Genomic DNA, 144,179 nt, shown 5'->3' with positions numbered 1-144,179 from the left:
CTAACCTTAGAAGCAGATACATACCCGAGTCCGTTGAAAGGCCCAGTTGTAGGTTTACCTCCTGCAAGTTTGCACTATCTACATCTGACATGTTCACAGGGCTCATAGGGCACTCGTCTCCCGATCTCAAGACCCCAACGCACCAAGAGACGTTGCTTTATTTTAAAGTTAAAGAGCAAAGCTACAAGGAGGCAAGATTTAAAACCTGACGTCACAATAAACAAAACTAAACTACAAGTATTTCAGGATTTGGCACCTTTGACTTTGCTTTGCTAAAGTGTAGCGAAATGAGAGATATTACACAAACCTTGAGGGCCAACAACATAAAATATAGATGGGGATTTCCCTTTTTCCTAAAAGTTAAAGTGAAAGGGACGGTTCAGGTGGCTAGGATACGATCAGGGGCGCACGCAGGATTACCCCCCACCCCCCCACCCCCCCCCCAAAAAAAAAGCAAGGGAGCTGCAGCTCCGTTTCGGCAGCACTGTACTATATAGCAGCCGCGGCGCTGTCAAAGAAGCGGCGGTGCTGTATGCAATACTGCACCGCCGCGGACGCTTCTTTGACAGCGCCGCGGCTGCTATATAGTACAGTGCCGCTATGTGGGGCACTTCATGGGGGGAAGGGTTTCCGGAGACCCAGAAACCCCCCTTGCGTGCACCCCTGACGATGAAGCCCTGCTCATGCTTCAAAAGCTAAATCTGTTGCAAACAACTGCTTCACCTATAGCACCATCAGATGAGTGGAGAAAAGACCTCCTACCACAAAATACCCCAAGACAAAGTTAGTGCTCAAGATCCAGTCTCTCCTCAGAGACTTGAACTCCTGTTTTGAAATATTGAACTTTCATTGTTAATTGTAATCCTGTCTCTAGTTGTCTTCGAGACAGGTGGGTTTGTTGTACTGCACATTTTGCCTTTCTTTATATAGGTGCAAGAACTATACTACTTGTGTCCTCTACCTGCTACTGTGGATCTTAACTGAACTGGGTACCATCAGGACATCATCCTAATAATCATATAGGGACCCCCAGCAATTGTGAAGTTGTCTATTTTGTATCATGTGCACCCTCTCGTTTGTTTAGCCACCAACTTGAAGAGTAGATTGACATATTTAGAGTTCTGTAGAAAGTTTATATAGTCTTGGCAACCACATGGTCCTTGCTCCCGTCTTCGTATTTGCATTCTCCCTGCACCCCCCCCCCAACAGTAGTTGCACATGGAGGTGCTTGCTTATTTCCTCTTGATATGTGGGGAATAGCGATAGATGGATATATATATATATTTGTGCCCTATTGGAGATACCGCAACAAAGGTTTGAGCTTTGGATGGCGATACCCTTTCAATATGACTTTACACCTCTCCTCTTCCCAAAAACACACATTGCTAGACCCCTTACGCAACTTGAGTCTGGCTTCCACAGACCCCTCTCCAAAGTCATGATATCCTCCTTATGCAACTTATTGGTAAACTCAAAACCGATATTTACCCCTAAATATGAAACCAATTGGGGAAAAGACTTTGGCAGACATCCACATGAGGATACATGGTCAACGGTTAGGGAAAGGTTGTCAGTCTCCCATGTTGATTTATATTATAGAAACTGTTGTATAAAATTTACTGTAAGTGGTATCTGGTACCAACTAGACTCCAGAAGATTTTTGTCACGTCGTCCTCTCCGTTTTGGATAGAGTAAATTATCTGTCAAACTGTCTGTTTAGATTCTTAATGAGGTTAGATGTCTAATAGTTAGCCATTGGGAGAAATTGGACTCCCAAAAACTTTTCTCATCGATCAATACACATTAGTTTTTTTTTCTTTGTAATTGCACAAGTCAGATATATTAGGAGTTGAACTTAATCATCTCGAAGACATTAAACCCATTTTCTACACATAAAATAATATATTAAGCATAATCTATTATTTAGCTACATAATTTCTTACAGAAACCAGTAATGATGTAATTACACTTACAGAAATCCCTTTAACTCATTAGGTTCTGGCAGTTAATGTATTCCACAGTTGACATCACGTGAGACTTTTTCCAGCTCAACTGCATCAATAATAATACTCGTGAGGCCATCTACAAATGTATCGTTTTCTTTCTCTTTTTCCCCCCCTATTCTTTATCTACTTTTATTTAGTTTGTTGCTTTATTTGCATAAAATTAAATGGTACAGAATCTTTAGTCAGTTTACTACAATTATTAGTAAGACGGGATTTGATAAACATGACAAGCAAATACAAGATCAGGCAAATGTCAAAATACCATAATATTTGGTTAGTTAGAATCTCTAAGACACAAACAAAAAGCTGATTTTTCATTTTGAGGCGATATTTCTACTTCTGTTGAAATGTATTCAGCATTATCAAATATCTCTGTGAGTAATCGTTAATGTAGACCCAGCATTCCTTTACATTTAGGGCACACAATACCCTTTACTGGACTGCATACATGTCATTCAGATTTGCAGGATCGCATTTCAAATGGCAGTCTTTCCACGGTGATCTTCTGTCATGTGCTTGCAGCTTCCATTTTCTAGCACTCTGGATAATCTAACGTTCTTGATCGTCCTACCGACTCCGTCCATGGAGAATCAGATTGCTACAGAGACTTTACATTAATTTTCCCACAGTGGGTGGGTTATATTGTATGAAGCAAATTAAGCCAGCACCAGAAGTGATTAACTGTAAATAGTGTCATGGAAAAGAGCCATTTGCACCGTGATCATATATTTTATATTGTTTCAACACATGAATGAATTATGGCGTTTCTATACAGTTTGGATAGCTTCATTGTCAGGCGCCGTCCCTGTTTTTCCCTGCACTCGCAGTTAAGGATGGCTTCCTATCCCAGCCGACATTCGGTAGCCTGGCAATAGGACGCACCTTCCAGCCCCAATATCAGTGTGTCCCGTTGCAGGCCAACTGGGTGCATCTTCCTGTCCCATCTCGGCATGCCCAATTGCTAGGCAACGGGATGCAACTTTGCAAACGGAAGCTGACCCTGCAGACCGCCTAATCTCATTAGGAGCACTTAAACCTCATTCTGGTACTTCTCCAGTACCAGAGCATCAATTGTCCTTAACTCCGTTCTCTGTGACTTATCCTCCCAGTATTTATAATTACTCTTGGATTGACATTTGGTTTGACTATAACTTCTGCCCTGACTACATTTTCTCTTTACGATTTTGGATATTATCAACAACTGGTTTGACCTTGGCTATTCCAGACTACTCCTTCCTAAATCCTTTGGCATCTGCTCTGCCCACTCTGGTTTTGACACAGCTTGTCCATTTTCCTCATCTCTAATCCTGATGATTAATGTGACAGAATAATCTGCTATGGATGGAACTTGTTACCCTTCAGACACATTAGATACTACATGTCACAAAAAGGGGGTGCTACTGGACTGAGAACTTTTTATTCATCACCAGCCTTCTCAGTTTAATGCACTTTTTAGTCCCTCGGCCAGTCTTAAGTATATAAACCAGAGCATTGCTGTATTATTTCTTGTTATTGGGTACATTTTGCACTTACTATTACCTGCAATATTGTATGTATTAGAAATAGAAAGAATATTGCCATATTGTCTGAAAATAACAGAACAGGAGAAGTAATTTTGCTTGTGTTCACTAAGGTTAATACCATTTGTCTCAAATGCCCATTGTTATGAGGTGTGGCGTAGACCTGGTTTGTAATCCAAACAATGTCTGAGTAACTTGACATAGCTAGCTGGCAGCCCTTATTAATTAGCTAGGTCAACAGGTAATCTAAGAGGTAATTAGGTTAGAACTTCTAGATGATATGCAATTTGCCTCCACAGTAATATACTGGCTGAAACAGCATTGGGAAATTTATTAATATGTATCAATATAAATGTTATTGTTTCAAAATGTATCAATATAAATGTTATTGTATCAAAATGTATCACAGACTCAGCCTGTGTAATTTTGCATATACAATGTTTCAAATATCTTCCTTGATGTTATAATGTAACCCTTTGCTTAGTGTATCCAGCCAAATAGCTATTTAAGTCAAGCCATTCCATTGTATAATCAAGGTAACCGAGACTGTATGTCTATCAGTTAAAGTGTCCACTGATAGACCCCTACTGTAAGGGGGAGGATTGAGACATTTGACCCTACTCCCTGTGTATATAGCCAAGAATATAGGGAAAGCAGAATACCAAGAGAGTTATTCTAGCTTGGAGGATCCTTGTGTACAAGACATCAGCGAAAAGGACTCTGGGCCAGGCATTGTGGTGCCGCAGGAGGAAACCCTACCAGGACAGGGTCTGTGTGAGTCAGTTTCCCAAGCTGGGCGACATAGTAACTGTCTAGCTAAAGCTAGTGGTATATTACCACTAGCTTTAGCTAGAGGGAGGCTTTAAGACTGTGAAAGAGACTGATGCTTTAAAGTGCTGACTGCAAGAGGCTGATGGAGGATACATGCTACCATTAAACTGTATCTTGTAAACGTCTTGTGGTGTTTTGCTGTCGTAATAAAGCCGCCTTTTGGATATACTCTGGTCTACTGAAAGAGTTGAATCTCACAGAGGGTAACTGCGATTCCAGCTAAGTGTGGTATCCTCACACTACAGCATCTTGCTCACAGTGTGGATCAACAGGAATCCAACCAAACTCAGCTACTATTCCTTCAAGGGTTAACAGCCCAGCTAGATACCTTCTAAGCTTCCTTGGCACCACAGGCCTAGATCTCACCACCACCAGCAGAGGGATCCTCTTCACCCAATCTGCGCATTCCCTCTCCTAAAAAGTTTTACAGAGACCCCAAGAAGTGTTGTGGGTTCCTCAACTGCTATCCAGTTTCAGCTCTCCACAGGGAATTTCTCTTCCAAGAGAGCTAAATTGGCATATATCATATAGCCCCTCTCCAATCAGGCTCTCTCCTGGGCTTCACCATTATGGGAGCGGAATGACACAAACTTTGTCTTCATTAATCTTCACGGAAACATTCAAGAAGGTGTTCAATGAACTGTGCCATGTGTTACGGCTGTGTCAAAGCACCTTCATGGTGGGACCAGGCCTAGCGCTTCCATTAGGCAACCTTAGGCAGTTGCCTAGGGCTCCAGGACCTGCAGGGCGCCGCTGACTAGATTTTCTAATCTAGTCAGTGGTGTTTGGGACAGAGTACAGCGGCGGAATGGCGCCTGGCATTTACCGATTTTTTTTTTTTGATTTTTTTTTTAATGGATGCCCCTGTTCCGCACCGCCCTCACACATGATCACTGATGGCAGTCGGTGATCATGTGATATTAGCCCTCTTTGGCAGCGCCTCCAGTCCTTGGAAGCGCCTGGAGATGACAGAAGAAGTGTGAAGAGCCCCCTGCATCTGCTGACGAGAAGAAAAAGTAAATAGAATGTTTTTATTTTTTTATTATTATTGTTTTTAGATTTGTAAAAAAAACATGCACAAAGCACCATAAGGAAGTGGTGAGTTAAAAAAAAAAAACTAAAAATGGGGGGGACGGGGACGGTTGGATTATTATTTGATTGTGAAACTATGGTGGAGTGGCACCCCATGCTCTATATTTGACAATTCCAAGTCAAATATAGAGCATGAGGTGCCAAATAGTCATTTTATAGCATAGAAAAATGACTATTTGTAATTGTTACGCTTTCTCCACTAGATTCAAGTAGCGTGGACAGATTGTTGCTGAAGAAGGGGTGTGACTGGCAGTTGATCTGAACGAAACCAGGTAAGACCGTTACACTAATACTAAATGTAGGCTTCTGATTCATTAATTTTCACAAAAAAAAATTGTGTTTGAGAACCTCGTAGGGATGGGGGGGGGGCGGGGGAGTAGATGGGGGAGTGGTAGGCTGAAACTTTGCCTAGGCTGCCTACTGTCCTTGCACCGGCCCTGGGTGGGTCATTATGATGTTCCAATTCTGCTCCCTTGCCTCTGAGGTACATAGATGAAATGGCGACCAGAGAATTACCCTCCAATCTGCACGATCTGATCTCTCTGTGTTCACATAGATATATGCTTCAGGGAACGTACTTAGGAGAGGGAGTCTTCCCGTCTCCTCTGGGCTAATACTCCTAATGTCATGTGACTGCAGCAACAGAAGTGTTTTTTTCAACTCAGGAACACTATTTAAACCTGCTTTGAACACTGTGTCAGTGTTAGAGCAACAGGTTCCCTACCACAGCGTCTGAGTCCCTAGTTCCTGCGTTTTCTCACTTCCTGTATTTTGATTGGAATTCCTGGTTTCAATATCAACTTGTTCTTGGACCACTGTCTTGGATTCTGAATTGGCACCTCATTGTCCGCTTGTGTACCAGATTGTTGACTCTTCTACTGTTCTATTATCTTCCGCACATCGCGCCAGAAGGCAGCTCAGTGGGCCACGACCTGCGAGCTTCCGGCACCGAAGACCATACCACCTTGGGACAGTTCCTGGTGAAAACCAGGGGGGCTTGATAGACACCACACCTCTGTTCTGTTGGTGCTAATTATGGCTAATAAATTGGAAATAACATTAATTAGTAAATATTTGTAACACTGGCAAACTGTCATAACAGGCCAGGAAATGCCAGTTCCTAACCGATGACAGGGTGGATTTTTCTCTTCATACTACCTCAAGCCATTAATCCAATTATCCTTGGTTTACATTGGTTAAAGAAACATTCAACACAACTTGATTGGAACTCTATCCAGGTTCTAACTTGGGGCCCTCATTGTTCTGAAGACTGCCTGAGTCACTGAGTTCTTCACAGGTCTCCTACCTCTCTTTGCAGCACTTTGTATTCCGAGTCATTTTTGCCACCTCCATACGCGATAACTTCCATCTCATCTTCCATGCCATTATGTCATTGACTTAAACCTGGGGAGGACACTACCACATGGATGGGAAATAATATCAGATCAGTTTATTTCATGTATTTTGAAAGCTTTCTGTAAAGAGTTAAGTGTTAACTTAAAATTCTCCTCTGATTGCCACCTTCATATGAGTAGTCAGACTGAGAGTGTGAACCAGTACTTAGAGCTTTTTTCAAGAATGCACATTTTTTAAAGGTCAAGAGAGTAGGAGCAATTTAATTACTTGGGCTGAATTCACCCAGAACAACCACCTACACAAGTCCACTGGTGCGACTCCGTTCTACTTGGTTTAAAGCTTCAATCCTTTACTTGAAGGTTCTCCGCTCCTAGATACTCCGAAGTTGTAGATTCCTTGGTTTGTAATGTTATCCAGCCATTAGAATCTTCCCTTCATGTGCTATCACTTCCCAATAGTGTGTGTGTCCATCATAAGCACATCTGATCTGTGCAATCCATGCGTGTAAGGTGGGGGGAAAGAAATTGGGTGCTTCTTGTATAATATAGGCACGAACTATAAAAATAGATTATGCAAAGTTGTAAATAAAACTAAAGTGTATAAAGAATTATCATGAACTGTGATTGAAAATATTCCCACGATGTGTAATAACACATCTGCATGGGGTTGGGTACAAATTTTCCGACAGTAGAAATACAGGCGGAAATATGATCGACACGAAAATACAGGCTATAAACGTCGGTATGAAACTGTTCCTGACACGGATAAAATTCCGACATTGTGATTGCCAACGGTCACAATGCCGGCATTGAAACGGCAATGCCAGTGGGTTCAGCTGCAGTAAACAGTGAAAACATAAATGTTAAAAAGCATTATTTTGTGTCTTGCTATGTTGTCTGTTTTCAGCACAAAGTAGGTTAGTGTGGTTATTTACCCTTCTACAATTTAGAGCAAATGGCAGGGCATCTATCCTGACATGTGCTTGGGACCTTACAAACTCAGTGAATATTTTTATTTAATGATTGTAGTGATGGGCAACAGACTGTTCTATAGCCGCATGTATCTCTCCGAGCCTTTACCTGCGCCCCCCAGCTCCTTACTGCTTTGTCAGATTTCTTTGTTATAGCTGGTGGCACTTGCATAAAATGCCCATTAATCTGTTTTTACAGGTAGGCGTCTCTATCTTTGATTAAATGTATTGTTTTAACTTATTACTGAGATTGAGGGTAATGTGAGGCCCTAATGAAGGTTAGAGGGCTGCACCATGCAGCCGTGGAAGTGGGCCTAATTCATTAAGGAAAGGAAAGCAAAAAAAAAAAAGAGGACATTTTCTCAAGGACGAACCATGTTACAATGCAAGGGGTGCAAATTACGTTATTATTTTGCACATAACTTAAATACTGGCTGCTTTTTCCTGTAGCTCTACCCCAACTATAAATCTGTCCCCACATTTTCAATTTACCTCTCCCTCCAATGCAAAATGGTTTTGCCAAGGTACAAATTTACTCCTTTTGTATACTTTGCTCTCCTTAATGACTCAGGCCCAGTATGTCTATGCTGTTGTTCATGACTATGGACAACTCTGGAAGCAACAGGAATACCTTATATCTGGAGGGCTGCAAATCAAAATGGTCAGTAATATTCCCTTTAAACTTTCATAAGGTAGTTCCCCTCTCCATTCAAGGCAGTATTTCATAATAATCTGTTACAACACAGTCTGGACACATCTTCCTCTGTGGTCTTCCAGTGGAATCATGTGTAATACAGCAGCACAGAACATGTGATAATAAACTGGAAAGTCTTTATTCTAGTATTTCCCTTTTTATTAATGTGTTAATTTCTCTTTGTCTCAATGTTGAAAAGAAGAATAACAGCAATAGAGTAATATGCTTATTTGCATTTAAGTGAGTGACAAGGAACAGTAGCAGGTAATATCAGCAGTTACATATATGTCCTGATCCATCTTTGTATTAAACATGGGTACATGCTACCTGTCATGATTCTTTATTAAAGATTTGATTTTTCAGATTATTATCGCACTGCAGAACATTGCCTTGTTCTAAATACAACTTGCACTGATACATGTTCAAGAGCTTCACATCTTATCACAGAAATAGCTCATACTTGCCTACTATCCCGGAATTTTCGGGAGGCCGCCTGAACTCCCGGAAGAGTAAGCAACTTCCTGTATCATATTGGGGGCGGGGCTTACTTGCAAGATCGGCCCAGTAAGCCCTGCCCCCTGCTATGTATGCCATGAATCTCGGAATTTCATAGCCCGGGGGTGAGGCCAAAATTATGTGATTTTTCAAGTCCCACCCCCACCTCTCCCCCCCTGCTCCCAGATGCCAGGTTCAGAAGGTTGGCATGTATGAAATAGCTACAAAACTGGATTTATTTAATGCCTTAAGGGGTACTCTTTCGGGCACACTACAGGCACTCCCTATTTAGGGGTCTATTTATCAAAGGGAGATTTTCCATAAATCATGTGTTTTGCCAGATTTTGTGTTTCTTCCTATCTATCAAAGGCCCCGGCGCTGTAGGCCTATTGCCGACTATCGGTAGCCTTTGCCAGGGGTCTCCAGCGAACCTCCTCCATACAAATCATAGAAGCCTGTTTAACAAGGTACATGGCTGTTCTCCGATTGCTACCACTCCAAATGATGGTGATAGAAAGGAGTGCCCACATGAAAAGTGATTTATTATTTAAATATAACAATAATTATTCTGGGTTTTTGTTTGTCAAACATTTTTTTTCTTTTTTTTTTTTTTTAACTGTAAAAAAAATAACTTTATTTAATTTTATTTTATGAATCTGGAACTGGAAGTCCAAGTCTTGGCTTGCAATTCCAGTGTGCATGCACAAGCCAGCGTATTCATGCCCTGGTGACATTGTAAGGATAAATTATGCGGACGATGACTTCCTATTGATGCCTAGAAAATCACCAATTTAGCAGGGTCTTTGTGCAGGGGCGGATTGGGAACTTAAAGTGGCCCTGGAAAAAGTTCTTGAAGTGGCCTCATGTGGGTGGGTCCAAATCAACGGTGGGTGGGGCCAACGGAAAAGAAGGGGGGATTTAGAAGTACTGGAGTTCGGTTGTAGTGACATTTAGGAAAACCTGGATGTGATGACTTAAGACACAGTGATTCATTTCTAAAGCAAAGCAGGGAAAAAGCTGCCAGTCCTATGTTATAAAAATACATGAATCCCTTTACATTATCTGTGACTGGTTTATGTCTCTGGGCTCAAACTTGATTAGTTGCCTACTAACACATCCTTCCAAAATTCCCTTCATAGAAACATATCTGACTTTGTTTAATAAGTTTAACTATTACAAAACATGTTGGCAGAATCCTATTTGATCAGTCTGCCAGAGCAGCATATAAGCACCTCACCGCACTGTTGTATCTTTCCCTGACATCATGAGCTGTAACTACCAGTCACATCTCTCTTTTTAATATGTAAAAATGTGTACTGTGTGTTTCAAAAAAATGCATTAAAAATAATCCTTATAATAAATGGCTATCCAGTGCGATCACAACAAAGGTGAAATGCTTCAAGCATCTGCAAGAAAACACTTCTTTTGTAACAATTGTGTATGAGCCCTAAATGTGCCCAGTGATTGGTGGTGGTTTGATTTAATAACAGTGCATGGAGGGTTGGCAGACAATTGCATAAGTGAAGGACAGAGCTATTCCAAGGGTTTGCTGGTGATATAGTAAGTTTAAAGGAAGCAGGATTAATTATATTGTCAGTACAATGGGAGCTGGCCATATGTTCAGAGTGAAATGATAATGGGACCAGTACAAGGTAGAAGTCAGACAATGGATTCAAAGCAAGAACCACTAAAGTATCGCTAGAGCTGGAATAAGCTCCGGGGGACCCGGGGCACTTAAGACAGGGGGTTATCATATATGACAAATAAACAGGCAAAACTGTGTGCACTACTGTTAGGTACACACAGCTCTGCCTTCACAAGTAGTACAGTGTGAAGTGGGATACCTCCCAACTGTCTTTTCAGTTGGACCAAATCCTAAGCGAAAAAGTCACAAAAATTCTGGACTGTCCCACCAGATTCCAGACTGCCCTGCTCTCTCCTACATGTTCTTGGCACTTTCACCACCTGTGGCTGCTGGATCAGTTGCTGCTTGTCTGGTTCCTGGAATGTTGGAGGCCCTATTTGGAAAAAAATAAATGGGTACATGAAATTTAGACTCATGGACTCCAGTTCTACACCATAGCCCCCATTGGTTTATTTATACAATCCAATCGAGAAGTGTTTGGATATCAATATATTAACATTTATTGTGTTTCTGTTTGCATTCTGTATTTATTTTGCCTGTTTTGATGTCCTAATACAGATTATAAATCCTACTTACTTTGTATCTCTCAGTTATACATCACTTTTACTCTGTATTGCGCTGGGGAATTACGTATAAATATACATGAAATTTAGAAAACTCAAACCATCCCTGGCATTTAATCAATAGCACCCACATTTAATAATTATGCCTATTTATTTACCTCCAAACAGCCCCAGCAATAAATTAATAGCATTTACATTTAATATAACCATTTTCCACAAACATCACGGCATTAAATAATTAATATTCACATTCAATAAATAGCTCTCCTCCCCAAACTCAGCCCCACATTCAATTAATAGCCCCAAACCATCACAGCATTAAATTAAAGGTCCCTTCACTCCATATTATGTAATAGGCCCCAGTATTAAATGAAATTGTCCCACCAATAAATTAAATTGTCCCACCATCACCCCACAAATAATAGCACCCATTAAATAATTAGCCCCAACCTAAACTCCAGCATTAAATTATTACCCTACCTCACACCAATGAACTATTAAGACAGCCCCCCTCCCTTCCCTCATATCACACAATATATTAAGACCCTCCCATTCCACCCTTTAGCAGCCCCCACTCCTATCCTACACACCATATAGTAGCCCCCACTCCTATCCTACAGACCCTATAGTAGCCCCCCTCCTATCCTACACACCCTATAGTAGCCCCCACTCCTATCCTACAGACCCTTTAGTAGCCCCCCCTCCCATCCTACACTCCCTTTAGTAGCCCCCCTCACACACACACTTTAGCAACCACACACACTTTAGCAGAGTGACACACACACACACTTTAGCAGAGAGCGAGACACATACACACACTTTAGCAGAGACACACACACACACACTTTAGCAGAGACACACACACACTTTAGCAGAGTGACACACACACTTTAGCAGACACACACACACCTTAGCAAAGAGACAAACACACACACACACTTTAGCAGAGAGAGAGACACACACACACACACACACACTTTAGCAGAGAGACACACACACTTTAGCAGAGAGACACACACACACACACACACACACACACACACACTTTAGCAGAGTGACACACACACTTTAGCAAAGAGACAAACACACACACACACACACACACACACACTTTAGTACACATACACTTACCTTCTTGCTTCTGCAGACTTCTGTCACTGCACACATGGAACGGCAGCTGTCATGTGACATGTCCCATGTGACCTGTGTAGTAGACTGCTGTAGCCACAGAGGAGGGACAGAACGATTGCAAGATGGATCCGCGGGGGACGGTACACATACACATACATTTTTTTTATTTTATTTTTTTAAACCTCTAAAAAGACTCACGGTAGGTTACATGGCCAATCCGCCCCTGTGCGCATAATACAAGTTCAATAAATAACAATACCTTTTATTTGCTCTACAGTTAAAATGACTGTGATTGTTAAAATTGTTGTTAATAATAGATGCATCTATAAAACTGTGGTGAAACGAGGTATTAATATCACCTCAACCAGTCTGCACCTCATTTCTCACAAGTGGACTATAAAAACATATTCTTTTTCTAGCCCTCTGGATCCCCATATTTGTCAGTCATATTTAAACTTGTATAAATTCTATTTGTAAGTGGTTGAAATGTCTGCCAGCATGGTTTTCTTATCTTGCACACTAGTCCATTGTTTCAGCCTAGGCAAAAGGATTATTGTCCACCAGTCCTGTATGAATGTACGTCACACCAGGAGGTCTCATGTATTAAGGTAGGGAAATGGTTCACAGATAGAGCTCTATATTTAATTACAGAGGACTGCATTGTGTATTTAAATGTAATGTATCTGGATTGTGATCTCTCCTGTTTAAACAAAGTGTGTAGTATGGTCACAGAACAATACCTATCCTTAATTATATCAAGAGTGGCTCATCTGCTATCCCTATGTCTGTATGTTTACCTGTGAAAAGAAAAACACAAAAAAAGGACCAATCAGGCAGGTCCTGAAATGGCTGAGAGGGTCATGTATGGCTTCAGAAAGAAGCTCCAGAGAACAGTAAAATGGCATTCATTACCCAGTGATAGCTGAAGTCAGGTTGGCGTTGAGGTCCCGATCTCTGCCCTTACAGGAAAGGGACAATCTGCCCCTGGAGTACTGCCTTTGCCCTCATCTACCTCTCCAGGTTGTGGGGAGTTGTATGTCTGCCAAAAGCGGAGTGACAGTGACTCAGGACCACTATCAGGCACCGAGCGATCGGGCCATATACCCGATCCCCAACTTACTTACCTGCTCCTGTTGACCACTCAGTCCGGGCTGGGCGCCGCCATCTTTCTGTTACGATTTTGATGCCTTAGTCAGTATTTGCACAGGCTTACCTAGGGCGCGGAGTCTAACGGCCTTCCGGTCTTCACCAAGAACCACCGCAAGGTAGTGTGGACTTTGCTGCAGAAGAACCGCAGGTCGCGGCCCCCAGATTAGCCTACTGACGTAAGGGAGAAAGTTCTAAGTGATGGCAGGTAGACAGGCAATTCGACAAAGCGGTGCAAGTACAGGCACTAACCATTAATTCCAGGTGTTGTAGGTCTGGAGCAGTAACCGGTAGATGCACGGAGTCAATGGGTGCGTAGCAGGATATGGGTCCAGAGATACGGCCGGGTCGGTACACAGGTGATATCGGGTATATACGGTGCCAGAGGGAGATCCAGAGAATAGTTGGTAACACAGCCGGGTCGGTACACAGGAGGTATCGGGTATACGGTGCCAGAGGGAGATCCAGAGAATAGTTGGTAACACAGCCGGGTCGGTACACATGAGGTATCAGGTATACGGTGCCAGAGGGAGATCCAGAGAATAGTTGGTAACACAGCCGGGTCGGTACACAGGAGGTATCAGGTAGTACACAGGGAGCAGGTTCACAGGGGTCAAGAACACAGGATCTGTAGCCAGGAACAGGAAACACATTGCTCTGACACAAGCAGCGTGTCAGAGTAGAGTAGATATAGAGATTTGAATTCCCCGCCCAGGAGTCACATGACACGATGCAGGGAGAAACCGGAAGTGCGGGAGCGCCATCGGGAGAAGCGCCGAACAGCAGAGACACAGCTGCCAGACAACGCTGACAGCGCTGCGGAGCAGGGACAAGGTAAGTTCATAACACTTTCCGTGTCTGCGCATGCGCAGACCCGACCTGTCAATTCCTCTGTCCCTCTCTCTATTGGTTGGAGTTTTGGCTCCAAAGTTTAAAAGGCACCTACCTCCTCCCTGTCCTCAGTGCCTGATCTTCATGTTACCTTTCATGGGTTTCTGGCTCCTGTATTATTCCTCGTCCACAGAGCGAACAATCTACTCACTGTATTGCTTCTCCTCAACTCCAGTGAACCTGCTGACTACTGAACTGTATTCCTGCCGCCATTCTAGTGGTAATCAGTCGCCACAGAGCTGACACTCTACAGCGCTTCTTCTTCTCTGTTTCTGCATAAACCTGCTTGCTACACTCTGCAACATATCATCGCTATTAGTGAGTAACCTGCTGACTACTAAGCTGTATTCCTGCTGCCATCCTAGTGGTAATCAGTCGCCACAGAGCTGACACTCTACAGCGCTTTTTCTCTGTTTCTGCATAAACCTGCTTGCTACACCCTGCAACATATCATCGCTATTAGTGAGTAACCTGCTGACTACTGAGCTGTATTCCTGCTGCCATCCTAGTGGTAATCAGTCGTCCGCAGAGCTGACACTCTACAGCACATCTTCTTTGTTCCTGCATAACCTGCTGGCTACACCTAGCAACACATCACCGCTATTTGTGAGTAACCTGCTTACTCTTGTGGCTTGTCTCCCTATTATCTCGGCTGGTCGCTTTCAGTAAGGGCCGCGACCTGCAAGGAGGTGCAGCTAAGTCCAAACCGCCTTGCGGCTGGTCCCTGGTGAATACCTCCTCCTTGTTAGACTCCGCGCATTACTGGGAGTTGTACTAGTTTCCTGCTGGTTCCCGTTCCTTGCCATTTCTGCTGTAGAATTGTGACGCAGACCCGTGACAACCACTACCTTGCTGGTAGCCTTAAAGGAGAGGGGGAGAAGCTTGAATGGATAGACAGCAGTCTATGAGAGTGACTAGGATACTGGTGAGGTGTTGTCATTATACCCTGTATGTTGTCTGAAGTGTTATTTGTTGCAGGTTATTGTTTAAAGATGTTTATTGCTGTTTGGTGCTACCATTTTGTTAAATAAACTTATTTATTTAATTTCGGATATCTTCCTGGGTGATTTTGAACCTTGGATAGGTACGGGGTAGGCCAGCTGTGCGCCGCAGAGAGTTACATTAAACCCGGTGTCATCACAAAAACATATTCCCATTGATGTGTACTTGCGGCGAGGTCCATTATGTATTTCTAGGACAAATACATAATGGACCTCTCTAATGTACTGTAGAAATTTTCTACAATATGGTACAACAGTTTACAAACAAAATGCAGAATACAGCAACATAAAAATAGTAACAACTTATTATTATTATTATTAAATGCAAACGTAGAAGTAGTCAACTTGTGGCAAAAGCTGGATTCAACATTTAATTGTAGATGTTCATTTTTCCCAACGTGGAGTATTTTTAATTAAGATTTAATTCGGGAATGTTACCCCTACCAGCATGGAAAAGAGAAGCATAATTCAGTTTACCATTATTATTCGGTATGTGCTTAAAAGTGTTATAGGTGAGCGACTACTTTCAGTTGTGCCAAGCAATGATGGTACGGGGCAGGGACTTTTGATCTTTTGACTGAAACATTACAGCATCTTAAATTGATCCCAAAAAATGTTTATCTGATTGTTAGGCTGCTGGCCCTGATCACCAAACCACAGAACTAGATGACGGAGGTCTTCACCTTTAGCAGCCGCCTTTCCCTTAGAGCTAGATGCGCTCACCGGTACTCAGATGCCCCCAGGACTTAACTTCAGATGTACTGTGGGTTGGTAATGCAGGACTACAGCGGCAGGCCAGGAGACTGGTAGAAAGCAGCGGGTAGTCAAACGATAGCCAAGGTCACAGGCAAGCAGGATAGTCCGATAACACGCCAGAGGTCGGGGTCACGGGCAAAGTAGCAGGGTCCAAAGTACAAGCCAGAAGGGTCAGGGTCACAAGAAAACAGGCAGAGTCAAGATCCAAGCAGTGGGTCAAACACGGGAGATCCAAACAGAGTAACCACAGGACAGCAATATGGAACCAGGAGCAAGTCAGCAAACTGGAACAGCAAGCTATAACCGGCAGTGAGGCTCAGTCCTCACTGCCTTAAATACTACTGCCAGCCAATCAGAGCCTAGCTCTGAAATTACTCACAGCCTGCCTAATACACAAATAGATTAATTAGCCTACAGGCTGAACATATCAAGAGGCTACTTAATCAGCCCACAGGCTGTGATACCAGTCCGCGCATGCGCCCAGGGACTGGCAACGGTTGTTCGAATTTCTGGAAGTGACGTCCCGGTTGTCATAGCGACGGCCAGGACGTCGGGAGGAGACACAACGAGCCGCGACTGCCTAACACTGATAGTACAGGTGGAGCTGCAAGCTGCCATGGCCAGTATAATGGTTTACAAAGTAAAATTACTGATGTGGCTGATCAGCATGTTCATATATGGTCCATGTTTGGAATTTGGTAATAACAGAAACGCCAAAATGTTTCGTGCCTGCAGATTATTTTTTCAAGTTGCTCCAGAATTTAGCAACATTTGTGAAAACATCATACAAGAGACTGGCTGCATGGATAGAAGTTGTTGGAAGACATCTAGGACAAGAAAAATAAAACAATTAAAGCTAATTGGTGAGACAAGATAGTCAGGAAAATCCAATGCAGCAATAACTATATTTGGACGTTTGGTTGATGCAGCTATCAGTACTTTAGTAAATCTATTGACATACTTATCAATGATACAAGATTCAGAAAAGTTTGATGCAAAAACAAAACAACAAATGTTTTACTTCAAAGTCTTAAGTTTGAAACAATATTGACAGCATTTAGTTACTTATATATATTTGAAACTACAGCCCTGTTATCAAGTTATTTACAGACAAGTGGTTTAGATGTGTTAACTGCATGGAGTTTAGTAGATTCAGTTACTATGATGTTGAAAGAATAGACAAGAACATTTGATTACGTTCACAATAAGGCATTGGAAATTGGAAATTCAGATTCTCTGTCTGATTTTCAAGTAAATGTGTGTAACCTAATAATGGACCTCATTGTGTAGACACTAGATTAACACTTTGTACAACACAAAAAGTTGTATAAAGATATATCCTGCTTGGTCCTAGAAATGTTTAAAACTTTTGCAGAGAAGGGCTTTGAAGATGAAGCATTGGAAGGTATTATTAAGCTGTCTCAACAAATCAGCAAAGATCAAGTAATATTATAAAAACAATTTGTTTTGTAAAAATTTGATGTATTAAAGCTATTGCTTAGTGATGGTGATGTTACAAAGTACAACCGATACATACTCAGCGTACCATGGATCCAGGAACAGTCAACAAAGCTGAAGTCTGTTGGCAAAGAGACTGTTCCTGTGCCAGAGGCCAGTTTATATACAGTTTGGTTTAGAAAAAACAATGATGAAATCACAAGTATACACAGATAACACTAAGAAAGTTCTTCATTGGTACAGGGTTTATGATGTTCCAGTAGACTGCTGGTCATTTGATCCTCTTTCCAAATGTGGGGGCAACTCACTCCAACTGTTGCATACGTCTCTTCACGCCAAAAAAAACAGTTTAAACTGACCCATAAACTGTGTGCTTTTGAGCATTAATCTCATACTATTCATAACTAGTGATCGCTATGTGCGATCGCTCCTCTGTTGATACCGGATTCCTGCTGGTAAAATATGGATTAATATGAGACCAAACTCCATACATTTCGGGGGACTTTAACCATAAATAACTTTACTGCATTTTTAACTATGTATAAATAATCTCTAATTAATTTATTAATAAATGAATGTGGGTTGGAACTTTAATAAATGTATCCTATTTACAAATGTAGGTGTGAATGTAAGTGTATGTGCTGTTTACCTGTTCAATTGTGTTATTAATCCCAGTATAATGTAGCGTACTAATCACAATTGCACAGTAAACTAATATTTATCAATTTAGCCGACTTCATCCAATTATTCTAATTCGACAGTGAGAAAATGGATTACAGTTGTAGTAAGTGTAACATTTGTAGCACTTTCCATTGTGTGTACTAAAAATTCTGGAATCCAAAAGACTTCATGACAAGGCATATGATAACTTTTATGAACATTATAAAGTCATCTGCACACTAACAGTTACTGAAGTCAAATGTGAGAAGACATTTTCAAACCTAAAAATCATAAAGACAAGACTAAGAATTTCAATGTCTGAGGAGAACTTGCAATCATACATGTTACTATCCATCGAAAAGGAATTGTTAGATGAATTGAATGCAGAAGCAATTATTGACGGATTTGCACAATCATCTATTGAATTCAAACGATTGCTCTTAATATAGTGGATTGCATGAAATATGCTTTTGAACTACCTGTTAATGTGTAAAATGTTTAGTACAAGCAAATTGTTTTAAAATATCCACCATTTATTTAAAATTAAAAAATAAAATAAAAATATAACAATCTGTATTTACATTTAGCATCTATCGTATTCTGCCAGTAATAAGTACAATATATGTTCACCGTAAATGCTAAAAAATATACATTTACCTCTTTTCCACTTATGTATTTTTTCAAAATTATATTTATTTCATATAAAAAAATGAAATGATAGTCTTATAGTTGTGGGTGGGGCCCCTTTGTCTCCTGGCAACCAATATTCTTAGACCCAGTCCGCCACTGACTAGGATCATATGGTCGGTACTATAGCTTAATGGTTTTAATGTTGGATTGTGTTCCCGATCATGTGACCACTGCTTTATCCATTGAATTTCACAATTAAGTATTTCTCTTACAGGTAAGCAGCCATGTCCATGTGACTATTATGAGACATCATTATTATATTAGGTCAAAGTATTTCCAATCACATGACATCTGTTCCACCTTCTCCGTTTTACAATTAGGTATGATCGTCATGGGTTTAATATCTTAATGAGTTCATATTACATTTATAGTTGGGGCGGAACATGTTTTAATGCTGTTTAAACAGACAAATTCCCACAGCACACTGCTATAGCGAGCAACATATCTGCTATTTCTACTTTAGATAAAAATGCAAAAGTCTCAGTTGCACACATTTGCAAATGTATGTTGAAGCCACCCACCACGCCAAGGTGCTTTTGCTAATAGGGTGGTCCTACTCTAAACAATGCTGTTTAATACATGTTTATTATATCTAGGACCCCATGGGGTCTTAATCAGTCGCTACCTGGAGTCAGAACCATATTCAACTGAAAAGAATGAAAAGGCATTTTGCTGTGGTTTCTTATCATTGTGGAACATGGAAACCTTTTATTGTGCTCACCTCTTTATTGTGCAGTAAGAAAAGAGTTTTTATAAGATTGTTATCGTTCATTTATAAAATGCCAACATATCACCGTGTAATAATTTGAATAGATCATAATACAAATAAAGTACAATGACATGACACAGAAGGTACAGATGGCCCTACTGACATGAGCTTTTAATGTAATAGGTGTGGGAAGAAATTATATATAATTTAGTGACATAAGAATAGCTGCTGGTAGAGAATGTGTCTGACTGCTTCAAGACAGCCGCCAATATTACAGCAGCCATTGGCGACTGACAGTTCTGTGCAGCTACTGGCGGTGTGGTACGGGTGGGATGAGAAGAGACAGTGCAAGGTGGAGACATGAAAGATGACAGTCACTAGTAATATTAATACAGTCAGTTACTGACATCCATGACCGTCCAACACAATCTATCATAATCAAACCCTTCATCCTAGTCTGGTTCTGTGCTGCTAACTGAACTTGTTTGATCATTTTTGTTAAAGGTATTTTACACTTTATTTACGTTTCCCACATCCAGTCCCTTCCCAAATAATGGTACTTTTATTGGTCACCCATCATTTACTCAATGTAGCGGGGTCCCGGTGCTCACATATAGCTGGGACCTTTACTGATCACCTCTGACTCCTTGTCTCCCCACAACAGCAGATGTCTAACCAAATTTCATTCATTAAAAGCCTTGGACCCTCAGCCTGATTCATTAAGGAGCATAATTGGCGGGGTTTTTTTTGCGTAAAATGCGCATAATTAATCTGCGCATGCCCAGAACTGGACCATACGCCACAGAACTCAACAACTTCCAATTCATCTTCGACCGCTAAGGACCCTTACTACAGCCTACGATTTCAGGGACGGAACAGGGCATGGAAGGGGTGTTTGCCCGTAGTTAATGTGCAATAATGGAGTGCCAAGCTCGAACGCACCAAGCTACGTCTGATTCAAGCTTTGGGCATCTCTAAGCTACTTGTTTTCAGGTACTTGTATCTCTTGCTCCAGCTACAGGTCTAGTCTAAGTGCCAATTACTAGTGATGATGGCTGAGAATGTATGCTACAACATGTGTTTGCAATCAGTAGTAAGTGGAAGAAAATATTTTATGTAGAATAGACATTAATTACATCCTAAGAAATGCTTTTCATGAGGGGGAAAAAACAACTTTTTTTTTTTTTAATGTTTTGTCATTAATGACTATGGGCCTGATTCATTAAGGAAAGTTAAGCAAAAAAATTAGTGAGCATTCTTACTTAAGTTTTCTGGAAAAAATATATTCTGCAATGCAAGGGGAACAAATATATCTGCCTGTAAGTAACTGAGCTGAAACTTCTGTTTGCTATGTCTTCGTTTGTTAGTCAGGAGATAGTACCCCAGACTCCCCTATGCGGTCACCATATATATATATATAGATATATATATATATATATATATATATATATATATATATATTATAGTTGCAAAGAGGGGGGTAGGGTGCCATATTTCAAGAGGAATTGTAAGAGTTTGACTGACAATCTGCAGCATAAGGTGGCAGATAGGGTTAAATTCTTGCAGAGTGATAATAGTTTTTTATTTTTCACATAAGGAAAATACTGTCTGTTTTTTCATGTAGCACACAAATACTTGATAGCTTATTTGTACACTGAAATTTAAGGTTGATCTAGGAAAAAAAAGCCAGTATTTTCCTTATGTGCAAAATAATAAACTAATATGCACCCCTGGCATTGTAACATGGTTTTATCCAGGAGAAAACTTAAGTAAAAAGATGAGTATTCTCCTTAATGAATCAGGCCCTATATTATTAACAGGTGACATTAATTGAATAGGTTTTTTTTCTGTGCGTTCTTTTGTCAATTTATATTCCATATATGTATGTATGTATGTAAGTACAATTATTAGGAAGAGGGGACTTTCATTAAACTTCTTAGATAAAATGTATATATTTTTAATGCCAATAAATGTGTTTAGTGGGATGAGGGGCAGTGTTTTATTGGGAAATATTTATGTGTTCTTAATGTGTTGTAGGGATAAATGCCTAATTATATAGACCTGGTTATTGTGTTTTTTGTAAGGTAGAAAACCATGAAATGATTTCTTATTTTTGCCTTTTAATAACTGCAATCATCTGCCAGATATGGACCTAATGAACATAAGGTCTAGAAATAAATTAAAAAGAGTGTCAGATAAATTATATATATTAAATTACAGTATGTGATAGGAGTTAAAGTAGATTGGCAGAAAAAATCTTGGATACAGAGGACAATATGGACAGATGTGTGATAAACAGCCTGTGGTCTTTGCCTCTTTATGGAGTGTTGAGCTGAGTGAGGTCATGATGTGACATCATAATGGTAACTGCTGATATCACTGCTTCAAGACTCCACCCTCTGTCACACACAGCAGCGACACTGACCCAGCACCAGCAGACATCACCAGCTCTCCAGCACAGACTACATCCTCTGCACCTCGCCATCCTCCGACATTTACTACAGAAACTTGCAGCCATCTCGACAAAAGAAGCCAGCATTAGATAAGTGTGTTGTCATAAACCTGTGGACGTGCCTGCAGACTCGTCGCTTGATTACACTAAAATTTCACCTTCACATGATCATGTGAAGCAAAATGTGTGTTGATCACGTGAAGGTGAAATGTGTGTTGATCGTGTGAAGGTGAAATGTGTGTTGATCATGTGAAGGGGAAATGTGTGTTGATCATGTGACAGTGAAATGTGTGTTGATCATGTGAAGGTGAAATGTGTGTTGATCGTGTGAAGGTGAAATGTGTGTTGATCGTGTGAAGGTGAAATGTGTGTTGATCGTGTGAAGGTGAAATGTGTGTTGATCATGTGAAGGTGAAATGTGTGTTGATCATGTAAAGGTGAAATGTGTGTTGATCATGTGAAGGTGAAATGTGTTGCTCATTCACCTTCACTTGATTAACACACATTTCACATGGTCAACACACATTTCTGTTTCACACGAACAACACACATTTCACATTCACACGATCAACACACATTTCACATTCACACGATCAACACACATTTCACCTTCACACGAACAACAAGTATTTCACCTTCACACGATCAACACGCATTTCACCTTCACACAATCAACACGCATTTCACCTTCACACGATCAACACGCATTTCACCTTCAGACGAACAACACGCATTACACTTTCACAGGAGCAACAAGTATTTTACCTTCACAGGAGCAACAAGCATTTTACCTTCACAGGAGCAACAAGCATTTTACCTTCACAGGAGCAACAAGCATTTTACCTTCACAGGAGCAACACGCATTTCACCTTCACAGGAGCAACAAGCATTTTAACTTCACAGGAGCAACACGCATTTCACCTTCACAGGAGCAACAAGCATTTTAACTTCACAGGAGCAACAAGCATTTCACCTTCACAGGAGCAACAGACATTTCACCTTAATATGTCAATATTTTATTAAGGCTCAGTAATGTAATTCTGCATAGCCCCTTAATGCCCAGAGGGAAGGGCAGTCCTTGCAGCCATGGTTCCCCAGAGGTTTCCTCCACAGGGGGTTTTTCCTCTCCTGAGCGCTGAAGGATGACTCCTCGTGAGTCCAGGGGTATCTTGATTCTCTTATAGAACAAGTTTGTAAGAGCCATAGGCCAATGTTCCTTTTTTATTATGCAGAATAAAAAATGTATGCTTTAATTTTAAAGACAACTTTAATAAATATTTTTTAAAATACTGAATATTTGCATGATTTTCCTTTTGTTTTCTTAATAAATGCTCCTGAAATATGAAGAGAAGTGGTGTATGAGATAATGACCGGGGCAGAGATGGTAATGGAGGGAAGTACAGGGATAGCTGAATGAATGAAAACTCAGCTTATTAAACATAAACCACAGGTATAGAGAAGATAAAGCTTAGAACAGGCAAATCTGATGGTTAAGGAGGAATAGACTAAGGCTAAGTGCACACAAGTGATTTTAATGCATCCTTGTTATTTCCAGTTTTCTGTCTTCTGTAGATAGACAAGATAAGACATGTCCTTTACATCCACAGTAGTCTTGGTCTTTGTGAACAAACCCCCATTGTGCACAGGCATTGTCTCTTCTCATGTATCAATGACCCCTAGTGCCCCAGTCTCACCCTGGTGTGTCTCCTCCATCTACTGGTGGAAACATGGGGAGCACCAGGGGCACTAGATCTAAGGAGGGAAGATGATCACCTGAAAGAGGCAGCTGGTGTTTATAAGACGTCCTAAGAACTAATGAGACATCTAAGAGACGTGGTCAAAGAGAGGTAACAAAAAAATCTGTGTGTAAATGAAAAATATATAAATGTCATATACAGCGGTTGCTTTTATCCACCTGTTTCCTGTCTGCTTGGAGTGACTTCACCTGAAGAGGGAGGAGGGTACAGCCCCCCACCTCCAAAACGTGTGTCATGACACCCACCTGTATCACAATAATCCAGCTCTGATCAGCGTTTGAAACATATGCCATATATGAGGTGTGTTGTCTGATATAACTAATATTATTGGATATATGATTGGGAAGTGGAGGAGCCCAGAGAGCGTATTTAGGCACCACCACGTCACATTTGTACCTGGAAGAAGGAGACAGACCCGACTGTGAGTGAGTGGAAAGCTGCACAGAGGATCCTGACACATGTTGCAGCCTTTACACAGAAATATAATATCTGACAATAAAAGTAAAGACAACAACCGTCTGTTTAGGGATCAAATATTTTATATATATATATATATATATATCTCTATCTTGCTTTTTGCTTTTTTAAATCTGTGTTTTACATTTTTAAAATTAATTTTAGTTTGTGTCAGTGATCATTGACACGTAACATATAAAACACATAAGCATCAAAAAAGTAAGATATATTTATACCCATCTGCTGGGTCAGATACATCAGCAGATACATCCAGCTCTGCACCAGTCCCATATGCACCAGGATTTGTTTTCACAGTGAACAATGCATGCACTATTAGGTTTGAATTGCATGAAAGAGAGACACCGGGGTAATCTCCCTTCTTGTGTAGGTAAGAAAGTAGCAAAAACTTAAATCAAAATAGGCCCAGAAAATCATGTCAATCAAGAAAGCTGCAGAGGTGAATCGCAATCAGCCAATCAGAAGCCGCTAGCACTGGCGACTGTCATCACCATCATCAGTGTGTATTTTCACCAGCCCTTCTCAGATGAGAGCGGTAGCCAGGAGGAGGGGGGTGATGTGGGGGCCAATCACTGACCGAGAACTTCTATCAACTCTGGATATTAAAGTAGGACAATCAGGGGACAATCTTGTCCGGTATTAGTCCAGAATGTTAATACCAATATGCATCTGGAAGGTGCTGTAAACGATAACGAAACCAAATTTAGATCAAGTGGTTTATTATAAATTGAATTAAGAAATAAAATTGACCTTATATACAGGCGGTGATAAAAGAACAGTGGGACATTTGCAGACTGTTTTCCACCAGAATATGTTGCAGGTAAGCTGGATATTTATCCTTTTTCCATAGGCTCTGGAACGTATGTTAAAATGTTGCACTAAAAATGAACAAGTAAACTCAAGTTAAATGGTTACAAACATCTCCTAGGGCTGGAGTAACAGGCTTGTTGATATCACTATTAAAGTTAAACAAGGCCAAATAATTTAAAACCAGATAAGTACAGAGATTATTGTAACATGCAGATGCTTTATATAATAGCAGAACAAGGTGGTGCCCTGAAATCCTCAGGCTGTAACTGAGCAGCTATCAGGGAGTCTAGCAGTCATTAATGGGTGTATGCTCCATACAGCTATTATGGGCCTAATTTAGAGACGCACCTAAGTGCTTTTGTGTGACACGAATATGTGTCTTGGTACACAATCGTCACAAGCAGTGTGGAGTGGTAAGTCCTTATACCATGCAGGAAGTAACATTTCTGAGAGTTCAGAAAGTTCAAGAAAAGTCCATCCAGGTTTCTCAGGTATGGGTACGTCCATGGGGACTAAATTTACTCCTAGCTATATGAACCTTTACGTGAATCTTACTACATTTTTGGAGGTGAATTTGGGATGGACCTGGTCCTCTATGGTCGTTATATTGACAATTTGTTTATTATTATGGGAAGTGGTGAACACGAAGTGCTGGAATTTGTTAATTTTCTTAATACCAATGATTAAATTTGTGCACAAGTATTACAGGACCTCTACTAGCTTCCTGGACCTGTTCCTTTTGGTCAGCGGTGATACCATAATCATGTCCACATATAAAAAAAACAAGATAGAAAATGTCAGAATACAACGTCACAACATTTTTCTAATGTGGCTTTTATCTCCAAATTCAAGTAGGCTATCATATGAAATGAAGCTGATTAACAAAAACAATTATCCAATTTTAAAACTAGATGCAACACTAAGACCTCTATTATCTCTATTCCAGTTGTTATATTTCAAAGAGGAACCAACCTAACAAATTTACAAGCTCCTAGTTTTTTAAGGTTAGGTTTACACAAGGCTTTAGCTCAAAAACAAGATGTATCAATTGCAGTTTTATTACTAATACAATTACTGTAATATCAGACAAAGGAAATGCCAAACTGTTTCAGATCTGAGGTTTTACTTCTTGAAAAACTCACTTTGCAATACATTTCTTACACTGCAGTTGTGACTTATTACATCGGTAGAACCACAAGGTCTCTCAAATACAGATTTGATGAATGCAGAAGTAACATTAAAAACAGATCAATAACACACACTGTGTCCAAACATTTTGCTTTATAGGACACAATCTGCATTAATATTACAGGGGGGGAACATATTAGGTCCACCAAACGAGGAGGGGATAGATATATAAAAAAACTATGTAGACAAGAGGTGTTCTGGATTCACTAATTTAATTCCCTTCACACTTGAATATAATATATTTCTTTCAACCATATAATTAGATCTTTATGATATTTATGTTGGATCATATTACAAATCCTAGGTTTTTGTTTATGTGGTTTCGATATTTTAGCGAAGACTAGATACAGAGGTTTATTTCTGCATGTATTTACAACTATTTATTTACATAGTCAGACATATTGACCATTACAAGTCTGACAAGTCGGACTCTTATCTTAAGACTGCTTTAGAACCACTAGGATCACTGGCGGACTGGCCAGGGTGTTAGCTTGCCCGATGGCAAGTAGGCCCTGTGTAGTGCGCCCCCTTAAACATTAGACAATATATTAAAAATGTTAAAGACCTTTTAGTAGCTTGAAAATATAATAGAAGATTTACATTGTATTACTATTTTAATAAAATAAATTTTTGAGGATACTTTTTATTTAGGAATATAATAAATAACTCTGATTCGGGTTATGTGAGGCCGATGCATACGTTATATATGTCGGATCTCTACCAGGGCCGGACTGGCCATCTGGCCCTTCTGGCATTTGCCGATGGCCAGATGGGCCGGTCCGCATGCCCGCCGAGCAGCAGCACTCTGCGCGCTGCTCGGCGGACGGAGAATCAGTGACAGCCGCTTATGCGAGCAATCACATGGGACGGCACCTGTCACGTGGTGCCGCCCCATGTGATTGCTCGCATAGGCGGCTGTCACTTATTCTCCGTCTGCCGGACAGCGCGCACAGTGTTGCTGCTGGATGTAAAAGGTAAGTGTCTGTGTAGCTGTGTGTGTGCGCGTGTAATAGTGTGTCTGTGTGTGTAATAGTGTGTCTGTGTGTGTGTAAGTAATAGTGGGGCTAACAGTGTGTCTGTGGGGCTTACAGTGTGTCTGTGGGGCTAACAGTGTGTCTAATAGTGTGGCTGTGGGGCTAATAGTGTGGCTGTGGGGCTAATAGTGTGTGTGGCTAATTGTGTGGCTAATTTTGTGCATGTGTGGCCCCATGTTGCTATAGTGTGTGTTTGTGTTTGGCCATGTTCATATAGTGTGTGCACGCAGTATTTTAAATATAGCGTGTGTGTGTGTGCGCGCGCAGTATTTTAATATAATATGTGAGGGAAGGGAGGATCTTAATATATTGTGGGGGGTAGGCTATTTAATGGTGGAGTGTAGGTGGGGGCTAATTATTTAAGGTGAGGTGAAGAAACCTTTAATTTAATGCTGGGGTGGTTTAGGGCTATCAATTGAATATGGGGCTGATTTTGGGGAGGAGGGCTATTTATTAAATGTGAAAATGAATTATTTGTTGTCGGGATGGTTGTGGAAAATGGCTATATTTAAACTTTAATGCTATTTAATTTATTTCTGTTTGGAGGGAGGTAAATATGTTTTGAGTAAATGGGTATACTGTTAATTTAATGTTGGGGCTGGTTGGAGGGAAATAGGTCTACTTATTAAATGTGAATATTATTATTATTGTGGGGACTGGAGGGAGGCCTAATTATAAAACATGAGTGCTATTGTTTTAACACCGGGGCTGGTTGGAGTTTTCTAAATGTACCCATTTATTTTTTTTCAAAATAGGGCATCCAATATTCCAGGATCAAGACAAGAATGAACTGAGCTAAAGAAACCAGCTGCTACAAGTGGTGAAAGTGACCAAGACAGGTAGGAGAGAGCAGGACAGCCTTCTGTCCTGAATCTAGTGGGGCAGTCCTGAATTTGGGTGACTGTCTCCCTTAGTCAGGATTTGGTCCGACTACAAGGACAGTTGGGAGGTATGTCCCGCTTCATAACATACTGCTTGTGAAGGCAGAGCTGTGTGCTTCTAACAGTAGAGCCTGTATATTTGTCTAAAATGATAACCATGTTAGGGGCCCTGCTGTCTTAAATACCTTGGGCCTTAATCCACCTCTGGTTAGGGGAAGGAAACTGATAGCTGCTCCCAGTTCCCGAACTAAGTATCACAAGATTTGGTAATCTCGTGAGACTAAGAGCTTCCCTGCTCACTCTACAGGAAGTTCCCACCCTTATGGATGTCAGCAGCACCAGAAACATAAATAAGTACAGTGGGCTGGGGGTGTCATAATGTGTCTGGGGGGGATGGCGTGATGTGGCTGGGAGGGCATGATAAATGTAATGTATTATTATAATGTATGTATCAATGCCCCATGTTGGCCACACCCACAACACAATGAGGTCACACCCTGTTCTATTTTCTTCCCTGCTGGAACTGAGGTGGGCTTGTACTTTAAATGCCAATGCTGATTTTTAGTCCCAGTCCGGCCCTGATCTCTACTATTGTGACCGATATGCAATGAAGCATATCTGGGAATCCCAACTTGAGATCATAACGTGCAGCCGGAGTCAACTTTGTATCGAGCTATTGCATACTTTGCAAAGACAGCAAATATTTTTCATTGCGTCGGCCTCACTTTGAGTGTGCTCCGTCAGCTCATCTCGTGCTTGTTGTATTTTATGTGGTTTATAAAAGGTATGTATTTCATTAAAAAAAAATTATACTGTGGCCCTATGCCCTTTAAGATACATATAGTGTATTTTCTTTCATTGTTTAAAACTAGTACAAAAATATATTTAAACTGCAGTCTCAAATAATAATATCTATGCATACATGGGCGTAGTGGCGGATCCAGGGGGGTACGATCGGGGCGATCGCCCCCCCTAGCAGGGGCTAGCTGCCGACAGCTGCACACTGTGCAGGTCCGTTCAGCAGTGACAGTATGCTGCCCGGCTGCTCTGATTGTGTTTTAAACACAATCAGAGCAGCGGGACAGCACACTGTCACTGCTGAACGGACCTGCTCATACTGTGCAGCCGCCGGCAGCCTTAGAAGTCTGAAAGGGGGCGGGGCATAAATCATGGTTGCCAACTCTCCCGGAACGTCCGGGAGACTCCCGGAATACTGGGAAATCTCCCGGACTCCCGAGAGAGTACTCTAAAATCCCGAATTTCTATGCCGAGCGCCGCGGAGTCCTGAATCCAAACTGCGCATGCGCATACGACGGTAACGGCGTGATGACGTCATCGGCGTGATGACGTCATCGGCGTGATGACGCGCGCGCGTGCCCTCTTCCCCATAACACCATCGCGGAGCACGGAGCTCCCACGCCCATGCCCTCTGGAGACAATATATGCTGGAGTGGAGAGTGGAGACCGGAAACCAAGTGAGGACTCTAAGGCATACAAACAGGCAATTAGAGAAATATTTATTAAAGTTTTATAGTGCTTCAAACTGAGTTACCTGCCACCATATACTTTATTTCAGTGAGGGGAGAGAGAGGGGGGACCTTTATTACAGAGAGGGGGGGAGAGAGAGGGGCCTTTATTATAGATAGAGGAGAGTGAGGGCCCTTTATTAAAGAGATTGGGGCCTGTCTTGCAGAGAGGGAGGGTTTTTATTACAGAGGGGAGAAAAAGGGGGGCTTTTATTACAGAAAGTGGAGAGAGGGGCCTTTATTATAGATAGAGAAGAGAGGAGGGGGCCTTTATTATACAGAGGAGAGAGAGAGAGGAGCCTTTATTACAGAGGGGTGGGGAGAGAGGCGGGCATTTATTGCAAAAATCAGAGAGAGAAATAGAGATTGGCCTTTATTACAGAGTGGTGGTAGAGAATAATACAGTAGGGCAATGTATCCATGATTGTGATAGACATTAAACTATCCTATATATGGAGAAAAACTAAAGGATCAGATAGGGTCTGAGGTTGTTGAGACTAAAACTGTGCAGAGTAGATGGGCCGTGTGGTTATTATCTGCCATCATATTATATTTGCGTCTGTCTATAGAACGATATTTCAGTGTAATAAATAAACACCTTTTTCAGTCTCATAAATATTGCTGTAATTTTAAGTCTGCCAATTGCAATATAATTTTGTTCTGTTTGCCAAATCTTATAAAGGACTTTTCTCAATTTACTTCAATGTAGTTATAATTTTTACTATTTACATTATATAAATTGCAACAGAAAGACCATAGGAATGCATCGCCAATTGAAATTAATTGAAAAATGCCCCATTGAATAAATGAAATCATTTAAAACAAATTAAAGGGGAGAGTGTCACTATGTTGGTTACTCACAGGAGAGAACAACTTGGCTGGGGTAGCTACAAAAGCACACCATGGGGTATATTTACTAAATGGCTGGTTTGGAAAATTGGAGTTGTTGCCTATAGCAACCAATCATATTCTAGTTATCATTTATTTAGTACACTTTGAAAAATGACAGCTAGAATCTAAATGGTTGCTATAGGCAACATCTCCACTTTTTCAAACCCGCAGCTTAGTAAATCTAGCCTCATGTCTGGCTAATCTACTTTACTCCAGGGGGCACAGCTGAAGTTGATGAGCTGAAGAAGGTAAAATTCTGAGTGACTGAGCCGAAAGCCTAAATGTCACAAAGTATAAAGCATGAGACTGCAAATGCTTCAGGAAATGCAATTTTATAAATTTCAGAGCAGTGGAGAGTTAACCGAGGAGACTGCAAAGATAATCGTCCTGAGTCATACGGAAATTAGTTTACTATTTTGCACATATGTTAAATACTGGCTGTTTTTTCATGTAGCACACAAATACTTGATTGCTCTCTTTATACACTGAAATTTAAATTTGATCTAGAACATGCCCTACCGCAACTATAAATCTGTCCCCATATTTTCAATTTACCTCCTCCTCCAATGCAACATGGTTTTGCCCAGGTGAAAAGTTACTCCTTTTAATGCTTTACTCTCCTTAATGACTCAGCCGGACATTGCTGTGATGACCGGTGGCACATGACAGTCAATTGAATCTCACCCTGAGACTATGATTAAGAAAACCTGCAGAGAAAGTCAATACTCATTCAGTAATTCAGTATTACAATAGTTTGTGTATGTTGCATACTTGCCCTCTATATATTTCTATTATGGCCCCCGTTGTGAAATAACGCAGTTGCCTCATTTCGTTTTGGGTTAGTGGGCACAATATGACGCGATTCTGTGGGCAGGATGCAGTAGAACAGGCTGCAGATCTTTTTTTCATTTAAGCAAACCTCACTAGGGATAATTAAATTAATATATATATGTAGAGCCGTAGGTGATATGGAGACACAGGTTTTTTGGACTTATAACCCCCTTCTCCAGTCATATCTATTTTTTCAAAACATCCCTAAGCCTAAATAATTACTAAGTAGTCCCCCGCCTTGCTTACCACTGACCCTGGCTGTGGCACCCCTGTGAGATTGCTGATGCACCCCATGTCAGTGTGTAACCGGTGAGTGATGTATAATTTTTTGCTCTGTTCTGAAATATAATATTTGTCCCACTCCTTTATAGATTCTGCATTTGCACTTGGACAGCATTCAGCGTCAGATATCAGTACATCTGGGCCTTACCTGCCAACCAGGAGAAGGTAAGAGTTACATTTTTATTTTGCACATACACAATTTGCTTTAAGTGATGTATAATTTTTTGCTCTGTTCTGAAATATAATATTTGTCCCACTCCTTTATAGATTCTGCATTTGCACTTGGACAGCATTCTGCGTCAGATATCAGTACATCTGGGCCTTGCCTCCCAACCAGGAGAAGGTAAGAGTTACATTTTTATTTTGCACATACACAATTTGCTTTGTAAGCTGTTCCAATGGTGGAAGACACTTTAGTCTAGGGGTCGGCAACCCTTGGCGTTCAGCGCCCTGCATTGTAGCACATTGAGCGGCTATCAATGCAGCACATCTCCAAAACACTGAACTGTTGCACATTTTCTGTGTTATATGACCTGGGGGCATTACTGTGGAATAATATGAACATGATGTACAACTATATGGTATGTTATGAATTGTGGCAACAACTATTTGCCATAATAATAACTTGGATTCTACTATGAGGCATGATTTGTGGGCACAACTGAGGCATAATATGATTTGTGAACACAACTGTGAGGCATATACCCTGAATTGGGGGCACTGCTCTGTGGCATAACTGGTGGCACTACTGTGTGGCATAATATGAATTTAATTAAAATATTATGTGTTCTTGATTGTAGTAGATACTTTATAAAGTACAGGCAATAAGCTTATTCTCAAAGTTTTTCCATATCCATATGAAGCTTAACCTCCACATTTCCCCGAATACCAAAACACTAATTTATCTACTTTTACGTATTTTGCAGAAGACTAACTGTAAATAAATTAAAAATCAAAGGGACGGATCTGTTCCCTAAGAATATATAGCAAATTGGATATTTGAAAAAAACTTCAGAATGGATATTCGGAATTACTTTGGCAAACCAGGTGTAAAGCAATCACAACCCCTTGTACCCCAACCAAGTGCGGAAAGTGAAACTATGGTCGTAGCACTTGATTCACCTGAATGTGTACTAGACAGCCATGATGACAGCAATTATCCCAGCACAAGTTCCTATAGGTGTGAGGAGGATGACCAGGCAGAGCCTTGCTCTGGTAACCAAGAGGAACAAGATGAAACACAAAGTGTGCCTGCCAAAAAAAAAAAATACTATTGTGAATTTACACCGCGAGTAACAAAAACATATCCAGTGTTAAAGAAATCCACACGTGGAAAGAATTTTGCTTACTGCACTGTCTGTAAAAGTGATTTTGATATAAAGCACGGTGGTGTGAATGACTGTAAACGCCATATTGAAGGTTCAAAACACCAAAAAATATCAGAAGCTTTGGAAACAAGCAAAAAAATGGATACCTACTTCCATACTTCACATGATGAAAATGCAGTAATTCGTGCGGAAATGCTTTTTACTGGATTTCTTATCGAGCACAATATCCCTATTTCAGCATCTGATCATGTAGGAAAATTGATGAGAGCTATGATGCCAAATTCAAGTGAGGCTGCTGTGCAAAAATATGGTTGCGGTCGAACCAAATCTTCTGCAATTATTAATCATGCTCTCGCTCCACACTGTACCCAACCGGTCATAGAAGCATTAAAGCATTTAAAATTTAAATTGGCACTAGATGGTGGAAATGATTCAGAGGAGAAATTATTTCCTATATTGGTCTCCTATATGGACATTGATGGAAAGATAAAGCCGAAGCTTTTAGATCTTATTGTCTGTAACAACGCCACGAGCATTAATATTTTTAACGCAGTTGATGAGGTGTTTCAAAGTCATCTTATTCCATGGACAAACTGCATTGGTGTGTGTTTGGATAATGCCTCTGTTAACATGGGAAGACTCAGGTCTGTAAAGACTTTAATTCAAGGGAAGAATCCTTCAGTCTTTACAGAAGGTTGCCCGTGTCATCTGGTGCACCTAGCTGCAAGGAAAGGAAACAATGCCCTTTCATTTGATGCTGATGCTTTCCTCTACAAACTAACCAGTTACTTCAGGTTCAGTGCAAAAAGAGTTCAAGCTCTAAAAGATATGAGTGAGTTTGTGGAAGTCCAGTATTCGAAAATACTGAAACATGGGGTAACCAGGTGGCTCAGTATGCATCCCTGCATTGAGAGAGTGCTTAAAATGTTTCCTGCTCTGAAATCATTTTTCCAATCTGAAGACTGTGAGAAGAATGCAAGAAGCAGAGCTCTCTGTGAAACGTTTGAGGATGCAACAACAGAGTTGTACATTTTGTTCCTTCACTCAGTGCTTGGTTCATTTAATGAAACCAATATTGTTCTTCAGTATCGTGCTCCTTTTATCCACAAATTGCACGAGTGCTTACTGGATTTATACAGATTATTGTTGCTGAAGTTGGTCAAACCAAACATAATTAAAGGCGCTGACACTTTTGAAAGACTTCTGGCCATAGATTTTGGGGACCCAGACATGCAAATGGGGGACAGAGAATTATTTATTGGCTTTACCACTAGAAACTACATAAGGACCTGTGCTTCTCTAGAGCCAACAGCAGTGAGAAGGTTTTTTCAGGAAGTTAAAGAATTTTATTGTTCTGCTCTAGCATATATGAAAAATAAGTTTCCCTTTAGTGACGATGTAGTAAAGGCAATGAAAGTTTTTAACTACAGAAAACGCATGGAAGCCGACTTTGAAGATATTGAATTACTGGCACAACGTTTCCCACAAGTGATAGATATTTCAATGATCCCAAAGTTGCATGAAGAATTTTCAGAATTCCGTGTTTTTGACTTGCCTGAGTCCTCTTTAAACAAATGCACAGATGATGGTGTGGAAAGAGTGGACTGTATTTGGCATGAACTAAGTATGGTCACTCATCCAGCAACAGGGAACCCAAAGTTTCCTTTATTATCAAATATGGCAAAATCACTTCTAGTCCTCCCTCACAGCAATGCCGAAATTGAACGCGTGTTCAGCATGGTCCGCAAAGTGAAGACTGAGCTCAGGGGACAATTGTCTACAGAGGGAACTTTAAAAAGTCTCCTACAATGCAAAATTAATTTGTTTACAGACATTAACTGTCACCAGTTTAAACCCTCCCCAGAGCTTTTGTGTAAAGCAAAGTCTGCTGCTTATCAATTGAGGAAATCAAGTGAACTGAGAAAATCTGTGGTTTTGTGTGTTTTTGCTTGAGTTTCATGTTCATTATTGTGATGTTTTATGAGCTGGCACTTTATACAACATTGTTTACTTGGATATAGTTTACATAGTGAAGCTTGGTTATATTTTTGTATTGTGTAATTTTTGGATATATCATAGATATAAATCTGTTGAACAGCGCTATGTTAGCGTTTTGTTAACTTTAGTAATTGTAATGTTCTATTGTTGAAGCCATAATTTAATTTATTTATTATAAAGTTAATAACTTATTGTTGATTATTTATATATAATTCTGTTGATAAAGTTTGCGTTACTTATTATAATGTTTATTTAATGCTTAAAACATGTTTGTTTTCATATTAAAAATCTTTCTCTTTGGAAATGAGCAAGTCATTACTTTGTCACCTATACATAAACACATTATGATTACATGCTGATCAAACTACTACAGGTTGAGCTGGTTTCGCCCAGTGGGCGGAGCTGGTCGCGCCCAGTGGGCGGAGCTGGTCGCGCCCAGTGGGCGGAGCTGGTCACGCCCAGTGGGCGGAGCTGGTCACGCCCACAATGGTTTTTACAATCTCCCTGAAATGAATTTTCAAAAGTTGGCAAGTATGGCCTAAATTGCCCCCCTACATCGCCCGGGGTTTAGTAATTTCCTAGATCTGCCCCTGCATGGGCGGATTGGGAACTTAAAGTGGCCCTGGAAAAAATTCTTGAAGTGGCCTCATGTGGGTGGGTCCAAATCAACTGTGGGTGGGGTTAACACAAAAGTAGAAGGGATTTAGAACTACTGGAATTTTGATATATTTTGATTTATTTTGATATTTATTTATATTTATTTTGATTTATTTATTTTGATCTACTTTTGCAGAATGGGAAACATAGTTTCAGACTGCATTGTATATCTGCCTTCCTTTGTGTGGGTTTGAAATACTCTGCTGTAAACATCCAGGTAAACACTATTTTTTTTTTTTAATTTTACCATATTTTGTACAATACAAAAAAGGGACTTATTTACTCCAAAAAGTGTATTAGGTCCACAGACTGTTCTCCTGTTAGTAGCAACGATGTTTGCTGCGGTGCAGTTCTACCCTTTACTTTATCACTGTTTGCCTGAAAAAACTACATCTCCCATCATGCTCTTGTCATCGGAGCATGCCCAGTACGTTTCCTCTTTCTACACAGGTCAGCTGATGGAAACGTGATTGTATCTGTGCTGATACAATAGTTTAGTATATGTTATAGTTACAGGCAAAGCACCATGGCTTCTGGTGGACCAGAGACAAGCCTGCGGTATCACAACAGGGTGGTTATTGTCACTGGAGGTACAAAGGGCATTGGAGAAGCAATTGTCAAGGTATTTGGTAAGAACTTGTAGCGAAGTTTTTCTTAATTATATGATTGAAGAAGCCTATTAAAAACAAATTATCTTTACTAGTGCAAATAAAACTGTGCATAATATATCATATACATAAAGTTATATATTTATATGTGTTTAGAATGTGACTAAGTGATGCTTATTTTTTTTATCACTTTTTTATGAATTAGATGCTGTTATCTAGACTTACAATATGTCCTGCAAAAGATTAAACACAGGAACATGTATTAATAATAACCAGTGAACTCAGTTACCTGTTTATTTGTTGCCTTTGTGAGCGGTTTTACAAGTGATAACCTGAGTGCACCTTTTCCCATCAATGCAAATGTACATAAATGAGATAGAAAATAAAGTGAATACGTAGTACAGAAGTGCACTCTAATTTTTATTAGGCGGTAATAAAACATAAAAGAATCTCTGTATAGGGTATTAATTAGAATTATTCCTCCTTCCATTGGTCCTGGATATAAAGATGTCTCAGCATCTCATTGGTAATCACAATATGGACAAATTAACTGTTACAGAAGAAAAGTATTTACCTAGAGATTATTATTAAAACATAGTGATATACATTTTTAATAATATAAAAATGGTGGCTGCAGCATATTCAGGCTTTTGCTGGAAAATGTACTCTTATTCCCATGCAACATTTCTGCCTATGCCTGTAGTATTTTCTGAACACTTGTCTGGTCCCAAATGGAAGATGATGTGAGGATGAGGTCTGTCACGCGTTTCGGAATGCTTTTCACTTAGGAAAACACAGCATTTTATAGTCCATGTATTATGCAGACTTGGGAAAGTGGGTCTCCTGTTGCTCAATTTCACTTGTATTATATTGTTATTTTTATATATACCAATTTACCAGAGGTAAGTACATTTTTTAAATGACCATGTGATGGTTTGTACCACTTGAGAGCTGCAGTAGTTGAAATGTGAGCCAATTTTGACCACCTGTTCATAGACAGCACTGTCCAGGTCTGGTGTTGGGGTACTAGGCAAGGCTTCAGCCTTCTGCTCCCTTGTCCCAAGCTTGCGTATAATACCCCAAGTCCATGTACATAATTGAATTGCTTAGGACTAACATGTCTATGTATCTATGAATACTGACAGGTATCAACCAACCTGTAATTCCTTCTCCCCCTCTCTCCTTTGGATCCCACCCTGTAATTTTCCCCACCTCATCTTCCACGTTGAAATTCATCCTTATCTTGTAATTTATTCCTCCAACCTCACCCCCTTCCCTGTAATTCATTATCTCTCCTCCCTCCACCATGAACATTAATCCTCTTCCCTGATCCCCATCCCTGTAATTCATTCCCTGCTACCCTGTAATTCATGCCCCATTACACGGCACCCCTGTGATCCCCATAGAAGGGGAGGGCCTAGTAGTTTGTGCCCAAATAAATAAAAATAATTACACACACGTCCCTCAGCCAGTGACCAATTGTGAGTGTTTAATTTAAATCCCTGGGGTGGCTGGTGCTCAGTGTGGGGATACTGCAAGGAAAATAAAAACACAATATGGGTGACAATATGCCACTCATTCACTGTTTTAGGCTCCCCCCAAAATGTTTGTGCTCTAGGCAACCGCTTACTTTGCATAAAGGTAGCGCCAGCTCTGGTTCTATCAACAGCTACACCCCTATGTGGAGGAAGTGAGAAGTGAAAGAATGTTTTAATACAAAGTGACAAGGACAGTGTCGTGATGTGAGGATATAAATGGAGGCCACAGACTGAAAGTTAGATAGTAGAAAGAGCAGGATGCTCCAACAGCACAGAGTAGTGACGTGAGGCTCCTGTCACACTATGCAGAGATCAAATACACCTCTATATGAAACTAGGTGCACCTAGTATATCTCTAAAGTTGCCTCATCATCATTTTTGTTGATTTATCAGCACAGAATCCAAAGTGCACATCTTCCCTTTTTGTTAATGTTTGACAGTTCATATTTGTTACCTTTGCAAATCTAAATTCTGTGTATTTCTAAAGCCCTAGACAGCATGTGGGTATCTCTTATAGTCTCTTAGTATTACATAGAAATACATGATCTATACGATTGCCGGAGCAAAGTTTTTCAGCTAAGTATGGGCATGTAATTGAAACTCCTCAGATTAAGGTGTATTTAATGCAGGACCTGGAAGGGTAGGGCCTCTTCTAACCTTGGGTTGCTAAATTTGTAAACTTTTTTTCAGCATTAACCCAAATATAGTTATTTTTGGGGAGTGCAAACACATGGATACTCCAGTGTCTTGTATGCTGTTTAATACGACTAACCAAAATGTCTTAATCACGGTTCAAACCCATAACAGAAGCCAAAAACCACATGCCCTATCCTCCGCATTTCAAACAGTTTGCTTCCTAATGTGTACTAAATTTTATTAATCCGACTGGCGAGAGGTACGCTCTATGCAATATATAAAGCTGAAACCTAGCAAAAAGTGTTAGTTTTCATTTCTATCTATTGTATCATATGCCATTATATTGACTTTATACTAACATTTAGAGTCAGCTAAAACACTGAATGATGACATCATGACACTACTATAGTATTTTTATTTTCCCTACAGTGCTGCTACACTGAGTGCCGACTGCCTGGGAATTTAAATTAAACACCTCCTGTCATGTAATCATTTTAATTTATTTGAACGTGCACAGTGTACGACCTGGCCTTCCCCTTCCATCTCCTTCCCTGACGCCTCCTACCTTGCTCAGAGCGGATAGATGTCGGTCTCAGTACTGTGATGCTGCTGATTGCAGCTTCTCTGTGTCATTGGTTGGCTGGGAGCGTGACGCAGCCAGCAGCAGCATCCCAGGTTGGGGGATGAGGTTGAGTAGAATGAATTACAGATTGATAGAGAAGGGAGGCAGGAATTAAATTGAAGGGTGTGGGAAATGAATTACAAGACCTTGTATGTTGTCCAGCAGTAGCTGTTCTCCTCAGATACTTTACTGTATCACTACATGGTTACGCTCTCTCCTAGTTAAGATTTATTTACTTGGATTCCCTTTTTCTTAGCACTGTCGCTCAGTTAACATTAAGAACCCACTTTGTGTTTTCAGATTCACTTCCAGCATTAAAAATGCACTTTTTTTGCATTGTTAATGCACACAAAATTGCACCCAATTTAGAGTTACAAGTAAAATGCACTTGTGGGGCATGGAGAGGCAGATTGGGGCTGCCAACATAAACGTTCAGTACAGTAAGGGTGAGCACACCCCTTGGAGATGGAATACAGCACCAGTGCTGTAGTTCCACAAGTGCCTTAAAAGAGAAATTGTCCAACAGTGTCCTTCATTAAACTTCATTAGCCTGTTTTTTTCAAAGCAAGAATTAACTATGTTTACTAAAAGCGAATAATCTGTATTTGCTAACAAAATATTTTTCTTCTTTATTCTATATGGACCTATAACCATAGTGAAGAATGGGGCCACAGTGGTGTTCTGTTCAAAAGGTATGACCAATGTTGATCTATTGCCAAAATCACACATCAGTCACATGAGACTCAAAAACAGGAAGTAGGATTCCTTACCACTGGTCTGCTTAGATTGCAGATAATTGAGACACGAACATTTAAATTCAATAGTTATATATGTGGTTTTTTTTTCAGTTAAGCAATTTGATATTTTCAGTCCATTGTGCTTTGGGCTTGGGATTTCTGTTCTTTCTGTGAAAATGCCAGATCAATCAATCATCTTTCTTTTTTTGGGGGGCATGGAGAAAACTAACGTCAGACTTATCAGTTTGTGGCCAGGGGCATAACTAAAAACTACTTGGGCCCCTAAAGCTGGGTACACACTGATGCAATTATCATGCAGATCACACAAGATATTACAAGAGTGTGTACGCTCCCATGATCGTGTTTTATCGCACCAAAACACGTTGCATTTGTTGATTTGGTTTTATAAACTTCCTAATAATCACAATCAATGATGGAACAATGTCGGATGTGGAAGTGTCTATATACTCATGACCAGCAGTGTAGGCAGATCTCTATGGAGTTTACAGAGTCACGTTCTTTTCAGCAGACGGTAATGACAGATGAAGATCACAGATCTGATGGTAAATTGTGTAGCTGTGTACACATATATCTGAATATCAGGACTTTCAGTCATTGGTAAAATGGCTGCAGAAATCGCATCTGAAGTAAAATGCAATAGTGTGTACCCAGCTTAACAAGAGATGGAAGTGTCCCAAATATTCAAATACACTCCATTGCTAAGGTCATACCCCTCCAAATCCTCTCTGAAACAATTTAATTCTACCATTTGTGCCATTCCAGCCTCTCTGTCTTGGTTCTCAACACGGTTCTCCTCAGCTGCCCACGTAGACTTTGGTTCTGCATCCTTGGTTCACCATTGGGCAATCCCCATCTCTCCGATCACTGTTCCGGTCTCCATTTCAGCTATTAACGGGACTCTGATCTCGAGCATCCAGCACCAAACTGCTCCTATTAACCTGCAAATAGGAGCACTTCACTCCAAACTAATTTCTTTTTTGGTTCTTCCACAAGCTACTAGTCCTATTATCCTGGGTCTTCACCGGCTCCGTCTACATTTTCCTCAGATTGCTCGCTTTCTCAAGTTCTAGCCTGAGGCCCTGCTTGTAAATTCCACTGTCTCGCTGAAGTGAAACCATTATGCTCCATGTCTCCCACTCATTCAGTTTCGGTTCCCTCTCAATATGCTTCCTTTTGCAGATGTCTTTGATAAGAAAGCATTCTGAAGTTCTTACACCTTACCGTCCATGGGACTGTCCTATAGATCTTCTACCAGGCAAGACTCCCACCAAAGGGCAGGTATATCCTTTTTCCGTACCTGAGACTCAGGTAATGTCGGAATATGTCAAAGAAAATCTTCTCCAAGGTTTTATCAGGCCTTCCTCTTCTCCCGCCAGGGCGGGTTTTTTCTTTGTTAAGAAGAAGGATGGGACTTTTTCGCCTCTCTATTGATTACCGTGGACTGAATGCCATTACCATTGAGAACAAGCATCCAATCCCTCTGGTAACCAAACTATTTGATTAAGGGAGCCTGTATTTTTTCTAAACTTGATCTATGTGGTGCCTACAACCTCATCCGTATACGCAGTGGAGACGAGTGGAAGACAGCCTTCAACACCAGGGATGGCCATTATGAATATCTAGTTATGTCCTTTGGACTCTGTAATGCCCCAGCTGTCTTTCAGAGTTGTGTAAATGCAATATTCCGAGACCTACTCTGTTTCTGCGTAGTAGTTCATAATTTTTCCACAACAATCTCTACCATGAGTCTACTAGGGCATTTCTCTTCTCTGTGGTATATGGCCTCTATCCAGCTCTTCCCAAATTTTCTTCCCATCCACCCTCCAAAGTTCTTGCTGTTGACTCCATATGGCAAGATTTCTCGTCCATCTGGTCTCGGACTTTGAAGTTCCCTCTCTGGAGGTAGGAGATAGAGTCTGTCTTTCTACCAAGAATATTCGGCTGAAGATACCCTGTATGAAGTTTGCCCCTCACTTCATCGGTTCTTTTAAAATTCTCCAGGTCATCAGTCCGGTTACCTTCAGGTTGAAGCTTTCTACTTCCTTTCGGATTTCCAACTGATTCCATGTTTCCCTCCTCAAACCTCTGGTTATTAATTGTTTTTCCTCTTCCACTGCTGTTTCTCCCAATGCTATTTCTGAAGAGGAATTCGAGATCAATTAAATTCTGGACTCCCAAGATTGCACAAGGCAGACTTAAGTATCTTGTTGATTGGAAAGAATTTGGTCGGAAGAACGCTCTTGGGTCAAAGTCCATGATGTTATTGCTCCTTATCTGGTGAAACGATTTCATGCCAAGTTCCCAAATAAACCCAGTCCTGGGTGTTCTGTGCCCACCTTTAAAAGGGGGGGGGGGTACTGTCACAACCTGGGCATGCCGGTTGTTCGCCCTTAGGGGTCCCACGCTGGTGGTCTCCGCTGCGTAGACACCGCTGCTCTGTCTGTCTTGCGCCATCTTGAGGTCGGGCTGCGCATGCACAGTTCGTCCTTTTCTCTGGTCAACATTCTTTCTAATAGGCTGGAGCCCTCCATTGGCTGGATTATTTAAGACACCTCTTTTCTTCAATCAGGTGTCAGTTCTTGAAGTCTCTCCTTGTGTGTGAATGTGTTCTGGCTTCCCTGTTCTATTGAACTCTATATAAGTTATACTGTTCTGAACATTATTGGACCTTCGCTGCATACCGTGGTACTCCACCTAATCCAGCTCCAGTGCTTCCCAGCATATCTGGAACTAAGTATACACCTGGTCGCAGATCCGAATATTCTGCATAACCTGTTAACTGTTCTGAACATTCTCTGGACTTCTGTTGCTATCTGTGGTGATCCTACTAAATCACCCCCTGGTCGTGAGACACTCCCCTTAGTATTTCCTCTTCTACCTTGTACCTACCTCTGCAGCTCCCCTCTCTCCTACAGACCTCACCTAATCCCGACTGGAAGGGCCGCGACCTGCGGCACGGGAGTAGCAAAGCCCATATCCGTTTGCGGGGGCACTGGTGAAAACCTCCTGTGTCGTTAGTCTCCGTGCCTCCCAGGAGGTAGTGCCAAACTAGGCAGGTCTAAGGGTCCTATCAGCCCCTTTGGACCGTGACAAATGTAAATATAACGACAAATATTTTTGTTTCTAATGAAATAAAAATGTAATTGGAAATTCAACTAAAAAGATAAAACTATAATACAGTATAGGCCTATCGATTGATTCTCTTTTCAGGACGGAGTTTACTTTCCCTGGAGTTTCTTATCCAACTTTTTTTTTTCCTCCTGATAATCTCAAAAAAAGAAATATTTGGAATTGGGCTGTAAATACCTTTGTGAATGTACAGTGACCGCAATTTCACATCATTCCTGGTTGGCGCCTCTTGATAACCTACACAGTATCTGATGTAAAAAATACATCTGCTCAGCATTTCTTCAGAAGTCGCTGTCTGCCACATTATAACTTTGGTAGAAATCAGAATATCTACAGTAAACTTCCATACACAAATGTATTAATTTCTCAATCACCCTTTATTGTATTTTGCAGAAGAAGAAGCCAGTGACCTTGAGGCTGAGCTAAGAGAATCCAGGCAAGGAGCTGCCATCTATGTCTCTTGTGATGTCACAAAAGAGGAGGACATTCAGGTATCAATCTATTAAATTTTCGGTGCAGTTTGTAAATGCTGTTATTCCTTAATCTGGTCACACCTGAGGGTTCACGGGACAGTCTAAACATTCAGTTTGACAGCTCACACACACACACACACACACACACACACACGTATGGTCATCCAGGTCACTATTGATTCCATTATGTCCTATTAGCGTAGTCTGAAGATGACCACACACACAGGCTGACAGCGGTCATTTTCTGATCACATGTATGCTTGCTAAGAATCCTCTCGATTTCGAAAGGATCAGTATTGGGATCAATGGTCCATTTCAGCCCACACATGCTGCAGTATTGGGACAGTTACATGATATCAAATGCAATATTGCAGCTTGTGTACATACCTTTAGAGTTTCTTCTAATGAGATAATATACTTTATTTTTATATATGCTTTTTTATTATTATTATTATTATTATTATTATTATTATTATTATTATTATTATTATTATATCCATGTCCAGTGTATCATGCCATCACAGCCAGCTTTATATATACATATTTGCAAAGGTAATGTAAATAGGAGGTATCTTATTTCTTATTCTATTGATGTAAAATGTTTTAAAACTATGATCTCTGCACTCAAACCTAACTGTATAATGAAGAGAGAATTTCCAGGGAACACATCACGAAATATCAGCTTCTTATAGTTATATAGTACGAAATGACCGCAAATTAGAAGTGCACCTCTGTAAAATAGCTGCATGCCCTATTAAAGGCTGGAAATGCTTGTACTCTAATGTCTCACCAGAAGTAATAGTGTTCATAGATATCAATTATAAGTATTTCCAAGCTGTAGGCACAATGTACTTGTCTATGAACTCTGTATGTCCAGTGCAATCACAGACCTGAATATCATATAATAGAGAGCTCTTGCCTAGTAGTTGATATTATGCTTTCTGTTGCTCAGCTTTATCCAGAGAAAATCTTAATAGCTGTTTTGTTGGCTGTAGCACAGTGCTATTTAACACCATAAGTGTCTTCACTATGGGATCTGAATGGACCGTATAGACTCATACGAAAACTTTACATTTAAATAGTACAAGACTTGTGACTCTTCATTCTGATACACCCTCTTTAAAGAATTAGCTGCAAATGGCAGCCAAGTATTAAAGCGTTATACACCTTTGTACACCCCCTGCTACCTAGTTATAACTCTGTAATAGGAAAATATTCTTCATCAGCCTCCCCCAAGTTACACTGGTTGATCTCACAACCAGGCATTACTGCAATGCAGCTCTGGTTCTTCAGCCCTGACAACTGAGAGAAGTGAAAGCGGTCAGTGCTGGTAGATTTTACCTGTTCCTGCTGTTATCAGCAGCTTGGAAGGCTTGTGTGTCACGAACACAGCTCCTGAAGTGGCTGTCTACACCTCCTGTCCATTTAGAAGTTGTGTCCACTATTTAAATACTAAAGTGCTGCACAGTGGTTAGTGTTGCTGCCTCATAGCGCTGGGGTCATGAGTTTGATTCCGGCCAGTACCTTTTATATGTGTGGATTTTGTATCATTTCCCGTGGGCCAAAGTACATCATTACTGAGAGACTATGAGTGAAGGGGGACAGATTTGAGGGGAAAATTACCTCAGTGTGTCTGCATATAAAGAGGGCAGGAGTCCTAAAGTTCAGAGAGCCACAAGAAGGGGACGGAGTCCACATAATTATAAAGAAGAGCCCCTGAGAGCAGAAAAAAGGGGGACCCCAATAAATAAGGAGCGTGGGATCAATTAATAGTGAAAAGGATATAATATCAACGCACCAGAGAATCAAATATCCAGTCTTATTTCACTTGGGTAATATAATTATCGAATAACTGGAATGGTGCACCCCACACATGTACAATATTGGTACAAAACACAGAAGAGGTATAGAGAAAACACATGTATAGTAGGGGCACTCACTGATTATAAAAGGTATAAAACTTACATTTTATTAATTCGTTTAAAATATTCTGATTAATCCCTAGAGAATACCTGAATTACGCTAGTAGCGAAATAAAAACAAAAATAATAACAATGTGTAGAATGTGAAAAAATGAAACAAAATTATTAAAATGGCAGAAAAGACTGCCAGTCCTCGCTGAGCTAATGAAAAATATCTTCCTAATTATCTTATTATAAATGTAATAGAGGAATATAATCCTCACGCTGCTAGAATACCTGTTATTATATACAGGTTATCAAGGATCATATAAATAGATTAAATTATTACTGGGAGGAAAAAGATTTATGCTTTGGGGGAAACAACTGTTTTTATAACCAGATTGATTAAGGTCTTGAATGAGTACAGATGATTTGATATCCTGCCTCCCTTATGTATGACCCATTTTGTTTGGTATCATATGATATAAATCCTCCTATTATATTCAATTATTGTTGACTGCTTAGATGTTCAAGCAAGATATACACCAAACTCACTATTATCCTCAACAGTATTGATAGGTGAACTTTAGTAACCTTATTGTAGCTGAAGGATATGAGATAGCGACATATCCCATTACTGTTGCTACAAGGATAGTAACTCCTTTATTTCATGGAATCATTGGACAAGGTAAACATGAGAGTGCTATAAGATATTAATAATTACTCAGCCACCCATCCTAAATAATGTCTAATGTTGTCCTCCCTGATCTTATTCCTATATTTAAAGGCAGCGTTTGCCTCGCTGAGTATAATGTATAATTCTTAATCACGCTGCCTTTAAATATAGGAATAAGATCAGGGAGGACAACATTAGACAGTTAGTTTTGGACATGAAAAGCTGGTCCTAAATCTCGCAGCGCTAGCCCAAATAGCCTTAGAGTGATCATGATAATAAATATAAATTAGGATATACGTAAGGCTGGGCTATATTTAGGATGGGTGGCTGAGTAATTATTAATATCTTACAGCACTCTCATGTTTACCTTGTCCAATGATTCCATGAAATAAAGGAGTTACTATCCTTGTAGCAACAGTAATGGGATATGTCGCTATCTCATATCCTTCAGCTACAATAAGGTTACTAAAGTTCACCTATCAATACTGTTGAGGATAATAGTGAGTTTGGTGTATATCTTGCTTGAACATCTAAGCAGTCAACAATAATTGAATATAATAGGAGGATTTATATCATATGATACCAAACAAAATGGGTCATACATAAGGGAGGCAGGATATCAAATCATCTGTACTCATTCAAGACCTTAATCAATCTGGTTATAAAAACAGTTGTTTCCCCCAAAGAATAAATCTTTTTCCTCCCAGTAATAATTTAATCTATTTATATGATCCTTGATAACCTGTATATAATAACAGGTATTCTAGCAGCGTGAGGATTATATTCCTCTATTACATTTATAATAAGATAATTAGGAAGATATTTTTCATTAACTCAGCGAGGACTGGCAGTCTTTTCTGCCATTTTAATAATTTTGTTTCATTTTTTCACATTCTACACATTGTTATTATTTTTGTTTTTTTTTCCCTACTAGCGTAATTCAGGTATTCTCTAGGGATTAATCAGAATATTTTAAAACAAATTAATAAAATGTAAGTTTTATACCTTTTATAATCAGTGAGTGCCCCTACTATACATGTGTTTTCTCTATACCTTTTCTGTGTTTTGTATCAATTAATAGTGTCAGCATTAGGCATCATCCATATAGACTCCCCATGTCTAGAGAGGGGAGAGCATTTAAAGAGACCCTATGGAGAGTGTTGCTGCAGTATTTAATGTGATCCAGATGAGCAGATAGGACACCAGAGAGGGCGTTCTAGCCCAAGGAGCGAGTAAAGAGGCTGCAAGAGGACACTACTGAGAGTGTCAGATCTACAAAGTAAGGCTGAGAGCGCTTCGAACAGAGAGGATGTCCGAGCCTGCGCAAATTCAAGTGAGCGTGTGAATCCCAGGAAGAGAGCATAGCGAACATGTGTTATAGCCCAAGGCATAAGGCCCCCGCAGAGGAATAAATATTGTCCGTGCTGGAGTGAGAAAAACAGATATTAATTTTAGTGTTATTTGCAACTCAAGTATCATGCTGGAGTGAAGAGCAGTGTAAATAAAGATGTTCTGTTTCTGATAAAGATGATCTGGTGCCCAACTTATTTTATTTATTACATATTACTTTTATTGCACTGCTCCACCAAGTTACATCACCTGCGTCCTTACACATTTAAAGAACCTAGATGTGCGGGGACCCTCTGCTCGTTTATACCCAGGCCAGAGAGCTAGCCAGGGCACTGGAAAGTGCAAGTGAGGATGTGTATTACACACCTATGCGCCCTAGGAGCACACACTCAGTGACAGGGGGTTACATGTTAATAAATAAATATTAAGCTGCAGTTGGAATCTCTTGCCCAGTTCTCCCCGACAGACCACTGCTCCACTGGCCAACAGTGAGCGGCTGAAACTTTGTAACAATGTGCATTCATAATACCTGGTAAAGGCAGAAATACAGCATAATCTAAAAATAGAACTAACAAATACAAAGTGAATTTAAAGATTGTTAGAATAAATCTCTACTCAATGTTGTCATTATTGTTTATAATGACGTTCGAGTACAGATAGGGAATAAATGTAGATATTCAAAGTCCATTTTTGTGGGCATACAAAATGTATAAATGTATATATATTGATGAAATCATGTCATGGGAAGCTATAAGAAGACTGCAGGTCAGTATAGGGGTGAGGAAACTTCCTGACTTAATAAGGTAATTTAAAAATCTAATATTTGCCCTCCTCCAGCTCCTGAACACATACAGGATGATTCCAGGGGGGGGGGGGAGCCAGGTTATTCTAGAGTGGCATTAATGGAGAATGAGCCTGAGCTAGACAGTGTTACTTATTGCAGCAAGCCCAAATAGTAAGGGACATGTTAATTACAGGATGAGAATGGGCCATGACAGTGCTTTGCCATAGTAATGCAGAGAGGGAAGTTGTGGAGACATTACCTTCCTCTATGTACATAACAAATCTAGACTCAGGGGAACAATGCCACTGAATACACTACATTAGCTGAGCAGCAAAATAATATTTCATAGAATTCCAGTCTCCTGCAGTTCATTGGAAGATGTGTGACTGTGCTGAAAGCGTTTTCTTAGACAATATGAAATTGGAGGGAATTCTTTGTAGGAAGGAGAATGTCTTGAGGGGCATTTTGAATAGTAAGGTTTGAAAGAGGTATAGTAGACCTTGCAAAATATTCAGTTTCACTGATGTAATGGACTAATCCAATTCAGAGAATTCAGATTCTAGCTGTCATTTTGTAGAATGTACTAAATAAATGATAACTAGAATCTGATTGGTTGCTATAGGCAACATCTCCACTTTTTCAAACCCGCAGTTTAGTAAATATACCCCTAAGTCTACTTTGATGCTAATAGGGGTGAGAAAGTATGTGATCTCTGGAATTTTCATGTTCAGATGCACTAGTATTATATAGGGATTCTACGCTCTTCCAAATGTAAATCTACAGATACTTGATTTTACAAGAGTTTCACTTTAATATGAAAATTAAGCTCCATGAGTTGTTTTTTTAATTGAAGTTGGAATAATGAAGTCTAACATTTCCATTACATTTGTTTTTTTAAAATTTGAAAGAAAGACGAATTGATGAACCTCTTTAAACACATTAGGGAGGGTTACCAGCATCTTGGAAATCGAGAGTGGGGTGTCATCTTGGCAGCCTGGTACACAATCTAATTAATCTGGTTGCAGTAGGATGGGTGAGAATTTATGGAGCCTATTACCAAAGATTTTGGCAAAGATCTTTAAATCAACATTTAGCAGAAAGTAGCCGATGCAGGAATTAGGTCTTTGCCACCCTTATGTATTGTTGTTATTTTGGCTCATGTGGTGGCTGCTTCAAGAGATCATATTGAAAATATTTTTTGTAGTAATGAGTCATAAACCACTCTGAGCTGGGGCAGATTTTAATGAGCAAATAGTGTGCAAAGGTTCATCCAATGTGATTGGAGCGTTCAATGTGATAATAGCATCTGGATACAACATAGGGTGGTTACAGGAGGACAAATACATTTTTAAAGCTCTATTACATTGAGAAGGTCCCCAGACCGGTCTTTGAGGCTATAAAACTTTGTGTAAAAATTACAGAATTCCTCTGTGATTTGTTTGGATCATAATCTATGTATTTCTGTCGCTAGTGGAAGATATTGCATTACGTGTGCATATTTGTTTGAGCTCATTTGCCAGAAATGTATCCAATTGGTCACTCATGTCATAGAATTTGTCTTGTAGCGATTGGAGGGACTTAGCTGCCTAATTAGATAGAATGACATTGAGTTGGCCTCTCAGACAAGAGAGGTTTGATAAACTCTAGGACACAGGGAAGTCTAATGTTGGGATTGAAGACATTGGATTTAGGGTTCTAGCCTAGATATGGTTTTTCTTTTTTTTTGCTGATGGAGGCAATACTAAGAAATTCCCTCTAATGGTAGGTTTGTGGACTTTTCATACTGACTAGATTGAAATCCCACGAATTGAGAGACATATTCAGTTAGGTCTTTTGATATAGTAGTAGATATGTTAAGTAGCAAAGAGTCATCTAGCAGCCAGAAGGATTGCTTCCTAGGCAAGTTTAAGGTGTGGTGTTTCCAATCACCCAGTGCTGTGCAAAAAGCAATTTCTGGGGGGCTTGGGACTTTGGAACCTTCCCTAAACTGAAAGGACCCTGTTCCATCCCATGAATCTGAGCCATAAGGACCTTCGGGGGTAGGGGGACCTCTTAATATCCCTGACCTCGGAGCCATAAGGCTCTTAGGGGGCGAAGTTCTTCGGATCTACCTCCTTCTCAAGGCTTGGGTGGGCCCCTTTCTCCCCCAGGTAGGCCAAAGCTTCCCTATGGGAACTGGTTCTTTAGCTCCCTCCAGAAGAAGGGAGCTTCCATTAACTTGGGGAGAGGGTCACCCATAAGGGTCTGAACCCAAACCCCTCGAGACATGCAGACAAAACAAACTAAAAATGAGAATTAAGTGCTAGTGTAAATAAATGGTAAAATAAGTGGCCATAGCCCAATGGCCAGTGGGGTAAAAAAAAAATCTGGCCAAGCCAAAAGGTCAGAGCTAAGACATAAAAGTGATGCAGGATGGGAGAATAGTGCATAGTTAAATAGATCCTCCAAATAGTCTGTCAACCCGATCCAAAATATGCTAAACCTTGGAGCCTGCAAACTGTTTTTTTGGCATACATTTACCACTTTTGCAACCAGCGGTATGTAGCTGTGATAATCCATGAACCTGTATGTTAAAACTACACAAAAATATGCCACAAAGCAGCAAGAGCGATGCTTTTGTGCACCACCTCCTGTATATTTTTCTAGTTTGTAATCCCTAGTGATTTATGAAAAACGTGATTGCAGTCTCTGGCTGTTATGAAATGGTGAGAGGAGGCAGACAGTATTTACATAGTATATTCAGACCAGTCAATTAAAAACAACAAGATTTAAAATTAGGTCTTGCTTGGTTTAGCAGACAGTTTCAGCTTTGCTGTATGTACTTAACTGACAGCAACTAACAGTGAAACAATTTGATGTCACAAAAAGAGGTAGAAAGAGGAGTGAGAAACTCTGCTTCTTTTTAACTGTTTTCCCTTTTTTAAAATGTTAGCATTTACTATTCTCCATGGGCCAGAGTCATTAAGGAGAGCAAAGTATAAAAAAGGAGTAATTTTGCATCTGGGCACAACCATTGTAGAACATACTTGCCAACTCTCCCGGAATGTCCGGGGACTCCCGCATTCTGGGTGAGTCTCCTGGACTCCCAGGGGAGTATGGCAAAATCCCGCATCTGCAGAATTAGGGCCAAAATACCACGATTCTCCGGGAATCGCGGCATTTGACCCCGCCAAATTTTGGGTACAAAATGACGCTATTTTGGAGCCCCGCCTCCGCATGCCCACCTCCCCCACGGCAGCTCCCGGAAGACTATGCAAGAAAGTTGGTAAGTATGTTGTAGAACTGTCTTGAGTTCAAATCAAAAGCAGAGTCTGGAGAGCTATGAGAACATTTCTTTACTGTGTGGTATATACTGAGAACTGAAGATGGCTGCCAGGTACTTCCTGAATGGCCAGTGGATGGCAGTGATGTCACTTCCATCTAACACGTATAGCATACATCTGCATCCTCTATTTTTTAGAATAAAGTAACAATCAACAGGTGTGTGGGTGCAAGACACTGTGACAGGTGTTGGATGTGAGAGCAGTGTGCAAGTGAAAATACACATGAACTGGTAATACTGAAAGTTACATAACAAAGTCCTGGAATTTAGTATTAGGCCTGGAGATTCTACCAGACCTCGTGATGAAGAAAGGGGGTAGTAATGTGTCCTGTGTTGAACAGGGCTCACTGTTGGTCAGTGGTATAGGGCTGTCCTGCATTGCAATAGATGGTTCTTCTGAGGACCCATTGTCCACATTGATAGGTGTTCTGACACCCTCGGGCGGTATTCTGTGGGGTGGGGGTGCTGACTCACACACCCCTAAGAGGTGAAGCCTGTTGCGCTCATACAAAGCACCGTCGGATTGCACCACGTATGGATTCGGACGGTCTGCCCCGGGGACAATGTTCTCAGTTGATGAGAGGTTTTGTCGTTATTGGCTTTGAGCCGTAACCTGGACTTCTCCATAGCACTCTGCACATTGATCACAATGGTTGGTGTAAGCTTGGCTTTGGTGGTATGAATTATAGTGTGAGTGCGTCTGGACAGAAGACGTTGAGAACAAGACAAGTTAAATGTGATGAAAGCAAAGGGAATTTATTGTAAGGTATGGTGGTGGAGAAAGAGAGCAGTCAGAGTAAACTTCCACCATGGAAAGGCAGCCTTTCCATGGGACATCCGCAAACGGGGGACAACCACACACCCCAAGGTGCACATGTCTACCTCAATGGGGCCACCGCCCCGGGCACTACAGAACCCTCCCCTTTTCTAGGCTAACAGAAGCAACGACAAGTCAACCTGATCGTGAAGTACTTGGACGGAGACTAATAGCCCATTCCATTTGAAAAAAGGTGGGTTAAGTGTGCCCGATACCATCATGTGCTCTTATCACTGGCCGTCGACTGTACTGCGATTTCCGGCACTGCTACTCCAAGACAACCACCACCACCAAAATGACCATCAAACCATTCAACAGGGAGGGAGGGTGGGCAACGTCCAGCTGCACAAGGGACTGATTCTTCTCCGCCCATTCCCGATATAACCTCCATAACCGCTCCCCATGACTCATATGGGCATCCTTCCAAAGACAAAACATATTAACCCTAAGAGTACCAATACAGTCCAATACTACAGCCTCATCTTTTAATATCCCTCGAGCTTAAATACAGCCCTCAGTTCCTATTGTGTGATACATGAAAAAACAGCCAGTATTTTCTGTATGTGCAAAATATTAAACTTATTTGCACCCCTTGCATTGTATAATGTTTTGTCCCGGAGAACATTTGCTCCTTTTTATTTTGCCTTCCTTTCCTTAATGACTCAGGCCCTATAACTTATAATAGACGAACCCTACCTCGTTTATTTACCAAGTTACAGGCAGGGTCTGCATTAACGTCTGACAAGGAGGGGCAGCAGATCCTTATCTGTGAAGATGTAGAGGTGCCTTGGGGGCTTGTGCCAGCCCTTGTTACAGGTACCTGTATAGAAAACATGTAACAACCCTATAGAACACAGTTCAACCCACCTTCTCCCCACTGCTACATCCTCCCTGACATCCAGTGATTGCTACTTACAGACGTAGTTTGAGCTGACCCTCAAATTCGGGAGCCTCCCGGGAATTCCAGGAGAGTAGGCAAGCATGTTGTTAAGGCAGAGGTGGACAGCACACCCATATATTTCTGGTATAATGATATTGCTAGTTTTTTAATGGCTAGCAAAAACTGTCATAGGTTCTTATCCGTACCTGTAACTTTCAAAATAAAGCCCTGTATTATAAACATTGCTAGTTAAGTTATGAGACAACTATAGTTAATATCACAATAAATGTGAAAGAGAATGATTTTATATATTGCAAAGGTTTAATTTTTTTACTACTCTGCTTCTGTAACAAGATGTTGTTCTAACAGTACTGAAACAAGTGTATGTCATATGTAGGACATTATACAACATTAACCACCAGATTTCATTTACAACAGAGGCTGATCGAAGTAGCTGTGAAAACATATGGACAGATAGACTGTCTGATCAACAACGCTGGGTGGCGTAAGTACTACATATGTTGTAATATATAGGAATCAACAGCCAGAGGTTTTTACAGTATTATTATTATATTATTATCATTGATTTGTAAGTTTACACAGCACCAGACTGTGGATGATACAGGACAGACATAAAACAGGAACATACAAAGTAGGCAAAATAAATGCAGACAAAGGGAAGGGCGGGCCTGCTCATGAGAGAGCTTACATTCTAAGCGGAAGAGGGCACTGCTGAAATAAGAGGAATGAGTGGAGATTGGGACAGTTGTGAGGGTGTCTTACCCTCTAAACCTCTTTAGAGGTTTGGTTAGTAGCCGTAAGATGGTATATCTGATGCAGGGGGGTGAGGAAAGAGTCTTACTCCGTAGTAAGTATCAGGTGATGGACATAGAAGGGGTTGCACTTGCATCATAGTAGTTTGTCCAGGGAGTTTATACTGTACGGAAATTTGATGGGGTGTCATGCAGTGTGGCCATAATACTTACTTGCAATAAATGACCCATTTATTCTGGATCGTCTCTCACAGGAAGGGTGCAACTGGCTGCTTCCAGCAGGCTGCAGTGAGGCAGTTTGCAGCATTGAGGATATGGTTAATCAGTTTTTGTGTAGGGTTGGAGATATTAGGTAGGTCCAGGTAGCAACGTATACAACGCAATATCAGGGATGCTAACGTCCGTTATGGATGTTATAAGCGAGTGGATAGCTCGCCAGTAAGGACGTATCCTTGGGCAGGACCACCATATATGCGTTTTTGCTACTTTCATGCATATGCCAGAAGGAAGATTATATATGTTGCATGATATGAAATCTAACATCATCTACATGTTTCTCTATGAAAACAAATATGTGTTGTTGTATAAGTACACCTACCATAAACCTGGTGCATATGCTACAGATGCGGAGCTGGGAGCATCTTTAGATGCACTCTACTCAGTGTATATATATATATATATATATATATATATATATATATATATATATATATATATATATATATATATATATATATATATATAGCTACGGAATATGTTGGCGCTATATAAATTGATGATGATGAAATATCCATTTTTTTTTTGCGTGTATATTTTTGGGCTGTAAACTATGCCCAGATTGCGCTCAGTTCTGCATAAGCCCCAAACTGTGTAAAAGGCTGACGTCACACACGTGGACACACTGTTCGTGGCGTAGGTGTGATAACGTCATCACACCTAGCAGACACATGTGCATTACAACCGACAAACTGGGGAATCCCAGAGGGATTCCCATATTAGCAGCTTTATTTTTATAGTGCGATTCAGGGACTTGACCTCGTCCTAAACCCAATCTAGAGATCATATTAGACCAATAAAGAATTATTCAGATTCCTGAACAAACAAACATTGGCTCCACTGCACTCACCAAAGGCAATATTAATGCTTTTCAAGTTTTACTCTGTATTAAAGCTATACTTTGTATTAAAAACAGGTAATGCTAGTTCTACACATTGCAATACATGTTATGCTGACCAGCTAACGCCAAAGTATTTGTGAATAAACAATAATTATGCTTATTTTTCTATTATTGTGTACCCATCGCTTACTGACAGTGTAAGAAGGTATTGTGCAGGTATGAGAATACAGCATTCCAATTCATTAGCATCCAGTGACATCCCTGAGGCATAGGTTATCTTAGTGCTTAGTGAATTTCTAGGCTGTGTATTGGTCCAGGACACAGAACCGCTGTCTGAAACATGTGTAGGCAAGATTCACAATTTTAGCAGTCAATACATGATTGTTATTGTTCTACGCTACACCTGACACAGCTGTAATTTACATCTTGTTCTACACTAGATCCTCCAGAGCAGATCATAGACAACACAAGTTCACAGGAGTTTCGTGATCTTTTAAACTTGAATTTGATTGGCTACTTCTTGACTGCAAAGGTAAAGATCAATGGACAAGGGATAATTCTGTAACTTCTATGGGGCCTCAACAGTTTAGCCAATTTTCTCTTTCATGCATTGAGTACACTGGAACACTGGGTAAAAACAAAAGCTCCTCCCCCTCTATTCCCATTGGCTGCCTGTGGGACCTCAGTATTTTCAAGTGCCAGTCTGAGCTGGTGCTCGTTTCTTATGGTTGTCTATGGCGGGCTCCGCATTTGGGGTATAATTTATGTTTTATTTTAATTAATTTTCTTGTAGCTGGCATCCCTCAGCTGCAGCCTCTATTGGGGGACGTGGTCTCTGTCGTATGTTAATCCCCATGCCTCCAACGCCATCGAGCTGGTACCAGCACTGGACCGACATAAAGGGATTTAGTTTCCTTCTTCTCCTGAAGCAGAGAGACGGGTCTCAAATCCTGGTTTTCCCTTGCATCCGAGACTTGCATAGAAGGAGTGGCTGCAGGATGCTTTGGGTGGCAGCTATCTCTAGGTGCTGGGCCCTGGGGGGAGGTGATATCCATTGGTACCTGCTCCCTAGTATGACTTACTGTTTAGGCAAACCCGCCATAAGGCACACACCGGCCATCATGTAGTAGCAGCTCCTTCAACTCCCCCTGTATGGAAGTAGTGGTGAGGTTATTGAGTGCTGGTTTTCTGTGGGTTTTTCCTTTATCCTCTGACCAATGTCTTTTGCAGCTCAAGATCATCCTGGATTGTGCAACTGCATCTGTACTTTCTTTTTTTCTTTCCTCATTTTTTTCTATGTCTGGGAAGGTGAGTATGTCCAGGGCTAAGCCTGGAGGGGGGACAAAGATTTTTATCTTGCTCCAGATGTCACTCAAAATTGCCTTGCGCCCAGTCAAGGTTGGATCCCCTGTGTGCAGCATGTGAGGCAGAGGACCAGCAGATGTGATCGCCATGGAGTGCAATCTACTCCACGGAGCCTTTCTCCCAGGATTCTTTGCGTTCTGCCCTTACAGCACCTGACAAATCAGCTTGGGCTCAAGGCCTAGCAAGGTCATATTTCCCAACTCTGGTGGAGCATATCCGTAACCATTGATATGGGGCCATCTGGCTTCGGCATTGAGGAATTGGGATTTGCACAGGACAGATGACTGTTTGGACCTTTATGATGTCCACACAAGAGGTTGGCCACTGTCTAAACAGACCATTGCCAGGTGGATTACTTTGGTAAATCACCAGGCTTGTATTGGGGCAGCAAAGCATATCCCTGAGAATGTGAGGACACCTCCCTTTAGAACGGTAGGCGCCTCTTGGGAAGCATGGCAAAAGGCCTCTACTGAGCAGTTGTGCCTGGTGGCCACCTGGTCTTCTGTGAACACCTTGACAATGTTCTACCAGAGATGGTAGTAAGTGCTATGCACTTTGACTTCTGACTGTACTCTCCCTTAGGGACAGCTTTGGGATGTCTCCAGTGTTCCTGTGTCATGGATGAATGAGAAAATGATAGTTACATTTTTTTGTTTAAATAAACATTGTTATCCTTTTTATTAGGGAAAATGGCAGCATAAAGATTAAAAATTATCTCACTACTGTTGCACTTTCTGCCAGGCCTCTTTATAATAATAATATAAACTTATATTTTTATATTCTTATACAGTAGAGCCAAGTTGCATGTTTTGAGAGCTAGCATGCTACTATGCATTTGTATAATTTAAAACCTCATTGTTTGACACTTTTGGTTTCTCCATTTTAATTGTTTTTTTTTATACATTCCAGTATGCTTTACCCTATCTAAGAAAAACACAAGGCAATATCATCAACATTTCAAGCCTTGTTGGAATCATCGGTCAAAAACATGCAATACCTTACGTTGCCACAAAGGTATGATGACTTCTGTACAATGCCTTGACATGGGGGGGATATACATATATATATATTATATATTTGCAAATGTTATCTTTTCATTTTATAAAAAGTATTTGACTTTGTGTGGTCCTTTTTAATGATTTCATTCCAGAAAGATATTTAGCAATAATTTATGAAAAGCAGATGTGATTATTTTGCACAAGATGATCACAGAATCTTACGATAACTCCACCCAAAGCTAAAGATGTAGCTGTAGATAGAGTTTGACAACAAACTTAACACACCCATTCGTCCGGATCTGCCAGGGTCCACCCTTACTCTAAGGGTTCCAGACCACATTCCAAGCTCCTACTGCTCAACCCGTTCTAAACAAGTGGAGTAGATATCATTTCCCCTCCCCTGTTAACTGCTTTTGGGAAGGACATTATGAGACTGTTACAGTGAATGGGAATTAACATACAAGTATATTTTTGGACTGTGGGAGGAAACAAATATTAACCCACTTAGTCCGGAAGAACATGCAGTCTCCACACAGATAGTTCCCTGAGTGGGATGTAACTTATGGCTCCAGAGTGAAGCAACAATGGTAACAATAGTGCCACCGGGCTGCCCAAATACAATCTTTTGTTGTCTATGTTTATTTATCCTCATATTCAGATGCATTAAAAAAAAAAAAAAAAAAACCGCTCTGTGGTTGATTCGTTAAGTAACGTCAATGTTGATATGTGCTGTATTTTGCGTTAAATTGTACTGTTCATGGCCAGAAACTGTGCCAGCGAATGCAAGTGTATACGATTCATCTTCCAGCGCAAGGGACATTTCAGACATCCTACCATTTCATGGGCAGAACGGGGGAGGAAAGGGGCGTATGTACTTAGTCAATATACAATAAGGTCGTGCCAAGCTCGAGCGCTCGCAGCAGCAGTGTGCGATACAAGCTTTGGCATCTCTAAGGCACGTGTTTTTCAGCCGTATCACTTGCACCAGCTACAGGCCAGGTATAAGTGCCAAATGATAGTGATGACAGTCTTGTATGCATGTATGCTAGAACATGTGTTTGCAATCAAGAGCAACTGTAAAAATCTATTTTATGTACAGTCGGCATTAATAACATCCTGATAAGTATATTTCATGGGGGGGGCAAATGAAAAAAAAAAAATACATTATTCATTGTTTCATTAATAACTTTGTGATTAAAAGGTGACAATAATTGAATTTTTTTTTGTGTCTTCTGCTGGGACTTTATATTCCACATATGTATTGTACATATCCAGCAGTGTGTTGTCTGTCTCAATACGGCACGTGCTGTATAAGCAGAGCATACCTAGGGCTAGATTTACTAAGCTGCGGGTTTGAAAAAGTGGGGATGTTGCCTATAGCAACCAATCAGATTCCAGCTTTCATTTATTTAGTACCTTCTTCAAAATGAAAGCTAGAATCTGATTGGTTGCTATAGGCAACATCCCCACTTTTTCAAACCTGCAGCTTAGTAAATCTAGCCCCTAGACTCTTATTCAACAAGAGAGGTTTCTTCAGATCCGCTTTTAGTTGAATGTGGACGTGTGTATGCCCAAATTATGTGCGTTTTTAAGTAATGCGTACAATACGTTCGCTTTGCGTTCCTTAATGAATCAGGCCCTCCGTGTCCTTATATGACTCTATAACTATCTTCCTGTACTTTCTATACTCACCGGTACATTGTTTAGTGCATCTGTCGGGAACTGAATTAAATGGACTTTGTGCAGTGATCTGAGATTTATCAATATCAGACTGGTTCTAGTACCATTAAGTGTGGTAGAAGACAGGGTGAAGGAGTTTGTTAGTGAGTAGAGGTCATGGCGGCTTCAAGCACATACTAGCTCATGTTTGTAAAAGCTTTACTATGCCTTTAATTGTGTGTAAATAGGAGATAGTATGTGCTTCTAGTCTGAGTCTCCTTGTATGTAATGCACTGTATTGGGGCAGCACGGTGGCTTAGTGGTTAGCACTTCTGCCTCACAGCATTGGGGTCCCAAGTTCGATTCCCGACCATGGCCTTATCTGTGCCGAGTTTGTATGTTCTCCCCATGTTTCCGTGGGTTACTCCGGGTGCTCCGGTTTCCTCCCACACTCCAAAAATATACTAGTAGGGAATTTAGACTTTAAGCTCCAATGGGGCAGCGACTGATGTGAGTGAGTTCTCTGTACAGCGCTGTGGAATTAGTGGCGCTATATAAATGAATGATGTTGATCGGGGGCCTTGCCAAACTTAGGGCCTAAAGCTGGGTACACACTGCCTAATTTTTCACCAACTTTTTATGCCGATCGATTTAACATCCGCTCAATGATCCGATCGCTCAGTCTATAGACTGCACACACACTAGCCTCGTTTTAGACGATAAATGGTACTGAGTTTTACAGCCATGTTGTCTGGAACAATGATTTAAATTTTGTACACACTGAAGCGACATTTGTGGGTAATGTAACGATATACCAAAGACATTAGCATAAAGGGGCAGAGCTTTCACTATAGTTAACACCCAAAAACGCATTAAAAACAGAAGACAACACTGTCTCTTCATTCATACTTTCGTCCCTACAATGGATACAGTAGAAGAACAAGCAGCAACGGCACTTTTCCTGCTTGCTGTGGCAAGCAATCATCTAATTAACAAGTCAGTGATGTGCGGACACCGCACCACGTGGGACAGGTACAGGCCACACGCCCAACGGAGCCTCAGCTCAAGGAAGTATCGGAGAATTATCGTTGATTGATCGTAAATTTATACACACTACACCATGGAAACGAGATTGGAACAAAATTATTGAACGGTACGACCCACTAAGTGAGGCAACAATCGACCATTTGGGAAGTCTTTTGACCATAATGTCACTTCACACACTGATCCGACTTTGGAACGAGCGGTCGTATGTCGGCTGGTTAAGGCGATTATTGGACGAAAATCCTGTAGTGTGTACCCAGCGTAAGGCATTTCTTCAGCCGCATTCGCCTTAAGCCAGCTCTGTCCAATAGGTTCACACAAAAAAAAGCAGACAGATATTTTTTAATGTGGCCCTCAGTCCACAGAGAGATTGGATAGTACCTGTGTGCTGGTGCTGTGTAATCTGATTCGTGACATCAGAATCGCTAGTAAGATGACCCAGGAGAGAAAATGACTCTGACCACAGAGGACTCCTTCTAAGCTTGCAGACATTTTCTTGGTCACTTGTTGTCCATCACTATTATATTTAATGTGCATCTGACAAGGATCAGAGCATCTTTTTGTTAACATTCTTTATTTTCTGCTCGTTCTTGTGGTGCCAGTTCTTAATGTAGGTAAGTTTATGAAAGTGTTCTTAGGTGAAATAATTATAATGGAATTTAAGACATATGAGCAGAAAATCACAAGACAAGCTTTAAATAAGGTGCGGGCACACAAATATGTTGCAAGTGTATAAATGTACAACAGAGTATATTAGGGGACAGCGTGCTGATCTTGTGTGTGCAGTGACCTGTGAACTCATGATTATATTCGTGGGGGCACGGCGGCTTGTGTCAAGTACATTGTAATGATATGGGAAGAGGGAGAAACACGTGGGAAGCCACAGACACCCACTTGTGGTAGATATATTATTATATGTGTGTATATGTACATGTACTTTGTTGCTGCAACCTTCATTGAGTTTCTTTGGGTCTTTTAGCTATAAACAAGTTACTTTTTTTGTTATTTTGGATACTATATTGATCCCTTACGACTCTTAATCTGCAGTCAATGTATATAGTCTGCATTGATTCATGTAGAGTGAACATATTTGGGTTCACACACACATATATATATATATATATATATATATATATATATATATATATATATATATATATATATATATATATATATATGATATATAGTAGAGACAGATATCAATAAGTGGCGCTTAACCCAGTGTATAGATACTGATACAATTGACTAGTATGTATATAAACAATGCACGTGTATGTACAATATATAATGAAAATAGAAATGAAAATAAATTAAGAGTAACACCTCCACAGATATACGTGTGGCAGCCAACCTTCAAGATCGGATGGTTAATCCGGACAATTAAATAGTTATACAGATCTAGAAGGGCGGCGCCTTCAGGTGTATACAGTGTATATTCAATAATCACAGAATAGTCAAGAGGGTCTGTAGTTACACAATGTCTATGTGGATACACCGTAGATAGTTTATAAGACTGATATGTATATTTTGTATAAGCTTATCTGTAAATAACTGGTCTGCAGTTTATTCCCTTGTTATGATAGAGGTCCCTCAGCCGGCTCCATACAAAAGCTAGGTGCAGGACAATCTATGAATGTTCATCTCAGGGTACAGGAGTAGTTAACCAGAGTTCTCCAGGATTACAGTGCAGGGGCTCAACGCGTTTCATTCATAAAATGAACTTCCTCAGGAGCAGTGAAATTCCATTGCTCCTGAGGAAGTTCATTTTATGAACGAAACGCGTTGAGCCCCTGCACTATACCCCTGGAGAACACTGGTTAACTACTATTGTGAGTTTGTATTCTTATGTTTAACTCAATTAAAATGTCTATTTGAAAATACTACACCATATGGCCTTTCTCATATATTTCCTCCCTATGATGAGCGGCTGAGGTTGGCCTTTGCGGTTGAGATACTACTTAGAACATACTGTATTTCCATCACCAAGGAGATTTGGTACAGACCTAATTGTTTGGGATGCCTGAGGAGCCACTATATAGATAAGCAGTTTATTTATATATATATATATATATATATCTGGTACGCACGCTATTATTTATATACTGCACGACCATATTATATGCCTATACATAAACCATCACCATGTGCATCAGTCTTATGAACTATCTACGGTGTATACACATAGACATTGTGTAACTACAGACCCTCTGGACTATTCTGTGATTATTGAATATACACTGTATACACCTGAAGGCGCCGCCCTTCTAGATCTGTATTACTAATATATATATATATATATATATATATATATATATATATATATATATATATATATATATATATATATATATATATATATAATGTGTATAATGTGTATATGTATATATGTTGAGCTATAATAGTCGAAGGGAAACACCACATTCTTGCTTTGTTTTTTATGGGTTTAATTTCCAAAATGCACCCGAAATCTATTTAGCAAATATAATAACACTTATCCTGTCAGTATGCACTCTCTAGACATTTACCTGCTCTGAAGCTCTTGCCATCTTTTGGGGCTGGCCAAAGTGAGCCCCCTTGCTAAGTCCTCCCCACACACACATTGCAAACCTGATGGTTTTGCGTTTTACGTAAGTAGTGCAAATGAAATATTTACTCTCCTCAGTTCATATCCGATGACGTCAGCAGGAGCATGCGGCGGTGGGGCCAGCCAAAGGTCTTTTTACAGCCTTAATGGATTTGCCAAAGATGCTTCAGTGTACAGTGAAAACTATTCTGCTCAGAGGTTATTGTTTGGTCTCCTTTAGGCCTTGTTTTATCATGTTCATTATTTAGCCACTAGGTGACACTGCTCTTTTGCTGACTCCACTGACTATGCTGTATGTGATATTGCATTGTACTTAGAATAAACAATATGGCAGCTTTTCTCATTTATAACTACAAATATGTATAGAAACAAGGTTTGATTCATCAGGACTTTTACCAGAGTTTGGCTTACAATAAATTGGAATTCCTTGTATTTGTTTTTGGACACTGTGTACCTGGAGTGTGTCCAACATTTTATTTGTTCATGCACTAGGGGGCAGTTACTGCAATGACCAAGGCGATGGCTGTGGATGAGAGTCGATACAATGTGAGAGTGAACAGGTAAGACGATAACATGTTTAAAATTTACAGGTGTAAAAATTCTATAAAGAATGAAAATACCTTCATAACATTCCTAATAGAACACTTAGTGATCGTTAAGCCTCTAGAGCAGGGGTAGGCAACCTGCAGCTCTCCAGGTGTTGTGAAACTACAAGTCCCAGCATGCTTTGCCAGTAGATAAGCAACAGATAGGTGGCAAGGCATGCTGGGATTTGTAGCTTCACAACACCTGGAGAGCCGCAAGTTGCCTACCCCTGCTCTAGAGGGATTACTGTGACACAGGATCTTTTTAATCACAGCATGTTAGTGGGTGCTCTGTTTGCACTTTGTAGGCAAAATCCTTTTCGTTCGCTCCCCCAGGGTGAATCTCACATACTTGTGGAGTGCTACATTTGTGAGTCAGGTGTGTGGGCAGCAAACTGCGGGTGTGGCTATCCAAACAGTAACACCTACAGGATGACAGTACATACTGGCCTCAGGCATATCTGCTGTGCTAATAGTTAATTCTGTGTTTGTGTCCTTCTCCTCCACAGAGCCACATTACAACTAATGACCAACACATACAAGTAAAATAAGTGTGCAGAATATAGTGCAGCCACATTAAATAGCATAGGATACCGTTCCCCCCAAAAATATAATAGAGCTCAACTGTTCTACATGTTATAAATCTCCCAGCTTTCCAGCATATAATGCTACACAATTCGATGACAGTAAAAACATTTGGGGCTTGAATCATCTTCAGATGTAAATCCGTTTGCTTGTCGTATCTTGCATGAAATAGCTCTGCACATGCTTAGAAATAGACCTTATGCCAGTAAGTGCAAGTGCCTGCAATTCATGTCTGAGCGCAGATTACACTTATGACAACTTACGATGTGAGAGGTGGGCTGGGAGAGGGAAGGGGTGGATTAATTTAGGCCAGTAAGCGTGTGCCAACGTAGATGGAGCAGATTCCAGGTCTGTGTTTCTCAAAAGTGTGGGTTTTATTTAGCCGTATCATTATCACCAGCTACAGGGCAGGTGTAAGGACCGAATGATACGGCATAGTCTTTGATTTAAAACCTACACGAATGCGTGCCACTAGATAGCAAAGAAAATGTGTATGCAATGAACATTGATTATATAAACGCATTGTATGTACAGTACGCATAAAGAACATCGATGTATTTAATGTAAAAAAAACTTTTTTGTTTAAACCACCTATATTTTATTTTTGAGTTGATAATACCTGTTTTATTTATATATATATATATATATATTTTTTTTTTTGCATGCATCCTGATGTGACTTGATCCTGCACATATCCTGCAGTCTGTTAACATACAAAGTACTGTTTAAGCAGAGTGTACTTCTACCCAGATTCAAATAGAAATGTATCTTGAGATGCACTTGGACTTGAATACGGGTGCACGTACGCGCAAGTTCCGTTATGTTAAGAACTCAACTTGTGTGCAGGTTCGACTCTAAGATGAATCAGGCCTACAATGTACTGCACCTCCATCTGGAAGTAGAAGACCACAGTTGCGCACATTAAATATGACCCCCCTTCATCACATAATCCCTACAAAAGTAGTACACTCAATAATATTTTTAGTATACAAAATGTTCTAGTTATTGTGACACTACAACTCCCAGCATTCCCTGTTCATAGCAAAGCATGCTGACCCTAGTGGTTCCACAGTGCTGTAGTCACATTGTGCCGACCTTTACAGTACAGAGTTGATTCTTTATTTGCTTCCACTGACTGTAATCATAGAAACACCTCCCGTACAGGGGTGATAAGCCCATTGGTAGTCTATCACATTCCTGCCAGTGAGTCTATTAGAGCAGCCGCATGTAGCATACAAAGCAACACTTTGATGGGTGGCCAGACAGAAGTTGGTAGACTCGCACTAGTTAATGAGATCAGGTCCGCAATCACAATGACCTTTGTACTTCTGCAAGCTCCAATTGGCTCTATATGCTCCCTAGTGCCGCGGTTCCCAGTGGTGCCGCGGCCAGGTAGAGAAAAACAAAAAAATTGCCAATCCGCGCGGCGCCCGGGACATAGCATCCTCCCTCCTCGCTTCTCACTGAATGTCGGGCGTGAGGTCATCGCGCCCGACATTCAGTGACAAGCGGCAGGAGAGAGGAGGATGCTGGGTTTTCCACTTCCTGGTCCCCTGGGATGCAGAGGGGGCAGAGTGAGAGGAGGATGCAGAGGGCACAGTGTGACTTAGCTGTAAATTATTCTTTGACAGAAATATAATTGAAAAAAATATATAAAAATATTATTTTCCCTTGGATTTATGCGTATTCTTTTTGCATACAACTAAATAAGTATTTCTGTCCTGACCTAAATACTTATTACGTTTTTTTGACCCAACTATTTATAAAACTGGACTGCTCAGTAATTATTTTGGAGGGGTGCCTTGAAAAAATTATGGAGACTCTAAGGGTGCCGCGAACTGCAGAAGTTTGGGAACCACTGCCCTAGTGTAATTTACTCTAGGGTGTCCCCTTGATTCCACCAAGCACAGTTTAACCTGAGTGCTTGGGGTATAGTAGCACCTGTGTTCTTTATGTATAATAATCACATTATGGCTCCTTCTATTTACCAAAGCTTAGTGAAAGGGAAATAGCTATTGAATCAATAACATAGGTTGGACCACATTTTCATTGTAACAAAGTACAGCCAGCATTGCCCGTGGCGGAGAGGAACATGCTCTTCATGTTTGGACTTAGGCCACTTGATATTGTGAGTACACTTCAGCTACACCAACCTCCTCAATAGGGTCTATAAAGCAGACTCAATAGTGCACCACACTATACCTTGGCATGTATTGTGTCCAGCACAGTATACTGTAGTCTTAATAGTGTCCAGTACGGTATACAGTAGACTAATAGTGCCAAACGCAGTATAATGTTCTCACAATATGATATAATAAGGTACTGGGTATGACAGTACTATAACAGTTGCAGCATTGTCATGTTGAAATGTCCAACAGTAATACTGGCAGTAATGTTCATTGGTAGTATATTACAGCATTAATAATTTTGTGAAGTACTAATTCTTCTTATGTCGTCTACTATCCAAAAACACCTAAACCTGCCATGTTCCTGGCTGCAGGTTCAGGAGCACTTCCTATATTGAACACAAAGGTCTTCTACATTCGGTTGCCTACTGTGAGCTCTGTGTTGTTGTGATGTCAAAGTTCTAAAGTGTACTATTACTTACACAGTGTGTCCATGATAACAGTGGTTCCTAGTGAAAGTCCTCCGAAATATTAATTCAGATAACAGAATGATTCCTCCATGAACTGCCTCCCTGATGTCACTGGCTCCAAGCATAAGGATAGGCTGCTACACTTGCTGACTTAACCAATATTATCACCAGAAAAATATAAAAGCATATATTTTCTTTTGTTTTATCCTGATTAGGAGTGTCCATACTGCTGGTTCAGACCAGGGAAATATATTAATAGCCAACGTCGGAGTACGGTTATGTCCAGCAGGCAGACATGTGCAATGAATATATTTATTGTGTATCATTGTGTGAAACGGCTTTTGTCTGGTATACTGAAACCAAGATCTGTCACTGAGGCACAGCTAGAACAGACTATGAGCTAGATTTACTAAGCTGCGGGTTTGAAAAAATTGGGAATGTTGCCTATAGCAACCAATCAGATTCTAGCTTTCATTTATTTAGTACCTTCTACAAAATGACAGCTAGAATCTGATTGGTTGCTATAGGCAACATCTCCACTTTTTCAAACCCGCAGCTTAGTAAATAAAGCCCCATATATCGATAGATGAAGTTTGTGAAGCTGACAGATATATTTGCTGCATGGATCAAACTTATACCATTGCAATAATGCCAGCAAAAGATCTGCTATTGTGATCTGGGGATCACAGTAAAGAATAAAGATCCCACTCTAATTTGGTATTAGATTGTTTTGTGTAAATTAATATTAATTGTCCCTATCTGCTAAAAATAACAGAATATCACTATTAATTCACAGTGCCCAATAGTTATCAGTTTGTTTGGTTTGGTCACATAAATCATGGTGCTTTATTAGTATTTTCCGTTGAGTGCACATAAGTGGATTATTTCTTAACATGAAACCATTAAGGCTAATTGGGGTCCTGTAAAACCTAATTTAGCTACGTTCTTCCTGGAATCTACAAACTAATTCAACAGTTTCCCTAATAACACAATATCTTCCTGCTAACTGAGCAGAACAATATTGTGATTAGCCTCTGTAATGGAGCAAGTTGCTGTACAGATAGCATATTAACACCATTAAATGGAAATTGACTTTATCTAAGTATTGATTAGATAAGGCATTGTTATGAACATTAACGTACATTAGATAAAAAACACTGTTTTATATGTTTAGTATTTCTCCTGGAAACATATGGACACCACTGTGGGAGGAACTCTCCAGTCATTCTACGGATCCTGACGCCATGATCCTTGGAGGTAAAGACGCACAGGTAACAGTACATTGATGACAGATGAAAACGTTGGTAGGTCCCAGGTCACCATAGCTGTTTTAGTCTCTACATTGCTTATTGGCCTTTTGGATAAGATCAAGTGTAATTCGGTCCTAGGCGGGTATGGCAAGGCCCTCCAAATTTGGAGAGACTACCTTGGTCCTCTGGTCTAAAGGCCAACAAGAAAGCCCCAGACGTATGTGGCCCCTGGAATAGTGATCTGGGGGTGCCAGAAATCACATGGTGACCCTATGTGGAAAGAGCATGGGTCTCACTTTTTTTTCTTGCACACACTTCTTTTGGCTGTGCAGGAAAACCTTAACAAAAACAGATGAAGGCTGGGACCTTGTCATGGCCTCTGATTTATTTATTTAATTTTCTCGCTATTTGTCAACTATTTCTATGTACTTTTTCACTTGGATTGGAGGGCTGCGGTAGTCGCTTATTGGTTCCATTTCCGAAGATCTAGTGGAGATGATTTGGTTCCACTGGCTCCCACCTCCTTCAGTCCTCTGAGCATGAAGGAGGGGTCTGAAGAGCCTTGCCCCCAGAGAGTCCTTCTGGTTCCAGGGGGTCAAGGATAAGGAGGGTCAGAAGACCCACACCTTAAGGCACCTTTTTAAGCACTGTTTTATGCACTCTTGGTATTTGAGAGCACAGTACCAGGTTTCAATAAAAGAAAATCAGAGACTTTTAGTAAGTAATGCGTCAGCACCACGCTACATGATAGAAGTTAGAACATGAAATGCACGCTACATGATAGAAGTTAGAACATGAAATGCACCTGGGGGGTAAGGACAAAAACTTAAGGTTCATCGTCACCCAGTTAGGTATATTAATTACTAATTAAAAATGAGTATTGGTATAGCTATAATTCCATACCAGCACTATTTGCCTTTTATTCGTTTCCCACTTGCAAATGCTCTCAATTATGTTTTTGTGGCAGCAAGAATTTTATCATATTCATTTATATCAAGAAGAAAATGGAAAAATTGGAAATGGTTAGTTTAGCTGCTCTGAAGATTTAAATCTTATACTATACAGTTAACGTACAGTAGTCTCTATATTTAACTTTTAATTAGTTTTTTCCACTCATATTTCTTACATGTTTATTTTGATTTCTTAGCTTCTGGGTCGAATGGGCACAGCTGAGGAGTGTGCCAAAGCCGCGTTGTACCTGGCAGCAGACGGTACATTCTGCACTGGTATCGATCTTCTCCTTACAGGCGGTGCTGAACTTAATTATGCCAGTAAGAACCAGCAGAAGACACACGGCAGCATTTATCACTGACTGTTCATGGACTGTGATGTCATCTCTGTACCTTGTAACTAGAAAGATGGTCTATGCTGCAAGAATTTCCTCCTTATAAAATATATTAAAAAAACACATTTAAAAGGGGTTTAAACCATTCAGGGTTTATCCAAAGTTAGAAGTTGCAGATGTGCTCAAGGAATTGATTGTCAGTTGACCCTTATTTACAGGCTCAGGTAAAGCCTTGTCCCTACAAATGTGCCTGTTTTATAGTATCGCTCAACTGCACATTCAATTTACTATTTTTCTGCATGGTTGATGCAGTTCTTGTCATATGTTCTTATCCTCTAGGCATTAATTAAGATTTATAATGGAGTACTTACAATTCAAACACCATTAACTTCTGTAAACATGGTATGATTGGAGTGATGGTGTCCCATGGCCTGCGAGACAGTATTCTGTGTGCTGTGATTAGATTCATAGCCTTAGCAGCATTTTCACAGGAAAATTAAGCTTCTTAAAAATGATCTGCAATGCAATAATGTGAACTGTGACCTGTTCACTGTTTATTGTGTGAAAGGAAAGCAAAAACTATAGAATAACACTTAAATTAATATATACTCTCAAAAGGACAATATGAATATAAATTTAAATCAAACTTGTCCATTTTTAAACTCCCGAATTTCAGCTACCTGACTAGAGAGCAGACTGTCCTTCTGCACTCTGCCAACTTTCTAGCAAATTGGATGGGACGGGGACCTGACATCACCAAGTTATGAAAATATCAGGGATCTTAATTCATTTGCAGCGTTTTTCTTTTTAAAAAAAATATATGCTGCTCTGATTAACAGCAAGTTAATGTTTTATTAACTTTTCTGAATGTCCACCAATGGATCTAACCATCTAACCTTGCTTTATAGCGCTTGAAATGTTCTCATGTAGGCCTGAATAGGACAGCAGCCTGTAGCTATGTTCTAATGATAGAATCTTGTCTGTCCTACCACCATACAACCCTTGTTGTTTTCGTCTTTGTGTATTCATACAGATGACAATCTCCACTACACTGGAAATGTTGCATAAGTTTAGTTTTAAGTATAATAATGCTTTCTCTCTCTTAACAGTCAAATCAGATTAACTTTCCTACATTGTGCATTATCTTACAAACTGGCTCAATGCTTCTCTTCATGTTTAAAGACATTGCAATGTGCACTAACTAAACAAATAGACGGGAATCACTGTACGTCATGTGCTGGTATGGGCAGGACCACCCATAGGAATTATGTGCCACCTGACAATTGTTTTCTCCTAAGAGATGAGTTTGAAAGATTTTATATCTTAACGTTTACTAAAATTAATTTAGAACAGTGGTATTATGTTTTGGAATGTTAAATTATACAACCTGTGGGCTAGAACATAGTTCCCCCCATTTATCAAAAGTTTCTTAATAATGTAAATTCTTGCAATGATAGTCATGCCCCCCTGAGAACATGGGTCATGTGACATGTGTACCCCCTGTGGGTGATCCTGGGTGGGAGAGCTCTGTAAGCCATTCTTATAGAATTTTATATTTTGCACTTAAGTCTACCAGCTTGTACAATTCCTAAAATATAATTGTCATTTTATATACATTCTATTATGTGATGTAAAGAAAAATGCATTAAACTACATACGAAATAAACATTGTATTGTTTTTATTCTTGTTTGCATATCTGAATTGTAAAACTTAACAAGAAATGTTAACGAGGAATGTCTATTTCAATTATACAAAGGACATGAGCTGTATAAGCAAGATTCTAATAAAACTTGTTGTTTGATTTCAAAACATGGCCATCAGTTGTAGAAGATATTGCACTCTCCATGTAATGACTAGCAGTACTCACAAGTTACAATTTGAACATCTGAGTGCATACCATTCTGTTGTGATCAAAATCTGACAAGATTAGATGGAATTTTGATTGGACGAGGCAGTCTGTCTGACGCGTTGACCTTTGTGTGAAACAACCAAAAATGAAATGCAAATTGTGATCCATTTGTTTGGTTTGAACTTCAAATTTATTTTGTCTATTGAACTTGGTCATCCATGTGTCTCCAAAATGATCACAGATCTCCTTAATCATTTCATTAATTTATTAACTAAGATCTCTCCAATTCAATGCAACAATATTTATATTTTGAATTTGCAGTTACTGGTTACAAGTATACGTTGTGTCCATACAACTCATAGAAAGAAACATTTCAGTTGCTACAGATAAACTAATGGTTCAGCTTATTTGCTTGGTATTTGTGTGAACAATCCAATTCACTGCGAATGTAGATTTGATTTTAGTTGTTTCTGTTCATCGCCACCAGTAATACATGTAAATAGCCAATGCTACACCTGTCTAACTCAGTGATGGGCAACCTGATACACTTCAGGGGCCCTTCATGGTATGGCCATCTAACCTGCAAAAGGCTGCACATTACATTTAATCTCAGCAATAAGTTAAAACATTAAAACAACAGATTTAATCAAAGAAAGACACCTATCTATAATAACATATCAGCGGGCATTTTAAACAAGTCTTACAAGCTATAATAAACAAATCTGACAAAGTAGGAAAGAGCTGGGGGCCGAAGATGAAGGCTTGGGGGGGGGGGGGGGGGGGGGGAGCTGTTGCCCATCACTGGTCTAACTAATGGGCAACCAGTGGCCCTTAAATAGTTACAGTACCCAGTACAATTCCCAGCAAGACATAGCCTCGCCTAGGTAGCTAAGGTCTCCCAGCATTTTCTGGTGGCAGAAGTGTAAAAGTTAAACAAGTGTACAAGTTATATGCATTAGAATTCCACTTATAAATTCATTAAACTGCATAATGTTGCATCTTCCCAAAGCATAATAAACCTCTGAACACGTTAAACGTATTACTGTAATAAAGACACAGACACAGTTATAGATTTGGCAAATGTCACACTTTTAATTAAAATTGAAATGGTGACGGAGAAAGCAAAATGCGGGTTCCGCTAAACAAACAAATACTAAACCAAACTATTGGATGTCCAACTGGAAGACCCTTCTAACGCTGCGGCGGTAGCCGCCCCAAGCCTAGTGGAATGCGTGCCTTAGTTCTCCAGATCCAAGCCTCTAAACTCAATGAACAGCTTAATAATTGCTCCAAATTGAACTTTAGTCAGAGAGAAAACTCAATGTGTATCAAAACATGCAACACCTCCTTGCGATCTAACAGCGACGCAGTTCTAACCTAAGACGACTAGACATATGGTCTGGTCCACATGTAAAGCGATGGAGACCCAATGGCCTTCACCTAACTGATCCTTCAAGGACCTCTGAATTGTTAGGACTCTGTCCTTCTTTTGAATTAGGGCTGCAGTACCTCTATGCTACCAGAAGTGCTGCTGTTATACCTGGACAATTTCTCTTTGCCTGCAATGGGTTAAGTCCTCATCATCTGATCAGGATTGTGATCAATTGTGGCTGGCTTTTTTAAGACTGCCTTTTCCAACAGGCAGTGCCAGTTCGTTTGCTTTGCTACTGCAGGTTTCTGTGATACTCCTTTTTGGATCCTGACTTTCTCCATGGCATTTGACTCCTGCTTTGTTCCTACGTTTTTCACCTCCTCTTATGACCCAGACCCTGGCTTTGTTTTGCTTACTCCCAGGTATATTGTGGATTTTCCAGCTTCTGACCCCTGGCTTGTCTGACCCGCCTTTTGCCTGATTCTCCCATGGATCATCCAGGGCTTGTGCCTCCTGGCTACCCTGGTAATCCAGTATCTTGGTGCTTGCACTTCACCTATTGTGCCTGGTCTCTAGCTAATTTCCTTATCCTGGTAACCAGCATTATCAAGTACTTTTGTTCCTGTCTGCAAACACATCTTACAAGGATTAATAAGTGCTTTGTTGCCAGCATTGCCTGTTGTACCTAAGGACTTGAAATGCTTGTATTAGCATTGACTACATTTGGTTATAACCTGTGTGACCATTGTTCTAAATAAAGATACTGTTTATATTTACAACTATTATCTGTGGTTTTCACACTGAGAAGGGGAGACAAAGAGGGCTAACAGGCCCCTTCACATCTTTACCACTTATCCTCAACACCTGCCCAGGGATAACTCATTGTCTTCAGCCTTTACCATGGGAATATCTCAAGATTAAAATGTTACTACATTTTTCTTTCATGTTTTCTTTTTATTTTGGAGAACAACTATTTTTTTTATATTTTAAAATTAATTTCAATTTATACTTCTCCTTGCCACAATTTTGAAGTCCCAAAAATTTTAAATATGACCATCATGGCTGCTTTGCTCCTGAAATGTTGTATCCGTTTCTGGTGTGACAACCAGGGCCGTCATCAGGGGGGCAATAAAAGTAAGAGGCCTAGACTCACCAGAGGGCCTGTCAATGAACCTGGCAGCAGAAAGCCATCTAAGGAATCAACACGTGCTGGAAACACTATATCTCAAATTGGGAGGAGCAGCTGAAAAAAAGTTTGCCGTTTCCCTGCACCCTTAAGCATTGTGGATGTGACCTAATGATGCTGCAACGTTGTCAGTGCAGAGGAGCCAAGAAGAGCTGAAGAGGAAACTGAAAAGAAGTGTTGCTGTCAGTAGGCCTACGGTAACTAAACTAAGTAAACTACTGGAAGAGAGTTGGATAAAACCCAGAGAGTTTGGTTACTGCATTTTTTGTACATTAGCCTTACTCTCGATTATACCGGCTAAAATAAATCTCACTATAATGTAATGAACAAGGCACCTATGTAAGCATGAAAACACTTAACCATAGCGTGACTAATTGGAGCAGATTCAATTGTCCGCGATGCTCATGCTTTTTTTTTTACCGACATTACAGTACAAAAAAACGCAGATTTTTGCTCGCACCTCAAAGATCAGTTACTTATGTAAAAAAAAAAAAAAAAAAAAAAAAAAAAAATCAGTGTGAGGTGTGTTTAATTCATTTTCAGAATAAATCAATATTGTCCAGTCCAATTGTAGATTTTGCAATAAAAAGAGATTTACTTAATTTTAGATCTTAAGTTACATATCTACCAAAGAGAGAGTTCAGTTCCCATACAGCCTGCAGACCCATGATTTCGTGGCAGAGAGAGCGTGAGCTCTGACTTGGCTGCAGGCCAACTTAAAACTTTTACAATGGTGGGTGTGTTAACAAAATGATGTTATCACAGAGGTCACATGGATGGTTCACAATGAATCAACATTCACTTTACGGATCTACTTTCTTAGAAGAGATATTTGCACAAGATATAGTTCCTAGCCTTTTCACAGTATTTTACCAGCAATTCCTCAACATAATAATATTGCAAATCAGGTTGCTGACAATAAATGTTATTATTATATATACAACTTTAACCATACTTGCTAACTCCCGGAAACTTGGGCGTGTCTGGAGGGTGGGAAGGGGCGAGGCCAATTGCATCATTTTGTCCCCGCCCCCCGCGAAAATGTAATTTACATCACAGAGGCGGGGCCAAAATTACACGATTGGCCTCGCCCCGCCCCCTCCCGCCCTCCAAAATAGCGTAATTCACAAAGAGTCGCTCGGTGATATCCAGGATCCGGGAGAAATGCCAGCTCGCCCGACCTGAATTTCGGGAGTCTCCCGGACTTTCCGGGAGAGTAGGCAAGTATGACTTTAACAGGTGTCTAGCAGCAGTCCCAGAGGCACCCCGTGAGGCTTTTTTTACTTAATTGAATCTGCCCCATTGAGTCAACCAGCATAGTGTTACTGCTTTTTATCATTGGTCTACCTGCAGTGAGCCAGGTTTCAGCATTATCTGCAACAAAATTTAGAGATTGCTTGTTTAGGAAACTTTTTTTTTTATACATATAACTTGCAGTGTTGGACTTGAAGGGCCCACCGGGGGACTGCAACGCTAGGGGCCCACCAAAGGGGGTGTGGCCAGCCATCAGAGGCGAGACCAGACACTAAAGGGGAGTAGTATATAAAGAATGCAGTGTGTACATTAAGAGTACACAGTCTTGACCTGCCCCTTAGATTGGGCAGAACAGTCACCAAAAATCGGGATTGTCCCACTAGTATCAGAACATTTGACTGTCCTACCTGTTTTTGTCACTTTCACCACCTGTGGCTGCTGTTTTTTTTATTTGCGGCTTGTCTGGATCCTGAAATGTTGGAGGCCCTATTTGGAAAACAAATGGGTACATTTAGAAAATTCCAACCAGCCATGGCGTTAAATCAATAGGACCCACGATTAATACTTAGTCCTTCCTCCAGCCCCAACATTAAAGTAATAATATTCCCATTTAATAAATAAACCTATTTCCCTCCCTCCAAACAGCTCCAGCAATAAATTAATAGCATTTACGTATAATAAATAAACCTATTTCCCGCAACCGTCACTGCCATTAAATAATTCATATTCACATTTAATAAATAGACCTCATGCTCCTCAAACTCAGCCCCAAATTAAATAGCCCCCAAACCACCCCATCTTAAATTAATAGTCCCCACTATAAAATTAAATTGCCCCATCACCCCACAAACAAAATGGCACCCATTAGCCACCACCTACCACACACACATTACCGTGCCACAAGCTCGCTGTGCAATCACACACATTACTGTGCCCCGTCATCACCATGCTGTGCCCCCTTATGATCACATTGCGCCCTCCGTGCCGCTTTTGCTCCCCCCTTCATCACCTTGAGCCATGCTGCTTTGGCCTCCTTCACCCTGTGCCATGCTGCTTTGGCCTCCCCCATTCACCCTCTGCAATGCTGCTTCGGCCGCCCCTTTACTCTCTGCCATGCTGCTTTGGCCCCCCTTCACCCGCTGCCATGCTGCTTTGGCCCCTCTTCACACTCTGCCATGTTGCTTTGGCCCCCCTTCACACTCTGCCATGTTGCCTTTGCTCCCCTTCACACTGTACCATGGGACCTTTGCCCCCTCTTCACACTGTGCCATGGTGCCTTTGCCCTTCTTCACACTGTGCCATGGTGCCTTTGCCCTTCTTCACACTGTGCCATGATGCCTTTGCCCCTCTTCACACTGTGCCATGGTGCCTTTGCCCTTCTTCACACTGTGCCATGATGCCTTTGCCCCTCTTCACACTGTGCCATGCTATCTCTGCCCTTCTTCACACTGTGCCATGGTGCCTTTGCTCCCCTTCACACTGTACCATGGGACCTTTGCCCTTCTTCACACTGTGCCATGGTGCCTTTGCCCTTCTTCACACTATGCCATGATGCCTTTGCCCCTCTTCACACTGTGCCATGCTGTCTTTGTCCTTCTTCACACTGTGCCATGGTGCCTTTGCTTCTCTTCACACTGTGCCATGGTGCCTTTGCTCCCTCTTGATTCCGTTCCTTCACTTACCTTTTCTATTGGCTTCTATTGGCTTCTTTCCTTTCCTCTGTCTTCTTGCCGACTCCTCTCAGCGCCGCTCCTCACTGAACACCGGGTGTGATGATATCACGCCCAACATTCAGTGCAAACGGAGCAGAAAGGAGGGGCGCCGGCATCATGTATTTTTTTTTTTCTTCAAAGTACCCGCTCCCCCCACCAATGAAGAGGGGAACGATAAGGGTCGGGGATACCCTGGCTCTCTAGCAGGCCATTCCGACTCTGATTACCTGTAACCTTGTTTTATCCACACTGACTTTTTAAAAAGGCTTTCCAGTGTTGGGTGGTACTAAGCTATGTTAATGACTTCACACTTTTGTCTGTGGGGGTGGGGGTGAAGGTCAAGGAAGGGTTTCAATGTTTCAATGGCACTGGGCACTGCAATTTCTGAGGGCAGCCCTGGACTGAACAGTGCTGAACACTGTTAGATGCAGGATGTAAATATATACAGACGTCTGTACTGTGCAGTCTCCTTGCAGTGTCATTGCCTGTAGATTTACCCTACAGTAACCGCAATTATAATTGTATGTGTTCATAGTCAGCTGATCGCCTGCACGGAGGCGTGGATGAGAGGCGGCCTGTGATTGGTCACATCGCAAGCCCTTGTGTGTGTACGTATATGCCCTCAGTGAGGAGGTGGGGACGTAGCGGCTCTCTGATTGGACGACAGTTACAGCGGTGATTGGAGCGTGCTCCATGTGCCTGCATCAATGTTTCTATTGTGTGTTTTGGTGTTACTGGAAATACCGGCCCCTTGGAAACACACTGTGACGTCACCGCGGCTTCCAGTGCAGCCAGGCGCTGCTGTGTATTGATACGGCGCATGCGCAGTCACTGCCCCGCTAAATACAGGACCCACAGCGCAGCTTGTTCATCTGAGCAATCACTGTAATAACTCACTTCCCTGTAGATAATAAACACTTATGTACGTGGACACAGGATACACACATGTAGGTTGGAGATATCGGCAGCGTGTTGCTAACCACATGTTAGATAGATGTGTATACAGATTATTGTGAGAGCTCTGTGCTGAGTTGCCTACGTTGTGCTAAGCAGCTGGCAGATGCCTGGAGCATCACTGACTCTTACCCGTAGTTCCAGTGTGTAGCTAAGAGGGGTGAAGCTGTGATGTCTCCATGTAGTTCGTACACTCAGGAGATTACAATAGGGTGTCAAAGATGCCTACATGTACTTAGACGCATGCAGACACGTGATGTAACTGGTGTGTACATGTAGTAAGTATGTAAAAGAACATTATGTAACTGGTGTGTACCTGTAGTTAAGCGCATGCAGATAATTGGGGTGTATCTGATATGCACATGTAATTAGCAGCATGCAGACACATGGGATATAACTGGTGTGTGCATGTAGTAGTATGTCGAAGAATGGTATGTAACTGGTGTGTGCATGTAGTTAGTAGTATATATAAGAATGGGATGTAACTGGTGTGTGCATGTAGTTAGAATATAGAATGGTATGTAACTGGTGTGTGCATGTAGAAGAATGGTATGTAACTGGTGTGTGCATGTAGCTAGCAGCATGCAGATCATTGGGGTGTATTATCTGATATGCACATGTAATTAGCAGCACACAGACACATGGTATGTTACTGATGTGTGCATGTAGCTAGTAGCATGCAGATCATTGGGGTGTATTATCTGATATGCACATGTAATTAGCAGCACACAGACACATGGGATGTAACTGGTGTGTGCATGTAGCTAGCAGCATGCAGATCATTGGGGTGTATTATCAGATATGCACATGTAATTAGCAGCACACAGACACATAACTAATGTGTGCATGTAGCTAGCAGCATGCAGATCATTGGGGTGTATTATCTGATATGCACATGTAATTAGCAGCACACAGAGACATAACTGATGTGTGCATGTAGCTAGCAGCATGCAGATCATTGGGGTGTATTATCTGATATGCACATGGTATGTTACTGATGTGTGCATGTAGCTAGCAGCATGCAGATCATTGGGGTGTATTATCTGATATGCACATGTAATTAGCAGCACACAGAGACATTACTGATGTGTGCATGTAGCTGGCAGCATGCAGGGAAGCGGGGTGTGGAGATCTCCACGTTACAGACCTGTTTGGTTAGCAGCTGCTTGGCCCCGCCCGCAGTATATTTCTGCTCTCTCTGTCTCAGGCGGGTAGGAACCATCAGAGCGGCGGAAGGAGCGGAGAAGCAGCTGGTACACGGCAGACATGGCAGCCTTATCCTGGGTGAAGGTGAGTCCTGTGTAATCACACAGATCCCTGCTGGTGTGGCTGGGTCAGAGCATACCATGGGGGTGACATGTCCTTATTTACTCGCTATTTAACCGTATATGGTCAGTGTTCAATCAGTGAGGGACATCTTCACTTTAGATAGGAAAACTAATTGTAGATAATCTGATATGTGTTATTGTTAATAGCACAACAAAATTACATAAACATAACTCAGATAACCTTACATTATATTAGTTTAAACTGCAAATTATATATATCACATTTTTTAGTTTTTTAAAGATGTAAAATATTTTTTAGAAACATCATTTACATTGGCCTAAATCTGCCATGTTTTAATAGCCTTGTTATTATGGAAATCTCTTACAACACATTTGACAATTGATTTTTATGTGTGGAGCATATGTGGTTTGTATAATCCATGTTATGTGTTTATGCATTTAGCATTAGATATTTTTAAAACATTTCTTGAAGCAGAAACACAATGTGCTGATCACAATACTGTTATGTCATGCATATGTGGATTACAGTGAAATATATATATTTATAAACAAAAGTTATTGGAAGCATAAGCTCTTCACACATCCCAAGTACTTTCATTCTTCCACTCTAGTTGTCATTTCTTGTCTATACTACCTGAGTGCCTTCTATACCTATGTAAATCTCCTGACAATGCTACCTGCACTATAGATTGTTAGTTGTCTAAACTAAATACCACTTCCTAACGCTGACTTCCTCAAGGTGACCTTATTGACAACCTTAACTGTGGAATTCAAAAGCGTTGACATATTTTCTGTGTTTAGTAATTGCATAGGAGACAACTTTCACTGTGGTGCGGTATATTGATTTGAAGTGCATAGTGAGAAAATAAAATATATATAAAATATTATCACTACTACCCCCCCTTGATACTATGACATTTTCAGGAAACACACTGGCAGTTGTAATACACAAATATTGCTAAAATATAAACTCCTGTGCAAAAGTGTATAAGCCGTGAGCTGTGGTGTCATATCTTCTAATCAGTGAGTTTTAATGTCATCACTTCAGCATTCATTAGGAAAATGTGTATTATAAGAATAACAAACCCACTATTGTAAATTGTTACAGATCTTAGAAGCGACCTGAAAAAAAACCACTGCCCCTGCGGCCACACGCTTTATATGGTCACAGAACTCCTCAGTGACTTCTAATATCCTTATCTTATACTAAGATGTAAATTCCCCTACAAATCATGCTCAAACAAGTACTTGATAACTAAACATAATAAGTCTTGTAGTTGTCTTTGGCCGGAGGACCAATCAGAAGCCGCGGTGTGTGGATTGTAGCTTCTCTTTGGTCCTCCTGCTCACACCCCTGGTTTGCAGGCAGGGCTGTGAAAATAACCACTGGGAACCTGTCAGTACCAGCAGTTTCCTGGCAGGGGTAGAGCTATAATGCTTAAGGTGCTAGTGGCTGCTTATGACTTTTTTTTTTTTTTTTTTCGTGTCCGTACTTGCACATAATTATACTGAGATTGGAGGATTTTTTAATAGGCTGGAATAATATACTTACAGCATATTGATGTATATTAAAACGTTGTTTACAGGCCTCTTGTGTGCAAACTAATAGATTTATAACAGTACAAAAATCATTTTTTAATTTTACTTGCTGCTGAAAAATGTTACAATATCTTTTTCACATTATACGTTCATGGATTATGTATACCGGTTACATATATTATATATACACATTATACACCCTTGGATTGGATCTACACATTATACTCTTTTTACATTTCTGGCCTGTCTGCATTTTTAGACTTTAGTATTTATGTTCTCCTTATGGTATACTTACTAAGCATATATATATATATATATATATATATATATATATATATATATATATATATATATATATATGGAAACAATATTAGAATAATTTTATAGCCAGCGCTGTCCATTTTGTTAATGTTGCAGGTCTCTCCTACATAAAATAATGTTGTGTTTAGGAGAATCCTACTTGGGGCAGGGGACAAATCAAAATATCATCGAATCAGTAAGTACAGAGGACATACACTAAGTGTCACCTGCAGACAATGAATGGCTTCAGCCATCTATTAAGCCCCTTTATTGACGACTGGGGGTTATTTACAAAGTACAAAGGTGCAGTAATTCATTGCAAATAATCAGAAATTAGCTTTGATCGATCTAGTGCAAGCTTGAACAATGTGTGCAATAAAAAATAAATCTGAATTCTCTGCACCCTCCTGATAGAGAGCATAGAGAAACAGTGCCTGACATCATACTGGTATATGCTGAATCCCGAATGATTTCCATCATTAAGTTCCACTTCCTTGCGAGTGATCGTGAGTCAGGGGATAGCTGTGACACAGGAGGGTAACTGCACAGGACTGAGGACCACAGTATGTGGCTCAACTCTGAAGACAAGTCCGGTCATTTGCTTGTACAGTGTGCTGCCTTTCTATGCTACCTCCCACTCGGCTATTTGCACCATTTAACTAAATTTTATTGAGACTGTAGTATGCAAATTAAAGAGAGAAGACAGATTCATCAGCATTTTATTTTTAATAAAAAATCTATCCCTGGTTTATCATTTTGGTAAACAACATACATATGTAGTGTACAGTATTGCCTAGCTACATTGCTTGTTGAGATATAACTTTCTAGTGTGTCTGGCAGCAAGACTGTAATCTATACATGAACTGTTTCATTCTTAACCCAGCATTGCTATTCCACATTCTCCACATGCACAGTATTTTATTGAAAGGTTTTTCCACTTTAGTATTTCATCCTATGCGGGTAGAAGCTTTTAGCATTTTAGGTGTGAGCCCTCCCAGTGTTGAGTCACCTCTTGTGTCTACTGTAGAGAACTGTGCAGGGCATTGCAGGGATCATATCAAGTGTAGCAAACGCATGATACCTTCCTTTATGCAGATTTTTCAGGAGGTGTAGAACACACCTTCCCTGATACATTCATCCCTGCACTAGAGTCCTACAGCAAAGCTATATGATCATCATCATCATCATCACCATTAGTCTAAATTCCCTAACATACATATGTATGTTAGGGAATTTAGACTGTAAGCCCCATTGGGGCAGGGACTGATGTGAATGAGTTGTCTGTACAGCGCTGCAGAATCAGTGGCGCTATATAAATAAATGGTGATGATGATGATCATATTGCTTTGCTGTAGGATTCTAGTGCAGGGATGAATGTATCAGGGAAGGTGTGTTCTACACCTGCTGAAAAATCTGCATAAAGGAAGGTATCATGCGTTTGCTACACTTGACTGAAAGGGGCAGCAGCGTTCAATTTGTTTCTAGAGTTATGCTGGATACACACACAGGTTTTTCATCCAGTACCAAAGCACATCGTATTGTTTTGATTTTACAAACTTACAAAAAAATCATGATCAACGAATGAATGATTTCGGTGACGTGTATACACTCACGACCAGCAGTGTAGGAATATCTCTATAGAGTGCGGGATCACGGTCTTATCAGCTGATGGTTATGGGGCCTAATACCCCAAAAAGTGCTGTTTTCGGGGCACCACCACAAATTATCCCCTCTATTTATAAGTAGGGGATTGCAGCAGATATATCTGCTGTGTTGTAAGCAATAGCAGTCCCCATAAGTTTCTATGGAGCCTGCTATTTTTCGTGATTTAACAAGCTCTGAAAATCACAGGTTTTCAGAACTGCTGCCCGATGGTTAACGCCATCTGAAGCCTATGGGGGGAGCATTGTGGTAGAAGGATCTTCGGATCCATCACCGCATTTTACCTGATTACCCCTCTGGTGACTATTGCAAAGGTGGCCACTTTGTGATGGTTACCATAGAAGAGATAGGTTTTCGCCTGGACAGCCGTTTATAGTGACTGCTGTTCCGGCAAAACACTTTTAATAAACGGTCATGATCTTTCATTGCTTATCATTGCGATAAGGGATGAAAATGTTTGTGCAAAAAAAATGGTTATTCACTATGCCCCTATGAGAGATGACCAGCCCAGATAAATCAGAAGATAGATCGTATAGGTGTGTACATAAATCTGCATTCTCAGCGGGACTTTTAGTTGTGGTAAAATTGTTGCAGAAATCGCATCTGTAGTAATTTTCTGTAGTGTGTACCCAGCTTTACAAGGTGTCTAGCTCTGCTATGAGTTTCTCCTTCAGCAGGAACATTTTAAGCATTCTGTACAGTTGATTCTATGATTTGGGTTACAGGGAATGAGGGCATTAACCTATATAAGTGAGATTATCCTAAAGTGGAAAGCCCCTCTAAAATCTACAGGATATACATGAATCAACCTCAGTCATGTGTATTAATTAGCTATATAATAAAACATTTAATATTTCCTACGTTAATTCTGTATTAATCAGATAGTTTGTTACAAAAATCTCCTGTATTTGCCCATTGGCCAAGTAACTTCGAAGGTAAAAATTTGGTTTCCCATACTTACTTGTATCAATATTCCCACTACAAGCCCTGTAATCAGTACATTCTAGATAGCCTTGGTAGAGGGATATTTATCTTGTGTCCAATTTATGTGAAAACTGCATTTTTGCATTTCATCTGTATGTAACCTTCACCTTCAGAAATATCTTCTAAATTATATCTCCACAGTCTGCAAAGGACAAAAGAATAATCTGTGAAGTAAATATAAACATGCATTAAGCAGAGAGTTCAACGGAGTCATGGTTACAATAAAATATTTTAAACATAGTGAAGTGAAAAGAACATAACACAGTACCTATTGTAATAGTACTAACAGGCGCTTTAAGGTTATATTCCTTGTTCAGCCGATACACTGAATGTTTTGGGTTATGCAAGATCTAGTTTACCACTTTCTCTGTGTGTTAATCTAGGTGCCACTGACCAAACCGCTATGCATTATTTAAGGAGACTGGATACATCTGAATCCTTATTTCTGTGTGATTTAGGCAAGTTACCCACTGGAATCGCAAACTGCATGTGAAAATGCATTTACATGCTATGCGTTTCAGTTTTCACATGTGTTCTATTTGCAGTTGATATGTAATCATCACCATTTATTTATATAGCGCCACTAGTTCCGCAGTGCTGTACAGAGAACTCGCTCACATCAGTCCCTGCCCCATTGGGGCTTACAGTCTAAATTCCCTAACACACACACACACACACACACACACACACACACACACACACACACACACACACTTGTTAGCAGCCAATTAACCAACCAGTATGTTTTTGGAGTGTGGGAGGAAACCCACGCAAACACGGGGAGAACATACAAACTCCTAACAGATACGGCCATGGTCGGGAATTGATATGTCCTGGATGCGTTTGCATGCATTTTAGAATTTGTGGAATGGAGCTTTCTCCATTCATTACAACTGGATGTCCGTTGTGAGTGCTACGTGCAGAAAACCCAATGAAATTAATGGGAGACACTCCCTAAATTAAAAATTAGTTAAATTGCAGCATGGCCTCTCTACAAATTCCTTTACTGGCCCCAAGCTAGACTGCCTGGGATAGTTCCCACTATCAACATGAGGAGCGCAAATAAACCTGTGAGGGCATCCAAGCCAAAGAATACCAGCTCTAAAGTACTGGGCTCTTAGTGGCACCCCAGGGCTGTGAGTAATGAGGAATATTGGTACAGCTGGAGTAGACAACTTTGTCACCAGAAGCATCTATAAGACCCCATTCTATTGTAGTATAAATGTATTGAAATGTAAATAAAACACAGACATGATTGTTAAATATTTTTATGGTAATAAAAACTCCTCAAACCCTTTCACTAATTTATTAATTAAACAATATATGCTTGTATTCCAACCAAGGTGATCTCATTCCTGTAATCCAGTTGAAAATGTTCCATATTTATTATACAAAGGGAGAATTTTGTTCTTGTAATCCAATGGAAAAAAACATTTTTGTAATCCACTAGAAAATATTCTTCTAAAGCACTGTAAATAAAAAATCAAAACAAAAAAACACTCAACAAAAACCCATCATAACTGACATGAACTTTTCCGCACGAAGTCCTGCTGCTAAATGAGAGAAGAATCAATTGACAAGGAGTGTCAGTAGAAAATAAACCAATCACAAACAGTTTCCCACGCTAGCCGCAATGGGATTAGTTGGCGGTGAGGGGTAGTTCTGCTTTAACCGCATCTCCATACAAATTAATTGAATATCTATTGATTTGCAGGGGAAACAATTGCAGCTACTCATGTCAGTGGCTTATTCATTTCTATGGCTCATTTATTTCGATATGGTTTCTAATACCGCTTTCATACTGCCGCCCCGGCAATATCCCAGGTTTTTCAAGCCGGGTTTTTGCCGGGGCTCGGAGCGTCCCAGCTCAGAAACACCATTCATACTGCACCTCAGACCCAGGAATTTTCCGGGTTGACCCCATTCATACTGCACAAGTCTGTGCCCTGGCAATTTGTGGGAGTCATCACCAGAGCAGTTTTCATTGGCTGAAAAATGGTGATGTCATTGAAAGGTGACTGTTTTTTTTTTCTTCCACGGGCTCCCACCGATGACATCATCCTCCAGAGACAGGCAGACAGCCAATCAGCTTGTTTTCTGTGCAACCCGGGTTGAAAAACCCGGGTTGCACCATTCATAGTGCAGGCAACCCGGGTCCGACCCGGGAATTACCCCTCGATAAATCCCGGGTTGAAGACCCGGGTTTTTAGACTTGTACCATTCATACTGCACTGGGTCGTTTGAGCTCGCCCCGGCAAAAACCCGGGATGTTGGTGCAGTATGAATGGGGTATAAATGTAGCACACATCCCCATTGAAATAAGTGAGCCATAGCAATTAATGTGCTATTGAGGTGACTGGGGAAAAAAAATACAACACAAAGCTGGTGAAACAGCTTGTGTTAACTGCTAGTGGGTATGAACATACAGCACTTCCATAGAGAGCAATGGCCATTTTCAAGTGTGGTGACATGCTTTGAACACACTGAAATGGAACAAGCGGCATCTAAAAAAAACTGCACCACAGTGCAAACTCGCGTAGAGTTTGCACATCTACTCTACATGCAAACTCGCTTAGAGTAGGAACACAAATGGGTCTTTATAGTACAATCCTGTATGATTATTTTTTTTAATATGTAATTTAGGGTTCGTATTCAGATTAATTAGATGGATAAAAGATTTCCTTTTAATGTATTTTAGTGACTTGTAAACTACAAATTGTATATTACTGTTAAAGTATAATGAATATGATGCTTTGTACATGCATGCTTACAGAGAGAGGATCATGTTAACCACCACTCCCTGCATCTCTGCTATTAGAATTTTTTTACCCCTTGATACCTCACATGTATATCTTTTTGCAGGGTATCTGTAATCCTGACAGTTCATCATCATCATTTATTTATATAGCGCCACTTATTCTGCAGCGCTGTACAGAGAACTCACATCAGTCCCTGCCCCATTGGAGCTTACAGTCTAAATTCCCTAATGTAGACACACACTCACAGACAGACATTAGGGTCAATTTTGATAGCAGCCAATTAACCTACCAGTATGTTTTTGGAGTGTGGGAGGAAACCGGAGCACCCGGAGGAAACCCATGCAAACACAGGGAGAACATACAAACTCCACACAGATAAGGCCATGGTTGGGAATCAAACTCATGACCCCAGTGCTGTGAGGCGGAAGTGCTAACCACAAGGCCACCGTGCTACCCAATTGATGCACATATGGAGGCTTATTTAATGGTACAGTGTGCACAAATGTGCTGTAAACCATAGCAACCACTGAAAACATCCGCAAAGTGAAGGCACCAACTGGATCCAGCTGTGACCCTGTATACTACATGTGCTCAGGAAGTTTTTCTTTACCCACCTTTGGGAACAACTACATCTCCCTGTCATTAGCTGCACATGTAGTTGCACATTAGAACAGTAGGGGGAAGTGTTGTGCTTTCTGTTCCTATACACAGACTTCCTTATGGCAAACCTACTAGGTAGGGGAATAGACCTTTATGAGAAGAGACTGTGTGACCTGTTTACTAAAATTGTAATTATCACAGCGATGAAAAGTTTTAAATCGCTTAAAACAAACAAAAAAAAAAAAATCTCCAATCCTGGCTCGGTGCAATAATAGTAACTAACTTAACAGGACCTGTCTTTTTCATTGTACCCTTGCTTTTCAGTTTAAAAATGCACGCACACTGGTGTTAGACGTACTGGAGCAATACTTGATAATAAGGCTACTCCTTTTGCTGGGGCGATGCGATAACGAGCTGCACATCGATGATAAGTAGACCCCAGCATTCAGTGAGGGAACTGCAGCTATGAGCCCTGGTGGTTTGGATCAATTTGGCTTTGTGCAGCCTTTAACGTTCCTTTTTAAAACCTACTATGGCATAGAGATATAGATTTGGGTATCGGCAACGTAGAGGTGGTACTGGAGGCCGAATGAGCGAATTAGTGCCCCAAGAGAAGAGGTGTACAATCGGAAAAAGTAAAGGGCCAAGAACAGAGCCTTGTGGGACCCCAACAGATAGTGGGAGTGGAGGGGATGATGTGCCAGAGGTAGAAACACTAAAGGAACAGCTCGATAGGTAGAAAGTGAACCAGGAAAGAACTGTTTTTGATTGGGCCTAATTGTGAGGACTGGGTGTACACTAAATATTTGAGCTGCAAACCTCCTCTTACTTTTGCAATTTGAGCTGCATATATGTTAAGATAAATATGGTTTAGAGTACTGTGCAAGAATGCTGCCACATCAGAAATGCTTTGTGTGCACGTTGATGTGGTCTTTAAAATTAATTAAAAAACAAACAAAAAAACCCTAAATAAATAGCTCCTTAGGATGATGTGAGCTCCAGTCCTATCAGCACAGGGCTCTAAATTTTCACTGTGATCCAATCATATTATTCATAAACACAATAGGCACACAACACAATCTGAGTACTATTCCCCCTTAGGAAGCATACAGCTCTTCTCAGCGTTCATGATGGGCTAAATTTGAGCTCCATTAAACCACTTACTCAACACGTCTCAGTTGAATATCACTATTTTTATCTCTGGGTGATGAAATACCCACAGAATCCTGTAAAACACAATGCACAAAAGAGCATTTTCTTGTGGTCCTTATTAAAGTACTTTGTGTTTTACTTTCCATAGTGGAATCTAACTTTTTTTCTATATGTTTTCCAGTTTTAGGAGCTTTCAGCAAGTTTCCGGCTTAGCCTAATTTGGTTAGAAAACTACAGTCTTGCAGCAGCACAATAGTTAACAATGAGACCAATCCACATATCAATGTTGATAGTGCAAAGTAGATAACTGTGTGAATAAGCCAATGTGTGCACACACCTGTTCATACACACGGCTATCAATAGAACAGGGGTCACATGCTCTAAATGGGGGGGGGGGGGGGTTCTGTATATGTGATCAATTGTCTATAGCTTATTACGACTGTGAGGAATTTTCTGCTGCACTCTATTTTACGGAGGGATTTGCACACTCTGTTGAAAGAAATGCCAGGGTTACCAAATTTCTTTTTACTCATCATTGCATTGGTCATTTAGATAATTACAATTTTCTACTTTTCAACCCCAACTGTAAAAAGTCACCACAAAACATTATCATACCTACCAGCACAACTTAATAATGTAAAGATCACAGAACACTGCAAATGATCTAAATATTAAACAGATTTCCAATGTATTGAAAATGAATTACTCTGAGCTGGAAAGTTTGATTACTTCATGCTGACCATCTCTCTTATGGTAAGAACAGAGTAAATACATGTATTTTCAATAAAGGTTGTCCTATTGTATGGAATATTCCCACACCCGTCTCCAGTAAATAAGATCTGGTGTTTTTTTTGTGTGAAATGTTCCCAGAGTTACCAGCTGACCTTTTTTGTAGTTTTGTCCAGAGACAATTAATATTATGTATTAGAACTTCCTGACATCATAGTTATACATCACGAGCTGACTTGTATTAGTAATACTGCTTTTGGCAGTACTAGGGAAGTGTGCATTTGACATATACTATAATGGCAAAGTGGGTCTATGTGCTGCAGGGAAGTCAGGTACTTTTTAAAATGTGATGCAGAAAATCAGCCCATTGCGTAATTCTTTCTGAGAAAATGCTATGGATCATATTTTCCTACATAGGAGAGAACAGACATGGACAACTCCATATCTCATATGTGTATATGTATATACGTATAGAATATTTGGATATGTTATCAGGAGTTGATAGGGCATGTCATAATAGTAGTACAGAATACATAATTTGGTATGTATTGCTGTTACATTTTTGCAGCTTGATCTGATGTTCATACTGCTTTACAGGAATATATATAAGTAACTGTTATGGATGCATCGTACCTTATGGAACACATGAACTGTCTCAACTTCCAAGTCATTTCCAATGTTATGTAATGAAGTACTCACCCCTTTATGTCTGACATCCTCCTATAGCATGCAAGATGTACATTAAACATGGGCTGATCAGTAGATCCGGCCTTTTCATGTTTCTCCTCTTCATCATTTCGGTTCAGAATGCCCAAGTGTCTCCGGTCTGTTTGGTGGATAATTCTGTAGTTCAGTGTTTATCTGTCCAACTCTTAAGGTCCAGAGTTCAGTATCCTGAGTTAACTATCAAGGTAGCCTGCTGTCTGATTGGCCAGGATGGGGGATCGTCCCATTACAGCCCACCTTGGAGGAGGGGCCTGAATGACAGAGGTTGCTTCTCACGCCACTAATCTTGCTGAGCTGTGCAAAATGTAAATCAGCCATTTGCCTTTTGTACCCTGCCTGCCAGTGGGACATTACCTCAGTGTGCTGCCAGTATGATAATTAATGCAGTCTTGTTAATCCTTTTGTGGAAAATCAGGCCAAATCCTTGCAGTAGTGGTTAAATGAACAGCAAAAGTGAGCGTTTGTTATTAGACTCACATTCACTAAGCTGTGCGACACTATTAAAAACATTTAAAGAGCTAGGGGATAAAATAACAGTAATTGTAATAAAATTAGGTAAATTTTGATTTTTAATATCTATTATTTTTTTTTTCCTCCTTTAATGTATAAAAAATTCGGAGGCCCTGCTACCAGTAACCCCATGTAGGGCAGCGCTGCCAAAGAATGAGCACCCCTTAAGCCTGTATTTCTGCACCTAAAAAGACTGCTCCGTTTTCTGTAGAATTCCAACACAGAAATTGCTGTCGCTGTTCTCTAGAGTTTAAAGAAAATAACAAATAAAAAATTCTTCCAATCCTTTCTGGGGGTTCTCACCCTATACCACAGTTTCTGTGTATTAGGAGCTGTCACATTGAATAATTAATTTAAGTAAATGTGTAGCAGATGGGGGTGGAACATACTGGTAATGGAAGTTGAACAGGTGTGGGATGAGATAAATTCAGGAAATTGGGTGTAATAGATTAGCGTTTTAACATACTGGGCCTAATATGCAAAATGGCTGAGCTGCAACGCAAAATCCTTTTTGGTGATGTCACACACCTTGATTTGCACGAGTGTGCCTAGATTTCCACCAGCAATTGAGTTGTGGAGATGTTGGGCCGGATTCAGTAAGGATCTTAACTTAAGAAACTTCTTATTTTAGTCTCCTGGACAAAACCATGTTACAATGCAAGGAGTGCAAATTAGTATTCTGTTTTGCACAGAAGTTAAATACTGCCTGTTTTTTCATGTAGCACACAAATACTTGATAGCTTATTTGTACACTGAAATTTAAAGTTATTTGTGTGCTACATGAAAAAACAGTCAGTATTTAACTTCTGTGCAAAACAGAATACTAATTTGCACTCCTTGCATTGTAACATGGTTTTGTCCAGGAGACTGAATTAAGAAGTTTCTCAAGTTAAGATTCTTAATGAATCAGGCCCGTTGTGTTCAGATTTTCAGATTTTGCATTGGTCGATAGGAGGCAATGGGTGGCTTAACGGCATTCCTTAAGTTCGAGTTTCTCTGTGGAGTGCACTTTCCTTTCTTCTGATTGTTTCACTTTTCTGTAAACTGAGGTGGGCTTCTAGTTTGCGGAGGTGTCTCCAAAGACCAGAAAGCAGTTGTACATCTTGAAGTGTACTGGGCTGACGATCTAGGTCACCTGATACACTTCAAGGACCGCAGGTGCACCCTCTAGCCTTCAAACGGGCCACACATTACCCTTTATCTCCATAGTAAATGAAAACCATACATTCAACCAAAGAAAGAGACGCCACTCTGTAATATTTCAGCAGCATTTTAATGTAAGGCAAACTATACAATGCACTGTTACGGAGCATAAAGGAAAAGACAGACTGAGGTATAAAGATTGAAAGAATTAGGGGCTTGGAGGGCCGCATGTGAATCTAGGTCTACCTGTTGCTCATCACTGATCTAGGTGCATCAGTGTAAAAGAATAGTGATTTGCAGTGTGCTTTGTAAATCAGGGTCTCTAGGTTTCTATATGCAGGACTGAAATATCTGTCTTATTTTAAATATCAAAGTTTAAAAGGTCTTATTAATGTTATGTTAGAGAGCTGACCCGTGTCGGGCATTATTATAAGAGTGACAATGTGTTAAGCTGTAAGTGGTTGTGTATAATATAAGTAAGGTAAAATTGTGTTGCATGCGCATTCCTCCAGGCCACAGTAAGTGAATCTGCCACTGGTACTGTCACAGATGTGAGAACCTTCATATGTATAGACTGTTGGGTATTTTGGGACAGTAGAAGCCTTGGGGAGATATAGAGTTGATGGTGACATACGCAGCCCTTCTATCTTACACTTCCACACTCATTCCTTGCGCACAATGTTCAATACGTAGCTAAAGATTCATCTACACCAGTATCGATAAATTGCCTCTATCCAGCTCCGTACACAAACTATGCCCTTCATGATAAAACTATGAAATTGGAGAACATATGAAATCAAAGTAATACTTTAATTAGGAAAGAACACATTGCAGTCATGTTAGATTTACACCCAGTCAGGAGGTATTGCCCCAGTCTTTTATACCTGAAATGGATGGACACTAAGATGTAAATTTATATAATCTTTCTTCCTTGATCTTTAATTTCCTAGGTTTTGAGTAGACAGCTGGTATCGGCTCAGCGCAGTTTGCCCGTTGTCACATGGAGAGCTGCGAGCACTACATTTAAGGTGAGGAATGCTTTGGTTGTCAAGTACGACCGTATTACTTGTATCAGACATATGCACTATTGTACGTCTGTTGTTATATGCACTAACTGGTATAGTTAAAGTTTATATTTTAATAATAAAAAGTAATACCGGTCATGCTTTGATCTGACTGTACTAGATCCTCTTTTATTCACCCAGTATGTGATCTAAACCTTCCCCGGTGTGAATGTCACTCAGATTTCGATTCCATGGAGCTCTTTCTCCTAAGCAGCTTTCCCATATAGCAGTGACTACACCATACACATTCAAAGTAAATTTGTTAACAATGTAGGTACACAGCATAACCTATAGCCGTCTCGTGAGTGAACCTAAGCCACAGAATAGCACTAGTTTTAATACCGTTCTGTCTGCTCCTTGTTACTTATTTTATCTTTTATCTCAGGCCTCAGACCTGCAAATAGAATTGAACAAGCAACCCAAGGAGAAGCCTGATGTGGGACAATTAGTATTTGGAAAAACGTTTACAGACCACATGCTGACAATAGAATGGACGAGTGAGAAAGGCTGGGCTAAACCCCACATTAAGCCCTTCCAGAACCTTTCCCTTCACCCTGCCACCTCTGCATTACACTACTCAGTTGAGGTAAGTAACTCTAATGCTAATTTCTACAGACTGATAACTTTCACTGAGAAGCACATGGGTGCTTCCCATCCACTCTGGGGCTTTTACCTGGATAATGTAAAAAAGACCTTGTATGTTCCATAAGGACCCCAGTGGTGGCAAACATTGCCAACCGTAAAACCCCTTTTCATCGTAAATGTAAAGTACATTTCTATGAGAGTAAACCAGGAGAGAAATGAACTATGAGGTCTATATCTAACTTTTAAAATGTTCTGGTCTTGTTCTCGTAGCTCTTTGAGGGTATGAAAGCCTACAGAGGGGAAGATAATCAAGTTCGCCTTTTCCGACCTACATTGAACATGGAGAGAATGCACCGGACAGCCCTGAGAGCTTGTCTACCTGTAAGTCTAAACAAAATGATATCTTTAATGGATAAGCAGAGTAAAAAAAAATAAAAAATAAAGAATATTCTGAGTGTCGAATTGGGATGCAGATGATCCCAAGTTGTGCAATTTATGTGGCATAAGTGTTGGGAACTCAATGCGTTATATTTAAGGAGAGGCCTAATACTTAAAGGACATGGACAACTTGTAGATATGAAATTGTTGTTGTAAGGTTTCGTTTGTTTATGTTGTTGTTGTATTTTTAGGTAAGCTTAACTGTAAGCTCCAGATATGATTTGTACCTTGCATGCATTTTCACCTGATATGTTCTCTTGGACAGCTGGACTGAATGGTGAGGAATCTGTCTTAAATCCTTTCCAAATCTTTCTTTTTGATGTGCTTAGGAATGTCAGCCATAATCCTTCCAGTACCGAAAATATGTTTTGGTTTTACCTTATGAGTACCAACACTAAAAGAGACACTGACAATTCAAACCTCTTTTCTAACCCCCTCCTTACCATTCTTCCTTGGTACCTTGCTTCACTATTTCTCTGTCGCACAGATCAGCAAGTCACTTATTCTTGTACAGTTCACAATTATGATTTTCACCATCCTCAAAACACTGCAGTGGCTGCTGTCTGTACTTTTAAAATAAATCTATCATGTGACACATTTTCCCAGTCATATGAGCTGCTCCGCACCCATTGTAATGCAGACGCTGCATTCGTAGCCCTGTTGATTTTACTGCTCCATTGAATTGAGGTGGGAGAGTGGTGCAGCAAAATATGAAGCTAGGGACCCAGAGGAAAACAGTGGTCTGTAAAGACCTACTCTGTCTGGCTGCTTGTTACATTATTTAGGCAGCAATTGGATTCCACTGTTGAATGTATAAATAAATATAAAAATGGAACTACAAATATGCAACTGTGCCTGGTTGGTTAAGATGTTGTTAGTGTGGTAGATGTAGTATGAACATGTAAAGGTAAGTTTTTAAAAATCCAAGCTAAAAAAGTATTTTGTATGAGAATGTTGGAGGGCCCCAGCGTTGTCCTCAGTCCCCCCCTCCCTTCTCTCTCCTCACTCTTCTTACCCTGTCCTCCAATCTACCAACAATATAACAATTCCATATTCTGCCACATTCAGATTTCTGTCTTCCTCCTTTATTATTATTATTTATTTTTGCTAATCAAATGCACAATCTCTGTCTCCCTCTCCCTTGTTTGTTTTGTGATTTGCTAAATTGTTTACACAATTGATGCCACCTTGTACACTGGCAACTTATTTCATTTCAAATGAAAGCCTAAATAAAAAAAAAAAAAAAAAAAGAAATTTGTACAAAACAATTACCTGTCTGTTAAACTAAAGAGAAGTGTTTTTTGTTTTTTTTTCATTCCTCTACTCCACCTGTATTGCTTCTGTAACAGCCTTTTTCTGATAATTGTGTATTTTCAGTCCTTTGACAAGGCAGAGCTTCTGGAGTGTCTAAGGAGACTAATTGACATTGACCGAGATTGGGTACCAAAATCTACTTCCGCCAGTCTCTATATCCGGCCAACCTTTATCGGCACAGAGGTGTGTTTGGGGCTTACTGTACATTTATATGTATATTGTTTAGCCGAGCAGGCCCATGTTAAGCTTACGTCATACGTGGATTTCTAGCCTTTCCCCTGTTCAATGCCTGGAGTTACTAGTTTAGTAGTGAAGATATTTAAATTAAAAGAAATCTCCACTTAAAATGTGTTGAAGCCATTCATATTCCTAGCTGATAAGTTAATTTGGAAATGGTTATTCATTTTTCTACTACATAGACATAAAATTGTTTTAAGTCTATTTTTGTGTTGAAGCTTTTGGCAAATATGATTCAAGTAAATATGAAACCCTAAGGGGGGAATTCAATTGACCATGTTACTCTCCCGAGTAATGCACGTCGAGCACTATTACCGTTGGTACGGTAATTTTAATGCTTTTTTCTGCTTGCGGTTCTCAGACCTGCGAGCAAAAATCTGCGTTAAAATTACCATAATGTGCACTATTGCCGTAGTAATGGTAATAGTACACGGACAGCATTACTTGAATTTTCCCCATATAATCTGAGTTTGCATTCCTCTCCCTTTAAATTTACTAGAGGACAAATGGGTGAATAGCCAGCTGGGGCTACTGTATGTGTTTTTACTCTTGTTGCTGCAACAATAAATCAATATTGCTGCAGAGAAGCTGATGGTTTTCAAATAAGACATCATAAAATAAATAACAATGTTTAGAGATAATGTTATTTTCAAAGGACAGAGGTGCTTATTAAAAAAAAAAAAAAAAAGAGTAGTCATATTCTGTAACTTATCTGCCCACAGCCGTCTCTTGGAGTCACAAAGTCCAACCATGCCTTATTGTTCATCATCGTTGGTCCGGTGGGACCATACTTTGCAGTAGGAGGATTTAGTCCAGTTTCACTTTTGGCTGATCCAAAATACGTGCGTGCCTGGACAGGGGGTGTAGGGAACTACAAGCTGGGTGGGTGAGTAATCCTAAATTATACAACTGTTTCCTGCATAAGTGGTTGGTTTCTTCATATGTGATGCTTGTGAGTACAAAGCGCATAACTAAAAACCTGCGAATAAGTAAAATAAAAAACGTTATGTAATAGACAGTGTCTCCCAATCTTCTTGGGCTTTTTTGTAGTTCCCATTTTTGCCTGTTTGTTACTTATCCTCCCTTAAGTCTATTTGGCTATTAATGTTTATCAGGTGTCCCTAATAGCCATTAATGTTTATCAAGTAACCCTCTATGGCTTTTTTTAAAGTATTTCCTAATACAGTAAACTAGTATGTTCAGCTGATTTAAGCATTGAATGTGTCTTTAGTACCCCTAGTAACATTTACCACATATTGAGAAATTGCAATACATCGCTATGTTTTCTCATCCAACCTTGGTTGTTCTCACCATAGACGGCAATCTGTAGTATCTGTATTTTTCATTCCGCATCTAACTTCATACACCTGAATATTTCCACACAGAAACTATGGTCCCACTATATTTGTGCAGCATGAAGCAACACAGGTAGGATGTCAGCAGGTACTGTGGCTGTATGGAGATGACCATCAAGTGACTGAAGCTGGTACCATGAACTTCTTCATGTACTGGATCAATGAGCAAGGAGGTAAGTCACGTTTTCACTTGTCATCCAATCATCTCATGTGTATTGAACTTTAAACGTTTGTTTATTTGATGGATAAAAACACTTTGCTTGCATGTTGTACTGCATATTGGGTTATTTTAGAATTGGTGGCTATATCATTATATTTGTATATGCAGAGAAAGAGCTTCTCACCCCTCCATTAAGTGGTTTAATCCTCCCTGGAGTGACGAGACAAAGCTTGCTGGACCTGGCACGACAGTGGGTGAGTTTAAAGTCTTTCAGGTCAAAGTTGTTGTTTTTGTTTTCATTAGTTTGTGATTTTAATTGGATACAGTTAAGCTGTCTAGGAGAAGTCTTCAAAGTATTGTGTAAGGTTAGGATACCAGAGGATTAGAGCTGGAGTTCACTAGGTGACCCTGGCACCTTATGGTTCTTGGGATCAAACAGGCAAAGAGAGGTTGAGCGTACAACTGTATCTTAGGCTGCTGTAAACAATAGTTTAATATAGAGGAGAACCATTAAATCAATACCCAAGTGTTAACAAACCTTCAAACCTCACCCAACAGCATCCCGATGTTCAATAACCCTTAAACAGTATACAAAGAATAGCAAAGCCATTAAGTGTGCCAGGCAGCAGTTTCGTTAGAGTTCCTGATGTAGCAATGGAGCCTTCAGACTTTTCCTGATCTTTTCGATCAGTAAACTCCTGGCCAAGCTGTTTCTCATGGTGTTCTGTAGCAATATCCCAGTGAAGCTGTTGGCTCCGTAGACACTATTGTTGACCCCTGGCCAAGTAGCTGCTGTTCTCCTTGATGCCTTGCGGGTCTCGGGCATTTGGCCAATGCTCTCTATCGATGTGGTAGGGACATATATCCCAGTCACCCTACTCCAGTAGACACACCAGGAGTAACAGATCCACTAGCAGCTCCCAGTGGTGCAGAGTTTCCCTGTAGGCAGATGTTCTGTTGTGGTTGCAATGAATATACCGGATTCAGCACAGGAAGCACAGTTGAATTGGTAAGAGACAACACTGTAACACCAGACTTAGTAGAAATACAAGAACCCCTAACCTCTCACTGCAAGCCTTCCTAAACTGTACAAAATTCCCACGATGAAGGTCCCAACCTGCAGGGTTGTTCCCAGCTCATTTATGTTGGGATTGGCCAGGAGTTACCTGTGTGATGGATAAGGACAGGGGCCAAGAGTATACCCTTGTGATTATTCCCTGCTGATGTGGTGTTCAGAAGTCTGTCACAGTTCCAGGGAAAACAGTGGTGACTCAAACTAGCCTTTGGTGTTAATCCTTGTTGAAGAAGAGAGCCTTCCTGTTTTAATCCTATCATTGATTTTATGACCTAGAAAGATTTGTAAACAGCCCAGGTTTCCTGTTTTCCCTGGAAGGTGGTGCCTGGCCTTGTAATTCCTGGGGATATGTGTTACCCACCTGGCTATAGTTAAGAACCGGGAGGGCTAGTGTCAGTTTAGTATCTCCAGATTGAGGAACAATTAGCTGGGTTTCCACAGTCCACACTAATGAGTCAACACAAGCATGTTGATGTCTGTTTGACAGCTGGGTGAAGTTGCTGGTCCTGCCCTTGCTGTCGCATCTATCAATTGTTTTTATGGCATCGAACATATGAACTACACTGTAGAAGCACCATTTCGGAAACGGAGGATATGTAGTGCATTCTTTGGGGGGGGGGGGGGGGGGTGGGGTTTGGCATGCTAAATAGTTTATTCCGCGGTCTTTGTAAGAGGTTCTGCAGCCACACACTAAAGTGGGAACACAATCTCCATCCCTTGAATCATTAAATATCTTGGGTAGCAACACCAAATTATCATTTTTGCATGTTTGCGTAGGGAAAAAGATTTCATTTGATCAGCCCACATTCAGCAAGGAACTGTTAGTGGTCGCGGCGGCCGCCGACGACTCTCCTGGGTCCTCTGGTGATGTCCCGGCCGTTCTGTGTCCTGGTTGCCTGGGCAACAACCGGGACGCTTTGGTCTTACTGACGCCGCGCCCGGCCAGCTGTCAAACAGCCGGGCGCGCAGGAGTAGGTAGGGCCAGCCCTGCAGGTTGATTAGAGATTAGTTTACCGCTGGCACTTTGCCTTTTCCATTGGCTGCAGGCTCTGCACATTTATCATACTGCAGCTGAGGACACATCCTGGACTGTGTCCTGATTGGACATCTGTACTATTTAAGGCAGTGAGGACTGAGCCTCACTGCCGGTTATAGAGTCCTGTTTCAGTACTGCTGCCTGCTACTTTGTCCCTGTGTTTGCTGTTTAACCTAAGATTGATTTCCCGTGTATGACCCTTGCCTGTTCCTGGATTCTGAATCTGTGCTTCTGACCCTGATCTATTGCCTGAACCCAGATTCTGATTCTCTGCTAGTGACCCTGATCTTTCGAGTGTCCCTGGATTCTGAACCTGTGCCTGTGACCCCTGACCTTGGTTGGTTCTCTGGATAAGTTGTCTGCTGCCGGCACCGATTCTGGCCCGGACCCCACGCTGCTGTCCATCATAACACTCTATTCCTGGGTTCACCTTAGCCGCTACACATCTCTCGACCCTCTGTTTGTCTGCAGCCAAGTCTGTCCCCACCACTAGGGGCAACAGTGAACACCAGACTTCAGAGCAGACTCCGGGTTTTGCTGTACCGGCTGAAGGAGTTCCTAACAGGAACGATGATCTTCTCATCTCAAATTTTGCAACCATTGTCGCTAAGCAATGTGCAGTCCTCTAAAATGAGACGCAATTGTGCATAATCGGGTGCATCATATCCCTGTACAAAATTTGTGCTGCAAAATGACGTTTTTGCAGCTTCGTAATTGACCTTTTTTGCATTACCTTTGCTTGGAAATCTATTATTATAATGTAGTTGGATCATTTCTCAAATTGTCATTTTCTTTTCATTCCCCCCCCCCCCCCCCCCCTAATATTACAGCATTCTTGTCACCATACAAGCTCATGTTCAGAAAATAGTTCCAAAATCAACAGAATAAATACATGCGGTTTTATAATAAGTGATTTTGTTTTTGTGATAAATGCTCCAGAAAATTTGCCACTTATTATAAGACTACACACAAGAGGCAACATGGTGCATTTGACATTGAATTACGGCACTTCTATAGTCGCATAAATAAATACATCAACACAATTTAAGCCTTTCCGGACAGATTTTATACAAGAAGAATTAAAAACTTTTTATCATAAAATCAGATAACGACATAGTTATAAATCATACTTGCCTACTCTCCCGGAATTCCCGGGTGGCTCCCGAATTTCGGGGAGTCCTCCCGGAAGAGGAGGCAAACCTCCCGTATTTTGCCGAAATTTACGGCATTTAATGGCGAGGGCGGGGTTTGATCATGTCAAAGCCCCGCCCCCACTATTCAATTTCAGAATTCTATGGTAGGGCTGGGATCTCCTGGGGGAGAAGTTTTGAAAGTTGGCATGCATGTTATAAATGCATCTAAAATATCTGTTCAATGGGTGTCTGCATGTTTACTTCACATTTGGACACAACATCCATATGTATTATATATATATATATGTATTATATATATATATATGTATTATATATATATATATATATATATATATATATATATATATATATATATATATATATATATATATATATATATATATATATATATATATATATATATATGTAATATATATATATATATATATATATATATATATATATATATATATATATATATATATATATATATGTAATATATATATATATATATATATATATATATATATATATATATATATATATATGTGTATGTATATATATGTATGTATTTTATGCTGTTGGCAGTCATCAAGAATGATGAGACGATTGGCTTTAATGTAATACTGCTAAGAGTCATCCATGCAAGTCTTCAGCACTGGAGTGCCTGTGTTGTGCTTCTCCTTCTTGCAGATATAACCAGTATAGAAGTCCAGCTTATGTGTTTTCCACAGCTGGGCTGGTTTTCAAATGCTGGGTCTACAATAAATTTTATCTGTATGATTTTTCTTGGACAACCTTGGATTTTGTCCCTTAAAATTTAAAAGTGGACCTTTTCCCGGTCCTAAATTTGTTTTATTGAATTTGGTACCTACAGTGGATTTCTGATTTGCTGTCTTTCAAAGTCCAAATAAAAGATAAAGAATTAACCACACATTGAACAGAAATGCACTGTCTTTGTTGGAAAAAGTATATAAACTGCTAGAAAAAGCAGCTCTACTGAAGGGACCGACTCATTTTGGACATTGTCACCATCAGTGTCTGTTCTTCATTAAACAGGTCCGTCTATTGAGCAAGGTTACTGAAGACCTCATAAACCTATCACAATGAACTGTTGTTTATTGTCCACTATAAGGAAAATATTGAATAAGAGTTGTGTGTCTGGGAGGGTACCAAGAAAAACTGCTCTCCAGAAAGAACAGTGGTACCCATCACCCGTTTGCTAATAACCACCTTAATAATCCAGAAAAGCTGTTGGAAGAATGCTCAATATACAGATCAGAAGAAAGTGGAACTTGTTTGCATGAATGAGAGATTCTATGTTAGGCGAAACAACATTGCATTCGAACAAAAGATCATCATTCCATGTGTAGCATGGTAGTGGGAGCCTCAGAAGATATGTAGTGTTTATTGAAGGAACATTTCGTGCTGGATCATACCATTATGGTCTATCAGAGAACGCTGAAGCTTAAATGTGTTGTCCATAGAGCTGCACTTTTCTGATTCCAATTGTCTCAACTGAGCCAGCCAAATGCAGTCATGTATGGAAAGCGAAGGATCTTACAACTGCACCATAGAGATTGTAGTTAGAGGAGGTGGATGAGTCAATGCCTTCATCTTGTAACATGTCTAATGTTGCTGTTTTTGATGTTTTTTTCCCCATTACTACATAGTGCTAAATAGTTGCCAATAAAGCATGGTGGCTTGGGAGAGCGGTTTAATCATGCTTGCTGTTTGCTACTGTTGTGCCATCTGGAGGAGGTGCATAAACGGCATGGTCCATGATGACCTCTCTTCTGGGCCAACAGGATCGTAGATTACGTAGTGCACATGGCACTTTATAGTAAAGCAAAAATAGAATGTAAGAGCTGTATGACCTGAATCAAGAAGTTAATGTGACACAGCCCCAATATATTTTATAAATGTAGTAAAAATAAGTAAAGCAGAATACATCAAAGATGTGCAGGATTGAGCTACAAGCACAGATACCTGTGTTTTCAGTCATTGCTCTAAAAGAGATACCTCTAATAGTTAGACCTGAAGGTCTACATGCAGGCAGTGTATGCTGAATACATTTCTTTAATAACTTTACATTTAAAAATACACGTATTGTATTTTATTTGTTTAATCAGATTCACTTTATTAGGAAATTAGATATTTTGTGATTGGCTCTGCTAGTGTAGGTGCTCACTATGGGCCATGGGAGCTGTTAGAATAAGGAGTTAACCAGACTCCGTAGTTACAATTCAAAATATGGGGTTTAATCTGCGCTTAGATATCCACGGAAGATCTATAATGTGCAGGTCATAAAACTGGTAAACGTGAAAGTGGAGAATTTTATATAATAAAATTCACTACCCAATCAGCCCATCTAACAGATTGCCTCTACATGGTTTAAGAGACAATAGATCATATTGATTTAACAATCATTCGCTGTTTATTCCTATATTCAACTAAGAGACTGTCATATTGTGTCAATTCATTGCTCACCTATTGCGTTCTCATGATCTATAACCAACTCTGTCAAATGAATCATTTGCAACAAAGTAATACTGATTGGGTAGCAAATTTTATTACTTAATACTCCACTTTCACATTTATAGTTTTTTTTTGACCTGCACATTATAGATCTACTGTGGACATCTGAGCGCAGAATAAACCCCCATATTTATTATTAGGACTCTGATGAGGATTAGGTAACTTGTACCTCAAAGTAATGCAGGAAAACCGATAATGACATACAGTATTTACTATTTATAGAGTCATTGTATTTATTACCAGCCATGTCAGTGTACACTGAGTGTGATGACTTTTGTCCCCTCGTGGTGCTATAAATACAATAAAATGCATTCTGTTTTTGTGCAGGGGGAATTCAAGGTCTCGGAGCGCTCGGTTACCATGGCAGATGTGATTAAAGGGCTGCAAGAAAACCGTGTGAAAGAGATATTTGGAGCAGGAACAGCCTGTGTGGTTTCTCCAGTAAACCGGATATTTTATAATGGAGAAGTGAGTACTGTATGTTTATTGCACTATAGAACATATGAGTGTATCTTTACACCCTATTTTTAGTAACACAAGTACAGTAAGTTGCTTAGCTATATGGAGCTCTATAGCATAGGACTGTCTATGGCTGGCCGGCTGTTGGCAGAACATAGTCATAGTTATTAGTGCCCATCATTTGGTTCTTGGTGTACTGGATTTCCCAGTACAGTTTTGTCCATTGAGGGCTTATATTGTCAGATGTCCAACCCCCCACCCCCCCCCCCCCCCCTCACCCTTCTACCTACAGGATTATTAGAAATAGATTGGAATAATTGTTTTACTTTCTTTAGCAATCAAGGGAATTACTATCCTTACTCAGGAGGCTGAATATAGGGGGCAGGGGCTGGCTGGCTTGAGGGGTAGGGGGGGGATATCTGCACCCGGGCCAGTCTCCTATTGGGGGGCTACTTTGGCCTGGGTCACTGGACCACCTGCAATTTTTTTTCCTTTAAAATAGGCTGCTGATTGGAGTCTTGCCCCCAGGCTAAAGTTTGCCAGATTGGGGGAACGGGGGGGATTTTTTACCTCGTCTCCAGGGAATCAACCTGCTACATTTCAGTGACTATGGGTGGAGAAGTATCTCTGTGTATAGTGAGTGGACTATGTGTCATTCTGGGCTTCCATCTGTAGTGCTGGTCTGAGGAGTACTGGCTAGGAATATGAAGTAAAGTCTTGTAGACCAGGAATAGAAGCGAACACTCTATACCATACTTTAATCATCTGTGAAAAAGACAGCACCTTTGTGACCCTTTATCTCAGGGGTGGGCAAACCAGTCCTCAAGGGCCAACAACAGTTCATGTTTTTAGGATTTCTGTCTGTAGAAACAGCTGGGATAATTACTGACCCAGCCAAATAGATTAACTCAGCTGTGCATGATTAAAGAAATCCTAAAAACATGAACTGTTGATGGCCCTTGAGGACTGGTTTGCCCACCCCTGCTTTATCTGCATGTCCAGATCCATAATGAATCAACCATAGATTCCAGAGAAAGTTTGTCTTTCAGATGACTTGAGATATTCCTTGCGTACAAGGCTTTATTCGTCTGTTTGGTTGCTAATTTGTACAACTGCATATCTGCATTCATATATTTTTTTTTTTTTTTTAGAATTACCACATACCTACCATGGAAAATGGCCCTGATATGTCAAAACGGTTTTTGAAAGAGCTTACAGACATTCAGGTATGTGCACAATACCTCCACAGCTTTATTCCGAAAATAAATAAAGAACAGGGACACTAGTCGTATGTATGAACGTTGTTTCATATAGAGGTTCATTTGACACAACCATGTCCCTACATGAGTTTAACAGGGGACTGACATCACATTAGAGGACCCCGCTCCTCAATCTGTGACTGAATCCATTTGCTTCAAGTCCCGATCTGACGTCATTACACCTATCGCAGACAGTCCTGTCCTTGCCAATAAAATAGTGGCTTGGACATGAGAAGCGCACTCATCTGAAACCGTCCTTTCCAATGGTCTAATTACAGGTTGTTCTTTCCTTGCTCACCTCAAATCTTGGTACACACGGACAAACAGGTGACCGGTAATGAGGAATGAGCACAAACGGGTGTATATGAAAAATAAATACTTCCAGTGGTGTTCAAGAACTAGGATGAGGAATTTTGTTTGAGTTGTTTAATTATTTTTGGAAATTCTACAAATAGTTTTGATCAATGCTTTCTTTCGAGTGCAAGCACTGTACACTAGAGGGCGACATTTAACCAATGAACAGCAATGATCTTACTAATGAACAATGAACTACTTCCCCTTCTGTCCATCCAATGAATCAACACTATCTATTTACTATTACAGATGTGTATGGAAGGCATTTAATAAGGTCTTGTTTTCTTATAAATTAATAAAAAAAAATAAAATAAAAAAAAAATCCTGCAGTGCTGTAAAATAAAGCACTGGAAAAACACCCATATGAAGTCTTTTCACTATTCCTTTTAAACTTCAAACTTCTTAAATACAAAGTTCTGATGTAACAGAAGTGACACTGGTCACATGTGCTGATGCTGCCACTCTACCCAAGTGCTGGGCCACCGGATCCGCTTCCTATTTCACCACCCCTCTGTGGCTGGATCATACGCGGACCTCTCTCGTGCGGTCAGCAGATAACTGCACAGAGAAGGCGGTAGCGGTCATGTGGCAATCAGATTTTCAGGCATACTTGAAAATAATATACACTGCTAACACCACTAAAAACCCATTTTGGAAATCCCTTTATTTTAGGTAAAGGTTTACTTTACTTTTCATCAGGATTTACTTTAACATTCTATGTCTAAAGCATTGAGGATCAAAATATTTTTATCACATCACCACATGGCTATTTAAAAGGTAGCCCTCTGATTAAATATTTATTATTTTCATTTTTTAGAATGTTTTTTTTTTTTCTTTTCTATTCACACTCTCATTTTCACAGTCACCCCTCTCCCCCCACCAGAAAAAAAACCAGAAGCAAATTGAAATATGATTATGTAATAAACACGCAGTACTCTCCTATCCATTGGTACTCTCCTCCAATCCTCCTTGCATAATTGTTTAACTTTGGTCACATCATTTGGGCGCTGCGAGGGAGAGCAAGATTGAGGTCTTATGACAGATTTTCAACTGGATAATAGTCACCAAAAGACATCCATTTTCTGTTTAATTCATTGCAGTTTGCTCTTGCACTGTCCTTTGGATCACTGTTCTATTGGAAGATGCACTTCCTCCCTAGTTTGATCCTATTGTCAGAGGTCAGCAGTTTTTTTTTTTTTTGTGTGTGCAGGATTTGTCTGTAATATAAATAATTAATCTTAATGTTGACCCCTCCTCCCCCCTCCAAAAAAGCCAGTTTTTGTGGAATGTACCTGGCTCAACAGTTACCATCACAGCCGTTGACTCATTCAATGTGCGCAGCTTCTCTAATAAGTGCCCGTCTTGCTCTGCAACAAAAATGTTGTTTTTATTTTAAATCAAATATTTTTATTAAGATTTTAATAATAACAGTACAAGAAAAAGAAATACATGACATAGTTCCAAAGAAAGTTGCATTCCACATTATTATAGTAAACATATTAGCAACTCCAAATATCACCTTTGACAATAGCATACAGACGTGGCACATGAGTGATTGTAGAAAGTGACAGGTTATTAGATTGTATCGAGGTGCCCAAACTCCTTCCATATAGGGTAGATGGCAATATTATTACAGCCAGCAGGATAATTATGTGAGGGGAATCGGCCAGTGATGTCTGAAGTGCTTATAGAGATTCAGAAGGAGCAATCCCCAGAACCGACCAAGGATTAAGTAATATTATACAGATAGGGTTGAAGTCTGCAGCCAGAGAACGAACCGCATACCTTGACTTTGCCCATCTCCACCATACTTTGTAATATTTTGAGATGGTGCCTCGGGACTGAAAAGCGAAGCGCTCATCACCCACAGCTACATTAACCATGGCTATTCCTAAACCAAATATGTAGGTCTTTGGGTACTGCAGTGGGATATTCATACCTGTGTCTTGAATAAACTCCACCACCTGCGACCAAAAGTCTTCTACCACACGACAGCCCCAGAGTCGGTGCCAGAAAGTGGCGGAGGTACATCCACGTTTTGGACAGTTAGTCGGATCGGGCACCCATCTGGAGCAACCTGTGGGGAGAGTAATACTTTTATGTAAAAGGTCAGAGAAGCCACCAGGTGCAACAGTAGTGTGGCTATGGATGCCTTCGAGTCTTGCAAAAAAAGAAGCATATCATCGGCATAAAGCGCTACCTTGTCTACCCCGTCTCCAGCCCTGAGTCTGTGTATTAAACATGCCAGGGCTCTATGGCGATGGCAAACAGGGCTTGAGAGAGGGGGCACTCGTGCCCCTGCCCAGTGTGAATGTGGAAGAGGTGTGGCCATTTACACAAACTGGCCACTGGGGCCGAATATAATAACCTCATCCAGGACAAGAACTTAGGACCAATACCGAACTTATACATGACTGCCCAAAAGTACTCCCATTCTACAGAGTCAAGTGCTTTAGCTGTGTCTAGGGATATAATCATCCCCCCCATTCTTATGACCGCCAGGTATCTGCAGAGTATAGAGGCGGCGATGGTTGATGGCCGTAGACTTCCCCCGGCATAAAACCCGTCTGGTTTGCGTGGATCAGCTGAGCAATAACTGTGTTTAGTCTTATAGCAAGTATTATGGCTAAAATTTTTACGTCGCTGTCAGAAGTGAAATGGGCCTATAAGATTCGGGCAGCAGCAGGTCCTTGCCTGGCTTGGGGATGACCACTATTACTGCCTCAGACATGGATGGTGGCAGAGCGGCTGCCACACAGAATTTGTTATAATGTTCTAATAATGTAGGGATAGTGAAGGTGCCAAATTTTTTAGTATAGCTCCATGGGCAGTCCATCCACTTTCGGGGCCTTGTTACATGGAGAAGACGCCATGGCTGACTAAATTTCCTCTACAGTAACTGCAACTAAGTTTAAAGGGACAATCTGGCCTTGCAGGTGGGGACATAGTTCCATGCTACCACTTATGTACAATGGACTGTGTCCTGGAGTTCAGTGCCTTTCCAATGGTACGTTTCTCCAGATTTGTGTCTCTACAACAACATCTGTGACTTGTTTGAAATGCTCCTTGTCTCTATCAAAAAAGTCTTTTATCATGTAGGACTTCACTGAGAGAGGTATTTACAGTGTGTAATATATATATTGTATATTTGTGATACATTACAATACTTAAATGTAGTAATTCCTGTTTTGAATTTTTAGTCCTATATGGACAGCTTTTGGGACATTTATTTTGTTTCAATATGACCCACAATACCTTTGTGGATCAATGCCAAACATTTTTCTTCAAATTCACACTCTGGCTCATTCTAAAAATGGAGCAAAAGGTATTTAAGATAAGACTGCACTTCCACCTGGTAAACAATTTGTGGACCCCCCCCCATCCCCATGCCTCCGCTCAAACAGCAAATTACATTTGTTAATCAACTTAAAATAGCGTTGGAGGGCAGGTGTGACCTGGGGAACCAATCGTAAGCTTTAATTGTTGCTTGTGATTAGTCCTCCCGCTTACCCAATCCCTTTGCTGGGGGGTGGAAGGCCTGCACTACTAGTGTAGCTAAAACTAAGGCATTCATAACCATACTGGTCAATGAACTTTGTGGCGGCGTCTAATAATCTCATTGTCTTACTGTGTGGAGTACATTATTCTTTACAATGGCAAGTTACAGTTTGAAGCAAAACCGGTAGCCTGTGTTGTGAGGTGTGACATTCATGTTTCTTTATTGGCTATATTGTTTTTATGAATGATTTTGTACCGTGTTGAACTGTGTTTTTGTTGTTTTTTTCTAAACCTCAAAATTTTTCATCAGTATGAGAATTTCCCCTGCTGTTGTTAAACTACAATTCCCAGCATGCTGTTACAGTATACTTGATACTTATCTATCTTTCTCTCCAGTACGGTCGAACTCCCAGCGACTGGATGCACCTGGTGTGAAACGGATCCAACATCGGTAAAACTTTCCATTCCAAAGCATTGCAATCCATGGATTTTATTTATAAGCGTTTTTACACTTCTTGGGGCTCTTCATGAAAAACTAAAACAAGAGTGTCTACCTCCAACATTGCAGCCTTTTCACCTTTCAATCACTTTTTATACTCTGAACATGACAGACAAGCAGCCTCTTGTATTTTAATGTATTCATTGGAATTATAAGATTAGGGTTTTAGATGAACTAGAAATGCTGTGCAACTCGTAGGTTAGGGGACACAATGATTGTGGTGCCGTTTTTGTGTTTTTTCTTTTGAGTACTATACTTTCTGTAGTTTACATGCATGAATGGTGCTACAGAAATACAATCCAGAACAGGTCTTCCTCATTGCTGCTTTGCACAAGGCTCCATATTCTCACAGCAATATGATAGCAAAACTGTGATTTTCCTCAATCCTCTGTACACTCCATACCCAAGTCACTTTCAATTGTGTCCTGTGGGGCTGAGTTCTCTATCAGCTGCTTTTGCCTGCACAACTGAATGCATAACTGCAAAATCTCAAACCAACACTAGAGGGGGCACTTGGCAAGCAATTATCCTTTTATGTAGGGTCCTGCAGTATTGTTCCACATAAAACAATGTTCATGTATTACTGTGAAAATGATAGTTTTTTGGTTAAAATTATAGTTTTGGTTATTAATTTCAATGGCATTTTAGCACCAGTGTTTTTATGAAATAAAGCCAACTTAATTTCTAAAACTTCCATCCAAAAAATTGTAAAACGTTTTGCAGAATGGAGATATTCAGAAATCTTCTGCAGTGTGAATTCAAACTGCTACTAATGCTTTTAGAAGAAAGAACACACTTTTTTTTGACATCCAGGAACTATTACATTGTGGTGATTCAAAGTGCTAGTGGGACAACTATAGATCATATAAGTGCAAAGTCCTGTGCTGAATACTGTTACAATATATATGTGCGTTAACAATGTACATTGGATAGACTTTGGTTATAATGCTCTAGCTGAAGACCGAAGACTCTAGGGGGCATATTCAATTAGCTTCCAGGATGGCGGCTATGCGCGGCCGCCTCCTTCCCGATACCGCTACACAACAGTGCGAAGGGAAATCTGCGATGTGGTGGTGCCGTATGTGCGCAGCCGCGTGTAGCCGCGATCCTGGAAATTAATTGAATATTCCCCAAGGTTTTTATTCAGATTGAATATAAAAGGTTTAAAGCTCTTTCTGGTATTTATTGCGGTGTCCTACATACAAAGGAAACCATTATATTGTGAGTGGATCCAATTTTGCATTCACAAATTGTCACTACTGTGACCTTGATATCAAGTCTTATTTACCAGTTTCCAGTCCTGTGTGCTGTTCCCAGTTTGTGTGTTAGGGCCATGTTGCAAATAAAATGCCTAGAAAACATGATCAGAGTTAGAGCTGGAGTACATGGTGGTGTTTATGTTGAATATGTTTTTTCAAATTGTCATACTTGATTATAATGTTGTTATTTAAAAAAAAAAAAAAATGTTGTCCCTGTGTTGGAGCCCTGTTTTTAGGATCGGATAGAAAAATTTAATTTTTGAAGATATCTTCTTCCTCTAGAACAGGTTTAGTACATTTACAACTACGGTGTGATGTTCGAAAGTTTCACTATAGTCGTAGTTTTCAACCCACGAAGGCAAAATATTCTAGAAGTATACAAAATTCTATAACATTATATATAAAATTGCCCTGTGCAGGTGCAAATATTGTATCAGGCTGGAGGTTGTTATTAAAGCTGTATACACAACTTGATGTTTTGATTGGTCAGTTTACTTCATTTTATCGGATGCTTATTGGATCAAATTTCAATGGGTTTGGTGGAAGACCATGACAGATGATGACCGCACAGTGTGTTTGTGTTTGTGTCCGTCCATCCTTGTCTGTGTGGCAAGATCTGGTCAATTGACCATGTGTGTGGGCATCTTCAGTCTGTATGTTATAAGGATTTCTTGGTATAGATGCTGTCGAATCTAAATCAGATTGTTCACCTGTGTCAGTTTATCAGTTATGAGCTTATCAGCTGGAGAGAATTAAATACACTGCATGGTTTGCGTGTACAATTAGCTCTGCTTTATTAGTTACAAGTACATATCTATAAAGCACAAAATCAAGTATTACAGAAAACTACGCCCCAAAAGGTTTTAACCACTCATGCTTCCTTTAAACAGATCTTGCTACATTCTCTCATTTTCACACAGGAATACTCCCCAGGGGGGAGTTGGTTTATCTCCTGTGCTGGCATATTCAAGGTCATGAGCACAGTCTCCTGCAAACAATGAATAACTCCTACAAACTAGCTGTATCTAATCTGTCTTTAACCCATAAGAGAACAAAATGGCTATAAGGCAACAAGATGCCATCGGCTTAGCAAAATCACATTTCTCAGTATAATGTACACGCTTCATGCAGTGCCACTTACTCTGGTCTTTAAATCGCTGGAAATGGGTGCAAACCCATAAACATAATACAAATTATATGATGTCAATGGAAATAAATCAATCATGTATTTAAGGCATTGTGTTTTTATTGAACCAGTTTAAAAAACAAATTCATAATTAACCTTTTTATTATTGATCATAATAGTTTGGTAAATTTAGGTTAGCTGGGCCCTCTTGGATAATGTTAACTTTTCATTTCAATTATAGAACCCACCTGTATAAAATGCAGCAATACCCTTCTTTAATAAAGTAACTATTCAAACGGATCTGTAAACTACACAACAAAATACAGGAAATGTCTTGAATTGTGATTAGGAACGAGCAGTAACCCTGTCCCGAAAATTTGAGGGCAATTTCCGGACAATTCTGCCTCTGGAGATTGCCCGCTTGGGGGGTACAGTGGTTTGAGCTGTGGAATAGGTGCTTCCAGAGTAATATGTTGTATGTATAATAGTAATGTACATAGCAGAAATATAGTAATTGCAAATAGGCACAGAATAAATACAGATATGTACAACTCTGCCCTATATATCAATAACAAAGTTGAGCATACTTTGGCCTGCAATGCATATTTTGATAAAGTAGTGTGACAGGTCATATGAAATGAGTCTGGCTATGCTAAATACTGGTGCTGGTTTAAAACGAAGTGAACTCTAGAAAATATTCAATAAAATTAACTTAGAAGCAGAAATTGTTAATAAAGTGTTGTCACATATCCTAGTGTACAGAATAAGAGAAGATGATTCATCAATAAGCAAAGGATAAGCACTAAATCAAAAGAGGTTTTTTTTGTGGTCCAGTTATATCTCTAACATAGCCTAAAGTAAAGAGTGACATTGACTAAAGATCAGGATGTAAGCATCTTATAAAATGGGACTTCCATGGGAAGACTAGCGAGGGGATGGGTCCTAGGCATTCATATTGCTTCTTTAGGTATTGTATTTATATTAGAAATAGGAACACATTGGCCTATAACAATGAAATACAACTGGCTGTACATACTGCAGACAGAGACAACAGTGACTGGCTGAGGAGGGAAGCCCAGCTATACAAGAACTTGTGTATTGGTGTCTGTAGCCACTAAAGAAAAGTGGTTAGTGGCCTAGGTGTCCACTGATTAGAGAATGGCCAACAAATGACGTAGTGCCCTGAATCCCGGATAGGAGTTTGATATTTACTGATGCTGACAAAGCACTTTTATGTTCAACCTCAGAGTTCCCTGGGTGGAGATCATCATTGTCCACATTAACACTAGGCATTGACCTTTTGAGCCAAGTCTGACACAATAGTCAAAACATGAAATAAAGTGTTACATAAATTGAATTACAATAACCTATAATAAGAAGAACACTTCTCAAACAAAACAAACTGCATCCATGTTCTAAGGACTACGTTGGGGAAAAATAAAATAATTTCAAATGGGATCTATAGGACACTGACAGCTAAAATGATGATACCCATGACCCATGACTGGATGCACCATAGTGGCTGAAATATTTGTTTATTTTTTGTACTGCATTTCCTTTGCTGGGAATAGCTTTTTTTTTTTTTTTTTTTTTTACCTAATTAAGTCTAAGCACATTTGAAATCCTTTTTTTTAAAGTAGTGTTTTTTGTCTGTATATGGCATTATTTTTTTTTAATCCCATGGGTATTGGGGATAAAGCACAAACTTTTTTTTTTTTTTTTTTTTATAATAAAGAACATTGTTTTCAGAAGAGGAAATGACGCAACACATTTCAGTAATTAAGATTATAATAAGTGCATAAGCAGTTAAACAGGTTACACAGCCAGAGTGTAGAAACCAGATTTTGGGAGTGGTAATTCAAGATGGAGTGGTGTCACAAGGGTGACTGTTTGTGACCAGCCTTAATAAGAAAGGAAGTTGGGAAGCACACAGGGAGAGAAGGAGGTGAGGCCCACAATTCTAAGATGTATGTAGGCTAAGAATTGCCTATTTTGTTTTAGCTACAAGAGTAGATCTGAAAAGTCCAATGAGGGATCTCTTTTGGTGAGTGAGTAGTTACAAATAAACCAATCACACCAAATTTGCATATATTTGTGAAATTTATTATGTAAATATGCAGAGATCTTCATAGTTGGCAAGTGCAAAATTTTATGAAGGAGCTGCTGCCATGACGGTAACTGGCCGTTTCCAATGCGCTGCAACCAGACACTTGGCAGCACTGAGAGTTTGCACGGAAAGCTTATGAGTTCTTATCCAACACCTCCAGAGAGAGGCCAAATAGAAAATACCAGGGTCATTTAGAGATTGGAACTTTGGTAATGTTGCTGATTAGCCTGGTGACATTATGCCAGAACTGGGCAATCTTGAGGCAGGACCACCAGATGTGGATAAAAGTATTTTTTGGGCATTTTACTTAATCAGAGAGGGGATTGACGATTTGGATACTCTTTTCCTCACGGTGGACCAGGTGGTCGTCCCAAGTCTGCTTGTCAATGATAATAGTAATTGACTCAGTCAAGATGCCGTTTAGCCAAACCCTTGCCGATGGAGATGACTATAGGACCAGAATTCCCTGAACATTGTCACCCCACACCAAAACTGCTTAAGGGTTTGTACCATAAACGGCCAACTCATTTGGTTGAATGCTTTCTCCGCGTCTAAAGAAAGCTCTAGAGCCGGGCGGACGTTTAGAGTTAACTGAGTGGAGGAGACTGATGACCTGTCTGGTGTTAACACGGGCCTGCCTCTCAGAAATAAAGCCCACTTGGTCTTTGTGAATCATTTGCGACAAGACTGTATTCAAATGATTTCTTAGAACTTTCAATTAGGTCTTAGGGGTATATTTACTAAACTGCGGGTTTGAAAAAGTGGAGATATTGCCTATAGCAGCCAGTCAGATTCTAGCTTTAACACAAACTTCTCCAGAATTAGAACCTTTCTCACCCTGGAGGCAACGAAGACCCTAATCCCCCTCGATTGTCATCTCTCATCTGGACAATTGCAACCTCCTTCACACTGGTCTCCCACCTCTCCCCACTCCAATCCACCCTCAACGCTGCTGCCCATCTAGTTCAAACGTCTTGCCGTTATCTATAAAGCGCTAACCCAAACCACTCCTTCTGCATCTCCCTCAACACTTCCTCTCGTCCTTTTCGCTTTACCAATGACTGTTTCCTATCCTCACTCATTACCATCTCACACTCTTGCCTCCAAGACTTGCTGCTCCCCTCCTCTGGAACTCACTCTTCCTCTCTACCTCCAAATCTTCAAGCAGGCTCTTAAAACCCACTTTTCCATCAAAGCCTATCAGCTCTCCTCCTAACTCCCCCCATTCTCCATGTCTCACCCTCTGTCTCCCCCTATCTATCTGCCCTTCCCGTTAGACTCTATGCTCTAACAAGTAGGGCCCTCTTCCCTCATGTCCTCCTTTCTCCAATATCGTTACCACCAGCATGCTACTGCCTTCCCTTCTTTTCTCAATCAAGGATTCTGATCCTGTTTGTCGCACACACACTACTGGATACAGTCTCAGCTAGTGCTGTTTTATTCCCTCTCATTTCCCCCTCTTCCCATGCCTCATATATTGTAGTGATTTGCCTATATTGTCATTGTACTGTTTTTGCGTGTATGGTTTGCCCTATTTTTTTTCCATGTTATGTCGTACTGTATTCTCTCTGCATGGCGCTTTAAAAATAAAGAATAATAATAAATATTTGAATCCACCAAACCAGCAACCACTATACAAATACCACATACCCTGACAACTACAACTGTTTACTGTGAAATTCTGTAGGTGGCATTTGAAGGAACAATAGACTGTTTTATGCTTTCTCCATATGCAGGTTAACCTAAGGAGTTGAGTCTCCCACCTATTTTCCAAGTCTATGCCATATTTTGAAGTGTTTCCATACAACACCACAAATGACACCATACCGCACTTCAATGATGTCGTATAAACCCCTTGCCTTTAAGTCACTCCAGCGATCTATTGTGTTGTAGGGCGATTATCACACCATAATTAGATTGACATAAGGCTCTGGGAGGAGATTAAAGGATTCTAGTAAAATAGAGGCAAACAACAGAAGTGTACTAAATAGTGAACCCTGCAATAACACTCTATAGAGTGTTATTACACTATTATAAAAACAAGGTAACGACCTATAACAAAATATTGTTATACAGTTATCCCTTAATGTTTTCCTTAGACCAACACCAAGGGGGAAAAAAAAGTAGGCTTAGAGTCCACTTACGTGTACAGTCACTTTAAGGACTTAGAAGTACAGAAAATTAAACTTCCACCCTATGCTTTGACACATTTTAGATACTTTCCAGATCACCAACGTCATTGCATTTATTAATATCTGTTGGATTTTATTGCGTATGAAGCAAGTTCTCATTAATATGAAAATACTGTACGTGCAGACTGTGTCTTGTGAACAATGTCATCTGCACAACCACGTCACACTTATACTATTGCCAAAATGGCACAGAATCAAAGTTTAGATAAGTACTTAGAATATATGTAAATGAAGATGAATGACCTACTGTATGTTTGTTAGCCATTTAAGCTATATGATGGAGATCACTAGACATGTTTGCTGTATTAAAGAAGAGAGAGTGATGCTGTGGTTTTTTGCTGCTTCTTTTTTTTTTGCAAATGCTTTAGTGTACAAGCTAGGAAAATGTTTCAGCTAAATACACAAGATTCAATGGTGGTCAGATAGCTACTCATAAGAATGCTTGCTCGCTGCTGGTATAATGTGGGGTCTCTGTTGTTGATATGAAGTATGTTGTTACTGCTTCTGGTATAATGTTTGGGGTCAACATTCCTGGTATAAAGTGCGGTCGCTGCTGTTGGTATAATGTCCGATGTCACTGCTGGGCATATGACTAATAAAAGCAAACCACAACAAATAAAACCTCCAGCACATGGTATTCGGACAATAAATTAATAGGTTGTCTTAATACATATGCATATCAGTGAACAGCAAAGGTAGAGCTTGCTAGGGGTATCAGTGGGATTGCCCCCATAATTTTGCCCAATTGGCTGCATGCTGCCTATTCCCGGATAGAAGCATAGAGAACAAGTGAATAATCAGTTCTTGAAGTTGATGTGTTGGATGTAGGAAAAATGGGTCAAGCGTAAGGATCTGAGTGACTTTGACAAGGGCCAAGTTATGATGGTGAGACGACTGGGTCAGAGCATCTCCAAGTCAGCAGGTTAGTGGGGTGTTTCCAGTATACAGTGGTTAGCACCTTCCAAATATGGTCCAAGGAAAGACAACCAGTGAATCGGTTACAGGGTCATGGGCATCCAATATAACAAGGGCTAGGGGAGACAAGGTCACACAACACAAAATCCCCTTCCAGCCACCCCAAGTACTCATCCGATCCTGAGGAATGACTACGAGACACACCGTACCTTTCTTCTCCACGATCCAGAAGCCACACCTCACATCTGCTCACCCCAGCACATCTGCCTCTACTGGACTTAGCCATTGCTTACTACAGGGAAAGATACTAACAAGAAAGGCAGGTCACATACAAAAACGAACCTGCCTGTGACCACCTCACCAATGAATGTTTTGAATGTGGAAAAGGCAAGATTGGGGAGGGATTAAATGTGGGGAGTGAAAGGGAAGGGTCAAGGATAACTCCCAGGCAGTGAACTTGGGTTCAGAGGATATGGTACTATTCTCAACAGATAGAGAGATGAGGTGAGTGGACTTGGGGGGTTGGGAATATCGTCACTTAAATTTTAGATATGTTTAATTTAAGGGAGCAGTGGGACATCCAAGAAGAGATAGCAGAAAGACAACTGGAGGCATGGGAGAGAAGAGAGAGGGAGCAATATGAAGAGATGTAGATGATAATGGAAACCGTAAGACTTGATTAGATTATCAAGAAAGAATGTGTAAAGGGAGAAAAAGACCCCAGGGGAGATGCTTACAGTTAACAGAAGTTTGGGGGGCGCAGAGGAAGAGACGGAGAATAAGCAGTCAGAAAGCTATAAGGTCAGCCAGGATTTGCAGGAGAAGAGGGTGGCCCACTGTCAATAGCAGCTGAGAGATCAATGAGGATGAGTAAAGAATAATAACCATTGGAACTGGCAGCAAGAAGGTCATTAGTAAACTAGGTGAAGGCAGTTTCAGTGGAATTGAAGGGATGAAAACCTGATTGAAGAGTGTCAAGGAGGGAATGGGAAGAACGGAAAGTGACAAGGCGTTTGTAAACAATCCACTCAGGTAGCTTTGAAGTAAACGGGAAGAGAGAGTTGGGGCGGTGCTTGGATAGAAATTACAGTTAAAGGGATGTTTTTTGAGGATGGGAGAGACTAGGACATGCTTAGCAAGAGCACCCTTAGAAAAAAAGGTGTACAGTACCTTTAAGGACAGAGGTTGAGTCTGGGGACTCAAGTATAGCAAAATCCAGGAACAGCCAGGGGTGCAGATCCAAAGAAGGCGATCGTCAAAGAGACAGTGGTCAGGAGCCAGAGAAAGTAGTCATCCGAGAGCCAGGGGTCAGGAGCAGATAAAGTATTCATCTGAGAGCTATGGGTCAGAAGCCAGAGAATTCCGAAAAGCCAGGGGTCAAATTAGGCGACAGCAGCCAGGAAGGCTCAGGGTTCAGAATTTTAGTTCATAAAGGCAATCTTAATAAACTGGTAGTGAGTCAATTGCAGGAAGCCATTTATCCTGGAGATTAATGAATGAGCAGCCGGTGTTCGTTGCTTATTAACAGTCATTCTATTTTGGTTCAGTATTACTATAATCCTGCTGAAAGTTGTTGAGTTAGCCTGAAGCCGCGTTGCTGAAACCCAGTGTTCACAGTTTCAATCCAGCAGCACCAGAATCCTCGTGGGCATTGGTGGTGTTAGCAGGGCCGCCGAGGAGGTGGGGGGTACTAATTACCCAGGCCCGGGCCCTCACTGCTGACTTTTTTAATTAGTTTTGCTTTTTTAACCTAATTTGTTTGTTTGTTTTTATTTTGCGCGGTGGGTGGGGTGGAGTATGGTGGGGGCGCCGGCACCGCGATCCCTCTTCCCTCCTCCCTGCTCCGTTTGCACTGAATGTCGGGCGTGACGTCATCACGTCACATCCGACATTCAGTGAGGAGCTACGCAGAGAGGACTCAGCAAAAAGACAGAAGAGAAGAAAAGTAATTAGATGAAAGAAGCCAATACAAAGTTAAGTAAAGGAACGGAGGCAAGGGGAGGAAAGCAGCATGGCACAGTGTGATGAAGAAAGGGGGGAGAAACATGGCACAGTGTGATGAAGAAGGGGGGGTCGCATGGCACAGAGTGATGAATGGGGGGACAGCATGGGACAGTGTGATGAATGGAGCCAGGTGAAGGGGGGAAAAACAGCATGGAGGGCATGTGATGGCACAGGGGGCTTGTGGCAATGAGGTCTCTTTATTAAATGTGACAATGAATTATTTAATGGCAGTTATGGTTCAGGGAAATAGGTATATATTTATGAAATGTAAATACTATTAATTTATTGCTGGGGTTGTTTTAAGGGAGGGAACTAGGTTAATTTATTAAATGAAAATACTATTATTTTAATATTGGGGCTGGAGGAAGGCCTAATTATTAATCGTGGGCACTATTGATTTAACGCCGGGGCTGGTTGGAATTTTCTAAATGTACCCATTTTTTTTCCATATAAGGTCCCCAACATTCCAGGATCCAGACAAGCCGCAACTAAAGCCACCTGCAGCCACAGGTGGTGAAAGTGACAAGAACAGGTAGGAGAGTCTGAAATGTTGTGATGCTAGTGGGACAATCCCAATTTTTGGTGACTGTTCTGCCCAATGTGAGGGGCAGGTCAAGTCTGTGAACTCTTTATGTACACACTGCATTCTTTATATACTACACTATGGTGCTAGATGTCCTTTGTGCCAATGGTGTACACAGCAATGCTGATTTTTTCTGTAGGAGGGTGGCTTAGCGCTTTTCACCTTGTAGCTATGCCCCAATGATGCACAGCCATGCCCCCAATTGCACGGCCACTCCCACTTTTTTTACCATGCTCAACTATAAGGGGGGGTCACATGAAGTTGCTGTCCTGGGCCCTGAATTCCTGTTGGCAGCCCTGGGTGTTAGGTGGCATAATAAACCTTACATCTATACCAGCACAGGACCTGACAGTAATGGACAGCTTTTGTAACAAACCTCAGAAAGCAATATCAAGATACAAGACCACTGGAATATTTAGAAGGCCTACAAAGACTGGTAAGCCCAAGGAGGGTTCAAACAGATTGAGTTCAGGACATAACAATAGAAAGGAAGAGTTCTGCCAGCTATATAATCAGCAATGGCAGTCCAGATATAGCAGGTGCTGGATTGTCCTGGATGACAATAATCTGACATAGGAAGGAGCAGGAGGGGTGGCTTCAGGAAGAGGCTCTTGTGGATTAAATAGTGGAGACAACTGGATTGCTCTCATGCAGAATTGAATAACTAGATTTCTGCTCACTAGCACCATTGGATCAGGTCAAACACGGGGTACACGGGAACAGTAACCTCAGGCCAAAGAGGTTTTACATATTCATTACAGATTGGTTGTTATCTGCTGTAATGAGACGTCCTCTATACTCAGCAGAAGGTGATGGAATCCAGTTGGCTTAAATTCAGTCTGTTTATGAGAATAACCCCATTACGATTTAATGGTGTTTTGAACACATTCAGATAGACAGAAGTCTTTCAAAGTTAATTAGTCCAAGGTAATGAATTATTTGAATAACCAAGAAAGGAGATTTTTGATGTGATGAGATTACCTAGAGATGGACGTCTATAGGGATTCTCCAAAAAACTATCCAGTTTATTAAAGGGAAAGGTTAATAACAATAATCAGGAACATGTTCAAAAACATGTTCCAGGCCAGATAAAATCTCACAGAAGTAAAAGTGAATATCAGATATCAGGAAAGAAAATGTCTGAAATAAAGTGTTACTTTAACACTTCGACCCTTGACTCAAGCAGTTATATTCACAACTCTTCTACTAACTAGGTAACACTCCTAAGGTACAACCCAGCTCATCTTTGCTACGTGCTTTATCTACAATTCTATCCCCAGAGCAGGCATGTGTCATATCCAAGAACAACAAAATGTAATATAAAGCTTATGTGAAACACACAGAAGAAAGTTAAAGAGCTAAAGCAATATATTTAGTAAAAGTTGTTTAATGTAATATACAAGCAACTACATACAAGATTGCCTGAAGGTAAAGAACGCCTCTATAATAAATCTTAAAGAAATATTCAGAATTATAGGAGCTTATTTAAATAAGAACACATTTCTAGGGCTATGGAAGCATAACAAATAAAACATCATATTACTACACTTCTTTAGAAAAAAAGGTGTAACTTTTAAATCTCAACTTGTTCGATAAAGCATCTGTACTTTCATGTCTGATATATGCTTTGCTCAATACTCAGAGTTAGATTTACTAAACTGCGGGTTTGAAGAAGTGGGGATGTTGCCTATAGCAACCAATCAGATTCTAGCTTTCATTTTGTAGAATGCACTAAATAAATGATAGCTAGAATCTGATTGGTTGCTATAGGCAACATCTCCACTTTTTGAAACCCGCCGTTTAGTAAATATACCCCCTAATGTCTTTTTAAAAACTAAGTAAGTATTCTAACAATTTCCATAATAATCTGGCTGCTAAGGACAGTGTTACATATATAGCATAGTTGCCTACTCTCCCGGGGCACCCTTCCGAATCCTGCTCACTTGGTGAAGTGGGTGGGGATAGGGCTAATCGCGTCATCCTGGCCCAGACCCTGCTATAATAGGCCAAAAGAGGTATTGTATAGCAGGGGGTGGGGCCTAAGGATGCGACCAGCATGGCCACGCCCCCAAGACACGGCCATCTTTGGAGATATCCCGCGGGTTTTTGACGGCAATAGCGACCGTTTTGAGTTAGCACAGCGGGAAAACTTGTGCAATTCAATTGAAAAAGAGGGAACGCTGCCCCGCGCGTTAAAAATTGTGTTTGAGAGATTTTTAGGGGAGTGAAGGGGAGTTTTAACGTGGTCATGTATAACACAAAAAAAAGGTTTTGCATACATTAGTTTGCATTACACAATGATAATATCTACATTACAGTACTTTCTTTAGCATATTTGTTAATTGAACTATTTTTTACAATACAATAACTTTTAACGCGGCTGCCTCTCGCACACCCTATACTTTCAATAGACCTTCCACTAGAGTGCGAGAGGACCATTTCATGAAAATGATAAAAAACAGCGTTAAAATGACTTAACACTGTAAAAAAAAAAACTTGCTGACAATTGAATACCCCCCATTGTCTGCTTTAAGATGATAGAGAATAAGATCAGGAGTAGGCAGTTGGGGGCCGCATATGAAGGCCCAGCGGGCTACTGGTGGCCTGTGAGCCGCCTATTGCCTGCCACTGATCTATACCCATATATTTACTGTACTTTTGTAAAACATAAATAAATTGTACTCAGAAATGTAGAATATTGTGTGTTTAATCAATGTTAACCTGTTCTTTACATGAGGTGCTCTATAGTTCTATTTGTTTTAAGTGTTATGCTTTGCATTCCTTCTTTTGCATCAGCTTCGTTTGCTCTTTTGAAATAAATGACACTTAACGGACCTTGATATATGAGGTTAAGTAACGTTAAGGTCTTTGTCTGGTTGTCAGGTCAGTATAGCAGGAGTTTTTACAGATTAACCTGCTACAGGGTAAAATAAATCATCTTTTATACCTATATGCATATAAACCATCCTCCTAGTTTTTGTTTTAGTGTTGATATTTTGGGTTTGATTTCGACTAAACATATAGATTTCCTGAAACACGCTACAGAAAACACACATCAAATTGTCTAATTTTGATGTGTTTGTGCTCCTGCAGTACACTTATATTTATATACTTTACATGTCATGTATTTACATTAATGTACAGTCTATGAATAGGTCATTTGCTATTATTTGAGTGATTCCCTATTGGTGACAACACAATTTCTCATATGTACACTTTCATTTGTTGATAGAAACAGTAGAAACATTATATACTTTTCTGACTTTGTTTCTATCTCTGTATAATATTTTCCTATCTTTTCTCTACATCTATTCCCATAATTAGAAATGTCCCAGTAATTAGCATTACATAAGAACAGGTATTTCAAATCTATTGACATCACCATCATCAGAACTATCCCTATATTCAGCATTATATAGCACAGTTATTTAATATCAAATATCATTGTTGTTACAGTATATTCGGACAATGCATTAATGCAGTTTAAAATCCAGTGTAGAGTAGTACCCTGAAAATCCCCAGGATTGTATAACACAACAGACCCATGACCAACCTTACACACAGCGCCAGCCCATGTTAAACTATACAAACTAATGGGTTATTATAACAAATGGTAATAATTGTAGTAGAGACAGACTTAAAAAGGCTGGTGCCCTGCTCCATATCTCTGACCACCAGTGAGGACAGCGTTTACTGCTCACTGATTGGTCCAATAATACCATGTGATCTGTGCATAACCGCTAGAAACACTCTCATCATGATTAACCCTTTGTAACACTGCCACACCGCCGTTGTGTGGTAGACACGCCCCCTTATTGCAGTTCCCCTATATCAAAAATTGTAATGTTGGGAGGTATGACAATGACTATTAATAGGTTCTAATGTGTAAAACTTTAAATATTAGTTTGCCCCGTGCCTTCTTCTATTGCAATGCATTTTGGGCCAGTAATGCCCTGTTCTTCAGAGATTGTTACTTAATTAAAGTTTATATAACCCTCCTACCCAGTTCTAAATACTCTGCTTTTGAACTTCACACTGAATTTACTATTGCAGTTATCTTGGCTTAGTAAATAGATTGGTAAACACATCCTTACTATCAATTATTTAATAAATCACAGGTAACTGCACAATGAAGCATAGTGAGAAGTTAGGGGGGGGGGGGGGGAGAGCATTTTCTATATAAAGATCCATAATTAGACTTAATGCTGTCCTAGGCATTCAGAGTATATGCTTTAAACCAGGCCTGTCCCACCTGCGGCCCTCCAGGTGTTGTGAAACTACAAGTCCCAGCATGCCCTTCCAACCAGGGCCATCTTTTCCATTGGGCATGATAGGCAGCTTCCCGGGGGCCCCACGGGCAAGGGGGCCCCATAGGCATGGCTCTTAATGAGAATAAATAATCCTGCAAAAGAACAAAACCTGCAAAAAAAACCTACAAGGGTCACTGAGCAAGTACATCTATCTATCTCTATCTCTATATATCTATATCTGTATCTGTATACATCTATATATCTATATCTAGGGGCCCCTGGGCAACTGCTTTGCCCGGGGGCCCATAATGTTGTTAAGATGGCCCTGCTTCCAACTATCAACTGGTTCTCTACTGGCAAAGCATGCTGGGGCTTGTAGTTTCACAACACCTGGAGGGCTGCAGGTTGGACAGGCCTGCTTTAAACCATACCTTTAAACATTCCCAATTTGAGAGCAACAACCCACATTTTTGACCTGTCAGTGAAAGGGGAGTGTCCGCATGTCAAATGAGCTGTAGGCGGATTTGGGAAGGGTTTGGACAGATTGGGTGCTCGGCATATTTAAATTACTAACTGTGAAGACCATAGTAATGACCATCTACCCAACATGTCTGTTATTTTTGTAGAAAAAAATAGATTGCTCAATGCCAAAATTAATGAAAAAAGAAATGGGTCAAAAAAAGTAATTAAAATGAACATAAAACTATTTTTTGGCCTCTACAGAGGACTGTTTACATGAACCCACGCACTCTAGCTCCTATCCTAGAAGGATACAAGACATCCAGTCTATTTCACTGCCTCTGTGATGTCACTAGCGCCTTGTGTTTTGATAGGCTGAATATAGGTCCACTCTGAATAGCTATGTATAATTTTGACAAGTATAACATTTAGGATCCACTGCAGAGCCCTTTAAGGAATGATGTCACAATCCCGGGTTTTTCCCGTCGCTGAGATTTATGTTGGATCGATACAAAGTGTTATGACATTCTCCAGCACATATTTCCTTCTGTCATCATCGCTGCATTTCCTCTATTCCTCCCACTTGACATACTAACAATTTGCGCTCTTACATCTGGATAAATACAGAACAAAGTGCTTGTAAAAGTTGTTTGTTTCAATAAATATTTATCGTTTTAAATAGCTCAGGATAGCTAAGCTAAAAAAAATGTATACCACAAGTGGACTTGCTCAACAGGAAATATGTGTAGCTTGACTAGGAGTACGGAAATTTTTGTCACAATGTTTTATCACATGACGCTAAAGGTGAAGTAATACTTTTCAACCTCTGTTGGGTAACTTTATGGTAACATTGTTTCAATTATATGTTATTAAATATTGAATTTACTGTAGTGACGTCATGTATAAATTAATCATGTGTAATTTTCACCTGTAAAATTCATTGCTGGGATGGGGCACCTACATCAGTACCACTGATTAGCAGATAATGGGTGCTAGGATTATTTTCTTTTGAAGAATCACCTTATAGGACATTCTGCACTTTTACATTTTTCTTTTACTCTCGGTTTTTTGCCTTAACCATTAAAACATTATTATTATTTTTCTATATCACATCCACTAGACATAGAAATGTTCAGGCACAGTTCCTGAGTTATTCAACCTTACAGTCTAGTTCAACGGTGATCAACTTGTATGAGAAGCAAGGTGAGGTCTCAGATTAAAATTCACGATTAAAATATTGGCTTATGCATTAAAATATTACTATTCTCCCGAATAATTCTGCAACGCAGATTGGAAAATAAATGTGAAGATTTGATAGGTTGCTATGGGCTACAGATAATAGTAAATTATTAAATAACCCCCTTAGTGACCAATATTTTTCGTCCAGTATGTACAGTGATTCTGTAAAGGGAATAATTGGAGACTAAGGCCCCTGGGCTTCCCTCTCACAGTTCTGCTTACCTTTTTTTTCCCCTGGTATTCAGGAATTTTGACCCTAATTTGGAAATTGTCGTTATTTGTAACATTTTAATGTTTTTTTTACTTATATGTAAAAAAAAGCAAAAAGACGTCACTGAGCTTCCAGTTTCTTCCTATTATTATTTTTTTATTTATAGGGCGCCACAAAATGTCTGCAAGGTAAAGCAGCACAGGGGCAAACAAGGGGTTTGTAGAGGGGGGTTTCCACACCACTCCGCCAGTGGGCGTAACCAGTATGCATGGGGGCGTGGCTATAATTTTAGACAGTGCTTGGCTGCTCTCCAACTCTTCCTATCCCCATAATATACATGGGCAATGCTGCGCGCACTACTGTTAGGGGCAGGCAGCTCGCCCTTTGCAAGCAGAGCTGTGTGAAGCGGGTGCAGGGTCCAGCCACCTCAATAATACAATGCCCCAGGCTTGAAGGGGGGTTTCCAGGCACTAGGAACCCGCCCCCCTGCGGTTTGCCTATGCAGCAAGGTACAATTATCACTATAACTCAGACAGCTCAAAGCACAGCTAATGGGAAAGGCTGAAAGAGTGATGGATATTCAGCACAAGCTGGAAACCTGTGCCCAAAAGGTGGGCGCAACTAACAGGTTAAGAGCCACTGAAAGGTGCAGAGAGAGGAGTCAGTGGGCAGAGAGGGTCCAAGAAGGAGGTGGGCAGAGTAGCTGAAGAGCAAAGTTAAAAGTGTTGGGAACAGGAGGAGAGAGGGCCCTGCTCTAAGGAGCTTACAATCTGTTAAAGTTTCATTTGTTAAAATATATAATATGTAAATAAAATATCTAAAACATATATATTTTTTTAAATTAATCAACTGTCTGGTATTCTGAGTAGAAAAATGCTTTGTTTGCATTCCTTGCGTGCCAAAGTCAGGAGATCGTAGCATTGTGTAAACTATTAATTCTTACCGGTTTGTATGAATTATACACTTGTGATTTATTTGTGGTAGCTGATTTGTCATCAGGCAATTTAAACATGTGTGCAACAGTGGTGGAGAGGTGTCACCTATGGACCTGACATCATTGTAGAGATCGCTCTGTTTCATTGGGGAAAAAAATCTTTTTTTTTTAAATAGGTTTTGCTTAGAGGGCTGACAGTGACTTAGCCCAAACATTCTCAAATTCGTTGTATTCAGCCGCGCTCTAACTTGTCTAAGTGGCATTAAGAATGTGTCTCATCATTGGGATTTCTTCATGTGTGTAGATTTAAACGCTAATGCTTTAAATGGAGGGCAACTATTTCAACAAGGAAAATGTTACCTTATTATGATCCTGCAGCGTCAGATGTTAAAACCGAAAATAAGTTGCTCATAAAATGGGCGAACACAAACACCCTTTCATGTTAAAGTGGAACTAATCACAAAAATCTGTAAAGTGATCTACTCCAGATGTCACATGTTCATGTTAACTTGATAAATTAATATTTTGAGCTGACCTACGTAGCTTATGTTATCCCCATGTTTGCAAATGAGGGGGTTTGCATAATGTTCTCTCTTGGAGATTATAGCAGATATGCCTTCCTGTGATTGCTTATATGTTAGAAGTGTAGCATGTAAACAGGTTAAATAAAGAGAAAATGTTTGATGTAACATTGCTGCCAACAGAGAAATGACTTGGTAGTTGGGGCAAGCTTTCACAGAAACATGGCAGCATGTAGTGAGCAACTACTGAATGGAGTCATGTCACTGTAGCTTCATTTCAAGTGAAAGAACAAAGTAAATAAGACAGGAAAGAAGACTGCTACCTCAGTTTTTATGATGGCAATTTACATATACTCCAGAACGTCATGAAGACTGTTGCAATTAATTTCAAAGTTCCTCTTTGCCATGACAATGAATTTTATCCCAAAAACAACATTTCCACTGCTTTTCAGTCCTGCCACAAAAGGACCAGCTGACATCAGGTTAATGATTCTCTCGTTAACACAGGTAAGAGTGTTAACAAGGACAAGGCTGGAGATCACTCTGTCATGCTGATTGAGTTAGAATAACAGACTGGAAGCTTTAAAAAGAGGGTGGTGCTTGAAATCGTTCTTCTTCCTTTGTTAATCATGGTTATCTGCAAAGAAACACGTGCAGTCACCATTGATTGGCAGAAAAAGGGCATCACAGACAAGGATATTGCTGCTAGTAAGATTGCATCTAAATCAACCATTTATCAGATCATCAAGAACTTCAAGGAGAGAGGTTCAATAGTTGTGAAGAAGGCTTCAGGGTGCCCAAGAACGTCCAGAAAGCGCCAGGACCGTCTCCTAAAAGTGATTCAGCTGCGGGATCAGGCACCAGCAGTGCAAAGCTTGCTCAGGAAAGGCAGCAGGCAGGTGTGAGTGCATCTGCATGCACAGTGAGACGAAGACTTTTGGAGTTTGGCCTGGTGTCAAGAAGGCCAGTAAAGAAGCCACTTATCTCCAGGAAAAACCCCTTTCAAATTATTTGGGGCATCTGGAAAAATGCTTGTCTGGAGAAGGAAAGGTGAGCGCTACCATCAATTCTGTGTCATGCCAACAGTAAAGCATCCTGAGACCATTCATGTGTGGGGTTGCTTCTCAGCCAAGGAGTGGGCTCACTCACAATTTTGCCTAAGAACACATCCATAAATAAAAAATGGTACCAAAGCATCCTCCAAGACCAACTTTTCCCAACCATCCAAGAACAGTTTGGTGACAAACAATGCCTTTTCCAGCATGATGGAGCACCTTGCCATAATGCAAATGTGATTGGGGCAGCACGGTGGCGTAGTGGCTAGCACGTTTGCCTTACAGCACTGGGGTCATAAGTTCAATTCCCGACCATGGCCTTATCTGTGAGGAGTTTGTATGTTCTCCCTTGTATGTTCTCCCCGTGTTTGCGTGGGTTTTCCTCCGGGTGCTCCGGTTTCCTCCCACACTCCAAAAACATACTGGTAGGTTAATTAGCTGCAAATAAAAATTGACCCTAGTCTCTGTCTCTGTCTGTGTGTGTATTTGCCCGTCTATATGTTAGGGAATTTAGACTGTAAGCCCAATGGGGCAGGGACTGATGTGAATTAGCTCCCTGTACAGCGCTGCGGAATTAGTGGCGCTATATAAATAAATGATGATGATGATGATGTGATAACTAAGTGGCTCCGGCATCAAAACATCGAAATTTTGGGTCCATGGCCAGGAAACTCCCCACATCTTAATCCCATTGAGATCTTGTGGTCAATCCTCAAGAGATGGGTGGACAAACAAAAACCCACAAATTCTGACAAACTCCAAGCGTTGATTAGGCAAGAATGGGCGGTTATCACTCAGTATGTGGCCCAGAAGTTGATTGACAGCATGCCAGGGCGAATTGCAGAAGTCTTCAAAAAAAAGGTCAACACTGCAAATATTGATTATTTGCATAAACTTGTAATTGCCAATAAAATCCTTTGACACTTATGAAATGCTTGTCATTTTATTTCAGTATACCATAGCAACATCTGACAAAAAGGTCTAAAAACACTGGAGCAGCAAACTTTGTGAAAACCAATATTTGTGTCATTTTCAAAACTTTTGGCCATGACTCAGCGTCTTCAGCGTTTAAATTTACAAGGCAGCGCCGCTTTAAATTTAAGCGCTGAAGACGCTGAACTCGCCGGAGTTGAAGAATCCGGAGGTTCATACATTTACCCCTAAGTTTTTAATGTGAGATACTTAAGTGATAGTGACTATAAGGCTAGGGCTTCGTTAGTGTTAGTGGCTTATGATCAATCGTTTGCAAAACCATGGCAGTACTCCTGTAATTGCTGGTGGTCTGTAGGACTGGCTACACTATGTAGGTTATGACCAAATGATGAAACTGGGTGCAAGAAATGCATTAATTACAAGAAAATATAATACAACTAGGCGATTGTATTTAGTAGATTTCTTTGTTTTAAATGCGCATATATTTATTGTGATTGCAAGGGGAAAAATTGTCACTCCTTTCCTTCAAATAACAGGTTAACAAGCAATGTGTTAATAGCCACTTCTTTCATTACACAAACACTATACATTGCTGACATTCATCGAACCATAAAAGTTGGGCGTCGCCTAAGCCACCCTTTGTAAGTGCAACTTTATTTATAAAAACGCAACTCTTCCACGAGGTTGCATCAGATTTAATTGTAAGCCTCCATTTGACAGATGGAAACTATAGCTTTAAGGCAACAAGTAAAAAGACATAGTGATCATATTATCACAGCAAATGTGCAGATTTACCTTGTGCTTAAAATAACTGGAAATACAAATATAATTTTCCGTGAGAATTAAGAACTGTTGAATCTGGTTGCTGATGCAACTCGTGAAATATAGACAACATAATTCATACTGATCACTGTACGTGATTGTAGGCATAACCTTGGCTTGTCGTGATTGTCTTTGACTGGAAACTTCAATCTAGACATCTTGTTGTAAAGTGTTGTGTTACTTAGACAGAATAACACATTTTGTGCTTTGTCTTTATTTTAAATACCTGAAAATTATACATAGCATAATGCATAGCTCCCAACTATCAGACAAGACAGTGCCAATTTGTGGGAACTGTCCCGTCAGTTGGCATGATTGTCCTGACTCCCAGAAAGCTTTTGGGGGGATTGACGACTTAGCACTATTTATTATTATTTCGTTATATGGTGCAAGCATATTATACAGCACAGTACAGAGGATATGTAGTCATTCACATCAGTCCTTGCCCATTGGAGCTTACAATCCACACGGTTTTCGATTTCCTCTGGACAATGTTGTGACTTGGATAATGTATTGCTAGAATAAACTCAACTCCAACCTTAGAGTTCACCTCCGGCTTGAGCCAAAAAGTGTCATTATCGCTCTGCCTTCAGAATACCTATAGGAATGGGTCAGTGAGTTTGTTTCTAACTGAGACGGCTTATACTAAGATTATCATTGGCATCATTATGGAATTCCACAAGAGTGGGTCTTTCATTTTTCCTTCAAAGCCTTAGTGAGATTAGAACTTTATGCTTGAACAGTGTTTGGAGCTAATTGTAGCCCATTTGGAACATTAGATAGCTGGCATGAATACTATGATTATTGATGGACATTAGATAGAGGCATAAGAGTGTCATGCCGATATACTTACCATTCAGATGCTCATTAGGCATATGTCTATGATTGGGCTATGAACTTTATTATTGATTTATTAATTGCATTCAATTTGATGGTATCAGTGCACTAATTTATAAATGTGTTTATGCTTTTATATCCTACAATATGAATAAATATTGATTTACCAATACACTGTCATGTACATACCTATCTGAGACAGATTGTACACAGTATATATAGCGCTGGGGATTGATATACTCTTTTTGAAGCGGTCACCTCTTAAGAAAATTAGGGACCTCCTCTTATTTTTCCCATTTGGCAGCTTTACATATTCATATCTGTGGAGAAAGCTGGTTAAATCACGTTTTCATTACATTGGGATACAAGACTGCATTTCATTAAGCTAAATATTCTATAAACTCTATAAGTTGTTATCGTAAGGCTACTTCATCATCATCATCATCAGTTATTTATATAGCGCAACTAATTCCGCAGCGCTGTACAGAGAACTCATTCACATCAGTTCCTGCCCCATTGGAGCTTACAGTCTAAATTCTCTAACATAGACACACAGACAGACTAGGGTCAATTTTGATAGCAGCCAATTAACCTACCAGTATTTTTTGGGAGTGTTGGAGGAAACCTACAACATACAAACTCCACACAGATAAGGCCGTGGACGGGAATCAAACTCATAACCCCAGTGCTGTGAGGCAGAAGTGCTAACCACTAGGCCACTGTGCTCATTTATTGGCTCTCTCCTAAAGATTGTCAGTATATATACATCAGAATATAAGAGTGCTTTTCATTGACCTAATTTGGATACATCAGGCTGTTTGTATGATTTACTGGCTATACTTCAGAGACTATTTGTTATGAAGATCTATAGTTTGCTTTTTTTTTATCTATGAGACCCTGTTTGTGAATTGGCTGCTGGTATTATCTTTTTAATACTATTTTACAATTTTAATATTGTATGTTTTAAATAAAACATTCTTTTTAGACACTGGTTTCTGCTACACTCATTAGCGCTGCCATGTTATTGACCAGAGGCGTAACTAGCGAGCTGTCGGCCCAGGTGTAGGGAGGTGGGGAGGAGAGAACTGGGTTCCTCGACCCTCTGCATCTGCTGTGCCGCGGGCCCCATCATCTCCATGGGCCCCAGTGCACCACACCTGCCGCTCCAATGGTAGTTCCGCCACTGTTATTGACCGTTGTTTGTACACTATTCAGAGAAGAGAAGAATCTCTTGGCTAACAGAAATGTGTGTATTAATCACTGTTTTTAATCAATTACCTAGTCAAATAGCGTCTGAATTCTTCCTTTTTTTTACGCTCTCATTTGGCATGTTCATAAACATGTTACTGCATACATTTCATTTAACTGCTGCTAAGTTCTAGTCTTGCCATGTGCGCCCCCTCTATGGGCTGGCCACACCCCCTTCATCAGGGTGCTGCTGTGTAGAATGCTATTATGTGGATTGCTACCATTGGTTGCCTTGGTGGGTCCTACACGCTCCAATCTGTCACTGTCTGCGCATTTGCATATATTCTCCAAAAGCAGGTGCTTATTTTGCAGGACTCTCCAGCACTTTCATATTATGTTTGGAAGCTTTAAAGATTCTGCCAATTATTAATGCTTTCTCTAGGTTGAGATTTGAGATGCTAAAATAATTTGAAGAACTAACATTTCTGTGTTCGGATTCAAAGTTCAAGTGAATCATTCACATGGAAACACATTTAAAATACTATGCAATGTACAGTAGCCATTTAAGATCGAATAAGCACAAGCATATTTGAACCAGTTTGTTTTGCTTGAATTTAGCTTAAACTTTTCAGTCTATTTAAAGATTGAGAATTCACCACAAATTTTCCGACTTACGAGCCAATTCGACTAACTCATTTGCTTTAAAGAACCACTTTGAAACAAATTAGAGCTAGATTAAGATCTTCTTCTAGGATTGTCACCATATGCAATCTGTAATCATATTGGGCCTGATTCATTAAGGAAAGTAAACCCAAAGAAATGAGCAACTTTGCACCTTGGCAAAACTATGTTGCACTGGAGGGGGAGGTAAATTTAAAATGTGGGGACAGATTCATAGTTGGGGTAGGGCATGTCCTAGATCAACTTTATATTTCAGTGTAAAAATAAAGCTATCAAATATTTGTGTGCTACATGAAAGAAAAGCCAGTATTTTACTTATGTGCAAAATAATGAACTAATTTGCACCCCTTGTACTGTAACATGATTTTGTCAAGGCTCAAATTTACTACATTTTTTGCTTTCCTTTCCTTAATGAATCAGGCCCATCGTCTGTGCCTTTGAACATGCTGTCCTGTGTAATCAGCTTTAGCTGAGTTTGCAACAGTATATATAATTTTTGCTATACTTGTACGTATGTATGCAGCCTTGTGACTTTCAGTCCATTTACCTTCATCAAGACCTGCAAATACCAGCCTTGCTTTCCTGTGATACTGTGTTGTACCACCCCACTCATCGTACCATGTATTGTTTTGTGCATCTTCTCAGACCATAACTTGCTTCTCTGCACTTAACAACTTTTATTCTATCTGCATTACATCAATGTTTCTATGTCAGACACTGTAACACAGTAACTGCTGCTGGCATATTAAATTGCTCTATATACAGTATGTACTACACCAAACTAAGGGAGCCCTAGCGCTTGCTCCCACTAGCTGCGTAAAGAAAGAACAGGCTTTCAGGAGCCAGTGGGTCAGACATCCCTGGACTCTCCTCTCTGCTGCTGATCCACTTTTTTTTCAGACAGGCAGTGTCCACTGAGAACATGCCTCCATGCAGGAACGAGCAAAGCTTTGGAAGACATCAGAGGACCCACTACAATGGTGGAAGCCAGGTAAGTAACCTTAAAAGACCAGGTTTTACTTAGGATATTCAGTTTTGGGTGGAATTATCTTTTAAGAACACAAGCAGAACAACAAAAATCCTTACTGATCTCATACATGGCAGTAAACCCAATCATTTTTATTTTAAAAAAAAATGCAGCCATTTTATTGGAACTACCTGACCCGCACCACTGATATATACATTCCACAGTGATACTAACTTAAACTTAAAAAAACAACTCTTTCTATGTTGGTGCCAGAACAATAGTTGAGAGAAGAGATACAAAATATGAAATGTACTGTGACAGGATAGGTTTACTCTCACATACACTGATACGCTGCCACAAGCAGGCTCCTTCACTGGCATCTGGAACTGCTTCCTTCTGGATGTGGTGCTTAGCTGTTGCTGGAACCACTTGTTTCTGGATGTGGTGCGTAGCTGTTGCTGGAACCACCTGTTTCTGGATGTGGTGCGTAGCTGTTGCTGGAACCACTTGTTTCTGGATGTGGTGTGTAGCTGTTGCTGGAACCACTTGTTTCTGGATGTGGTGCTTAGCTGTTGCTGGAAACACTACCTTCTGTTTGTGGTGCGTAGCTGTTGCTGGAACCACTTGTTTCTGGATGTGGTGCGTAGCTGTTGCTGAAACCACTTGTTTCTGGATGTGGTGCGTAGCTGTTGCTGGAAACACTACCTTCTGGTTGTGGTGCGTAGCTGTTGCTGGAACCACTTGTTTCTGGGTGTGGTGCGTAGCTGTTGCTGGAACCACTTGTTTCTGGATGTGGTGCGTAGCTGTTGCTGGAACCACTTGTTTCTGGATGTGGTGCGTAGCTGTTGCTGGAACCACTTGCTTCTGGATGTGGTGCGTAGCTGTTGCTGGAACCACTTGTTTCTGGATGTGGTGCGTAGCTGTTGCTGGAAACACTACCTTCTGTTTGTGGTGCGTAGCTGTTGCTGGAACCACTTGTTTCTGGATGTGGTGCGTAGCTGTTGCTGAAACCACTTGTTTCTGGATGTGGTGCGTAGCTGTTGCTGGAAACACTACCTTCTGGTTGTGGTGCGTAGCTGTTGCTGGAACCACTTGTTTCTGGGTGTGGTGCATAGCTGTTGCTGGAACCACTTGTTTCTGGATGTGGTGCGTAGCTGTTGCTGGAAACACTACCTTCTGGTTGTGGTGCGTAGCTGTTGCTGGAACCACTTGTTTCTGGGTGTGGTGCGTAGCTGTTGCTGGAACCACTTGTTTCTGGATGTGGTGCGTAGCTGTTGCTGGAACCACTTGTTTCTGGATGTGGTGCGTAGCTGTTGCTGGAAACACTACCTTCTGGTCGTGGTGCATAGCTGTTGCTGGAACCCCTTGTTTCTGGGTGTGGTGCGTAGCTGTTGCTAGAACCACTTGTTTCTGGATGTGGTGCGTAGCTGTTGCTGGAAACACTACCTTCTGGTTGTGGTGCGTAGCTGTTGCTGGAACCACTTGTTTCTGGGTGTGGTGCGTAGCTGTTGCTGGAACCACTTGTTTCTGGGTGTGGTACGTAGCTGTTGCTGGAACCACTTGTTTCTGAATGAGGTGCGTAGCTGTTGCTGGAACCACTTGTTTCTGGATGTGGTGCGTAGCTGTTGCGGGAAATACTACCTTCTGGTTGTGGTGCGTAGCTGTTGCTGGAACCACTTGTTTCTGGGTGTGGTGCGTAGCTGTTGCTGGAACCACTTGTTTCTGGGTGTGGTGCGTAGCTGTTGCTGGAAACACTACCTTCTGGTTGTGGTGCGTAGCTGTTGCTGGAACCACTTGTTTCTGGATGTGGTGCGTAGCTGTTGCTGGAACCACTTGTTTCTGGATGTGGTGCGTATCTGTTGCTGGAACCACTTGTTTCTGGATGTGGTACGTAGCTGTTGCTGGAACCACTTGTTTCTGGATGTGGTGCGTAGCTGTTGCTGGAAACACTACCTTCTGTTTGTGGTGCGCAGCTGTTGCTGGAACCACTTGTTTCTGGATGTGGTGCGTAGCTGTTGCTGGAACCACTTGTTTCTGGATGTGGTGCGTAGCTGTTGCTGGAAACACTACCTTCTGGTTGTGGTGCGTAGCTGTTGCTGGAACCACTTGTTTCTGGGTGTGGTGCGTAGCTGTTGCTGGAACCACTTGTTTCTGGATGTGGTGCGTAGCTGTTGCTGGAACCACTTGTTTCTGGATGTGGTGCGTAGCTGTTGCTGGAAACACTACCTTCTGGTTGTGGTGCATAGCTGTTGCTGGAACCACTTGTTTCTGGGTGTGGTGCGTAGCTGTTGCTAGAACCACTTGTTTCTGGATGTGGTGCGTAGCTGTTGCTGGAAACACTACCTTCTGGTTGTGGTGCGTAGCTGTTGCTGGAACCACTTGTTTCTGGGTGTGGTGCGTAGCTGTTGCTGGAACCACTTGTTTCTGAATGAGGTGCGTAGCTGTTGCTGGAACCACTTGCTTCTGGATGTGGCGCGTAGCTGTTGCTGGAACCACTTGTTTCTGGATGTGTGCATAGCTGTTGCTGGAACCACTTGTTTCTGGGTGTGGTGCGTAGCTGTTGCTGGAACCACTTGTTTCTGGATGTGGTGCGTAGCTGTTGCTGGAACCACTTGTTTCTGGATGTGGTGCGTAGCTGTTGCTGGAAACACTACCTTCTGGTCGTGGTGCATAGCTGTTGCTGGAACCCCTTGTTTCTGGGTGTGGTGCGTAGCTGTTGCTAGAACCACTTGTTTCTGGATGTGGTGCGTAGCTGTTGCTGGAAACACTACCTTCTGGTTGTGGTGCGTAGCTGTTGCTGGAACCACTTGTTTCTGGGTGTGGTGCGTAGCTGTTGCTGGAACCACTTGTTTCTGGGTGTGGTACGTAGCTGTTGCTGGAACCACTTGTTTCTGAATGAGGTGCGTAGCTGTTGCTGGAACCACTTGTTTCTGGATGTGGTGCGTAGCTGTTGCGGGAAATACTACCTTCTGGTTGTGGTGCGTAGCTGTTGCTGGAACCACTTGTTTCTGGGTGTGGTGCGTAGCTGTTGCTGGAACCACTTGTTTCTGGGTGTGGTGTGTAGCTGTTGCTGGAAACACTACCTTCTGGTTGTGGTGCGTAGCTGTTGCTGGAACCACTTGTTTCTGGATGTGGTGCGTAGCTGTTGCTGGAACCACTTGTTTCTGGATGTGGTGCGTATCTGTTGCTGGAACCACTTGTTTCTGGATGTGGTACGTAGCTGTTGCTGGAACCACTTGTTTCTGGATGTGGTGCGTAGCTGTTGCTGGAAACACTACCTTCTGTTTGTGGTGCGTAGCTGTTGCTGGAACCACTTGTTTCTGGATGTGGTGCGTAGCTGTTGCTGGAACCACTTGTTTCTGGATGTGGTGCGTAGCTGTTGCTGGAAACACTACCTTCTGGTTGTGGTGCGTAGCCGTTGCTGGAACCACTTGTTTCTGGGTGTGGTGCGTAGCTGTTGCTGGAACCACTTGTTTCTGGATGTGGTGCGTAGCTGTTGCTGGAACCACTTGTTTCTGGATGTGGTGCGTAGCTGTTGCTGGAAACACTACCTTCTGGTTGTGGTGCGTAGCTGTTGCTGGAACCACTTGTTTCTGGGTGTGGTGCGTAGCTGTTGCTGGAACCACTTGTTTCTGGATGTGGTGCGTAGCTGTTGCTGGAAACACTACCTTCTGGTTGTAGTGTGTAGCTGTTGCTGGAACCACTTGTTTCTGGATGTGGTGCGTAGCTGTTGCTGGAACCACTTGTTTCTGGATGTGGTGCGTAGCTGTTGCTGGAACCACTTGTTTCTGGATGTGGTGCTTAGCTGTTGCTGGAACCACTTGTTTCTGGATGTGGTGCTTAGCTGTTGCTGGAACCACTTGTTTCTGGATGTGGTGCTTAGCTGTTGCTGGAACCACTTGTTTCTGGATGTGGTGCGTAGCTGTTGCTGGAACCACTTGTTTCTGGTTGTGGTGCGTAGCTGTTGCTGGAACCACTTGTTTCTGGATGTGGTGCATAGCTGTTGCTGGAACCACTTGTTTCTGGATGTGATGCATAGCTGTTGCTGGAACCACTTCCATCTGGATGTGATGCGTAGCGGATTCTGGAACCACTTGTTTCTGGATGTGGTGCGTAGCTTTTGCTAGAACCACTTGTTTCTCGATGGTGCGTAGGTGTTGCTGCACCTCTTTGCCGGTGACTGTGGCTAGTTCCTCCTGACCGCTTACTCTGGATCAAGTCTGCAGGGTATCAGGCAGAGTATTGTTCGCCTATGTCTTTCTTATAGACAGATGCCCAAATTTGTTTATAAAAAGGCATAACTGCATTTTTGAGATGTGGTTATGTTTGTTGCCATATAACAGTAAGAGTATACTTTCTTATCATGCATCTATCTAGCTATTCCTACCTATGCCTTTCAAATATTGTAGCTACATGTGCTGAGGTCTTTAGTTAAACAGTAGTTTTAATGAATTAAAACATTACATGTTCCTGGCACTGAATTAAAATATACCTTATGCAATGGTATTTGGTTCTTGCATAAGCAGCCAGGTGCGTGGACACACATGTTTACTTTATACAATATCATTTTTGACAAATCCTTTCTGCTTGTGAGCACAATGGAAAAAAGTTTCTCAGCACAAGAGGAAAAGTACAGACTCTTTCCTATATTTGCAATTGTTATTGCAAATCGACAGATTTGTATGGTTTTATCAAACATACTTTTTATAAATATTCTTTGAAACATTGCCATAACCCTTTTAACCCTTTCCAAAATTTGTTTTTATATTTTAATAAACTTGCATGCTCTCTGCTTTTCCAGCATCACTTCGCCTCCTGCACATCACTGAGCTATACATCAGCAAAGAGTGCTGTCATACCCAGTAGACAGTTCCAAGCATGTGTCGAAGTCAGCATATTGGATAAAGTCATTTCAATTAAAATCGAGCAAACTTGGTTGTCTGTCTGAAAAGATGCGTACGGTACGCTACGGCGTAAAAGGGCACGCTACGGCATAAAAGGGCGTACGCAGCTGCAACACGTGGCAACAACAGTATTTAGTCTTTTACATACATTCGCACACACACGCACACTTGTAAAATAGTACACATTAATGGTAGTTGCAACACATAGTCATTTATGTCGAAATATAGTAGTATTTATGTGTAATATCATAAGTTATATGCATATCAGTAAAACATATGGTACAGGTTGAAGGAATCATATCATGTATCATAATACTCCTCTTAACATTTGCAACTGTCCGGGCCACTCTGCGAAGGAATCACAAAGTGCATACGCAAGTTATGAATGATAGGGAATTATGAACTATTTAAGACTAAGGAATCTTGGCGGGAAGATCGGAGCATACCCCCTGAAGAGATGACCCCCTCCTTTGGATTCCTTAGGTTGAACTAGCCAATGATTGACAACCCCTTGGACCTTCCTGAAAGCTGGACCAATAGAAGCAAGCTATACCATTCTGCATTGTTTTACTGTATTTCTGTGTGCATATAAACAGCAGCTCCTCATCTAGTGTGCAGACATCTTGTCCCCAGACTTCAGGATTGAATGACTGTACACTGGATCCAGAGCGCCTGCGATAAGTAACGGCTGTACATATTATAATTTTTGCTTAAATATCTACTGCTACTTTTTGAGAATAAATCTTTGTGCGTTGGAAACACAAATCGAGATTCGACAATTGTTATTGGTTAGCGACAATACGAACTTAACAATTTTGGGGCTCGTGAGTTTTGGAGCTTTCATTGCCGGACGATACGCAAGACCAACGGATTTCGGTTCCGCAACAAAGGGTGGAGACGCGTCATATACGGGTAAGAACGCAATGTGTTCAAAACCTGAATTTTACTCTGTGTTGTGAAACCGAATGTCCGTGTTGCATTGTCTAGGGCACGCTAACTAGAACCTAGGGACAAAAGAGAAAACTGTTTATTTTTATTGTCATTGTGCGTTTTAACTGTATTGCATTGCTTAGCGTATGTGTATTTCCTGCTGTGCGTACGCGGACTTCCGGTAGATTCGCCACGTGGTTAAACAATCGTTTTGATAGTTAATATATGTGTATAGTATAATTACTTGTGAAAGCCTCTGAGACATTATTACTATTGTTGGGAACTTTTGATTTTCTGCGCAGAAAATGTGTATAGTGTGTGATGTTGTAACGTAGATACACTGTTTTATTGTGGATTATGCTCAGTTGCTGTCTGACGAGGCAGGTTGCCCAACTGAACGCCGGTATACAGGGCAGGTATACCGAGTGCGAAAACCGGGTTTTCGCGAATCGCCACCAATAGATCGCAAGGTCTACTGATAATTAGTATTAGTAGGCGGTGCGATCTAACCGCACGGTAAACACAACCGCAAGGGTAAAATTGGAAGTGCATGGAGGAATTATATTGGAAAGGCTGGTTGATTGTATCCACTTGGCGCTACCAGTTATAATAAACTCAACAGAAATTTGAGATAGCCTGGCTATCGAGGAACTATTTCTGTGTTAGGGATTCTTGTTCGGAACAAGAGTAAGCGAGTGGACGCGGCTATTTGGAAATACGTCCACTGGGGCATTAGAGATCTCTAGCGGTGATTGTAGCAACAGGGTTGAAATTGTATTGTTGGCCTGAAAGAACAGAGCATTGCGGTGTGTCTGTGTTCTGTGTAGAAGGTATTGTTCAACATGGGTGCTAAGCAAACGCTAGAGATGGCCAGTGTACTGCCTAAGGAAGGGCCTATTGGTTCAACAAGGTTTCTCATGTGTAAGAAATATGGTGCATACGCAACTGTGTATTGTGACACGTGGGTCAAGATGACCAAAGATTGTGATAGGCCTTTCCCAACAATAGGGAGTTTTAATGCAGAGGTACTAAATACTGTAAAAGATTAAGTATGGTTGATTAAGTCAACGAAAGTGAGGAATAAACATAATGATTGTTTAAAATTGTGGCAAATGGAAGGTAACATGTGGCAGAGCAGCGAATGCACAGCGGAAGTAGGCGTGGCGAAAAGCGCGCGCACGGCGGAAATAGCCTTTGAGAAGCGTGGCGAACTCAGCGCAAGCGCGCCCCCGCCACCTTATGTGGTGGGAGGGGTAAGTACAGCCGTTATTAAAACTGAAAAAAGAGAAATTGCTAAGTTATATCCTGTCTTAAGCCAGTTTAAAACAAGTGTATCAGAAGATGAAGATGAACCCACTGTGATTTCAGCCATTGCTCATGCTGTTAATATGCTAGAGGTTCAGCGTAAGTATGGGAAAGGAGCAATGGCTAAGATAGGTGAGAGTAGTGTGATCACTAGGAGTGATAGCAGTCTAAATATTGAAACAGCAAATCCTATAGTGTCTTCTGAAGACAGTGAACCAGTGGGTGCGTATCCAGTCCGCACAATATCAGTTCCCAATGGGAAGGCGGACAAGGATGGTGTAGTTCCTTTAAAGAATGTTACAATGCATTGTCCCTGGACTAGATCAGAATTACGTTCCATTATGACTGAATTCCCAGATCCTTGGTAAAGAGTTGGCAAAGTGTCAGAAATTTGTTAAAGACTTAGGAAATGCACACGAACCAACCAATAAGGATTGGCGTGTAGTGTTGAGGGCGTGTCTTCCTCCCAATACTGACATACAAAAATTTATTAAAGATTGTTTGTTGGATGAAGATGACACCTTGACTGATGAGATTAACCAAGAGAATATAGAACAAATTGTCAAACATTTAGCCATCTATTTTTCAGTAGTGGTAAATTGGAGTAAGATTTTTACCATAAAACAAAAGGATAGTGAAACAGCCTCAGATTACTTTGCTAGAGCTATAGCAGCGATAACACGGTTCACTGGGATATCCAACATAGATGAGGACCCACATCACAGAGAGGTAGCTGTACAGACCACATTACCTAATTGGAGAGGCATCACAGTATATTCTCTTAGGGAGTCTGCTGTGGAGCATGACAAAAACCTCTTTAGAAAAAAGGAAGAGAAAAGTGATAGGTTAATGACGGTAAGTATACAGGCTTTAGAGGGAGTGCATACACGACCACCAGCATACAACCCACATAATAAGGAATATAGAATAATCAGGTGTTTCAAGTGTAACGAAGAAGGCTTTTTCGCAAGAGATTGTAAAAAAGAAAGACAGTATACACATACGGGTGGGTCACGTAGATATCCTCCAAAGGGGAATTTTCATAGATTAAAAGACTCACATCTACCCGCGCATATTATAGCAGCAAATGCTGCGCGGGAAAAAGATAGTCAGTGCTAGGGGTCAGGTCATACCTGTAGTCTACAGCCAGTGAGGTTAACTGAAGAACCAACAATGATAGTTGACATAGCTGGTAGGAAGCAAACTTTTCTTGTAGATACAGGGGCGGCCCGATCTGTGATAACCTCTCCTTTCAATCTACAGGTGACCAGTAAAACTGTTCCAACTATGGGGGTAACGGGAAGAGTGTTGCATTATCCACTAACTAAACCTGCTGAAGTTACTATCGGGCCCCTGCATACCAAGCATTCATTTCTCTTGGCTGCGGCAGCACCTACTAACTTGCTGGGAAGAGACTTGTTATGTAAAATGGGATGTGTCATATACTGTACTCCAGATGGTGTGTTCTTAGATATACCGGAGAAAGTCGCACATGAGGTACAGGATATATTGGACACCCCTCAAAGGTTAATGTTACACTCTCCTGTTATAGAACAAAGTCCATCTCAAGTAAAGGGGATGTTGCTGGAAATACCAGGTTCACTATGGACCAGAGATGGACAGGACACTGGACTGATGGTAAACGTAGCCCCTGTCATGGTCAATCTAAAAAGTGGTAGGATAGCTCCAAAAATCCCACAGTATCCATTAAAACCGGAGGTGGAACTAGGGGTAATAACAGGGGTATATCCTGTTATTGAGAGGCTGTTACAACAAGGGATTTTAATTCGTACAGCCAGTACAGCAAATAGTCCCATTTTCCCTGTGAAGAAGAGTGGGGGGAGGGGCTATAGCTTAGTCCAGGACTTAAGGGAAATTAATAAAGTTGTTGAGAGCCAATTCCCCGTAGTGCCGAATCCAGCTGTCATCCTCATGCAGATTCCACCGTCTGCTAGTCACTTTACTGTCATTGATCTATGTTCTGCTTTCTTCTCAGTCCCTCTTCACCCTGACTGCCAATACCTTTTTGCATTCTAGTACCGGGGAGTGCAATACACATGGACCAGACTTCCCCAGGGGTTCATTGACAGCCCCAGTATTTTCTCCCAAGCCTTACATGACTGTTTGCAATCCTTTCAACCCCACAATGGGTCTGTTCTAATTCAATATGTGGATGATTTGTTGCTGTGCTCTGATTCTTTTATGTCATGTTTACATGATACTAAATTGTTGTTGCTCCATCTCTCACAAACAGGGCACAAGGTGGCAAAGGACAAATTACAGCCATGTCAGACTAAGGTCAAATACTTAGGACACTGCCTCACTAAGGGACTAAGACACCTGACAACCGACAGGATTGAGGCCATACAACACATGACTCTGCCGCAGAGCCAGAAGAAGATTCGTACTTTCTTGGGGATGTGTGGATACTGTAGATCCTGGATCCCAGGTTTTTCTATTCTGGCATTACCATTGCAGGAGCTAGTCTCTTCCTCAAAACCAGAACGTGTCGTACACACAGAGGAGTCAGAGCAAGCATTCTTTAACCTTAAAGATAGTCTGACTAAAGCACCTGCTCTGGGAATACCTGATTATGAAAAGTCTTTTGAGCTATACTGTACGGAAGCTGATGGTTGTGCAGCAGGTGTTCTCACACAGAAACATGGTGACGCTAGCAGACCGGCAGCATACTACAGTGCACAATTGGACAATGTGGCAAGATCACTCCCAACATGTCTCAGAAGTGTAGCAGCAACTGCTCTTCTGGTAAGTAAGAGCGAGGACGTAGTATTAGGACATAATTCAACTGTCTATACACCCCATGCTGTATAAGCTCTGTTAAATTCAGCCCAAACCAGACATGTTTCTTCAGCTAGATTCACAAAGTGGGAACTAGCCCTGATGGCACCCTCAAACATCACCATCAAACGATGTAGCACCTTAAATCCAGCTACATACCTTCCATATGTGTCTCTAGAGACACAAAGAGTGGGAGGTGAGGAGACCCTGGTCGATGATGAGTTAGGCAAGAGTACTGACACGCATGACTGTATGGAACACCTGAATCAGACCTTTACTGCAAGGCCCGACATACGTGACACCCCCTTAAAAAATGTAGATTTTACGTTTTATACAGACGGGAGTTGTCATAGACAGACAGAGACGGGAGAGCTCTGTACTGGTTACGCTCTTGTAGACGATCAGGATGTGGTAGAAGCTGAACCCCTTGGCCCACCTCACTCAGCCCAGGTGGCGGAACTAGTAGCATTAAGGAGAGCGTGTGAATTGGCAGAGGTTAAATCAGCCAATATATATACTGACTCTAGGTACGCCTTCGGGGTAGTGCACGATTTTGGGGCCCTTTGGCGTCTTAGAAACTTTACGACAGCAGCAGGTACGCCAGTGGCACACTCACAACACATCAAAGGACTTCTGACAGCGATACAGTTACCCAGAACAGTAGCCGTCATAAAGTGCAAAGCCCATACCTTTGAAGAAGACCCAGTGTCACTGGGCAATAACAGGGCGGACGAAGATGCTAAATGGGCAGCAGGGCAACCTATGACTGTATCGACCGAGACTATGATGGTTTTTCAGACATTAGACATGCAGAAATTAATTGAAATTAGAGATGGTCACTGACCCCCGTGTTTTGGTTTTGGATTCGGTTTTGGATCTGGATTACCGTCGTGTTTTGGTTTTGGTTTTGGTTTTGCAAAACCGCCATTGCGTGTTTTGGTTTTGGTTTTGGTTTTGTTTGGTTTTGTTTTGCTATTTTGTTGGAAAATACATGTTTTTGTGCCTAAAATAACCCAATTTAGTGCTCCAACTGTTTTAGAGATAAGTAATCTAATTGTTGAGGTAATAAATCATCCAAAAAAACTGTTTAATTCTTCGTTGGTAGGCCTTCATTTATTCTACACACAAAACAGATTGTCTTCCTCTCCATCTATGCATATTGGCAATGCAGCCATCGTCTTTGAATCTATATTACACCCTACACTTATAGTTAAATATGTAAAGAAATGAAAAAAAGACAGTTTGCTTTCTGTCTCTATAGGCCCCCTCCACTTTTTTAAAAAAACAAAAAATTCAGCCATTATAGACTGTACAATATTAATTGACATGGAGAAAGCCAGTTTGGTTTCTGTCTCTCTAGGCCCCCCTCCACTTGTATAAAATACTAATAAATTCAGCCGTTATATACTGTACAATATAAATTGAAATGGACAAAGGCAGTTTGGTATCTGTCTGCATCAGATCCTCTCTCCACTAGGAGTAAAATAGAAAACTATTCAGCCGTTATATAATCTAGAATATAAATAGAAATTGAGAAAGTCAATTTGGTATCTGTCTGCATCATAATCATCAACATCATCATTAGCGCCCTCGTCGCCTACACAAATCTCCCCCTCATCCTCTTCTAATTCCAAAGTGGCATCCTCAATTTGGGTATCACCGGCTACACTCGGGCTATTAAGGCACACATCAGCAGAATGCTCACGATTAGACATCCCACTGTTGGATGGACTCTCCACAGGGATTGTTGTCATTTGTGAATCAGAGCAAATATTCTCCTGTAATGCCTCACTGTTATCTTGCAGCTCGGCTTTGACGCGTAACAGTAGTTGTGCACCAATTGTAGGCTGGGTAACTTTTTGGGATCTGCCACTAATAGCCAAAGGTGAAGGCCTCATTCTCTCTTTGCCACTGCGTGTGTAGAATGGCATGCTTGCAATTTTTTTTTTATCGTCACTTAACTTTTGCTCAGTTACACTTCTTTTTCGCTTCAATACAGTAAATTTTTTTTTGTTTTTTGTTTTTTGCACTAATTTGAAAACACTCTGTTGTTTGACATCGCCTTGGCCAGATGACGTACTGGGAACACTAACATCAGGACTGGTGACAGAACCTGGTTGCTCATTTAGATCATATGTGGACTGCTTTGAATCCATTCTGAGCGCAAACCACTGGG

At 40.7% G+C, this 144,179-nt stretch overlaps 2 protein-coding genes across 3 annotated transcripts; both read left to right on the top strand.

The window, feature by feature from the left end:
* The first annotated feature begins 36,174 nt into the window (after positions 1-36,174).
* Positions 36,175-70,712, top strand: HSD17B14 (hydroxysteroid 17-beta dehydrogenase 14). Of its 2 annotated transcripts, none has more exons than XM_075191677.1 (9): positions 36,175-36,352; positions 39,784-39,819; positions 43,408-43,505; positions 53,656-53,722; positions 55,548-55,639; positions 57,382-57,486; positions 63,250-63,317; positions 67,697-67,793; positions 68,920-70,712. In XM_075191677.1, exons 1-9 carry the CDS (start codon positions 36,250-36,252, stop codon positions 69,082-69,084), a joined length of 831 nt encoding a protein of 276 aa, XP_075047778.1. In that variant the 5' UTR covers positions 36,175-36,249; the 3' UTR covers positions 69,085-70,712. The 2 variants fall into 2 exon arrangements, with proteins under 2 accessions (XP_075047778.1, XP_075047779.1); XM_075191678.1 differs by having other exon boundaries at positions 67,697-67,779; positions 68,920-69,070.
* A 6,856-nt stretch (positions 70,713-77,568) lies between these two features.
* On the top strand, positions 77,569-109,515 carry LOC142107582 (branched-chain-amino-acid aminotransferase, cytosolic-like). Its single transcript, XM_075191090.1, has 12 exons — positions 77,569-77,663; positions 78,593-78,675; positions 91,729-91,806; positions 92,228-92,428; positions 92,698-92,808; positions 94,243-94,362; positions 95,139-95,302; positions 95,802-95,944; positions 96,100-96,185; positions 102,041-102,181; positions 103,324-103,398; positions 107,680-109,515. Exons 2-12 carry the CDS (start codon positions 78,652-78,654, stop codon positions 107,716-107,718), a joined length of 1,182 nt encoding a protein of 393 aa, XP_075047191.1. The 5' UTR covers positions 77,569-77,663; positions 78,593-78,651; the 3' UTR covers positions 107,719-109,515.
* Positions 109,516-144,179: the final 34,664 nt, after the last annotated feature.

Source organism: Mixophyes fleayi, chromosome 11 (genome assembly GCF_038048845.1).
Source record: "Mixophyes fleayi isolate aMixFle1 chromosome 11, aMixFle1.hap1, whole genome shotgun sequence".
In the NCBI taxonomy this organism is placed as follows: domain Eukaryota; kingdom Metazoa; phylum Chordata; class Amphibia; order Anura; family Limnodynastidae; genus Mixophyes; species Mixophyes fleayi.
Note: the sequence above shows the minus strand (reverse complement) of the source record. Positions and strands in the feature narration are given on the sequence as shown.

Bases quoted from the DNA above. Each gene is read 5' to 3' on its own strand.
- HSD17B14 (XM_075191677.1), top strand. From the start codon at position 36,250: ATGGCTTCTGGTGGACCAGAGACAAGCCTGCGGTATCACAACAGGGTG. The intron at 43,506-53,655 runs GTATCAATCTAT...CATTTACAACAG, and splicing joins CAAAAGAGGAGGACATTCAG to AGGCTGATCGAAGTAGCTGT. The intron at 55,640-57,381 runs GTAAAGATCAAT...TATACATTCCAG, and splicing joins GCTACTTCTTGACTGCAAAG to TATGCTTTACCCTATCTAAG.
- LOC142107582 (XM_075191090.1), top strand. From the start codon at position 78,652: ATGGCAGCCTTATCCTGGGTGAAG. The intron at 78,676-91,728 runs GTGAGTCCTGTG...TTAATTTCCTAG, and splicing joins CAGCCTTATCCTGGGTGAAG to GTTTTGAGTAGACAGCTGGT. The intron at 95,945-96,099 runs GTAAGTCACGTT...TTGTATATGCAG, and splicing joins CTGGATCAATGAGCAAGGAG to AGAAAGAGCTTCTCACCCCT.